Source organism: Capra hircus, chromosome 8 (genome assembly GCF_001704415.2).
Source record: "Capra hircus breed San Clemente chromosome 8, ASM170441v1, whole genome shotgun sequence".
NCBI classification, from domain to species: Eukaryota; Metazoa; Chordata; class Mammalia; order Artiodactyla; family Bovidae; genus Capra; species Capra hircus.
The window spans coordinates 44,095,848-44,214,164 of NC_030815.1; the positions used below are offsets into that span (position 1 = coordinate 44,095,848).

Below are 118,317 nucleotides of genomic sequence, written 5' to 3' on the forward strand. Positions count from 1 at the left end.
GCACCCAACATAGGAGCACCACAATATGTAAGACAAATGCTAGCAAGTATGGAAGGGGAAATTAACAATAACACAATAATAGTGGGAGACTTTAATACCCCACTCACACCTATGGGTAGATCAACTAAACAGAAAATTAACAAGGAAACACAAACTTTAAATGATACAATAGACCAGTTAGACCTAATTGATCTCTATAGGACATTTCACCCCAAAACAATGAATTTCACCTTTTTCTCAAGCACACATGGAACCTTCTCCAGGATAGAGCACATCCTGGGCCATAAATCTAGCCTTGGTAAATTCAAAAAAATTGAAATCATTCCAAGCATCTTTTCTGACTACAATGCAGTAAGATTAGATCTCAATTACAGGAGAAAAACTATTAAAAATTCCAACATATGGAGGCTGAACAACACTCTAGTGAATAACCAACAAATCACAGAAGAAATCAAAAAAGAAATAAAAATATCCATAGAAATGAATGAAAATGAAAACACAACCCAAAACCTGTGGGACACTGTAAAAGCAGTGTTAAGGGGAAAGTTCATAGCAATACAGGCATACCTCAAGAAACAAGAAAAAAGTCAAATAAATAACCTAACTCTACACCTAAAGCAACTAGAAAAGGAAGTAATGAAGAACCCCAGGGTTAGTAGAAGGAAAGAAATCTTAAAAATTAGGGCAGAAATAAATGCAAAAGAAACAAAAGAGACCATAGCAAAAATCAACAAAGCCAAAAGCTGGTTCTTTGAAAGGATAAATAAAATTGACAATCCATTAGCAAGACTCTCATCAAGAAACAAAGGAGAAAAATCAATTCGATAAAATTAGAAATGAAAATGGAGAGATCACAACACACAACACAGAAATACAAAGGATCATAAGAGACTACTATCAGCAGTTTTATGCCAATAAAATGGACAACGTGGAAGAAATGGACAAATTCTTAGAAAAGTACAGCTTTCCAAAACTGAACCGGAAGAAATAGAAAATCTTAACAGACCCATCACATGCACGGAAATTGAAACTATAATCAGAAATCTTCCAGCAAACAAAAGCCCAGGTCCAGACGGCTTCACAGCTGAATTCTACCAACAATTTCGAGAAGAGCTAACACCTATCCTACTCAAACTCGTCCAGAAAATTGCAGAGGAAGGTAACCTTTAAACTCATTCTATGAGGCCACCAACACCCTAATACCAAAACCTGACAAAGATACCACAAAAAAAGAAAACTACAGGCCAATATCACTGATGAACATAGATGCAAAAATCCTTCACAAAATTCTAGCAATCAGAATCCAACAACATATTAAAAAAATCATAAACCATGACCAACGGGGCTTAATCCCAGGGATGCAAGGATTCTTCAATATCCGCAAATCAATCAATGTAATTCACCACATTAACAAATTGAAAAATAAAAGCCATATGATTATCTCAATAGATGCAGAGAAGGCCTTTGACAAAATTCAACATCCATTTATGATAAAAACTCTCCAGAAAGCAGGAATAGAAGGAACATACCTCAACATAATAAAAGCTATATATGACAAACCCACAGCAAACATTATCATTAATTGTGAAAAATTGAAAGCATTTCCCTTAAAGTCAGGAACAAGACAAGGGTGCCCAATTTCACCACTACTATTCAACATAGTTTTGGAAGTTTTGGCCATGCAATCAGAGCAGAAAAAGAAATAAAAGGAATCCAAATTGGAAAAGAAGAATTAAAACTCTCACTGTTTGCAGACAGCATGATCCTCTACATAGAAAACCCTAAAGACTCCACCAGAAAATTACTAGAGCTAATCTATGAATATAGTAAAGTTGCAGGATATAAAATCAATATACAGAAATCCCTTTCATTCCTATACACTAATAATGAGAAAATAGAAAGAGAAATTAAGGAAACAATTCCATTTACCATTGCAACAAAAAGAATAAAATACTTAGGAATAATCTACCTAAAGAAACTAAAGACCTATACATAGAAAACTATAAAACACTGGTGAAAGAAATCAAAGAGGACACTAATAGATGGAGAAATATACCATGTTCATGGATCAGAAGAATCAATATAGTGAAATGAGTATGCTACCCAAAGCAATTTATAGATTCAATGCAACCCCTATCAAGCTACCAATGGTATTTTTCACACAGCTAGAATAAATAATTTCACAATTTGTATGGAAATACATAAAACCTCGAATAGCCAAAGCAATCTTGAGAAAGAAGAATGGTACTGGAGGAATCAACCTGCCTGACTTTAGGCTCTACTACAAAGCCACAGTCATCAAGACAGTATGGTACTGACACAAAGACAGAAATATAGATCAATGGAACAAAATAGGAAGCCCAGAGATAAATCCACGCACCTATGGACACCTTATCTTTGACAAAGGAGACAAGAATATACAATGGATTAAAGACAATCTCTTTAACAAGTAGTGCTGGGAAAACTGGTCAACCCCTTGTAAAAAAATGAAACTAGAACACTTTCTAACACCATACACAAAACTAAAATCAAAATGGACTAACAATCTAAACGTAAGACCAGAAACTATAAAACTCCTACAGGAGAACATAGGCAAAACACTCTCCGACATAAATCACAGCAGGATCCTCTATGACCCACCTCCCAGAATATTGGAAATTAAAGCAAAAATAAACAAATGGGACCTAATTAAACTTAAAAGCTTCTGCACAACAAAGGAAACTAAAAGCAAGGTGAAAAGACAGCCTTCAGAATGGGAGAAAATAATAGTAAATGAAGCAACTGACAAACAACTAATCTCAAAAATATACAAGCAACACCTGCAGCTCAATTCCAGAAAAATAAACAATGCAATCAAAAAATGGGCCTAAGAACTAAATAGACATTTCTCCAAAGAAGACATACAGATGGCTAATAAACACATGAAAAGATGCTCAACATCACTCATTATCAGAGAAATGCAAATCAAGACCACAATGAGGTACCATTTCACACGAGTCAGAATGGCTGTGATCCAAAAGTCTACAAGCAATAAATGCTGGAGAGGGTGTGGAGAAAAGGGAACCCTCTTACACTGTTGGTGGGAATGCAAACTAGTACAGCCACTATGGAGAACAGTATGGAGATTCCTTAAAAAACTGGAAATAGAACTGCCATATGACCCAGCAATCCCACTGCTGGGCATACACACCAAGGAAACCAGAATTGAAAGAGATACGTGTACCCCAATGTTCATCGCAGCACTGTATATAATAGCTAGGACATGGAAGCAACCTAGATGTCCATCAGCAGATGAATGGATAAGAAAGCTGTGGTACATATACACAATGGAGTATTACTCAGCCATTAAAAAGAATACATTTGAATCAGTTCTAATAAGGTGGATGAAACTGGAGCCTATTATACAGAGTGAAATAAGCCAGAAAGAAAAACACCAATACAGTATACTAACGCATATATATGGAAGTTTCAAGACCATCCCCATGGAAAAGAAATGCAAAAAAGCAAAATGGCTGTCTGGGGAGGCCTTACAAATAGCTGTGAAAAGAAGAGAGGCAAAAGGCAAAGGAGAAAAGGACAGATATAAGCATCTGAATGCAGAGTTCCAAAAAATAGCAAGAAGAGATAAGAAAGCCTTCCTCAGTGATCAATACAAATAAATAGAGGAAAAGAACAGAATGGGAAAGACTAGAGATCTCTTCAAAAAAATCAGAGATACCAAGGGAATATTTCGTGCAAAGATGGGCTCGATAAAGGACAGAAATGGTATGGACCTAACAGAAGCAGAAGATATTAAGACAGGTGGCAAGAATACACAGAAGAACTGTACAAAAAAGATCTTCATGACCCGGATAATCACGATGGTGTGATCACTCACCTAGAGCCAGACATCCTGGAATGTGAAGTCAAGTGGGCCTTAGAAAGCATTACTACGAACAAAGCTAGTGGAGATGATGGAATTCCAGTGGAGCTATTTCAAATCCTGAAAGATGATGCTGTGAAAGTGCTGCACTCAATATGCCAACAAATTTGGAAAACTCAGCAGTGGCCACAGGACCGGAAAAGGTCCGTTTTCATTCCAATCCCAAAGAAAGGCAATGCCAAAGAATGCTCAAACTACCACACAATTGCACTCATCTCACATGCTAGTAAAGTAATGCTCGAAATTCTCCAAGCCAGGCTTCCGCAATACGTGAACCGTGAACTTCCTGATGTTCAAGCTGGTTTTAGAAAAGGCAGAGGAACCAGAGATCAAATTGCCAACATCTGCTGGATCATGGAAAAAGCAAGAGAGTTCCAGAAGAACATCTATTTCTGCTTTATTCACTATGCCAAAGCCTTTGACTCTGTGGATCACAATAATCTATGGAAAATTCTGAGAGAGATGGGAATACCAGACCACCTGACCTGCCTCTTGAGAAATCTGTATGCAGGTCAGGAAGCAACAGTTAGAACTGGACATGGAACAACAGACTGGTTCCAAATAGGAAAAGGAGTACGTCAAGGCTGTATATTGTCACCCTGCTTATTTAACTTCTATGCAGAGTACATCATGAGAAACGGTGGACTGGAAGAAACAAGCTGGAATGAAGATTGCTGGGAGAAATATCAATAACCTCAGATATGCAGATGACACCACCCTTATGGCAGAAAGTGAAGAGGAACTAAAAAGCCTCTTGATGAAAGTGAAAGTTGAGAGTGAAAAAGTTGGCTTAAAGTTCAACATTCAGAAAACGAAGATCGTGGCATCCGGTCCCATCACTTCATTGGAAATAGATGGGGAAACAGTGGAAACGGTGTCAGACTTTATTTTGGGGGGCTCCAAAATCATTGCAGATGGAGACTGCAGCATGAAATTAAAAGACGCTTACTCCTTGGAAGAAAAGTTATGACCAACCTAGATAGCATATTCAAAAGCAGAGACATTACTTTGCCAACTAAGGTCCATCTGGTCAAGGATGAGGTTTTTCCTGTGGTCATGTATGGATGTGAGAGTTGGACTGTAAAGAAAGCTGAGCACCGAAGAATTGATGCTTTTGAACTGTGGTGTTGGAGAAGACTCTTGAGATTCCCTTGGACTGCAAGGAGATCCAACCAGTCCATTCTGAAGGAGATCAACCCTGGGATTTCTTTGGAAGGAATGATGCTAAAGCTGAAACTCCAGTACTTTGGCCACCTCATGCGAAGAGTTGACTCATTGGTAAAGACTCTGATGCTGGGAGGGATTGGGGGCAGGAGGAGAAGGAGATGACCGAGGATGAGATGACTGGATGGCATCACTGACTCAATGGATGTGAGTTTGAGTAAACTCTGGGAGTTGGTGATGGACAGGGAGGTCTGGCGTGCTGCGATTCATGGGGTCGCAAAGGGTCGGACACAACTTAGCAACTGAACTGAACTGAACTGAACAATAACCCTGTATGCGAGACAGCAAAAGAGACACAGATGTATAGAACAGTTTTTGGACTCTGTGGGAGAGGGCGAGGGTGGGATGATTTGGGAGAATGGCATTGAAACATGTATAATATCACATATGAAACAAATTTCCAGTCCAGGTTTGATGCATGATACTGGATGCTTGGGGCTGGTGCACTGAGATGATCCAGAAGGATGGTACGGGGAGGGAAAAGGGAGGGGGGTTCAGGATGGGGAACACATGTATTCCTGTGGCAGATTCATTTTGATGTATGGCAAAACCAATACAATACTGTAAAGTAATTAACCTCCAATTAAAATAAATACATTTGTATTTAAAAAAATAATAAAATTGTCATTTCAAGCTCTGAAATGTGTCTCGGAAGTCTTGTTAGGAAGTGGCAGTTCTCCTTCATTTATGTCCCCAGTGCCCAACAGGCAGAAATAGGAACTCTCTGACAAAATAGTCTCCAAAAAAAAAAAAAAAGAATTCGAAAAACCTGTGGGATCCAAGAGTTACTGAAATGGTTCTCAGAATTTCCTTGATAAATTCTGCATGTGGTGTTCTGGCTGTGGAATATCTTATTTGTTGTATTTGTTTATCCCAGTGGAACTTGTATTTCAACATTGTGTTACTAGAGTTTTAGATATTCTGCCACATTTAGGAAGGCCAGAGTTCAGGGCATTCTCTTCCCTAGATTATGAGCTCTTGGATACTGGGGTAGGTTATTGAAAAATGCTATAGTTGTTGCTTTATTTTACCAATAATTATTTCAATGTATAATAGACCATTTATTCTCATTATCGTGTGGCAATGCTATGACTGTATCTGGGAAATTAGTATTTGGTCAATGACACTCTTCCCTCAAGGTTATATCGGAGGATAACTGTGGCCTCCTCGATGTCTACTTCCTTGATTCTGTATAGAATAAACAGGTGGCTTCTCAAGTCACCATAAAGACTTGTATGAGGTGTCACAACAAAGCAGTTGACTTCTTTGCAATTTTTAAAACTGTGTAAAAGGTTACTTTCTTTCAAGGAATTTTTACTTCTCCCCATTTGTATTTTATCCCATCTATCTCTTCTTTTTATTTGGCTGATTTCGAATCAGAGAATGTCTGAGCTGGAAAATCACGTCTTCTGAGAAACATTTTGCATAAATTCTGATAACAGTTGTATGAATTTCTATTTCCTCAGGCATGGTGATAAGAGGTTATCTTATCTTTTCTTGAGGCAAGAAAAATAGCAACAGATCCATTCACAGTAACAACTGGAGATCAAAAATTCTTTTCTGATTATTTCCTGCAATTTTTTTGGTCATTAAATTATGGGATTTCCCCACAATTAAAACAGAAGGCTTCAAAGCATGACAGATTTTTATTTGAGGATAAGATGACATTTTAGTTAACATATAGATTAAAATTCTACAATGAAATTCAATAGGTATTTTGAAAAGTTGTCAGCACTTGCTTCATGCATTAACATCCACACTGCCATTTTATACGTGAGAGTTAAAATATTATCTGTATTCTCTTCCAATTAAAATAAATAAATTTATATTTAAAAAATAAATAAAATTTTTAAAAATATATTATCTGTATTCTGAATAGTACATGTAAAGCGTTAAAGACTTGAGTTTTATAAAATCCTGTTTGACAAATGTCAAAATATCATTAGAACATTATTTTAAATGAGAAAAAATTTTCATTCAGATTGAGATGTAAGTATAATTTTGTTCATTTATTCATTCATTCAACAAAGTATGTAATGAGCACCTGCTATGTGCCAGGCATTGCACTAGGCTATAGTCATGTCACATGGATAAGATGACTACTGCCACTGTTCTATAGTTTAGTGTAGTTGAGAGATAAGTAAATAAATAATTTCTAGAAAGGGTACTCACTGGTTTAATAAGGCAAATAGGATTCTGTATATGTTACAAGAGCACACAAAAGACACCAAATTGATCCTTGGAAAGTCATGGAATCTTTCCCAAGGAAGTGCTGTGTAAGGTGGGTAAGAAGGGTGGAAAGGCTGAAGCAACTGGATGTCATTCACTCACATACAGCATTTAGTATGGGAATTGCATCAAAAATGGAGAAGAGAACATCATTAAATGACCCAGGGACATGCAAATGAGCATTCAAGAAGTCCAGAAATAAATCATCATCAAGATAGTATAGTGGGGTGAAAGGGGGTCAAGACACAGGCTGACTCAGATTTAAACCCTGGCTTTACCACTTAATAGGTGTGTGAAGCTGAACAAACCCTTTAACTTTTCAGAGCCTCAGTTTTTCACTGTGCAAAATGGGAACAGTAATGTGGGCATTGTAAGACTGCAGGGAGGATTAAATGGGATAACGCATGTAAAAGTGCCTAGCTCAGTGCCTAGCACATACTGAGCACTCAAAATTCAGAGGCTGTGTTATTTTGGAAGAAAATCAGGGATTGGGGGAGGATCATTACTCCCAACCAAAGCCAGGAAGATAGGAAGTTTTTTCAGATTCCTTTGGTTAGAGTTAAAGCTAGTAGAATTAGTTTCCTTTTAGTTGACAAATCAACCAAAAATGTGAATAAACTTGTGGTTGCTCAGATAAAAGCATGAGTCAGAGCTGTAATTTCTATTCCACGGACACGTTTGTCAACCAGATAGACGGAGTATGGGGATGGCCAGTAGCAAAATTTAAAGCAGACCTGTTTGTCTTCAAACACTCCTGAGCCAGCTTTTAATTCTCTTGTGAAAATGTAAAACTGACTTCTAATTTGGGTAAGCAATTGAATATATGCATTTACTTTGGCTTTTTCTTGAAACCCAGTAAAATGACAGCAAAGGAATTGCTTTTTAAGGCAGAAACCGACAGTAATAATGAGATTAGGAGGGACAACAGGAACAATGAGATTTGGGATTTAAAAGCCATAAAAACAAGAAGTATCCAGTTTAATAGACCCAAGAAAGATGACCTCTTAACTTGCCTCGGAAAGAGCTAGAAAGTACCTGATTACATCAAAGACCTCCCAAAAGACTGGGAATACCTGGTACCTCCATAAATGTGGATAAAGGTGGGATTAAAAACAGGAGGATTGGTTTGTGAGTTTAAGATGTGGTTAGATCCGTAGATCCTCTGTTCAAGCCTGTTCAGCCAGATAACTGTTCCTCTCCCAGCCAGGCAGGGGCTGGATAAGATAAAATAGGATTTCTTTTTAGGGAAGACTTGGTACATTTGGGGATGAGATTCAATACCATAAACAGAAACACTTATGAAACATTTATAGCCCCGTAAAGCCCCAAGTATTTTACCTCTGTTCTAATTTCAGAGCACCACGGTAATTTCTCCGGGGCATCTGACCACCTTGAGAGAAAGACATCAAGTCGTATGGCCCAGCCTGAGAACTTGAAGCTGAAGCTGACAGTCTACAAGGCTCACCCATGGGGTCAGAACTCCTAAGAAGCCTTTTTAGTACCTCACTCCTAAATGTGAATAGACCACCAACGATTGTCAGACATCTAAGGAAAACCAACTTGAAAGGTAGAGAGCAAAACAAACAAACAAAAAGCAATGTGGAAGAAACCAAGCCTGTGAAGGGGTCAGAAAACTATTATAAATATCCATAGAGGGATAAGAGGTGATATTGACCCCATGAAACGAGAGCACTGTATTATTTTTTAAAAGAACATTAAGGGAATAAAAAAGGGGACCCGAGGACTAGCAGAATGAAAAATTCAAAAAAAACCTTTGAATAATTAAGTTGAGCAAATCTCAATATAGATAGCAGAGCAAAAAGACATAGAAGCAGAAAATGAGTTTAAAAAAATTAAAAGAAAGAAAGTTATAGGACCGTAAGATCAACAGCTGTATGAGAGGAGTCCCACAAAGAGAGACAGGGAAAAATATAGGGAAGGAAATCAACGATAAAATAATCCTAGAAAATTCAAGGAGAGGACATGAGTTTCCAGACTGTAAGAACCACTGAGTACCCAGATAATAAATGAAATTAGACCAACTTCAAGGCATATTATCATGCAGTTTTAAAATACTGATGTATTCATTTGCTAGGTCTGCCATAACAAGATACCACAAACTGGGTAGCTTAGATAACAGAATTTTATTCTCACACTTTTAGAGGTTGGAAGTCCAAGAACAAAGTGTTACAGGACCCCAGAATAGTTTTTGTGAAAATATGAAGTTAAAGGAATACCTGATTCTTTTGAAGATATCAAAAGAATATTTAGAGAAGTGTTTAAGCATTTGAGATAAAACAGTGATAGGTACACAATAGTAAGCAAACAAAACTATAAGAAAAACAGCAAAAAAAAAAGTATTAATTTCAGGGAAAATGAAAAGTTGAAAGAAAGAAAAGGATATTCATAGGATTCCTTGAGAGTTTCCTGTAAATATCATGTATACAGTCATAATAATGTTGAAATAAATATTAATCTAGCCAATATTGGAAAAGTCCCTGATGTTGGCAACTGAAGGCAAAAGAAGAGAGTGGCAGAGGATGAGATTGTTGGGTAGCATCACTGACTTAACAGACAACTTGAGCAAACTGGGAGATAGTGGAGGACAGGGAAGTCTGGCGTGCTGCAGTCCGTGGAGTCGCAAGTAGTCGGACATGGCTTAGCAGCTGAACAACAGTCAATGTAAACACACTGAAAGAGTGAGGAGATAGAAATAGTGTCTGTATGAGGTGTAGGTGTAGGTGAAGGAAGAAAAAAAGTTAAAATTTCCTGTATAAAAATCTGTGATTATGTGAAAAAAATCAATCTGTACACTCAAGATTAGTGAGCTTTATTCTGTTAGTCCTGGCTCAACTAAAAAAAATCCAACAATCTTGTTCAAATTTCAACTTAGGAGAGCAAACTTAAATGCCCAATGGGGCTGAGTAAGGAGCCTAAATGAGAGAAGCAGTCTTGGTAAGTTTGAGTAAGAAATTGGTGGGATGTGCCAGACTGAAGCACCTTGCTCTCACCGGGCTCTGTTCCTCAAGTGGACTGCCACTGCTTAGCTCTAGCTATGGAAATATGAGCCTTGTATCACAAGATTTAAGGATTTCTCAAGAAAAGCCAGATATGTAAATTTTATAAATGGAAATGTCCAGGTCTTTAAAACATTACTTAACACAGAGCACATGGGCTTCTCTTGTGGTTCAGTGGTAAAGAATTCCCTGCCAAGCAGGAGAGGCGGGTTTGATCCTAGGGTCGACAAGATCCTTTGGAGAAGGAAACAGCAACTCACTCTAGTATTCTTGTCCAGGAAATCTCATGGACAGAGGAGCTTAGCAGGCTACAGTCTATGGGGTCACAAAGAGTTGGACATGGCTGAGTGACTAAAGAGCAACAACACAAAAAACATAACTGTCAGCTATATCTGGTCTATACACTGCCAGCTGGCATCTCAAAACGGATGAAGCTTTTTCATACTCACTCGGAGGGTGTGTGAAAGACATAACAACCTTTTATTGCACTGAGTTAATTAAATTGGCTCTGATGAAAACACTTTTAAACAGTAAACCAAGGAAGGAAGACCTATAACACCAACGAAACCTCTGGACCTTAACATTTTTCCAAGTCATGTGGATGCGATAGGATCAAAATTCCTGAACACTTGTAAGATATCAAAAGTTGTACCTTTGATTTATTCAGAGAGGAATTTAATTGGGAAGAATTTTATGAATTAATAGAAGATCTAAGGCATCTGGATAATTTAACTCCTACTCAAATACAAAGTTTCCAAAGGCTATTTTTGATTTGGTGTCAATGAATGACTCATTATTTCTCTTGATTTTCAGGCTGATCAGTGGTCTTGTGTCAAATACCAATGTGTTAGACTTAAGATTTCTCCTTCCTCAACTGCTCTTGTGCAGACAAGGATTCAAGCAAATAAATAATGAGAAAATGATTAGCATATTATATAAACAAAGACAGAAAACAGATCAATGGTTATTTGAAGCATAAGGTGGAGAGAAGATTGATTATAGACAAACACAAAGGAATTTGGGGGGATGATGGAAGTGTTCTAAAACTAGATTTTGGTGATTGTTGTACAACTGGAAAAATGCATCAAAACTATTGAATTGTACACTTAAAATGAGTGAATTTTATGCTAGGTAAATTATACCTTAATAAAGCTGTAATTTAAAAAAAGAATAACAGATGATGAAATTGGTGGGTACAGCACAAGCATGATGAAAAGCATGGTCTTTTACATAGTCTCAAAGTATCACCCTCTAGGTACTTATCAACCACAATGGGGAAATAGTAACTTTATGGTGGAGAAATCTGGCAGACACTACTCTTAATAAATTATCAGAGTTAATTAACATCACCAGTAAAGGGGCAAATGGATATCACGTGCCTTCTGAAGTGATACACAGAAAAGGATACAACATGTGGTATTGCCAAACGGAAATGCATAACCTGAATTTAATCCCGATGAGGTTTATGACAAACCCAAGTTGTTGCTGCTGCTGCTGCTGCTGCTGCTGCTAAGTCGCTTCAGTTGTGTCCGACTCTGTGCGACCCTATGGACAACAGCTCACAAGGCTCCTCTGTCCACAGGATTCTCTAGGCAAGAATACTGGAATGGGTTGCCATTTCCTTATCCAACCCAAATTGAGGGATGTTCTTAAAAAAAAACTGACAACCACTCTTCAAAATTTTCAAGTTCATAAACAACAGACTAAGCAATACCCTCTGATTACGGGAGATGTGACAGCAAAGTGCTATGTGAGAGCCTGTGCTGGATCCTGGTCAGAAAACAGATGTTAGTGGGAGAGCCAGCAATATTTGAATAAGGTCTGTAGATTAGTTAATAGCATTGTGTCAGTGTTAATTTCCTGCTTTTGATAATTGCAGTGGGATTGTGTGAGATATTAAAATCAGGGGAAATAGGATGAAGGGTGTATGTGTAAATCTCTGTACTATTTTTGTAACTTTTAAAGTTATTTTGAAGCAGTTCCAAAATCAAAAGTTTAAAGGTTCAGTTCAGTTCAGCTCAGTCGCTCAGTTATCTTCAACTCTTCGCAACCTCATGAATTGCAGCATGCCAGGCCTCCCTGTCCATCACCAACTCCCGGAGTTCACTCAAACTCACGTCCATCGAGTCGGTGATGCCATCCAGCCACCTCATCCTCTGTCGTCCCCTTCTCCTCCTGCCCCCAATCTCTCCCAGCATCAGAGTCTTTTCCAATGAGTCAACTCGTCGCATCAGGTGGCAAAAGTACTGGAGTTTCAGCTTTAGCATCGTTCCTTCCAAAGAACACCCAGGGCTGATCTCCTTTAGAATGGACTGGTTGGATCTCCTTGTAGACCAAGAGACTCTCAAGAGTCTTCTCCAACACCACAGCTCAAAAGCATCAATTCTTCGGAGATCAGCCTTCTTCACAGAAGGTTAAAAGGATATTTTTACTTTTCAGCTGGGAAAATGGCAATGGGTTGCTGAGAAATTCATGGTGAAGTAGTGACGAAAGTTTTACCCATTGCTCAGAAAGTGCTAAGGATGAAAACAAGTTGATGTAGAGATGTTTTTAAATGAAGAACTACAACTGAATATTATATTAACCATTCTCTTTCCTGATCCTTCATTCCCAGTGAAACCATGCTAATTCTGTACTTTTCTTTTTCTACTTGAGAATATATCTTTTTAGTGACTCCTGTGTTAGTGAAATAAAACATTTTAAACCTAAAAACTTGATTCTTCTTTGCTTACTATTAAAAGAGAAATTATGGGTCACAATGATATTTGAAGCGAAACTTGGAAAGGCAGAATCTTGTTGACCCAAGAGTTTTTGGAATTCAGAGTACTCTTCTGGTTACTATTCTGTTCAGTTAAGAAAATAAAGTGAATGCTTTACATTCTGCTGACCGTGGAAGCACAATGAACAAGCAGCTAGTGCCAGGTAGGGCAAAGGTCTATGTGGGCACTGTAGCTGTTATGATATATCATTATGTATGTTCTATTTCTGCTATATATATTATAAAATTACATATACATCTATGTGTGTGTGGGTGTGATTAAGAGCATGGTCTTTATTTTTTACTTTTAAATTTTATTTAATTTTTTGTTGAAGTATAGTTAATTTATACGTTGTGTTAGTTTCAAGTGTACACCAAAGTGATTCAGTTATATATATTCTTTTTCAGACTGTTTTACTCTATAGGTTATTATAAAATATTGAGAAGAAGAGGAGTCATACAGTAATAATTCAGAAAATTTCAAATTATTATACACATAAGTTTGGAAGGACCACTGAAATAAAGGTAGCCTGCAGAAGGAGTAAGTGTGTGCTGAAGAATGCTGATAGGAAGGAGGTTCCTAAAGAAAGATGATGTGATTGAGACAGAAATATGGAAGTGGCTGGGTGGCTTGAAAATATTTGCTGCTACATATTTGGAGCAGCCTACAGTCTCCTTGGAAGGAAAGTTATGACCAACCTAGATAGCATATTAAAAAGCAGAGACATTACTTTGCCAACAAAGGTCCATCTAATCAGGGCTATGGTTTTTCCAGTGGTTATGTATGGATGTGAGAGTTGGACTGTGAAGAAAGCTGAGTGCCGAAGAATTGATGCTTTTGAACTGTGGTGTTGGAGAAAACTCTTGAGAGTCCCTTGGACTGCAAGGAGATCCAACCAATCCATTCTGAAGGAGATCAACCCTGGGTGTTCACTGGAAGGACTGATGCTAAAGCTGAAACTCCAATACTTTGGCCACCTGATGTGATGAGTTGTCTCATTGGAAAAGACTCTGATGCTGGGAGGGATTGGGGGCAGGAGGAGGAGGAGACAACAGAGGATGAGATGGCTGGATGGCATCACTGACTCGATGGACATGAGTCTGAGTGAACTCTGGGAGTTGGTGTTGGACAATGAGGCCCGGTGTGCTGCGATTCATGGGATCGCAGAGTCGGACATGACTGAGTGACTGAACTGAACAGTGAGATTCAAGGGAAGAACAAAAACATTAAAATAATAAGAGGAAAGTGAGTAAGTCAATCTAAAGAAAGTTCATGAATCTTCTTCCACAAATGAAATCGTAGTGCCTAATTGAGAAAAAGAACTATGGGACTCAAAGTACATTGATCTTGAAACCAGGAAGCCCTGGCTTTGCTGAAAGCACAGTATTTCAGTTAAGAGCAAGTAAACACTCTGAGAAAATTTAGAGAAATAGTAAGATAAAGGAAGAATGGGAATCTTCCACTTTTGTTTCTGTGTCTTTTATTTACATTTAAGCAGTCATGAGCAGGTGCCTGTGGATTTTGGCATATACTTCTTTAAAACCATAAAAGTTAGAAAGTGAAACTTAAAGCCACAACTGTCACTTTTAAATTTCTGTTGAGAAGAGATGAGGATATTATTTAAACTGTCTCCTAAACCATTACAATATAAATCATTGTTCATTTTTTTAAAGTATTTCTCAATGCCCACTCCTTGCCTGATAGTATATTTTGGAGAGAACTGTGCACCAATCAAGTTGGCCAACCTGTAGGCTTTGAATAGTGATTTTTTCTTTTTTTAAATTTTGTGGGAACCTGATTTACAAGTGACTGGACTATAAATAGACTATAAACTAAGCCTTAAAAGTAGCATAGTTTAACAGACTAAGCTAATGAATTCAAATAATATTACTGACAGCCTTTGAAATGAAAATCACACTCCCTTAAAACACAGAAATTATCCTGTATCAGCTTCCAGTCACCTTCAATATTTTGTGGAAGGAATATTATTTCATGTCCTCAAAGTGGTTTTATGTCATAACAGGACTACATGATACTTGACTATCGTTATTCTGTCCTAACTCAGGCAGTCACAAGAATAAAAACCACAGGCCTCTGGCCTTTTAGAGATATTCCCAAGTTGCTAATGAAAAATAGCAAATAAATCAATACATATAAGAATTTAAGAAATATTTTGTTTATTTATTTACTAACCACAACTAGATAAGAGGAACTGGGCTAATTTTGAAACTCTCCCCAGTTTCCTTTTCTCTGAGCTGTTCACTGCTGTTCACTGCTGTGTTCTTTCCTTTGCAGGAAGTTACAAAGTTGAGAGGGGAAAAAAAATACCAAGTTGGCATTGTTTTTAGCTGTCCTCTGATTTGGACGTAGCTACAGTCCTTACTTTTTTTAGAGGCAACTGTCATAACTATCCAAAAGAAGAAAATTAAGGTAAAATGGAGAAGTATGGAATTATGACAAAGGACACATTGCACAAAACTGAGCTGCTGGAATCCAGATAGTGTGAGAGCTTGTCTACTTGCTGTGTGCCAACAGAGGGCTCCTATCACAATGCAGAGACTCAGGTGCTGCCTACATTGGGTCTCCAGAAGGCCAGGTATTGGTGCCCTTAGAGAAACAGTTTAAACTTCTCAGCTTCAGACCTTTCTCTGAATATTAGTATGGTACTATACTATGGTGGGCTTCCCTGGTGGCTCAGACGGTAATGAATCTGCCTGCGATGCAAGAGACTAGGGTTTGACCCCTGGATCGGGAAGATCTCCAGGGGAAGGGAATGGTGACCCACTCCAGTATTCTTGCCAGAAGAATCCCATAAACAAAGGAGTCTGGCAGGCTACAGTCCATAGGGTTGTCAAGAGTCAGACACGACTGAGCAACTAAGGACACACACATACACACACACTCACTAACCCTGCAGGGACGGGAGGGTTGCAATGGTGAATGATTTACAAGTTGAGTTTAAAATAGCAGGGGTGATCTGTTTTTACAAAATTTCATTTAATTCAGCTTAACAAGGCAGTGCATATTAAATTGTTTTTGTTGCTATTGTTCAGTCACCCAGTTGTGTCAGACTCTTTGCATATTAGATTAGCGGTTGGCAAACTATGGCTTACTGCCTCTTTTTGTACAGACTGCAAGCTCAGAGTGATTTTTATATTTTTTGTAGGCTGAAAAATTAAAAGAATGCTATTTTATGACATGAATATTACATGAGTTTCAGATTTTGAAATTCGTGGACATTTGTTTTCTCTCTTATAAGTACCTATATAACATGCTTGAATTTTTCTTTTGACTGTAAAGCCTTAAATACTTACTGCCTGGCCCTTTATAGAAAAAGTTTGCAGATCCCTGGTTTAGAAGAGCATGGAACTTAGTGTCAGGAAGGTCTGAACTGTGCAGTAGGACTGCCATTTACTGAATGTATGACTGAACAAGATATCTAACTTTTCTAAGCTTCAGTTTCCTTGCTTATAAAATGGGTATACAAATTATATTTAACTTGCTGAGTTAAATGAGATAATACATTTGATATATTTAACATAATGCATACCACTCAGTAAGGGATCCACACATTACCATTGCTGTTGTTTTACCATAATAACTGTGATTAAATAAAATTGCAAAAATGAGGAATTTTAAAGTTAACATTAGAATAGACTGTAATAGACTGCAGAATAGAAGAGATTGTATTGAAGATTCTACAATATTATACTTAGGACATTTAAAAAGCTTACTTTAAAAGGCATTTTGAATTAAATAACAACTTCTCACTCAAAATAGAATGGATAAAATTGATAGGTCCTGTTAAAATAGAAGGAAATGGCAACCCACTTCAGTATTCTTGCCTGGGAAATTCCATAGGCAGAGGAACCCATAGTGTCCCAAAAGAGTCGGACACGGCTTAGCAACTGAAAAACAACAAAAAGCAGTCAAACTCAGATATGCAAGAAGGGCTGAAATCAAAAGCCTTATAACTAAGTCAAGACCCTTACCTCTTCAGGCACAAGCTTTCTAACATCTGGCCAGGTACTAGAGTCAGAAAAGAAAGTGGTAGAACTCCATAGAATTCATGAAGAGACATCTTGCTGAAGAGTGTTAAGGAGAAAGACTAAAGGAAGACTTTCCAGCTCTGATCTTTATACTCATACCAAAGTATGTCTCAATTGTGAAATCACAACAAATGATAACTCTACTCAGAAGGCCAGGACTGAAACTGCTGGAGGCAAGACTGCAGGCAGCGCTTCTACACAAACACACACTTGCACCACCACATTTTGATGCATGTAGGAGTCTTTATTTCATTTTAAAAAATATTTTTATTTATTTATCATAGCTCCATGACCAGGGATTGAATCCAGACCCACCTGCATTTGGAAGCTCAGAGTCCTAACCACGGGACAGCCAGGGAATTCCCAGAAGACTTTTTAAAATAGCAGCTCTACTAGGGTAAAATCCATATACAGAACAAAACATCTGTTTAATGGGTACAACCCAGTGGTTTATAGTGTATTCAGAGAATTGTGCTACCATGTCCAACAAGGAATTTTAGAACATTTTCATCACCTCCAAAATGTACCCATTAGCAATCACTGCCTTCAGTCCCCTGGTGTCTGGTAACAACCAATCAATTTTGTTTCTATAGATGTGCCTATCTGGACATTTCACGTACATGGAGTGAAACAATATGCGGTGTTTTGTGAATGCCTTTTTTCACTCAGCATAATGCTTCTGAGGTTCATTCATCTTGCAGCAGGTGCGTGCATGCTAAGTCCCTTCAGTCATGTCCGACTCTTTGTGACCCTATGGACTGTAGCCCACCAGGCTCTTCTCTCTGTGGGATTCTCCAGGCAAGAATACTGGAGTGGGTTGCCATGCCCTCCTCCAGGGGATCTTCCCAACCCAGGGATCGAACTTGTGTCTCTTATGTCTTCTGCCTTGGCAGGCAGGTTCTTTACCACTAGAGCCAATTGGGAAGTCCCTTGTAGTAGGTATCAGTACTTTATTTCTGTTCTGTGAGATAAATTTTCTATTACATGGATGTATCATTTTGTTTATCCATTCATCAGCTGATGGACATTTTGACTGCTGTATAAAACTCTTTTTGCTCTGACTGAAGCTACAGACTGTTACAGCATACTTGTCCATCATCTTACTGAGTTGCTATAGGGCACAGGTTCCTCCTGGTAAGAGATAAGAGATGTTAGTGTAACATTCAGCCAGAGTCATGGAAGGGAATCTGCAAAAACTTGCCTGAGGAGTACTTAAGAGACGGTGATCAGGGTTGTAAGATATTTTCTGTTCAGGAAGCAATGCTGAAGGGTCACTCAATGCAGTTCATAAGAGCAAAACCTGAAAATGACTGATAGGAAATGCATAAATAAATTTCTGATGAGTCATGTAACAATATAATACAACAGTGGAGTTGAAAAATCAGCTAACCCTAGAATAGTATATGAAATTCAAAGACAGGAAAAAATTATATTGTTTAAGTACATATTTATATAAGTGATAGAACCAAAAAGAAAAAAGGAAATAAGTCAGCCATGATCAATTCATAGTAGTGGTTACTATCTCAGAGGAGAGGCAGAGCATTGGACTAGGAGACAGTCACATGAATAGGTGTCCTTCTTGGTACTGTTCTTGGATTAGAACATAAATATATATGTAAATATAAAGGAGGGCTGTTGCAGACTTTAAGAGATGCACAACCTAAAAGTTGAGAATTATGTTTTATTCATGAGGACTTAAGCTTGGGAGCATCAGGAAGATCCCCTGGAGTAGGAAATGGCAGCCCACTACAGTGTTCTTGCCTGGAGAATCCCATGGACAGAGGAGCCTGGAAAGTTGTGGTCCATAGGGTCTCAAAGAGTTGGACACGACTGAAGCAACTTGGTACACAAAAAAATTTAGTGATTTCTCTTTGTGTGTGAAGTTGCAAGAGTCTGGGCTTAATTAAATCATTCCTTTGATATATACCTTAACTAACTAGGGCCAGTATCCTGTTTTCCTCCTTGAATCCCCTTAGGGTGCACTGCTGGGGTAGCTACAGAGGTTAATGACTTGATGTCTGCAAAAAACTTTGTTTACTGATAGGGCAGGTGGCATTCTTTGTCCAGACTATCTATGCATTATTGATGACAGTGCCAGGCACTGAAGAATGTATGAATAAATGAATTCAGGGTGTGTTAGTTGCTCAGTCCTATCTGGCTCTTTTGAACTCCATGGAATCCTCCAGGCAAGAATACTGGAATGGGTAGCCATTCCCTTCTCCAGGGGACCTTCCTGACCCAGGGATCAAACTCAGGTCTCCTGCATTGCAGGCAGATTTTTTATGGTCTGAGAAGCTTGAACTCAGGGTAACTGAGACCAAATTTTAAAAAATGAGATGATAAAATAGATAAAAGTAATGCATGTACACAGTAAAAAACTGAATAAACATAAAACCTGCAATTATAAAATAGAAAAAAGTTTCACTGGTTCAGGTAGAAAAATTACAATTACCTTTGTACTGTTATAGCTTCCCATTCTTTCTCCTATGAATTAAGAAAATATTTTTAATGGTACTAAGAAATGTCACGTTGATGTAGCCTATTCCCTGTGAGAGCTGTTTAGGATGGGCTACTCTTCAGATTTCAACTGTCCTGGTCTCAAGGCCTCAACCCTATCACTAACCGTCCATTAGCTATAAAGGCTGCAGTCTCACGCAGACAGGACGCCAGGTACGGCCCTGACAATTCCTCCCACGTTCATAAAACACGCCCGAGGGGTGTGCCCAGCGCCAGTAGGGGCGTGTCTAAGAGGCGTGGCGGCCCTGAGCCCGAGCCCAGGTAACTGGGGGCGGGATCGGGAGGCGCCACACGTCGCGAAGTGATGACGTCAAGCACGCGCCTCGCGTTCTGCGTGCGCAGCTGCGGGGGGTGGGTCTTGAGCCCAGGTCCTGAGTGTAGGGAGAGGTGAGCTGTGCTGTTTGCAACATGTTTCGTGCTGTTGACTCTGCGGATGAGGAAGAGGAGCAGGCGGAAGAGGATTGTCCTGAATTGGTCCCCATTGAGGCGAAGCAAAGAGAGGTGAAGGAGGAGAAGGAAAAGTCTGGCCCCGGCGCTAAGATCCCAGTCACAATTATCACCGGGTATTTAGGTAACTAACCATCCCGGTCAGAAAGTTCAGTGAACCCTGTTTTGGGATTTGGCTCTTCTCCTTAGGCATCCTGGCCTTCTGGCCGACGGCCAGAGTCTCTGAGGTAGGGGCTGGGTCAGTTGCTCCCCGTACGGGATCTTTCTCACCTCACGGGTTAATGATGCTCAGACCCCTCCGCGTTAGGGTCGCATTTATCAACTGAGGTTGAAAATTAGCCTCGCATTTTTAAAACTAGTTCTAGCTTTGCAGTGTGAAGCACGGACCCGCCCCTCATTATGCATGTAACCCCTAACAAGTTGCATTTCTGAAGTTCAGTGCCTAACTTGAAAATGGAAATACCAGTCACTTGTCTCAGTTTGCTTTTCTCTTATGCTTAGTGGGGCAAGAAACGCATGGTTTATAATTAGGTTCTCATTAAAGGTGTCCTTAATGTAAACGCCCAAGGGCTCTTCCTCAGTATATTCCCTTCCCCACCAGCCGGTTTCTTCTTGCCTTTCGTGTAAAATACTCTTTATCGTAGCCTTTTTTTTTTTTTAATGTCTATTTGTAACGTACTGTCGGAGAAAGAGTAAGAATAAAATTACTGTGCCCTCCGAGACTATATTTCTCAAACTTAAGGGCTTTTCAGGAGTTCATGGGGTCACTTAATTCATAACTTTGTAAACAGAGTAGTTTCCTGAAGGACGGGTTATGTGCTTACACTAGGAGTACTTTAGTGGAAAAGTTTGAGAAGTATCATTTTAAAACTACAGTTAAATAGAAGGGCTGGAATAAATACCATATTAAAAGTGTAGGGAAAAGAAGTGAAATGAAATATTTAAAGTGAAATGATCTGGGGAAAATAGTATCATTTCTAGATGCTGATAGAGACAAGTATAAACTTGGTGCACCTGAGGGCCTTTTACATAAAAACGGGAATTAAATCGCTGGCATGACTCCGTCTCTCTCTTTTTTGCTTTGCAGACTTAAGTTTATTTTCATTTTTACTCAGGGTTAATTTTATAAAGGAGTTTATTTATTTGTAAAGGAATTTTCCCAGTGTTATTCAGATGCAGCTTCACTGTGAAGTTGAGCAAATTTTTGTTCTGAAACAATATAGTTTAGACTTGCTCTCCCCACCTTCCCCATTTTGCTCACTGGTAGATCAGAAGAGCATTGCAGATAATGGTCTGAAGCTTAGTTATGAGGCCTCAGGCCACCAACTTTGTTGCTGAATCTAGGAGATGGTTTCCCTGCTTATTGTTGAGCATTTTTGTTCCCTTGGTTTCTATCACATTTTACTTCTGATTTTCTGCCTACTTTTCTGGCTTCCCCTTAAAAATTTTTTTTATCCCTCCTCTGTCCTCTTTTTTAGCTTCATACCCAGGTGATTTCTATTTTGATGTTTCATAGACATGTCAGTCTCTGCATGTCCAAAACTTCATGTTAGCATCCCGTTGTGAATGTTGGTTGCTTCTGTGATCCTAACCATTTGGAATATTATAAAAGCTTCCTAACTAGTCTTGAGTCATATTGCCTTTTAATATGTTCTCTGTATTTTAGCCTTAATGATCTTTAATAAATGTCAATCTGATTTTGTCAGACCCTTCAGCAGTTTCTATTTGGGTTAAAGTTCAAATTCCTTGACATGAGTTTATAATCTTGCTCTTGACAACCTCTTTAGCCTGAGAAACTGTGGCCCAGCCAAGTGAACTACTTTTACTTCTAAAAAGAGCAAGTGTTTTGGCCCCAGAAAGACATCCTTCTTACTGTTAGTTCTCTGGCTAGATGTCCCTCTTAGGTGCTCCATGGCATCTTGTACATCTATTGACTAGATGATCTTGTGGCATGGTTGCCTCTTTACTGATCTGAATTCCCCCTCTTTCTCCCACTTCCCTTAATGTTTCTAAACTTCATGAAGATAGAGACAGTTTGTTGTGTCTTGTGCACTTTTCACTAAGGCTCAGTATAAAATCCGGTCCATAGCAGACTTGAGTGCTTGAACTGTCTTAGTATCTTTAGCTTCCTGATAAGATGGCTCAGCAGTAAAGAACCCTCAATGAAGGAGAGGCAGGTTCGATCCCTGGGTCAGGAATATCCCCTGGAGTAGGAAATGGCAACCCACTCCAGTATTCTTGTCTGGAAAAGTCCATGAGCAGAGTTGGATGTGACCGAGCACAAACACATAGTTATTTATAAAGCACTAGTAATTCTACAAAGTCTTCCATGGCCACCCCATCCTTTGCATTTTCATGGCCACTGCTTAGTGCAGCGCTCATGCTCAGGGCCCTTGTCTCACATTTGGACTGGTTTTAAGAATATCCTTATTGCTCTGTGTCCTTAAGATCTGTTCCTTCCATTATGAGTATTAACCTTTAGTGATACTGAGCTTCCTAAATCCCTCTGAACACAAGCCTTCCATCCCTTCAACAACTTTTATACAAATATGGCCCCCAAAGGTTGAAGATATTAATATCCTACTACTCAGTAAATCCCTCCTAATTATACCCTAGAAATCTTTTAAAGTTACTGCGGAAGATGTGTACAACCTGTGTGCATGTATACAAGTTCTTTTTAGCAACACTGTAATAGCAAAACACTAGGAACAACCCGTATGCCCACCAACAGAAAAATATGTAAATAAATTACATGTTTATATAATTGACTACACTACTATCTATATGCAGTTAGGGTTGGTTATTTATCTTTTTTTTTTTTTTTTTTTTTTTTACCCTTCTATGGACGTTCACAAGACCAATGTTTTTTCCTGCTGCTTGAGCTGAATGTATTTAGGTGCATTATGCCACCTACTGGATAGAGTTAGTGTAGCTATATGAACTTTTCTAATACTGATTATTGTGTCTTTTGTTAACATTTCCTAGGTCCATTCACCACTGAGTGTGTATAAAATCAATTTTATAGATTGCTTTAAGCATACTAAAAACAGCCATATAGACATTCTGAATTTGTGTGTGGTTAAAATAAAAGGTAGGTCTTTATGTGTACATTTGGGGGAAGTAAACTATCTATTCTTGGCTAAGAAACAATGTCATCCTGTAAAGAGATTTAAATACTTTATGTCTTATAAACTACATGACTACTTTATTCCTCAGGAGCCATTTCAATAATTCCTTATTTAATAGAAAAGTTAGATAACCTTACATTAATTGTTTAAGTTGTATAGAAGACTTCTTTTTTTTTGTCGTATGAGGTCAAAGAAAGCTATGTCAGCCACCTTATTGGAGTGTTTGTAAATATTTGTAAAATTTTATAAGACATAAAGCATTTTTAATAGTTTTCAAAGGGTACTCTAATTTTTTCCTCTAGAATCTCATATTACCATCGTTAAATAATATTTGAATAACAGACAAATTTTAAAGAGCGTTAGGACTCTTTAAACATTTTTGTCCCTTTAAAATCAGTCTTTTGACTTTTGTTATTTAAAACAAACGTATTTTATAGGTGCTGGGAAGACAACACTTCTTAACTATATTTTGACGGAGCAACATAGTAAAAGAATAGCAGTGATTTTAAATGAATTTGGGGAAGGTAAGTAAAGTTCAATAAATGCCGTGCTATAAGAATGTATTGACAGTTAATTCAGCTGGTGAATTGATATTCCATATGCAGAAATGAAAATGCAAGGTATTACCATGTGAACACATTGCTATGGATAGTTTTGGAAAAATTAGGTTCATTTATGTCAAGTTTTGACTTCCCTGGTGGCTCAGACGGTAAAGCATCTGTCTACAATGCGGGAGACCCGGGTTCGATCCCTGGGTTGGGAAGATCCGCTGGAGAAGGAAATGGCAATCCACTCTAATACTCTTGCCTGGAAAATCCCATGGACAGAGGAGCCTGGTAGGCTACAGTCCATGGGGTCACAAAGAGTCGGACACAATTGAGGACTTCACTTCATGTCAAGTTTTATTTTGTATGGAGTTGAGATACTGAAATCAGGTTGTTTCTATAAAGTTTTATTTTGTATAATGTTAGAATTCATACCAGAATTAATTAAATTTTTACATAAATACTCCAGAAGTAAAAATCTAAGGAGATGAAAGAAAATCTTTCAGGAAGATTTTCGTACCAATTAGGAAGATCCTTTTGTGCTGACTATATTGTTTAACTGCAGGTTTTGAAAATATTTGAAAATACTTCTGTCTTACTGAATGTTTATTATTCTGCAAAGCAGTTAAAACAGAAGGCTTAGAAAATAAATATGTGGTCTCCATCCTTAAGCAACTTCACTTATCTGTGAAAATATGTGTATTTAACTTTCCAGTTTTTTGTCTTCACTGAACTGTGTTTTAAGAAATTTATACAGCAGTGTTAGACATACTTCTTGATTACTTTTATAAGTTTTTCTTCTCAGGTCTGAATTTCAATAAAAGCTCACACTTAGCTAAAAAAAATATAACTTCATTTGAGTTTTTCTTAAATTTTTTTTTTTCAGTTGCAAATCAGTAAAGGAACTAAGTTTATGAAAAGGATGAGGCCTGTTAGTTGAACTTGATTTCTGGTTTTAATAAACTGAAGAGGATTTCAATAAACTTTAGAGTCCTGTCAGCCAAAAATAAAAATCATAAGATTTTTTAAATCATAGTTTTTATTCTAAGTTCTTATTAATTGATCTTCTGTTGGATGTTGATTACATTTATTATCATTTGTTACTATTTTGTTCAGTCTTTCTGTATTTTTTTTTAACTGCTTTGTCCTTTACAGCATTTACAATACTTTCCTTTTCATTTTATAAATGTTCTCTACACCCTGAGTTCTGTAGCAACCCCTTGCCTAACTAAAACATAAACATAAAATATATATCAGTGAAAAATTATTTAGTTTTTTTCCCTTATCATTTGCTTTAATGGATATTTAGAACTTTCCTGGCTTGGGCATGTTTCTTTGTTGGAGGAAAAGTAAGATTTTTTTAAATCATCCTTATTGATAACAAACATCTCAGACTCTCATATATACTTTATTTTTTCTCAAGTAAGCATTGCTAAGAAGCATGTGTGTATTTGATTAAAATTTCATTTTTAATTGAACACATTGGTACCCTGGCCAAGCAAACTTCCTTAAAATGAACTAAGGGTATTATTCACACAGGGGATGCTGAACAGTCTGTCTAGTAGACACTGAAACAATTTAGAGAAAGAATGAAAAGAAAAAATATGCAAGAGACTGAAAGGCATATGTATAAAAACCTAGAGAATTGGCCGTGGACAAGAAAGAATGCCTTTAAAATAGCTTTTTTATTTTATTAGGAAATGGCAGCAGTCTAGTAAGAGGCCTAGAGAGGAAGTAGGTAACTTTCATTAATTTTGCAGTTGTCTCTTTAGGGGCTTAGATCCTTTTAAAGAAAGAAAAAAATAAAATAATCTAGAGTAGTATAGTTTAAAATATTGAGATAGCCTGAGCAGAATGAAAGAATATAAATTATGAAATACATTTTTCTGCTTCGAAATCTGGTGTACTATTGAGTATCGTCATCTTTGTTTTTGGTTGATGAGTGGACATAATCTAAAGAGTGCTTCCTGTTAATTACTAGGAAGTGCAGTGGAGAAATCCTTAGCTGTCAGCCAAGGTGGAGAACTCTATGAAGAATGGCTGGAACTTAGAAACGGTTGCCTCTGCTGTTCTGTAAAGTAAGAAATGGATATACTCTGTGCTTGTTGGCTTCTGTAAATGTTTACTGCCTATATTTCCAGCTTTGATTTTCTAACATAAATTAACATAATCTTCATAATCTTCTTCATTGTGTTTTCAAATAGAAGATATACCTATTAGGATGCATTTTCTTTTTCTTTTTTAACAGATGGAAATTTATTAATTTTAATACTATTCGGTACATTATGGCAGTGTGGTCACTGTGGACTTCTCACGAAGTCCTTTCTAAATTTCTCAATTATTCACATTAATTCAGTTTTAAGAGATAAATAGCAGGCTTTTGTTTTTCATTTTTAAAATGATCTTATTCCTTAAATGCTAAGGATTAAGGAGAAATCTCTCAATTTTAGGTACTTGGACATTTGTTAGTTGTTTTTGATAATCATGTTAATTCACAATATAGATCTCCCAGGTGGACATTATTTTACCTGTTGAACATATAAGGGAATTAAGACTAAAAGACATTATAAGTCTGCATATCTAGTTACTTGAACTAAGATTAGGATACATTTTCTTAAAGTGTTTCTTATTGTCTTAGCTCTAATACTGTGGTCATTTTATTAAATTTTATTTTTGTTGTGTTTGACATCAAGTTTTAATTAATGATCCCTGTGGTGCACAAAAGTCTCGTTTCATATTTTAAAAATGATTGTTCTGAATGTAATAAGTTATTGGTCTTATTTCCAAGATTTCAATCTCTAACAACAATATAAATGACCACAAAAAAGGAAAAACTTCATGTTCTACCAGCGATAGTTGTTTCAAGGACAGTGAATGTTTTATTCAACAATATAACCACTCTTAGAAAAGGAATGACACACAGTAGTCATTCAAAAGTTTGTTGAGCAAATTGTGAAAATTAATACCTGTATTGTTGATTTTGTATAGTCCAGTGAATTAAATTTCTTCTAAATCATTTACTATCTTAGATGTTTTGACTGTGAGTCAAGTGTATTATAAAGGCTAAAGTACAACAGGTTTTCTTAGCCACTTAAAATTAAATGTTTTCTTGTGTTTTTAATATTATTAAGAAAAAAGGGAAATTAAAGCCTACTACCCTGAAAAGGTATTTAATTGTAGATATCCCTTTAGCTGTTCTATTAAGCTACTGTAATTCATACATTTTGTCATTTTCTGTATTGATCTTTTTCTTTCATAAGCTATAAAAAAACAGGTTCTAACTTATTTTAGTCCAGTAAATTAAAATTCCCTCTGCTTTTTTTTTTCCCTTTGCTTTTATCTAATATCTTGTTACTTGTCAGCATATGTGCATCCATTCCTCCCTGCTCCCCAAAACTGGTGAAATTGGATAGACATGTTAGAAGCTTGGGAGTAAAGTAAATTTTGCATGCCTAAATATATTTTTATCCCTGGTTGCTAAATATATTTTTAAATGTTTGTGATGATCACTTTAAAATATTCAGACAATCAACTGTATATCATGTTTTCCTGTTCTCCAGGGACAGTGGCCTTAGAGCTATTGAGAATTTGATGAAGAAGAAAGGGAAATTTGATTACATACTGTTAGAGACCACTGGATTAGCAGATCCTGGTAAGAAATGTCATTATCAAAAACCAAAACATAGTTCTTAAACATTTTAAAATAAATATACTAGAGAAATATATAAAATGAATATTAAAGCTTTACTCTAGATTAATTTTTTTTTAATTTAAAGGAGAAAAAATACTGAGTCATGTTTCTTTTGCAGATGAACGACAATCAAAGTATTTGATAATTTTAACATGCTAATAGCATTTCAATTTCTATCAGTTGATTTAGGATTATTGGTAGGAAGAAGAGTTGTTAAAACTTCCAGAAAAATCTAGTAAAACATAGGAAAAAAGGAGACATTCTACTTCAGGTATATGTTTAAGGACTTTTGGAGTTAAATCCCAGAAATACTTATTCTCTTGAATTAATTGTTAGCGTTTGTTTTCCTACTACTAAGCTTGAAATCATTTTAATTTTAAATATTATTATAAGGTATAGAGTAAAATCAAGCCTGAAAGTGAAAATTGCTCAGTTGTGTCTGGCTCTTTGCGACCCCATGGACTATACAGTCCATAGAATTCTCTAGGCCAGAGTACTGGAGTGGGTAGCCTTTCCCTTCTCCAGGGAATCTTCCCAACCGAGGGATTGAACCCAGGTCTCCCGCATTGCAGGCAGATTCTTTACCAGCTGAGCCACAAGGGAAGCCCAAGAATACTGGAGTGGGTAGCCTATCCCTTCTCCAGCAGATCTTCAAGATCCAGGAATGGAACTGGGGTCTCCTGCATTGCAGGCAGATTCTTTACCAACTGAGCTATCAGGGAAACCCTACTGGGTCTTTTTTCTAGTGTGGAATTAGCAATGATTATCTATGAAGTTTTAACTCTGAATGGAATTACATTTAAACTTCCCTGTTGAAAGCTACACAAAGTCTACCTGTTCCTAACCATGGGTTTCTGTTCCTTTTTACCCAAATAACGTTTCAGTTCAGTTCAGTCGCTCAGTCGTGTCCGACTCTTTGCGACCCCATGAATCGCAGCACACCAGGCCTCCCTGTCCATCATTATCTCCCGGAGTTCACTCAGACTCATATCCATTGAGTCTGTGATGCCATCCAGCCATCTCATCCTCGGTCGTCCCCTTCTCCTCCTGCCCCCAATCTCTCCCAGCATCAGAGTCTTTTCCAGTGAGTCAACTCTTCACATGAGGTGGCCAAAGTACTGGAGCTTCAGCTTTAGCATCATTCCTTCCAAAGAAATCCCAGGGCTGATCTCCTTCAGAATGGACTGGTTGGATCTCCTTGCAGTCCAAGGGACCCTTAAGAGTCTTCTCCAACACCACAGTTCAGAAGCATCAATTCTTTGGTGCTCAGCCTTCTTCACAGTCCAACTCTCACATCCATACATGACCACAGGAAAAACGATAGCCTTGACTAGATGGACCTTGGTCGGCAAAGTAACGTCTCTGCTTTTGAATATGCTATCTAGGTTGGTCATAACTTTTCTTCCAAGGAGTAAGCGTCTTTTAATTTCATGGCTGCAGTCACCATCTGCAGTGATTTCGGAGCCCCCCCAAATAAAGTCTGACACTGTTTCTACTGTTTCCCCATCTATTTCTCATGAAGTGATGGGACCCGATGCCATGATCTTCGTTTTCTGAATGTTGAGCTTTAAGCCAACTTTTTCACTTTTCTCTTTGACTTTCATCAAGAGGCTTTTTAGCTCCTCTTCACTTTCTGCCATAAGGGTGGTGTCATCTGCATATCTGAGGTTATTGATATTTCTCCCAGCAATCTTGATTCCAGCTTGTGTTTCTTCCAGTCCAGCGTTTCTCATGATGTACTCTGCATAGAAGTTAAATAAGCAGGGTGACAATATACAGCCTTGATGTACTCCTTTTCCTATTTGGAACCAGTCTGTTGTTCCATGTCCAGTTCTAACTGTTGCTTCCTGACCTGCATACAGGTTTCTCAAGAGGCAGGTTAGGTGGTCTGGTATTCCCATCTCTTTCAGAATTTTCCAGTTTATTGTGATCCACACAGTCAAAGGCTTTGGCATAGTCAATGAAACAGAAATAGATGTATTTCTGGAGCTCTCTTGCTTTTTCCATTATCCAGCAGATGTTGGCAATTTGATCTCTGGTTCCTCTGCCTTTTCTAAAACCAGCTTGAACATCAGGAGGTTAGGTAACATTTTATTCCTAGTTTGCAGAACATTTAGTTTTGTAAGTCTGACCCATTTCTTTTTTCATCTAAGTCTATGACACTGCACCATAAAATCATATTAAAGAACTAAGGGGTCATAATTGTTTAAAAGGAATACTGGAGTGCGCTGAAGGTTCACTGTAATCAATTGTTAATTTATTTTGAATTATTGCATAATAACATTGTACCTGTGTTTTCAAATTGGGATTGAGTTGAGCTCTTTTGGTCCTTATATTGATACTAGGCATTGATTTTTCATACAGTTTCATACATTTCCAAGAGGTCTAACTGATGATAGGACTTGAACCATTACATTGATGTTAAATATTAATTTAAGTCTGGTAAGATAGGGAAATATACTATGTGCCTTTTTTTGAAATAAAATATCAATGTATTTTGTTATAGCCACTGTATAGAGAAAAGTTCTTGTGATTTTGAGAGTAGGTGAATTTACTAAAACACAGTTCAGCTTTTCAGAGGAAGTAAAAGTTAAATAAAAATCTCAGAAAGCTTTTGCACAGATATAGGTATAAACAGATGAATGTTTCTTCTTTCTTTAGAATAATGACTTTTATTGTTCAGTTAAAAATGAAACATTGATTATTAAAAAAAATATGCAGTAGTACCTAAGAAAATACAAAGAAGAAAATTAAAAAGAAAAATGTTGCCCTGTAAAATACAAACAGGTAAATTTTATTCCAAGATTTCTCTGTGCTAGGGCTACTTGTTGTGGTATGTTGAATGACAGCATCAGCCTTAGCTCAGAGCTTTGGAAAAATACAGATTCTTGGGCTTCATCTCAGCTCTGTGGAATCAGAATCTCCAAGGGCAGGACCCAGAAATCTGTTTCAATAGGCCCCCCATGTGATTCTTACCTATGGGTAAGTTTGGGAGAGGCTGCTCTCTGTGTAAATATGCTGAGGTAATTTTATAAAATAGGATCACGTTTTGGGTGTTGTTCTTAATAATTATTAATTCACTTTCGCTTGAACTTAGAAGAGAACTTGAAAGAAGTGAAAGAATTGCTGAATGTCAGATAAATACTTCTTCACTGCTAGAGATGTGAGTTAAAAAAATAAAAGATTATAAAGGACATAAATTAGACAAGTTATTTTTTTTAACTACCCATTTAAAGTTTCAGGTTGGTATCTGTTAACTGTCTGGAATAAAGGATGAGAGAATTAACACATTCCAGGTTCTCCTATCTGGTTTTGGTTCATTGTTTCCTTTGCTGTGTTGTCAAGGTTTCTAACATTTATATTCTGTCATACTTCGTTTAGTTCTGTGTTTAAACCATTTCAGTTGTCATTACCAGCACAGTAACTTCTGAGTTCCTGAGTTGATTGGGCTCTTGATCGACTGAACTTCATGATCATGGCTTCCCAGGTGGCACTAGTGGTAAAGAACCCACCTGCCAACGCAGGTGACATAAGAAACTGGAGTTCGATCCCTGGGTTGAGAAGATCCCATGTGGGAGGGCATGACAACCCACTCCAGTATTCATGCCTGGAAAATCCCATGCACAGAGGAGCCTGGCAGGCTACATTGAGTCACAAAGAGTCAGACACAACTGAATCAACTTAGCACACATGTGTGCACACACACATGGTGTGGTAATCTTTTCAAGCTTTCAGTCTTGTATTCCTGGAGAACTTGCATACGTCATTGCTTGAGAATGTCTTTCTTTCTTTTTTTTTTAATATTTGAGGGATGACTTGGCTAGGTATAAAATTTTTCTATCACAATTTCTTTCCCTCAGAACTTTGAAAATGTTGCTCTATGATCTCTTAATATTTTGCTTGGCTGAATTTCCTTGTTCTGTATTTTCTTTTCATTTCATCTGGAAGGATTTGTGAGTTTCAATGTTGTTTCCTTTAATGTTTGAGAATGTCTGCCTGTTGTTTTCATTCTTGAACCACAAGCTAGGAGGAGATAATAACATTAGAGAAGACTTTTCCTCAAACTTTGTGGTCATTATTTTATTATATTGGAGCAATGAATTTTACTGTAGAAAAGTCTGATTTTTTTGTCTTAACTGCCTCCCTAAAAGTGACTTGTTTTTCCATTTAAAATGCCTGAAAATTTTTTTCTTAATTTTTTAAATTCAGTAATATAGCCAGGATACATCTCGGTGTCATTCATAATCATATTTTCCTGGATTTACAATACACTCTTTTGTCTGTAGGTTTAGTGCTTCATTTAGGGACTTTTTCCTTTATTACCATGAAGAATTTTTCCGTCAAATTATTGAGTTCTCTTCTTTATGACACCAATTTTTCTTACATTGAATTTTCATTTGTTCTCCACATTTATTATCTTCTAATTGTTTTGGTTTGCCTTTTGCCTCTGCATTTACTGGAATCATCTCAAATCTTCCTTTTTGTCAGTAGTTCTGTTTCCATCAATGTCTGTTGATGTTTTAAATGAGTTAATTCATTAAATAATGGTATATTGGCCTTAAGTTTATTTTTTAGCATTCCAAACTACCTTTTCATATTATTCTGGTTTATTTTGCTTTAGAGCTTGTTTTTTTTTAACTCTTGTCTTCAAAAAAAAATTAGTTTTACTTGTTTCTTTTTGCCCTTTTTAAAAAATTTTTATTGGCCATGCCATGCAGCTTGTGGGATCTCAGTTCCCTGACCAGGGATTGAACCTAGGTTATGGCCAGCAGTGAAAGTGCTAAGTCTTAACCACTGGCTGCCAGGCAATTCCCTAGTGCTTGTTTTTAATTAAGATTATATTGTTTTTCCTTATTATAAAAAAAAAAAAACCTCTTGGAAATTTTCTTTTGTTTCTTCAGTTATGTTTCCATTCAGAACAGGTTCTTTGCCATTGGTATTCCCCATTTATTTGTTCATTTTTTCCCTTTCCTCCTTTTATCTTCTTTTTGCTTCTCCTAAGCTGTAATACATATGCATAATTTTTTCACTGTGTTTATGCTTAATGTGGGAGACTCAGAAAACTTCTCTCTACTTAGATGTGGTGTTCATGAATTTTTTAAATACCCTACCCATGTTACCTAAACTTGCTGGTCTCTTGGGCCTCGGTTTGAAAGCTGGGTATTCCTGAGGGATGGGGAAACAGAGAGAAAAGAAGTGGTTGAGAGAGACAGATGGGCGATGTGATATTTTAGGCTCTGCTCTCTCACAATACCAAGTGTTCCGCTCTTGTATTAGCTCGAACTACTTCTGGATAGATTTCGCATACCTTTTATAGGGGCATCCTTGAGCTTCAGACCTCTCTCTCCATTTTGCTTTGAGCCCTGGAAAGTGACCTTCTCCCCTGAAAATGTGGAGGCAGAAAATTTTACTCTTGAAATTTCTTTGTTGAACTTTTCTGTATTGCTTATTTCTCCCTTGGTTCTACTTCTCATGATTTTGGAATAAAATGATAAATATAGGATTTTGTAAACTATTTCTGTATAACTCTTGTTGAGGTTTGGGGTAGATATAAGAACTATCATAAATCACATAGAACTTCCTATTTCTTATTTTTACTTTCATCCAAAAATTACATCAGGGGATTGTTTATTTGGTTGCTGCTGATAAAATTTGACTTTCAAATTTTTATTTAGTTTATTTTTATGTTTTAAGAGATTTTGAAGAATGGAGATTCTATAATTTAGCTCAGAGTTTCTTAACTTGGTATAAATGACATTTTGGGTTGGATAATTGTTTATTAGAGGGGACTGGCCTGTGCATTGTATGATGTTTAATAGAGTCCCTTCTACCTACTACATGCCAGCAGCACTCCCATGGTTGAGATGACCAAAAATTTCCCCAGGCATTGCCAAATAGTCCCTAAGGAGAAGAATCACCCTGGATTTAGAATCACTGATTAACTGCATTCTCTCATCTTTATTTCTCCTGGAAAACACCTGCATCCAAATTTTAAGTAGTTCTTTCATGTGTAGTCTGGTAAGTATTAAACCAAAGATACACATTAGGTTTAGAATAAAAGCTCTAATACAGTCTAAAACTCAAATTAATACTATGCAAATGTGAGCTATTGGACTTACAAGCTATCTGAATAGAAATCAGTGAATTAAAAAATATTTGTGTACAATGTTAGGAATTTTACTGAGTGGAAAAATGAATACTTTTTAAAATAACTTATTATTTGAAGTAATGATATTCACAATAGATTTACTTTTTCTCCTTCATTAATTAAAATCATGTTGTTAGTCAAGTAAGTGAAGAAAATTTTTATTGGCAATTCAGTTGTTTCCTGTTGAGGAGACTGACACCCTCCGGTTCTAAGCTAAATAATTGTCACGGTAAAGTAATTTCCTTGAAAAGGACAGGCATTGATTCAGCCCCTGTTACTCACAAATCCTATTTCAGTCAAATTGGAAAACTATTAAGTTTTTGGGAAAAAATCAATAGGTATCAGGAAACCATTAGATCTTGTGGCCCTTGCTATATCCTGCATGAATAATCACTGTAAACAGTTGACAGGTATTTCATTGTTGACACAGAGTGATGCTTGGGAGACCACATCTTGTCAGGGTAGGTGGACAGCTTTAGACATTGGAATGAGTTCAGTTATCCTTGTTTTTCCCCATACTCATTCTTTTCGACAGCTCTGTCACTAATAGGGCTCTGATGCTTTGAAAAATCAAATTCTTTCTTTGCTGTCAGTTTTCTTTTTTGTGTGTTGTGGCATACTAATCAGGGTGTGTGGTTTGGTGCTGAACCAGTTTCTTTCAAAAACAAGTGTTAATTTCTTATTTAGAAATTATTTTTCCTCAAAACAGTCTCTAAATTTTATATGCCATACTAATAAATAGTGTAAGGATTTATTAGTCGGGGCTTAATTAATTTTGTCATACTTTTATTCTGTAAAACTTAAATTTTTGAAAATTTACAAAAAAGTTTGAACAACTGATTTTGGATTTATCTGTATTTGCTTTGTTTTCCTTTAGGGAGATAATTATTTGTGAACTGTATGATTATTTTATTCAGGAGAGAGAAAATAAAAATTAGACCTATGTACATATAGCCATTCTGCTCAAATTATTTGATAATATTTATTAGTAAATTATTATGGCATTGGTAAAAGCTTGATATTGTATTTGTGTGTAATAATACCCGTTCTTCTTTTTTAAATTGAAGTAAAAGAGAGGGCAAGAAATAGATATAAAATAATAAATGGTTCTATATTCCCTTAAGAAGATTGAAAACCCATATTTTATTCATATATGTATTTGCCTGCTAATTCCATTGGGGCAGATTAAGTCATTATGGATAGAATTTTGTTTCCTAGTTTGAAGAAATGTTTTTTATTTGATGAGTATTATTATATATTTTCAGGTGCTGTAGCTTCTATGTTTTGGGTTGATGCTGAATTGGGGGTTGATATTTATCTTGATGGTAAGTTTAGAAATGAATTTTTCTTTAAATTTTCAAGTAAAATGTAATATTAAGATCATTTTTGTTTATTCATATTATACTTCTAATTCCTTGTATTGATAACTCTTTTTAAGCTTGTTCGGTTTGATGATGATGTCTTTGAACAGATTCTAAAATCCCAAACAGTATTAGAACTAGATGTCCATTATAATCTCAACTCCCAGTTTAGTGTTTCTATTAAGGTTTTCTTTTAAAAATACTATGTAGATTTTCTACATTCCCTGATGTGAGGAAAAGGGGATGACAGAGGATGAGATTGCTGGATGGCATCACCAACTCGATGGACGTGAGTTTGATTGAATTCCGGGAGTTGGTGATGGACAGAGAGGCCTGGCGTGCTGCCTGGGGTCGTAAAGAGTTGGACATGACTGAGTGACTGAACTGAACTGATAGAACTTTTTATTTTAAAAAACATATATAGTATGAGGATCAAATTTCTACTTTCCTTTTCCCTTGAAGGTAACAGTTAAACAAAGTTCCCTATCCATTACCCACTAACACTTTTGGGCAGTCTTATTCATAGACTTTATTTTAGGCGTATTAGAAACTTTCTGAATTAGGCACATATATCCCCTGAAACATCCCCCACCTTTCTTGAAACCATATTTTCCTAGACTAAGGGGTGAACTTTAAGAATTACTGAAATTGGGCCTCATCATTTGGCCCTAATATATATGAAATATAGCTGGTTAAATTCTTTAGGCATCATCAAAACTCATTCTGTTGTTATCCTTCTGAAGATTATTTAGCATATAAATTCAGAGATTGCCCAACTAATTGATCATTTGGAAATTTAGGTACATATTAGATAAAAGAACTGTGTGAGTTAGATTGGTGAGAGATGTTAGGAATAAGATATTCTAAGATGCCTCAGATTTGTTAAGCTATGTTTTAAATAAGAAAAGTTTCATTTTTGATTATGTGAAAGTAAACTGAAGATAAGCTATCTTGTGTGATTTATCTATCACTTTCTGCTTTACATTATGAAATTCATCTCATCATATTTTTGATTGTAAGCTTTTTAAAGGCCAGAAAAATCTTATTTTCTTTTTTATTTAATTTTAAACATTTGTTTTTATTATATCCTATCTTGTGCCTTAGAATAGTGCTAAGGACATGTTTGAAGTGCATCTGCTTACTAATGGAATGGAGTTAAATTGCAGTGCTGTCAAGAGAAAAAAACATTATTTTATTGAGTGACATTTGTGAACTGAAATGCATTAGTTTTAATTTTCATTCTTAAGAGTAAAAATGATTAAAAGATTTATTCCTTTGTAGGTATCATAACTGTTGTGGATTCAAAATATGGATTAAAAGTAAGTTGAAAAATTTCTGAGTTACTCATTATTTGTTAAGAGCTAGGTATATGGGGATTAATTATATTGTTTTTTCTATATTTGTGTCTGTTTGAAATATCCTTAACAAAAATAATTTTCCACTGTAAATATGAAAGATACTGCTTTTTAAAATGGCAGTAATATTATCAGAGAACTGTATATTAAGCCATTGCTTTACATTTTTAATTTAATATATCATGTTTTGGGAACTTAGCATGAAGAGGAATAAAGCAAATACGGTAAAAAAAATAGTTTTTTTACATATCCTGAACAATAGATGAAATTTGTATTTCATTTAATTATTATTTTGTATTTTTAAGTTAACTGTTTATTTTCTCCTTCTCTGACTTGATGTGATAAAAGTTGAAAGTGTAATATTTATAATAAGAAAAATTTATAGGATCCCTAGAGAAGGAGATGGTACACCACTCCAGTATTCTTGCTTGGAAAATCCCATGGCCAGAGGAGCCTGGTGGGCTACAGTCTATAGGGTCGCTAAGAGTTGGACACGACTGAGCGACTTCTCTTTTTCTTTCTTTACAGCACAAAGTTTGGGTATGTGTAACCCCTCCCTAGGATTCAGCCCCAATATTGATAAGTCTTTCTGTTTGATAGAGGAAATTGAGCTTGATATGAGCATATGAGAGCTTATTTTTCTTGTTAAACTGCTGTCAGACACAAGCTGGAGATGACTGAGTTTTTAAAAAATATAGTGCTTTGCCATATTTTGAAGAAATAAGGATTTATGCCTAGGTTTGGGAGGAGAAACTCCCCTTTAAAAGGCATCTTGCTGTGAATTTTTTGCAGCTTACCAAGGTGCTCAAACGCATTTAAATGAACTTCAGTTTACAAAATGAAAAATAGTCAGATTTTAAAATGCATATTGCTGAATAAAGTAGTGTTTCTCAACTTTCCAAGTGAGTTATTACTAAAGGCAGAAGAGGATAAAATTATCCTCCATCTCTTGATCTGGTCTGGGAATATGTATAATGCTCAGAGTAATCACTTCTTAGAAGTTTAAATGTAATGTTCTAAAATTCACATCCATTTTGTGTTCTATCCCACATTATAACTGAATTTCTTAATTTGAACAAGTTTGTTTTTCTCTCAAACCTTCAGTAACATTATGATGGCAGGCTTGTTAAATGGGTTACTAATAATATCCCTTCATCAGCCCTTCAGTTCCCTCAGGAATAGAGAGACCCGAATTTGCGAAGTTTGGGAAATAATTCATTTTTAGATGTTAAGTCAAATTTTATCAGTAGTCTTAAGAACCAAAGAAAGATCCCAAATATTATAGTTTTTCTCTGAAATATTCCAGCTATCCTGAAATCATGATATTTCTAGTAAAACGCTTACAGAAGAAGCAAAACAAAACGAAAAAAGTCAAAATTCGTCACTGAATGTTTATTAAAGAGCATGTTTGAATCCATCCCCTGTATAAGTTTATTACCAAATTTCTAATATTTACAGGATAGATAGCAGGATTTTTGTTTGTTTGTTTTGATGGACTTAAAAGTGCTTTGTGCCAAATCAAACTCTTTATGAATTTATGTATATTTGGGTGTGGAAAAGAGTTAAATAGAATCTATTATGAGTGTGATAGAAGCCAAAAAAAGCAAAGCAACATTCTGAATAATGCAAACACAGTAAACATTTAACCCCCTGCCACCTTGATAAAACCTCTTAAATTATTAAATCAATATACCTACACAAAACTGACATACTGTCAGGATAATGGAAACTTCAGATTTTCTAAGTCAGGTGCCAAATAAATAACTTTTCCTTTATATAAAGAATTTGCCAACTTGTCCAATTCCTTTGGTTGCAAAGCTTGACCTCAGGAGCTGCTTGTGATTCAGAGAATTCTGAGGCAGTACAAGGAATGACACTTGGATAATGGGCAGCAATTTAAGGGTGTCATGCTTCACAGAGCCAGCCCATCACAAGTAAACCTGAGAAATGGTACCCTGTGGCCAGCCAGCCAAATTGAAACTGAAGTGGTAATTGATATCATGGGCTATCACTCTAATGGGATTGTCACCCATTGATCTGAAATATTCATTTTTTAATCATGGGCAAAGAATTGGACAACTTCAAATGACAGCTCTCTATTCTTAGGACTTGACACTCAGGCTACTGACATTGTCCTCTTCAGTTCTAAGAATGTGACAGCATTTAATGCAATAGAATCAAAGAATGAAGTTACACAGAAAAGGTCAAGTCAGAGGTTTCTTGTTGGTTCTTCTGTTATATTGCACAAGCTGTTGAAACAATTCAGTCAGTAAACAGTTTGGCTTAGAAAAGACCAGAAAAATAAATAGACTGACATTATGCAATAATCTTTTTTTTAAAGCTAAAATAGCGTTAGCTATAACCAATCCATTGGAAAGAAATAGCTGCTGCTGCTGCCTTTTTTTTTTTTAGTGTCATCTGACATCTTTGACACTAGATTTCTTTCTACTTTGGTCAAAACAGTGTTTTTTACTTTCTTTCCTACCAGGCTGTTTCTATTTCTGTAGAAAAGGGACACCCTCTAAACCCTTCCTGAAGTTGTATCATACAGTGGTGCTATTTCAAAGGATTTATTTTTATGCTATGCTAAGTTAGAGGGTGGAACCTTAACCTTTTTGATATGTTTGATTAAATACTGCCAAATTTTTTAAAATCTTTTCTGATATGTGAGCAAAAGCCAGTCTCTAAGCAGCGATGAGACATCTGTTGGGGATACACACACATAAAATATTTTGAAAAAAACATTGCAAAAATGTTTTCTTCCTTACCTGTATAGATAGAGTAGAATGTCACAGTTTTTGTTTTTTAACTTTGTAAATGGGAGTCATCTAACTTAATGACTAATGGTGTAAGTCACTGGAAAATGTCCTTTTGAATCGCAGACACTGGTTTTAGTCTTTTTGCAGAGTTTGACTTTCGAAGGTAAGAAGTTGCATAAAGGAAATGTTGAGCTGATAGCCAGAGAAAATAAATGTTAATGTGCATTTATTATTTGTTTATGTTTGTATAGCCTTCATATTTACATAGAACAGGGGCATTTATCTCTTCTGCTTTTTTATATGTTTATTACATATCATATCCTTAATAGAATTGTACTTATTGGTAGGTTTTTATTTGGGGCAATTTTAATATGTTTGTGTATTTGATGCTTCTTGACTTCCTAGAGATCATAAAATGTTAGTTCAGTCCATGTTAGCTTTGAGTGAAAATTTCTAATCTTTTGAAGATAGGTTACATGCCCCATTAGCTTCGAGTGAAAATTTTTGATCTTCTGGAGACTGGATGTATTAAAAACATGAGTTACTTTGTGAAAATACTATATTATTTATTAGTTATGCTTAGGTATGGAAATTTAAAAAAAATCTCTGGTTTTCTTGCTATATCTTTTTCACACTCCTCCAGCTCACAGCTGAAAAGCCCCAAATTCATATGTAAATAAATCTTTCAAAAGATCAAAATACAAAATATTTCGAAACTATTTCAAAAATTTAAAAGAATTCAATATTATAGGACCATTCAGAGACATTTGCCTTGCTAAAAATACATCTTTATTAAATAGATTTCCTACTGACTAGAAGGGGGTTTGTTGCTGCACATTATGTAGTATTCTTCAGATAACAACATCCACTTATCTATTCAGCATGCATGCTCGGTTTCTTCAGTCATGTCTGACTCTCTGCAACCCCAGGGACTGTAGCCTACCAGTTGAATTTATAGGATTGCACCTAAAGTGGTATCATTTTGCACCTAAAGTGGAATCAGTGCATCATTACTCTAGTTTTAGTTTAGACTGGTTTCCCCAAAAATAGAATTTGGCATAATTTTAGGAGAAAAAAAGTTTTTCTCTATAGACTTTACCAAGACTAGTAAATAAAATGATTACCAGTTTGCTCTTAGGTTCCAAACTATCCAAATACCTTAATGATCTACCTTTTCATGAATTGTAAAACTGATTTGATGAAATAATTTTGAATATAATTTTAGGTGATTATTATGCATATAATTTTATGCAGTTATTAATGATACTGAGTCGGACATGACTGAGCGACTTTGCTTTCACTTTTCACTTCCATGCATTGGAAAAGGCAATGGCAACCCACTCCAGTGTTCTTGCCTGGAGAACCCCGGGGACGGAGGAGCCTGGTGGGCTGCCGTCTATGGGGTTGCACAGAGTCGGATATGACTGAAGCAACTTAGCAGCAGCATACAAGAATGATTTTATATGACATAAAAAGCTTTCACAAAGGTTTTTAAATTATGTTCATTTTACTTCTATTGAGCCCTCTTGCAATTTTTGAAAAATCACCCTATGAAAAGGTATCCTGTGATGGTGACAGTGTTAGATTTAGTTTTTTCTTTTATGAAATAAGAATAGTCATTCCCCATAATTGTTATTAGGGATAAATGAGACCATGTTTATAAAAGGACTTAATAATTTGTGGGGTTCAATTCAAATACAAAAAATGTTATATAGTCAAATTGCCTCTGACATTAGTAGGCAACTTTTTCTTGTGACAGAGAACATCTATTGAAGGTTAAGGTAATGAAGGTGAAACATTTTTTAGAGAAGAACTTTACGACAATGGTGACTTTAGGGATATAAATAGGATTTTGGAAAAATAATACGTACTCCCAGAGAGATGAAAACTATCCTGTGGACTTCTCTGTCAGAGTATTTTTGGTGCTATCATGACTCTGGCAAGGTGCAAAATAAAGTTAACTGGAGAGGCCAGACCATTCAAGTGTAGGTTTCAAAACGTTAACCAACTTTTTGCTAAATATAAGACTGTCCTTCCAACAGATCATTTGTTTCTAGGGAATTGCAAGGGCACAGTATGAGTTCATAATGTGCCTGGTTCTGGGGTAGGGCTAGGAATGGAGGGAAGTTTATTAAAGTATAATTTTGGTGGTTATTATCTCTTAAAAAAGTAAGTAATAATGAATATTTAGAACAAGGACAGTTTTGTAAAAAGGAAAATGCCTAATTTCTGAACTATAATGTTCTGTGTTTTTATGACATTATTTAAATCTGGAGGGTTTTCCATTTAAGAAAAAGAAGAGGTCGGAGTACAAAATTTAAGCCCTTATACCTCACCTTCCCCTCAAAAAACCCCACAGGTTCACTGTAGGAAAAAATTTACAAGTGAGGAAGAAAATGGTTTCGGATAGAAAAGTTAGTCCTGAGTTTGGATATTCAATAATAGGACTTAATGGACCCTCCTGGTAGCTCAGTTGGTAAAGAATCCACCTGCAGTACAAGAGACCTGGGTTTGATCCCTGGATTGGGAAGATCATTTGGAGAAGGAAATGGCAACCCACTCCAGTATTCTTGCCTGGAAAATTCTATGGACAGAGGAGTCTGGTGGGCTATAGTCCATGAGGTCGCAAGAGTCAGACCCAACTTAGCGACTAAACCACCAATAGAACTTGAAGTTTTTATTAGAGGTAAGAAGTAAAAATCCTTTGTGTTGACTTTAGGTTGTGTGTTACACCACAGTAACTTTTGTTCAAATTTTGTTTTTGTTTAGCATTTAGCAGAAGAAAAACCTGATGGACTTATCAATGAAGCTTCTAGGTATTCATTTGTTTAAAGTATTTACTGATTACTGGCTAAATGGAAAAAGGAAATTATTGATAGGAAAACAAAACAAACTGAGAAACAAAAACATAATCAAGGAAAATATTCTTCCTGTGTTTGAATTATTCCTATTTATAATGGTCTGATAACTAAAATCTTATTTAAAACTATATTACAGCATAAACTGAGTGCTGAGCCCATTTGTTCTTTGTGAGGAACTTTTAATATGTTAACATTTAAAAATATTTTGTTCTCATACAGTTTCTTCGGTATTGAAAATGATTGTTAAACAAGAGTTGATTCACTTCCTGCCTTCTTTCACAGTAATTCATTTGACTCAAATGTTCACTGTTATTCAACGCAACAGAGGAACAATACAGAAATGGTTGCAGTTTGACATTTAGAACATTTTTTGTTTAAATACCTTTATGCTCCTAATTGGGTTCTCTTTAGACTTAGTCTACAGTGCTTGCTCAGTCGTGTCCTACTCTTTCTGACCCCACGGACTGTAGCCTGCCAGGCTCCTCTGTCCATGAGATTGTCCTGGCAAGAATACTGAAGTGGGTTGCTATTTCCTCCTCCAGGGGATCTTCCTGACCCAAGAATGGAACCCATGTCTCCTATGTTTCCTGCATTGGCAGGCTGGTTCTTAACCACTAGCACCACCTGAGAAGCCCTCTCTTTAGACTTACGAATATTTAAATTATTTTGCTGACCCTAAGCATATTCTTGTTAATGGGGAAAGAGTTTGGGAATAGGCAATAGTCCCAGGGAAGATCCCCTAGAGAAGGGAAAGGCTATCCACTCGAGTATTCTGGCCTAGAGAATTTCATGAACTATACAGTCCATGGGGTTGCAAAGAGTTGGACAGGACTGAGCAATTTTCACTTTCACTTTCAATAGTACCAGAATATGCTGTTCAATTTGAAAGGGAGGTCTCCTTTCCATGAGCCAAGATTTGCTGCAGATGATACAAACAGGTGATTGATTCCCTGTCATTTTGCAATATGGTACTCTGTTGTTTTATAATCCTGGCTAAACATGTCATTTGGTATTTAGCTATGATTCACATTAGACCAAGCTTAAATATTTTTGTGAGTTTGTTGTTGTTAAAATGCATTTGTTACAGAAAATATAAGTAAACCAAATAGAAAGTAGTAAAACGGAAATGGCAACCTATTCCAGTATCCTTGCCTGGAGAATCCATGGACAGCGGAGCCTGACAGCCTACACAGTTTGTTGGGTCTCAAAGAGTTGGACACGACTGAGCAACTAACATACACATAGAAGCCAAAATAAAGTTAAATACAGAAGCCCTTCAATTTGAAGATGGCAGTTGACTGTATTTTGAGATGTATACATTCAGTCTTTATTCATATGAAATTTACTTAAATAAAAATGGGATTGTGATGTACCTACTGTTGAAACGTGCTTTTCAGTGAATTAAAGTTGATTTACTTTTGAGAATCTGGTTGTTCTTTAAAAATAACCAGCTATACCATTCACTTCAGTTCAGTGCAGTCACTCAGCTGTGTCTGACTCTGCAGCCCCATGAACTGCAGCACGCCAGGCCTCCCTGTCCATCACCAACTCCCGGAGTTTACTCAAACTCACGTCCATCGAGTTGGTGATGTCCTCCAGCCATCTCATCCTCTGTCGTCCCCTTTTCCTCCTGCCCCCAATCCCTCCCAGCATCAGAGTCGTTTCCAGTGACTCAACTCTTCGCATGAGGTGGCCAAAGTACTGGAGTCTCTTAGCATCAGTCCTTCCAAAGAAAAACCAGGACTGATCTCCTTTAGGAGGGACTGTTTGGATCTGCTTGCAGTCCAAGGGACTCTCAAGAGTCTTCTCCAACACCACAGTTCAAACACATCAATTCTTCGATGCTCGGCTTTCTTTATAGTCCAACTCTCACATCCATACATGACTACTGGAAAAACCATAGCCTTGACTAGTCGGACCTTTGTTGGCAAAGTAATGTTTCTGTTTTTGAATATGCTATCTAGGTTGGTCATAACTTTCCTTCCAAGGAGTAAGCGTCTTTTAATTTCATGGCTGCAGTCACCATCTGCAGTGATTTTGGAGCCCCACCAAAAAGTCTGACACTGTTTCCCCATCTATTTCCCATGAAGTGATGGGACCAGATGCCATTCGTTTTCTGAATGTTGAGCTTTAAGCCAACTTTTTCACTCTCCTCTTTCACTTTCATCAAGAGGCTTTTTAGTTTCTCTTCACTTTCTGGATAAGGGTGGTATCATCTGCATATCTGAGGTTATTGCTATTTCTCCCAGCAGTCTTGATTCCAGCTTGTGCTTCTTCCAGCCCAGCGTTTCTCATGTACTCTGCATATAAGTTAAATAAGCAGGGTGACAGGATACAGCCTTGACGTACTCCTTTTCCTATTTGGAACCAGTCTGTTGTTCCATGTCCAGTTCTAACTGTTGCTTCCTGACCCGCATATAGGTTTCTCAAGAGGCAGGTCAGGTGGTCTGGTATTCCCATCTCTTTCAGAATTTTCCATAGATTATTGTGATCCGCACAGTCAAAGGCTTTGGCATAGTCAAGAAAGCAGAAATAGATGTTTTTCTGGAACTCTCTTGCTTTTGCCATGATCCAGCGGATGTTGGCAATTTGATCTCTGGTTCCTCTGCCTTTTCTAAAACCAGCTTGAACATCAGGAAGTTCACAGTTCACGTATTGCTGAAGCCTGGCTTGGAGAATTTTGAGCATTACTTGACAAGCATGTGAGATGAGTGCAATTGTGTGGTAGTTTGAGCATTCTTTGGCATTGCCTTTCTTTGGGATTGGAATGAAAACGGACCTTTTCCAGTCCTGTGGCCACTGCTGAGTTTTCCAAACTTGCTGGCATATTGAGTGCAGCACTTTCACAGCATCATCTGTCAGGATTTGAAATAGCTCCACTGGAATTCCATCACCTCCACTAGCTTTGTTCATAGTGATGCTTTCTAAGGCTCACTTGACTTCGCATTCCAGGATGTCTGGCTCTAGGTGACTGATCACACCATCGTGATTATGTCGGTCATGAAGATCTTTTTTGTACAGTTCTTCTGTGGATTCTTGCCACCTGTTCTTAATATCTTCTGCTTCAGTTAGGTCCATACCATTTCTGTCCTTTATCGAGCCCATCTTTGCATGAAATGTTCCCTTGGTAGCTCTGATTTTCTTGAAGAGGTCTCTTTTCTTTCCCATTGTGTTCTTTTCCTCTATTTCTTTGCACTGATCGCTGAGGAAGACGTTCTTATCTCTTCTTGCTGTTCTTTGGAACTCTGCATTCAGATGCTTACATCTTTCCTTTTTTCCTTTGCTTTCCACTTCTCTTCTTTTCACAGCTATTTGTAAGGCCTCCCGAGACAGACATTTTGCTTTTTTGCATTTCTTTTCCATGGGGATGGTCTTGATCCCTGTCTCCTGTGCAATGTCACGAACCTCCGTCCATAGTTCATCAGGCAGTCTGTCTATCAGATCTAGTCCCTTAAATCTATTTCTCACTTCCACGTTATAATCATAAGGGATTTGATTTAGGTCATACCTGAATGGTCTAGTGGTTTCCCCTACTGTCTTCAATTTAAGTCTGAATTTGGTAATAAGGAGTTCATGATCTGAGCCACAGTCAGCTCCTGGTCTTGTATTTGCTGACTGTCTAGAGCTTCTCCATCTTTGGCTGCAAAGAATATAATCAGTCTGATTTTGGTGTTGACCATCTGGTGATGTCCATGTGTAGAGTCTTCTCTTGTGTTATTGGAAGAGGGTGTTTGCTATGATCAGTGCATTCTCTTGGCAAAACCCTATTAGCTATACCATTAGGTAGTATAAAACCAGTACTGGAAACAGTCTAGTGATTAAACTTTCCTGAAGAATTGAGGAAATTTTTAATAATTCTAGAAAATAGAATTTCTAATCATAGTAAGCTATATTGTTATCCAGCATCCTGTCAACTGGATTCTTTAGCTTGAATTTCTGTAGTGTATCTGTCTTAGAAAATACATATTTGTAATGATGAAGGTAATTGTTCAAGATCCTTCCATATCTTCTTTAGTGTAGATTTTTGAAAAATGTTAATAAAGAGTCGGACATGACTGAGCGACTGAACTGAATGTTAAGTGAACTTGTTCTTTGTAATTTCTTTGAAAATTATGGTAACTATTACGTGGAATACTTTAATAAGTAGACTGTCCTTGTTCCTACCATATTGGATATCATAATTACGCATTTCTTTACAGAGAAAATCATGAGTTGAAAATCATCCTAATTATAAACCGTCCTTGATTGTAAACTTTCTGAGGCGTATCTTTGTAGTTTTAGAGTAGCCAGTAAGAACACTAATAAATATTTTTTGAATGAATGATGTGAATCCTAATTTATATAGTGATGAATGCAATACATCCTTACTATTTGAAGAATGATAAATAGTTTAGGGGTAAATCAAGTTATTACATAGAGTACTGTATACTTTTAAATTGCTAATTGGTCTGGAGGAGGCATTTTCTATTTTTCATTTCTTAGCTTTTCTCTTGACATCTGTTCTTTGTTTGCTAATTTAGGCAAGTTGCTTTGGCAGATATCATCATCCTCAATAAAACAGACTTGGTTTCAGAAGAGGATTTAAACAAGTTAAGAACAACTATTAGGTACAAAATTAGAAATGTGTGTTAAGTACCTGCATATTAAAAATGTACAGAATATTTTTACTGTAACTGTTGTCTTGTAAAAATTTAAGGCTCAAGATTGACTTGCTTCAGTTATCACTGAATCACATATTCAGGGAATCACATATTTTGTTGTTGAATAATAGACTTATGTAAATAGTAATAAGTAAAATTGTTTTCCATTGCTTTTAGAATATGCAGTTGAACGTTGTTGCCAGCCTGTACTGTATAGCAATACCAGAAAAGACTTTGACAAAGCACTGTGATAAATTATAGACTCTTTGGGCTTCTTACCCTCCATTGTACCTCAGACTTGTGACTGACTCAGAATTAGATTTGAAGAGTTGGAAGAAAGTAAACATACTTGAGAGGTAATAGCTATCAGGTTATAGAGTATATTCAAAAGAGAAGATTAAGAGTTTTGTGAATTAGTAGAGAGTTTTGCCTCACTATCATTGTTTGGGAATTTTTACCCACAAGAAAAATAGCAGATGTTGTCAGCAAATAACCCTAAAGGTAGTGAAATTGATTATATAAATAGATATTATACTGTATACTGAAAAGGATTTAACAAGTATTTTTGGCACCATACAAAGGGAAACATATTTCATTATCTTTGTACCAGAAAGGGGAGGACTGGCAGAGTAGATAGAGATCCTAGCTAGGGAACTGAAGAGATTATTCTATTTAAAAAAACAGATGTGTGACTGAAACTGAGGACAGGCTGGGGTCAAAGTCACTTGTAACTAGGTTTTTATTTCTAGCGTGTGTACAGCCATTTCCACCAATGTGTGTTGAGGAAAATTAGGTGTCAGTTTAAAAGTTTGATGTGTTTACTCATTTCAAGAACATTAGAATTACTGGCTGTTTATGAATCATTTTTTCTAAAGTGAAGGGTCTTTATATAAACACAAAGTAGTCCCTAGTCTGTCAGTTGTGCAGTAGATTTTTACATATCATGTTTGATTGCATAAGTGGAATATACCTGATTTATGATTAGAAGGAAAAAACTAAACTATAAAAAATGTAAGTTTTCTTATTATGTTTCTCTAGCTGTATGATATACTTGTGTATGCTCACTTCATGTTTCAGAAATAATGTGGAGTGGTTTTTAAAAAAATTAACATTTGCTTTTTTACCCTGTTCATTTTTATATTTATTTCAGATCAATAAATGGACTGGGAAAAATTTTAGAAACACAGAGATCAAGGTATTTTAAAAGCTATTACTAATATTAACAATAATTTTTTTAAGTAATTGATAACTATGTTTGATTATAATATAGGAAAGACATGTACATTTTTAAAAAAATGAGACCCAAAATTTTGTTTTAAATGCTCTTTATATATTACTTCGGCCTATTTAGTTAATATGTTCACTTCTCATTGTAACTAAGGCCTCAGAGCCATGATTATAGTCTGTAACTGTGCCTTTGCTTTAACGCGGAAGAAAGCATAGGATTTTGAACCACTCAGGGAAGTAATTAGTACAGAAATATGAAAAAGTATACTATTAGGAATCTTATCTTAGTTTGAGATGTTTAGATGACTTCTTAATATTTTAAAAACTTTCTTAGTGTTTCATAGTTGCAAAATAAAACTATCATGTAAAAATACGAGGAAGCTTTAAGTTCCTGATGCATTCTTTGTAAATATTTTGATTTTGATTTCCTATAGGTTCTTCTCTCTTTTTAATTCTTTTCATATAGATGTGCTTTACTTTATAAAATAGATGTGTTCTAAAAACATCTGTGAAATGGATTTCTGTAGATTGAACTCTTATTTTGCACTGAGTGCTATCATGATTTCAGAAAATTTTCTGTGCAGGAGTAGTTTTGTTAAGCTTTTTTTTTTTTTTCTTTTTAGCAAGAATGGCTCAGCAGCTGATAGACCCAGCAACATGCAGCCAGCAGCTCTGAGGCTCAGAGCTGGCAGTCTAGTGCCACCTGGTTCTTAATTCAGAAATTCTGTCTTTGGAAGTGCGGCAACAGCCTTAGTTGAGTGGCTTGTCTGCTGTGGTAGAGATTAGAGGTGCTGACAGACTACCATAAGTGTTAGGCAGTACCAGCAGCAGCTGCTTCTATGCATGTGAACAGCTGGGGAATTAATTTGGTATGCATTCTCAGAAGCCGCTCATCTGCTGGCAGAAGTAGCAGAAGAATGCCCTTAGTGTTAAGTCCTCTGCAAGCATATACCACATGTGCTCCCTGCATTTCAGATTCCAGTGCAGAATGTCTCTGATAACCTAACTCACACCATGAGCCATTCCTCAGTATCTGTCTTCTTCCTGTTGCATTTTACCATTTTCTTTCTTCTTAAATTTTCTCCTCCTTAAAAAATAATATATAGACAACCACATAATATTTAAGTTTTAAAAATCATATCTATAAATAGATGTGATTATGTTCTAATAGATTTATTTGGTTTGGTTTTACAAATGTTGTAAACCAATTTTTTTATCTTGCTTAATTTTTCTTTTCATTGACTTTAATTTTCAACCTTTATGTCCTGCATAAACATTTCATCTTGAATGGTTTATTTTGTAACAGTTTTGTTGTTTATATAATATTCCTAACATTTGCTCTCTCATTTTTTCAATAAACATGCAGTGATTAAATTTTATTTCAAATGGATGAATGAACAAGTGGATAACATCTCCTTTTTTCTTCTATTTCTACAATTGATGTTTGCCAGTGCATCTGAGATACCCGGGGCTTTCTGAAATAGTACTTAAAATTTTTTTAATCCCTTAAGCATTTTGTGTTTGGCAAATGCTTATAATAGTAAAAACAGTAAAACTTACGATAGTATAGCAATTGTGAAACTTATAAACATGTATGGAAAAGGCTTACCTTGAGTATTTAGTTAAGGAGTAAGAATGGTGTAGTATGTCTTATTGGTGAGACTTGATGATTTTGAGGCAAATGGAAATTCTAATGGATTTCAGAAGTATGCGTGGAAGATTAGAAAAAGTACCATTCTTTAACAGACTTTTTTTTAATCTTGGAAATTTAAGTGGACTGAACAGAGGAAAACCAAAGTTTAATTGATCGATAATAAGTTAATCAATTCAATGATTTATTGAGCCTTCCACTAATTGCTATACATTTCGTGGCATATTGACAATTTGAACAATGTATATATAAGGTAAAAACTCTGCCTTTAAGAAGATCAGAATATATTAAAAACAAATATATTAAATACTATTTTACAACAGGAATATTAAATACAAAGGATCCTATAAGAGTAGGAAGATAGAGGAAAAACTATTCAATTCTTCTTGGTGAAGAGTCAGAAACTTTCGACTCAGCAGATTATCATTGGCCTCAGTCTTGAAGAATGAATAGGAGTTTTCCAGATCTACCAGAGTTGTTGTTCAGTTGTTGTCCAACTCTTGGTGACTCCATGGACTGTGCCAGGCTTCCCTGTTCTTTACCTTCTCCCGGAGCCTGTTCACATTCAAGTCCATTGAATCGGTGATGCCGTCCAACCATCTCGTCCTTAGTCATCCCCTTCTCTTCCTGCCTTCAATCTTTCCCAGCATCACGGTCTTTTCCAGTGAGTCAGTTCTTCGCATCAGGTTGCCAAAATATTGAAGCTTTAGCTTCAGCATCAGTCCTTCCAATGAATATTCAGGGTTGATTTGTTTAGGATTGACTGGTTTGATCTCCTTGCAATCCAGTGGACTCTCGAGTCTTCTCCAGCACCACAGTTCAAAAACATCAGTTCTTCAGTGTTCAGTCTTCTTTATGGTCCAATTCTCACATTCAAATATGACTACAGGAAAAACAATAGCTTTGACTATATGGACCTTTGTTGGCAACGAGATGTCTCTGCTTCTTAATGTCATAGACTTGTCATAGCTTTCCTTCCAAAGAGCAAGCGCCTTTTAATTTCATGGCTGCAGTCACCATCTGCAGTGATTTTGGAGCCTGAGAAAATAAAATCTGTCACTGTTTCCATTGTTTCCACATCTATTGGCCATGAAGTGATGGGACTGGATGCCATGATCTTGATTTTTTGAATGTTCAGTTTTAAGCCAGCTTTTTCACTTTCCTCTTTCACTCTCTTCAAGAGGCTCTTTTGTTCCTCTTCACATTCTGCCATAAGATAGTAGCATCTGCATATCTGAGGTTATTGATATTTCTCCTGGCAATCTTGATTCCAGCTTGTGCTTCATCCAGCCTGGCATTTGCATGATGTACTCTGCATATAAGGTAAATTAGCAGGGTGACAATATATAGCCTTGATGTACTTCTTTTCCCAATTTGGAACCAGGCCATTGTTCCATGTCCAGTTCTAAGCGTTGCTTCTTGACTGCATACACATTTCTCGGAATAAAGGTAAGGTGGTCTGGTATTCCCATCTCTTGAAGAATTTTCCACAGTTTGTTGTGATCCGCACAATCAAATGCTTTAGCATAGTGAATGAAGCAGAAGTAGATGGTTTTCTGGAATTCTCTGGCTTTTTCTATGACCCAACAGCTGTTGGCAATTTAATCTCTGGTTCCTGTGCCTTTTATAAATCCAGCTTGTACATCCGGAAGTTCTCAGTTCGTGTATTGTTGAAGCCTAGCTTGGAGGATTTTGATCATGATCTTCCTAGCATGTGAAATGAGGGCAATTTTGTGGTAGTTTGAACATTCTTTGGCATTGCCTTTCTCTGGGATTGGAATGAAAACTGACCTTTTCCAGTCCTGTGGCCACTGCTGAGTTTTCAAATTTGCTGGCATATTGAGTGCAGCACTTTCAAAGCCTCATCTTCTAGGATTTAAAATAGCTCAGCTGGAATCCCATCACCTCCACTAGCTTTGTTTGTAGTGCTGTTTCCTAAGGCCAACTTGACTTCGCATTCCAGAATGTCTGGCTCTGTCTGGGTCATTGAGATCTTTTTTGCATAGTTCTTCTGTGTATTCTTGCCACCTCTTCTTAATATCTTCTGCTTCTGTTAGGTCCATACAATTTCTGTCCTTTATTGTACCCATCTTTGCATGAAATATTCCTTTGGTATCTCTGATTTTCTTGAAGAGATCTCTAGTCTTTCCCATTCTATTGTTTTCCTCTATTTATTTGCATTGTTCACTTAGAAAGTCTTTCTTATCTCTCCTTGCTATTCTTTGGAATTCTGCTTTAAATGGGTATATCTTTCCTTTTATCCATTGCCTTTTGCTTCTCTTATTTCCTCAGCTATTTGTAAGGCCTCTTAAGAAATCATTTTGCCTTTATGCATTTCTTTTTGGGGGGCATGGTTTTGATTACTGCCTCCTGTACAATGTTACGAACCTCTGTCCATAGTTCTTCAGACACTCTGTCTATCAGATATAATCCCTTGAATCTACTTGTCACTTCCATTGCATAATTGTAAGAGATTTGATTTAGGTCATACCTGAATGGCCTAGTGGTTTTCCTTACTTTCTTCAATTTAAGTCTGAATTTGGCAAAAAGGAGTTCATGGTTTGAGCCAAGTCAGCTCCCCATCTTGCTTTACTGACTGTATAGAGCTTCTCCATCTTCAACTGCAAAGAATATAATCAGTCTGATTTCGGTATTGACCATCTGGTGATGTCCATGTGTAGAGTCATCTCTTGTGTTGTTGGAAGAGGGTGTTTTCTGTGACCAGTGAGTTCTTTTGGCAAAACTGTTTGTAGTCCACTGGAGAAGGGAATGGCAAACCAGCATTCTTGCCTTGAGAATCCCATGAACAGTTTGAAATGGACCAGAGTAGTAGTGTCTTTCTCGGCATAAGAAAGATTTTGTATTCCAGGAAGCTGTGAATATTTTAGAACGGGCAAAACACATTGTGTTAATCTTATGTTGCAGAGAGGAAAAGACATATGACTATGGAGATGAAGCAATTACCTCAGAGTATTGAATGCCATGACACATGGTTTGGATTTTCTATGGAGGCAGCAAGTTATTTAAAGGCAGTATGACTCTGGTGATATGGAGTGAATATGGTGCTTTTCTCCAAGTTAGGAGATTCAGGAAGGAGGAGCAACTTTGCGATGGGGTTTCCCAGGTGGTTCTAGTGGTAAAGAATCCACCTGCCAGTGCAGGAGACACAAGAGATGTGGGTTTGATTCCTGGGTCAGGAAGATCCCCTAGAGGAGGGCTTGGCAACCCAACTTGCCTGGAGAATCTAATGGATACAGGAGCCTGGCAGGCTGCAGTCCATGGGGTGGCAAAGAGTTGGATAAAACTGAAGCAACTTAGGACACACACAGCACAGTGATAGCACTGGGTTTGGTGCTGTCAAACCCAAAATGGATTAGTTCCATTTTGTAAACACTGAGTTTGAGATGCCACTTGGGAAGGCATTTGGAAATTTAGCCTTAGAAGGCAAGACTTACTATTAGATATTATCAAGATCTGGGATGGTCTGGTGGCCTATGTGTCTGACTCACTGGACTTTGAAAAGATGATGATACTTCTGGAGTAGGAGCGGAACTCCCCTCCCCTGAGAGAGCCAGAACCCTCTTCCTTTTCCATTCTCTTGCTGCTAGTCTTAGGCTACATAAAGCAGTCTTTAGACAGGGATAATTGAAAGCTCCTCATAGGGAAAAGATTAGGTACTTCTGGCATGATAGCTCAAGAAATTAGGAGAAATTATGAGCTTTGGAACTTTTTTCTTCTTTGTTTGTTTCATTCTGCCATTCAGGTTTTACATGATAGTGATAGTTTTTTTATTTTTTCTATATTAATGTTTTGGAAAAGATCTGCTGTTTTTATCTCTGAAGGGAGAAATTAAATAAAATTTGATGCCATGAAAATTAGTTTTCTAGTTACATTCCTTGGATGAGTGAAGAAATTTGTTTTTTGATGGTGGTACTAAATTTGGGGAAAGTCCATGACAACTTTCATCTGGAACCTTGGACTTTTCTCTTTTCCTCTCCATTGAGAATCTGGTGAGATACAGTGAGGGACTTTGGTATTTTTTGTTCTCTGTACAATTTATCCTGTCTGGATCTTTTATTGATACCATCTTGTTGGAAATATCAAAAGAATCTGGGTATAAAGCAGAATTATCCATGTATTCTCAAGAACACTGTTGCAGTGAAAACTGGAGATTGTTTAGAAGCTTGTGTTTGCCTGAATTTTGATATTCACACAATTAGCATGTGTAAACTTTTAAAACTTTAAGCTATTTCCTAAGTTAAAGATGACAAACTTGGTGAAAAACTTCATTCACTTGTCACCTGTCAGTATAAATATTTGCTTAACTGTGATGGTATGAAGGGAAATATGTTTAATATTAAGGCTTTGGTCTGTTATGTAAATTGATATTCAGAAATTTTTTCATGGAACATTTACTTCTTTGCTTGATTATTTTCCTAATTCTGCTCATCTAGAATGTCAAGAATTTGAAATATTACAGTCTGTTAACATAGAACTCTGGAATATCCTTCTTTTAATAAGATGGGAATTTGTCTGCCTTGTTTCAGGATAAGGTTCATAATTTAACAGACTCTTGTTGCTACAAGTATGAATATATGACAGACTATTGAGAATGAACAAGGCAGACACAGCTGGTCAGCTCTAAGTTAAAGGAGATGGTTTTTACATACTTTATATTTGAAAAAATTTTGACAAAATCTTTCTCAAATGAAGTTTTATTTTCCTTGTCAGAAAATTTAATAAATATTCAGCATATCCCTGAAGTTTTATTTTCCTTGTCAGAAAATTTAATAAATATTCAGCATATCCCTGGAGTCTATAATTTTGAAACCTGATCTTACTGTGGTCATTTTTCTTCAAACATTTCTCCACTGTAGCTTTGATTATGGAGAAATCACTGTCCTTTACTGTTTCCTGTTGTTTAGTCGCTCATTCGTGTCCGACTCTTTTGCGACGCCCTGGACTGTGGCCCTCCAGGCTCCTCTGTCTGCTTTGCAGGCAAGAATACTGGAATGGGTTGCCATTCCCTTCGCCAGAGGATCTTCCCAACCCAGAGATGGAACTCCTGTCTCCTGCACTGTAGGCAGTTTCCTTACTGCTGGGCCACCGGGGAAGCCCTTACTGTTTCATCGGTTCAGTTCAGTTCAGTCGCTCAGTCCGTGTCTGACTCTTTGCAACCCCATGAATTACAGCATGCTAGGCCTCCCTGTCCATCACCAACTCCCAGAGTTCACTCAAACTCATGTCCATTGAGTCGATGATGCCATCCAGCCATCTCATCCTCTGTCTTCCCCTTTTCCTCCTGCCCCAATCCCTCCCAGCATCAGAGTCTTTTCCAATGAGTCAACTCTTCACATGAGGTGGCCAAAGTATTAGAGTTTCAGCTTTAGCATCATTCCTTCCAAAGAACACCCAGGGCTGATCTCTTTTAGAATGGACTGGTTGGATCTCCTTGCAGTCCAAGGGACTCTCAAGAGTCTTCTCCAACACCACAGTTCAAAAGCATCAATTCTTCAGCGCTCGGCTTTCTTCACAGTCCAACTCTCACATCCCTGCATGACCACTGGAAAAACCGTAGCCTTGACTAGACGGACCTTTGTTGGCAAAGTAATGTCTCTGCTTTTGAATATGCTATCTAGGTTGGTCATAACTTTCCTTTCAAGGAGTAAGCATCTTTTAATTTCATGGCTGCAGTCACCATCTGCAGTGATTTTGGAGCCCAAAAAAATAAAGTCTGACACCGTTTCCACTGTTTCCCCATCTATTTCCCATGAAGTGATGGGACCAGATGCCATGATCTTCGTTTTCTGAATGTTGAGCTTTAAGCCAACCTTTTCAGTCTCCTCTTTCACTTTCATCAAGAGGCTTTTTTGTTCCTCTTCACTTTCTGCCATAAGGGTGGTGTCATCTGCATATCTGAGGTTATTGATATTTCTCCCGGCAATCTTGATTCCAGCTTGTGCTTCTTCCAGCCCAGCGTTTCTCATGATGTACTCTGCATATAAGTTAAATAAGCAGCGTGACAGTATACAGCCTTGACGTACTCCTTTTCTTATTTCATAGGCCGGCGTAAAAATTGGAACTCAATCACTATTCTTTATAAATAGGAAAAGGAGTATGTCAAGGCTGTATATTGTCACCTTGCTTATTTAACTTATATGCAGAGTACATAATGAGAAACGTTAGGCTGGATGAAGCACAAGCTGGAATCAAGATTGCCAGGAGAAATATCAATAACCTCAGATATACAGATGACACCACCCTTATGGTAGAAAGTGAAGAAGAAATAAAGAGCTTCTTGATGAAAGTGAAGGAAGAGAGTGAAAAAGTTGGCTTAAAGCTCAACATTCAGAAAACAAAGATCATGGCATCCAGTCTCATCACTTCATGGCAAATAGATGGAGAAACAGTTGAAACAGTGACAGACTTTATTTTGGGGGGCTCCAAAATCACTGCAGATGGTGACTGCAACCATGAAAGAAAAAGACGCTTACTCCTTGGATGAAAAGTTATGACCAACCTAGACAGCATATTAACAAGCAGAGACGTTACTTTGCCAACAAAGGTCCATCTAGTCAAGGCTATGGTTTTTCCAGTAGTTACGTATGGATGCGAGGGTTGGACTATTAAGAAAGCTGAGCACCGAAGAATTGATGCTTTGGAACTGTGGTGTTGGAGAAGACTCTTGAGAGTCCCTTGGACTGCAAGGAGATCCAATCGGTCCATCCTAAAGGAGATCAGTCCTGAATATTCATTGGAAGGACAGATGTTGAAGCTGAAACTCCAATAATTTGGGCACCTGATGTGAAGAGCCTGACTCATTTGAAAAGACCCTGATTCTGGGAGAGATTGAAGGTGAGAGGAGAAGGGGACAACAGAGAATAAGATGAGTGGATGGCATCACCGACTCAGTGGACATGAGTTTGAGTAAACTCCGGAAGTTGATGATGGACAGGGAGGCCTGGCGTGCTGCAGTCAATGGGATCGCAAAGAGTCGGACACGACTGAGAAACTGAACTGAACTAAACTGAATGCTGATTGTGATATGATAACCTCTTCTGACTTCAACCGCTTCTTTCCTAACAAGGCTTAATTACCACTAAATAATTTTAACAGAAATAATATTTATTCAAATAGAGCACTAATAGGAAGTTTCAGTCTATATGCAACCCCAACTGAAGGAAATAAAATCAAACCACATTCTTTGGATGTAGATAAGGGTCATAGAATAAATATTTATGTATTGATTATTTGACTGCTTATATTCTTATGATACTACTCATTGTATCATGAAAGGTGAAGTAAAAGAAATACAGTAATTCCAAAGATAATGTTCCTATACTACTTTGTTCTTTACATTTGTTCAGTTTTGCTCATTTCGTCTTTTGAGTAGTAAACTGCTACTTTTGAAAAGTTTGTTTTTAACCAATTTTTTTTTTTTGCTATAAAAATCTAGTTTGAAGAGCTCAAGTTTTTAGAACTAAAAAGACAATTTAAGTAAAAACAAAACAAAAAACCCACTACAGTTTATTGAAGTAATAATCAAAGTAATTTTCTTCCTTGGTCTAAAACCATTTATTGTTTTTAAAGTTTTATGCATAAATCCCATAGAAATTTTTTACAAAAGCTTTTTTGTTCCTTGCTGTCATGTTATGTGTTTGCCCAAATAGTATATATTAATTAATTTTTATGTCTACATTTCTGGCAAAATAGAGATTGCTTTTCTTTATTGATTATATTTTACAGAATTTAACACTTCATGTTGGTGTTCTTCCTTTTAGAGTTGACCTTGCAAAAGTATTAGATCTTCATGCCTTTGACAGTCTCTCTGGAATAAGGTATGTTTCCTGTCCTGTTTGGTCACTTTTTCTATAATGTATTTTTTCCCCCTACAGTTATAGGTGTTAACAGAATGATTTATACGTATGCACATTTGATTTATGCTTCCTGTTACATTTTTGATGTTGTAGATCATTCCTAATGATTATTTTCTTGAAAGTTTTGCCAACTGGATGTTTGGAAATCACATGTATTTTCCTACAGAAGTTACAGTGTAAGTGGTACTTAACTTTAGAGATTTGATGTTAATATTTCTTTCCCATCCACTGTGAGTAATACTTCCTATGAGAAAACACATGAGATACATAGAAAGCTTTAGTTGGGGTATTCCCTCAAGCACTCCTTTTCCTATAGTAATGGATCAGTTTCCTATCTCTTTCCCTAGGGAATCATTTTGATAAGGGAAAGAACAAATAGTTCTTCCCTGGTCATTGATATCTTTTTTTTTAACCATCTTTAACCAGTTTTAACTGTACAGTTCATTCAGTAGTGTTAAGTATATTCACATTGTTTGCAATGGGTCTACTTTTTCATCTTGCAAAACTGAAACTCTGTACCAGTCTGTTGACAACTCCTGGATTTCCTCTCCCTGTAGCCCCTGGTAACTACCAATCTGTTATCTGTTTCTAAGAATCTGAAAACTTTAGATACCTCAAATAAGTGAAATCATACAGTATTTGTCTTATTGTCACTAACTTATTTCACTTAGTTCTCAAGGTTCATCTGTTTTGTAGCATGTGACAATAGTGTCTTCCTTTTTTAAGGCTACATAATATTCCATTGTACATGTCATTTTTTATTTAACCATTTATTCATTGATAATGACATTCAGGTTGCTTTCATCTCTTGGCTATTGTGAATAATTCTGCAGTGATCATGGGTTGGGTGTGCAAATACCTTTTCAACACCCTGCCTTAAATTCTTTGGATATATGCCCAGGACTGAGATTGCTGGATCATATGGTAATTCTATTTTTAATATTTTGAGGAACCATCATATTGTTTTCCATAGCAGCTGCACCATTTTACATTCCCGCAAACAGTGCATAAGTGTTCCGATTTTTCCACTTCCTTGCCAACACTTGCTGTTTTCTGTTGGTTTTGGTAGTAGCTGTCCCAGTGGGCGTGAGATACATTGTGGTTTTGATTTACATTTCTGTAACAATTAGATATTGAGCATCTTTTCATTTACTTGATGGCCATTTGTATATTATCTTTGGAGAAATGTCTGTTCAGATACTTTGCCCATTTTTTATTTGGATTATTATTATTTGTGTGTGTATGTGGTTGTGTGTGGCTGAAATGTAGGTGTTCTTAAATTACTTAGGTATTAACCCCTTATCAGATGCATGGTTCACAAATATTTTCTCCCATTTCCTCTGAAGTAGATGAGTCATAGTGAAAGGTATGACTTATGTGAGCAGTAACCTCTCTATACCCAAAGGAAAGGAGCGTTCTTATCTCTGAAGATGGAGGGAATCTCAAGGCACAGGGCTTGCTGAGTTTTCCATAGTTTACCACACTTGGCTCATCCTCTCTCCTGTCATATCTCCATGGCTTTCCACTCTTCATCAAAGCCAGCACAGAAACACCCAGGTTTACCCTTTCTTCAGGTCTTCATTTCACTATGAAGTTTCCTTTGTCAACTAAAACCCTTATTAAATGAATGTATATGCTTTTCTCTTCTTAATCTTTGTCAGTCTAATTTTCAGACCCACCCAGGGACTTAAAAGGTAGAGGAAAACTTTTTCTTGCCTGTGCAAGTTGTAGGCAGTCATTGTCCAATATTAAATATTAAACACAGGGAAAGAACATAGAGTTTTTTCAAAATTTCCAAGGTAATTTTATTTCACGCTTACTGCATTAGTGATGCTTAAAACAAATAACTACTTAACGTGAAGGCCCTGCTCTGGATAAGGTCTTTGTATAACTTTTCTTTATGCTTAGATGCTTAAGGAGAGAATCCTTTCCTGAGCAACCAGCTGGGAAGGATTTAATTTGACACTGTCCCTACTGAGACCCCCCAAGGAGACTCATTCCCTTCAACAGTTCCTACAAGCCTTTTCTCTTTCCTAAACTTGCTGTTACTAATTTACCCCTCACTGTTCTCCAAGGCAAAACATCTGCAAGGTTTTAAGTCCTTTTCTTCCTCCAAACCTACCCCCATCAGTCTCTAAAGGTGCCTGTAGTTGTTATGGTTGTAATTTGTTATGGCATATTGATCTTTAGCTCCTTTTATATCAGAACAATGTATTTTTAGGAGTCTTTTAGTTTTCTCTCTGCCACTGGTAACTGACTGAATAGAAGGCTTACATTTATGGATACTGTTTATTTTTTTTAAGTAGATACATTCAAGGGAAAACATTGATATGGAAAAACTTACTCTTCTAATTTTCTTTGGGTTCAAGCATTATTTTCACAGGGAGAGTAGATGAAATGTTCAGCAGTTGTAAAATGCTTAGGTATATTTTCCTAGGCCTATATTAGGTCTTTTGGAAATAAGAAGAAACCTATTTAACCACACAAAATAGTTAAGATTAGTTTTTCTCTGTATTGTGTGTATATGTATATATGTCAATGAATGTACATTTTTATGAGAGGTTTGTAAGCAGTCTGCTAGCATTTGTCTATTAAAATATGTAAACAGCATGTAAAATTGGAACTATGTAACAGATTCAGCTGTGGAAGTTCTCTCCTATTTAGCTTTGTGTCTCTAAGTAATATATATGGTGAAATGAGAAATATGTTGAGCTCTGAATTTATAATCAGTTATTCTTAGTTTGCAGAGAAAACTTCAACATGTGCCAACAACACAACCTCATCTTGATCAGGTAAAAAAAAAAAATCTTAAAAACTGTTTTGATAGTTTTCATAATTTAAATGTTCTTGAGGTCATCTGTATCTAGCTTCTTAATGTGTAAAGAGAGTTCATCAAAGCAGAGTTATTTAAAAATCTTAGAAAATCATGCTTTCTGGCTTCTCCATTCTACATGTCAGTCAACATATTTTGATTAGTTCTTTTGATGAGAATTACTATATAAAAGTGGCCTAGGGGTTCTTTATGCAGCTTATTTTTAAGTATATTTAACTAACTGATTAATGAAAAGTCTGGAATAGACATCCATGGCTTATTTAAATAAAAACTGACTTTGGAAAGGCAGGAAAGATGCTAGGAACAAACAAAGTGTATTTTCACTGTACCCACCTTTTTTTAAAGCAATTTGTGGATGGTGGAGCTTAAAGATAACTTCTTTCTTCCATTTTAACACCGTGAGAAGGGGGCCTGTGAGTGAGTAGTGTGTCTTGCATTCTCTCCTTTTCCTTGAGACTGTCATTTATTTTTGAATCAGTTTTAATAGGGCCATGATAACAGCATACTTATCCATCTCCATTTTGGCTCATATTTATGGGGAGCTGTACTACCACATTTGTGTCATTTTTCCCTGAGAAACTTTTCTAAATAGAATATTCATGACTTACTTATTTTACAACTGAGTTTGTATCTTTTAGTCCTCTTCACCTGTTTTGCCTATCCCCGACCCTTCCCTTTGGCAACCACCAGTTTGTTCTCTGTTATCTATGAGTCTGCTTCTGTTTTGTTATGCATGTTCGTGAGTTCTGCTTTTTGGGTTTCTACATATAAGTGAATTCATGGTATTTATCTTTTTCTGTGTGATTTATTTTACTTAACATCATACTTGTAGGCCCATCCGTACTGTCACAAATGGCAACATTTCAGTCTTTTTATAGTTGAGTAATATTCTGTTGTGTGTATACACGTACGTATGTGCACACACCCACACACACCACATCTTCTTTATGCATTCATTTCTTGGTGAACACTTAGATTCCTGTTTCCATATCTTAGCTGTTGTAAATACATAATATTTCAATGAACATTAGTGGGCATATATCTTTTTGAATTACTGTTTTCATTTTCTTAGAAGTGGAATTATTGGACATGACTGGGCTACTGAACAGCAATAAATGGTAGTCCTATTTTTTTGAAGAAGCTTCATTACTGTTTTCCATAGTGGCTGTGCCAATTTTCATTTCTGCCAGTAGTGCATGAGAGTTCTGTTTTCCTCACATCTTCACAAACACTTATTATTTGTTGTCTTTTTGAGAATAGTCATTCTGAAAGATGTAAGATCATATCTTATTGTGGTTATTTTGCTTTTCCCTGATGCTTAGTAATGTTGAGCATCTTTTCACGTGTCTGTCGGCCATCTGTGTGTCTTCCTTGGAAAAATCTCTGTTCAGGTCTTCTGCTCATTTTTGAATCATATTGTTTGGGTTGTTTTGTGATACTGAGTTATATGATTCTCTATGTATTTTGGATATTTATCATGTATTAGACAAATCACTTACAAATTGCCTTTTTATTTTATTGAAGGTTTCTTTTGCTGTGCAAAAATGTTTTAGTTTGATGTAGTTCCATTCTTTATTTTTGTTTCGATTGCTTTTATCTAAGGAAATAGATCCAAAAAAATATTGCCAAGACTTATGTCAAAAAATATAGTGCCTCTGCTTTCCTTTAGGAGTTTTTTGGTTTCAGCTCTTAAATTTAATCTTTTATCTGTTTCAAGTTTGTGTTATAAGGAAGTGGTCTGGTTTCATTGTTTTGCTTGTAGCTGTTCTGTTTTTCCAGTACCATTTACTGAAGAGACTATCTTTTCCAAGTTGTATATTCTTGTCTCCTTTGTTGTAAATTGATTGACCATATGAGTGTGAGTTTATTTCTGGGCTCTCTATTCTATTCCCTGGATCTATGTGTCTGTTTTTGTACCAGTTCCTAGAACTTAACTGTAGCTTTGTAGTATAGTTTATAATCAAGAAGTGTGATATCCCAATCTTTGTTCTTCTTTCTTTTTTTAAAAAGCTCTTCAGGAGATTCTTTCACAATTTTCCACAGTTTATTGTGATCCACACAGTCAAAGGCTTTGGCATAGTCAATAAAGCAAAATTGATGTTTTTTTTGGAACTCTCTTGCTTTTTCGATGATCCAGCAGATGTTGGCTATTTGATCTCTGGTTCTTCTGCCTTTTCTAAAACGAGCTTGAACATCTGGGAGTTCACAGTTCACATATTGCTAAAGCCTGGCTTGGAGAATTTTGAGCATTACTTTACTAGCATGTGAGATGAGTGCAATTGTGCAGTAGTTTGAGCATTCTTTGGCATTGCGTTTCTTTGGGATTGGAATGAAAACTGACCTTTTTCAGTCCTGCGGCCACTGCTGAGATTTCCAAATTTGCTGGCATATTGAGTACACCACTTTCACAGCATCATCTGTCAGGATTTGAAATAGCTCCAGTGGAATTCCATCACCTCCACTAGCTTTGTTCATAGTGATGCTTTCTAAGGCTCACTTGACTTAACATTCCAAGATGTCTGGCTCTAGGTGAGTGATCACACCATCGTGATTATCTTGGTCGTGAAGATCTCTTTTGTATAGTTCTTCTGTGTATTCTTGCCACCTCTTCTTAATATCTTTTGCTTCTGTTAGGTCCATACCATTTCTGTCCTTTATCGAGCCCATCTTTACATGAAATGTTCTTTTGGTGTCTCTAATTTTCTCAAAGAGATCTCTAGTCTTTCCCATTCTGTTGTTTTCCTCTATTTCTTTGCATTGATCGCTGAGGAAGGCTTTCCTATCTCTTCTTGCTGTTCTTTGGAACTCTGCATTCAGATGCTTATATCTTTCCTTTTCTCCTTTGCTTTCCACTTCTCTTCTTTTCACAGCTATTTATAAGGCTTCCCCAGATAGCCATTTTGCTTTTTTGCATTTCTTTTCCATGGGGATGGAAATTAAAAGACACTTAGTCCTTGGAAGAAAAGTTATGACCAACCTAGACAACATATTCAAAAGCAGAGACATTACTTTGCCAACAAAGGTCTGTCTAGTCAAGGCTATGGTTTTTCCAATGGTCATGTATGGATGTGAGAGTTGGACTGTGAAGAAAGCTGAGCACCGAAGAATTGATGCTTTTGAACTGTGGTGTTGGAGAAGACTCTTAAGAGTCCCTTGGACTGCAGGGAGATCCAGCCAGTCCATTCTGAAGGAGATCAGCCCTGGGATTTCTTTGGAAGGAATGACGCTAAAGCTGAAGCTCCAGTACTTTGGACAACTCATGTGAAGAGTTGACTCATTGGAAAAGATGCTGATGCTGGCAGGGATTGGGGGCAGGAGGAGAAGGGGACGACAGAGGATGAGATGGCTGGATGGCATCACTGACTTGATGGACGTGAGTCTGATTGAACTCTGGGAGTTGGTGATGGACAGAGAGGCCTGGCGTGCTGTGATTCATGGGGTCGCAAAGAGTCGGACACGACTGAGCGACTGAACTGAACTGAACTGAGCTGAACTGAACTGAACTGACAGGAGATTCTGATGTACTTTCCTACTTTAGGTATATCAACATAGGGCAAAGTATAATATAATACTGCAGACCAAGGACTGTGAGATTCAGTAACATGAACAGTCTCATTTGATTTAGTGGAGTTCACTCAGACTCATGTCCATCAAGTCAGTGATGCCATCCAGCCATCTCATCCTTGGTCGTCTTTTCATTTCATGGCTGCAGTCACCATCTGCAGTGATTTTGGAGCCCCCCAAAATAAAGTCTGACATGGTTTCCACTGTTTCCCCATATATTTCCCATGAAGTGATGGGACCAGATGCCACAATCTTCGTTTTCTGAATGTTGAGCTTTAAGCCAACTTTTTCACTCTTCTCTTTCACTTTCATCAAGAGGCTTTTTAGTTCCTCTTCACTTTCTGCCATAAGGGTGGTGTCATCTGCATATCTGAGGTGATTGATATTTCTCCCGGCAATCTTGATTCCAGCTTGTGCTTCTTCCAGCCCAGCGTTTCTCATGATGTACTCTGCATAGAAGTTAAATAAGCAGGGTGACAATATACAGCCTTGATGTACTCCTTTTCCTATTTGGAACCAGTCTGTTGTTCCATGTCCAGTTCTAACTGTTGCTTCCTGACCTGCATACAGATTTCTCAAGAGGGGCCTATTATTAATAATAGAAATAGGGAACTCTAGAAGGCAGACTGATTTGGATCAAAACACCAAATGTTTAGCTATCTGCCCAGCGGCAGGATATCACAGCAGAGGAGTCACAGGAAAGAGAAGCCAGAGGAGTGGAGAGTGGACAGAGAGGTTTTGCGTTTAAGTACATTAGTGGGCTTAGTTTTCCAGATAAAAAAGAAAGGGAAGTTACTGCATGTTACTACATGTTAGATATTGTTTGCAAAAGAGTGGGAAACTGAGGGAGATAATCCTGTAGGTTAAAGAACAAATAGACCAAAATCCTAATATTTAAGAGTTATTCCTAAATTTTATTTTAGGGGCAGTACCTTATTTTGCTTTAGTCTTCTGAGTTACTGCTTCAGTTTTCTGCTTCTTTCTGTGGACAGGAAAAAGAGAGTTAATTTTAGATTCAAAATAAACTGGAAGAAGTCTGAAATGGGTAATACCTGGAACATATTATGTATGTCATTAAAGTTTTATCCCTGAATGATGTTTAATGCATTTGTTTGTTTTTCATGGATTTCTTGTTCATTCTGATAAAGAGGAACTGGGTTTGAACGGGTAAAGGTAGATGAGAAAACCCAGGTGTCAATCTATGTATACTTATTAATAGAGCCAGGGGTGAACTCTTGAGTTGTGACCCTCATCTTCTGCACTGCACATTTATGGGTTTCATCTTTATTGTTGTTTAATCGCTATGTCTGTCCTACTCTTTTGCGACCCATGAACTGTAGCCCACCAGGCTCCTCTGTCCAGTATTCTTCCCAGGCAAGAATACTAGAGTGGATTGCAGTTTCCTTCTCCAGGGAATCTTCCTGAGCCAGGGATTGAACCTGCATTGGCAGGGGGATTCTTTACCACTGAGCCACCTCATCTTCTTTAGGATTTGTCTAATACAAGAAGAGTTTATTAGTACAGAAAAACATCTGGTTCTAAAATGTCTCTCTTTCTCAAGTCCCATGATGCATTGTCTTAGTTTTTAAAACCTTTTTAAAAAATTTCACATTGGAGTTAATTGTACTCTTTAGAAATACCATCATATCTCTAACTTGCCAAAAGCAAAAATCATTCCTGATACAGCATTGAGTCCTATATTGAGACATCCCAACATGAAAAGCCAAGTTATCCAACTTGAATAAGATGCATATTAAGCATTTATAAAGGTTAAATTACTGCTGTCTTTTGAAATTAACAAATTATGTTTCATTTGGCAATCTTTTGCTATGTATTTTGATATGCTTTATGATTTGCTATATTTTTGTATGGATTTTTAGGTGTGATTTGTAATGTTAAGATATGTGTTTCTAGGCAATTATGCAATGCTGTATATAAGTGTATTCTTTATGTCTGTTTTAAAGCTTGACTTGAGCATCTTATTCTCCAAGATAGGGTTTGTGCTTTTGTTGTGTTATGCTTAGCTCTTGTGTATTTTTTATCATTAATTTTAAAATTTTGGGTTAATGTGGCAAATGGAGGTTTGGATTTTAATTATGTGCTCAGCTAGAGGAAATCTTAAGCTTCTGATTCCTTAGAGTGGTCAGTGAGAGATTTATCACAATTAGGAGAAAAAATAAATCTCAGAGTTAACATTCTATAAATGTTAATGTCAACCTTCTAAAACTCATTCTCATCTCTAGGAACTCTTCTTCTCTTGGAACATGTTCAGTCAGAGATAAACTGAATCTTTCAATTTGTATTTATATTTCCCAGAGAACCTTTGCATTTGAGTTTTATTCCTGGCTCTGGGTAGTTTATTTTTTCTGAGCCTCATCCTTCTCAATTTATAAAATGGAAATCATTCTCTTTAATCCACAGTTTGTTGTCATGAGTAAATGATGAGAAGAAATAAAATGACCCAGGCATAAGTACCTCATTTAGTGCGCAGCTGATACACTCTTTATATTAACCTTCCCTGTAGTGCTGGGAATCTTGTGCTGAGAATCTTGTAATGAATGTATTAAGCAATGAGTATCTTTTCACAAGAGTTTCTCTGTGTAAATACTAAACCATGGACTAGCTACAGAATATAGCACGTGGAGTTGCTGATATCAAAAATCAACAAATATGATGAAAAGGTTACACTTAATACAATTGTTAAGGCAACACAAATGTCTGTGAATGTTTCCTTACTTTCCATCTTGACACTTGTGGTTTGAAAAAAAAAGCAGATTGACATTATTATAAAAAAATCATTATCGACTATCTCTTGATTTACAGAGTATTATTACAGTCACATTTGAAGTACCAGGAAATGCAGAGGAAGAAAGTCTAAATGTGTATATTCAGGTGAACGCACTTTTAACTTATTAATGATTTATCAGTTGTTTTGCCATGTAGCTGTTCCTCTGAGCAGTGGTTGATCTTATTAAAATATGTCACTTGATACAGAATCTTCTGTGGGAAAAGAACGTGAGGAACAGGGATGACGACTGCATGGAGGTCATACGACTGAAGGTGTGGTACACAGTTTACGGTTTTATACTTTTGGACAAAGTCTCTTTCTTGGCTGTTACAAAAAAGCCCCATAGTTAGTCAAAAACACAAGCACTAAATTTAGTTCAAATAACCCTTGTGTGTTTTCATTTTTCCTTATTTCCATTTCTGAAAAGAAGCTTTGAAAGTCATTGCATAGTTGTGTAAAAGCACGGTTTGTTTGCACAGCTTCACCGGGTGCTGCAGCTAAACAGCCTGCATGCCTTGGAACATCCCTCCTTGCTCTCTACTCCCAGGCACTCTAAGCAGTTATCTGGCTAATGAGCTTGACTTGTTGAAATTTCTTTCCTCTTGGCATACAACTTGTGGTCAGTCAGAGAAAGTGGAATGTTTTCTTGTGTTACTGTTTCTAAGAGAGCTTCATTAACAGAGGAAAGCTTGCCACAGCCGAACCTTATGCTTCTTGGTGTATTTAGCAGACACTAAACATCTCATATACTGTGCAGCAAAGTTATGAAGGACTAAAAGAATTCTTGCTCAATGTTTAGAAATCCATTCATGTTTATCTGACTTTATTATGTCACACAAGGTGTTTTTCCCAGGGAGCAGTGGGTTCTAGGCTGTGTGCTTAACCAGTGAGCAGTCTTATGTTTTCAGAAATGTGCTTAGGGTTTTATTAATGCTATTTATTATCATTACTGTTAGTAACTAGATTCTCTGGTTAGCAGCCAACTTCCTGGGGTCACTAGAGTGACCGGGAAAGAATTTAGATTTCTTTACCTCCTGTGCGGGCTCTACCTGGGTTTGGCGCTGCAAAGGAACACAGGTGAATCCCAGTGTACTGCTAAATCATTCCCACCCAGAGGAACTAAGCCAGGTCTGCTGCTTCTCCTTGATTCTGTCTCCATCTGGATTCTATGATCCTAATTGAAAGATCATGTTTCATTCTGTAACTGCTTTTTATCCCTAGTGAGTGTAGGGTGGTTACCTAGAATTAAGCAGTCATATATACCACTCCGTAGAGTTCAGTGGCTCATTCTGTACCATCCCAGTTTGGATTTTGTTCTTAGATATGTGACATTTTCTCTGGTTCTTCCTTTCTTTGGTTCTCCTTTTGGCCTTCCTCTCATCACAGCAACACTGGGGCATCTGAGACAACACAGCCTTTCTCTTCATAGAGTTCCTTCTCTTGGCTCTTACAAATTATTGGTCTGGTAATAATGTTTAAAATGTGAACTCTAGTAACAGCTGATACTTCAAAGACTTTATATAAGTATAAGATTAATGCTTAGGTAATTATTTTCAAAATGTTTGTTCTTACATATTAAAACTCAACTTTAAAAGCAGAAAATGAAACTGCACAAGAACAGGAAACTGGAAGAACATACACCCAAAATACATGCATATTACCAAAAATACACAGAAATTGTGAGGTGGTAATGACAGTGGTTTGTCTCTTATTATTTTTCAATATTGTATTATTTTATAATAAATATGTATAACTAATAAATATTATTTCAGAGAAATTATATCATTCCCATAGGAGCCAGTTTATTAGATAATTTGCTCTTTATTTCTACAAATCAGTATAAAGTGGATTTTATCCAGATAAATACAATAGTTTTCCTTCATTTCATCATTATCTACTTTATTTAATGCAACTCATTCAAAAACATATTATCATCAAAATCCTTTAACATCTTAAATTTTCCTTCTAAAATGGAAATAAGTATAAAGTCCTTAAAAGTAGAATAATCAGTAGAATTTGATACCTAACATGTTTTATCATTTAGTTGTTTCAGTTTTTCATTGTGATAACACTGAATACACATCATAATACATATATTAACTTTATCAGTAGAAGTAGTGGTTTTTAAAAAAATTAATGTATGCAGAAACATATTTTAAAAATTGGAGGCTTTTAATGCACAAATAACTAGAATTAAGGAATTTTAACAGTATGTCCTTTATGATTCTGTATTTTAAAAAGAAATGGGGATAATTAATGCATTAATATTGGTGCTCAATTTCTGCTTTTAAATTCAAACTGTGGCTGATTTGTTATTCTCCTCTGAGCAGGGGCTAGTGTCAATCAAAGACAAACCGCAACAAGTGATTGTCCAGGGTGTCCATGAACTATATGATCTGGAGGAGACACCAGTGAACTGGGAAGATGACAGTGAGAGAACAAATCGATTGGTCCTTATTGGTAAGTAACAAACAGTGAACTTTTTTTTAATTGAAATACAGTTGATTTACGATGTGTTATTTTTAGGCATCAGTTCAGTTCAGTTTAGTCTCTCAGTTGTGTCCGACTCTTTGCGACCCCGTGAATTGCAGCACGCCAGACCTCCCTGTCCATCACCAACTCCCAGAGTTCACTCAAACTCACGTCCATTGAGTCAGTGATGCCATCCAGCCATCTCATCCTCTGTCGTCCCCTTCTTCTCCTGCCCCCAATCCCTCCCAGCATCAGGGTCTTTTCCAGTGAGTCAACTCTTCACATGAGGTGGCCAAAGTATTGGAGTTTCAGCTTTAGCATCAGTCCTTCCAGTGAACACCCAGGACTGATCTCCTTCACAATGGACTGGTTGGATCTCCTTGCAGTCCAAGGGACTCTCAAGAGTCTTCTCCAACACCACAGTTCAAAAGCATCAGTTCTTCAGCACTGAGCTTTCTTCACAGTCCAAATCTTACATCCATACATGACTACTGGAAAAACCATAGCCTTGACTAGATGGACCTTTGTTGGCAAAGTAATGTCTCTGCTTTTCAATATGCTATCTAGGTTGGTCATAACTTTCCTTCCAAGGAGTAAGCGTCTTTTAATTTCATGGCTGCAATCACCATCTGCAGTGATTTTTGGAGCCCCCCAAAATAAAATCTGACACTGTTTCCACTGTTTCCCCATCTATTTCCCATGAAGTGATGGGACCAGATGCCATGATCTTAGTTTTCTGAATGTTTTTAGGCATACAACAAAGTAATTCAACAAAGTAATGTATGTATGTATATATATATATATATGTACATACATATCTATTTTTTTCCAAATATTTTTCCCTTATAGACAGTTAAATTTTTTTTTCCATTTTTTATTTTTTTGCTTTACAGTACTGTATTGGTTTTGCCATACATTGACATGAGTCCACCACAAGGGTACATGAGTTCCCAACCCTGAACCCCCCTCCCAGCACCCTCCCCATATCGTCTCTCTGGGTCATCCCAGTGCACCAGCCCCAAGCATCCTGTATCCTGTATCAAACCTAGACTAGCGATTCGTTTCTTACATGATAGTATACATGTTTCAATGCCATTCTCCCAAATCATCTCACCCTCTCCCTCTCCCACAGAGTCCAAAAGTCTGTTCTTTACATACAGTTAAATTTCTGAAGCAAAAAAAAAAAAAAAAAAAAATTAGGGACTTCCCTGGTGGTCCAGCGGCTAAGACTGTGCGCTCTCGATCCCTGATCAGAAAACTAGATCCCATGTGCCACAGCTAAGAGTTCCTGCACGCCACAGCTAAGACCTAGTACAGCCAAATAAATGAACAAGTAAATATTTTTTTAAAAATAGAGGGATATAATGCACTACCTAAGCAGTGTTAGCCAATCTGAACTTCTTTTGTAAATTCAAATAAGCTTGTGGTTAATGTATTTGTGCTAATTATGTGATAACATCAAAAGAACTTGTTAAGTCCTTTGCTTTTTTTTTTAAGTAGAAAGCAGAGCTGATTTACTTATTTATTTTTGATTGCACTGGGTCTTTGTTGCTGCATGTGGTCTTTCTCTAGTTGTGGCAAGTAGGGGCTGCTCTGTAGTTGCAGTGTGTGGACTTCTCATTGTGGTGGCTTCTCTTGTTTTGGAATATGGACTCTAGATGAGTGGGCTTCAGTCGTTGTGGCTCACAGACTGGAGAGCACTGGCTCAGTAGTTGTGACTTGTAGGCTTAGTTGCTTTGCAGCATGTGGGATCTTCTGAAGCAGGATCAAACCTGTGTCCCCTGCATTGGCAGGCAGATTCTTAATCAGTGGACCATCAGAGAAGTACTGCCTTTTACTCTTCTTCAAATAATTTTAGAAAAGTGATTAATCCAAATGTCAGCTTGGTTCTCAGGGACTTAATTAGAAAGTTAAGGAAGGACTCACTAATTACTATTATTTTCATAAATTTCTGAAGATTATCAAGCATTTAATGGTCTAGACTTGATAGGTAAACTGTGTCGTTTTAATGAGCATAATATAATCATATCTATTTTGTTCTGTTTACAGGCAGGAATTTAGATAAGGATATTCTTAAACAACTATTTATAGCTACTGTGACTGAAACAGAAAAGCGATGGACAACACATTTCCAAGAGGATCAAGTCTGTCCATAACACTAGAAGCATCACCAAAAGGACTGGATAATAAAAGTGAGAATAAGTTTCCTGTTGGATGTATTTCAAGCATCTATTTTTTGCGTTACTTTTCTTATGAATAACGGTGTATCCTTTAAAATAGTATTTATTTTATAGAACACATAAATATAGAAAATCAGTAATATAAAACCCTTGATATTCATTCAATAAAACGTAATTTCCTATGACTTTTTTTTTTGTAGACAGATGATTCGCAGACTTATCTTTGGAGTTTACATATGCTGAAATTCTTACCCATGAAAATTTTAATAATAATGGTGGTATCATGTTGATATATGCCGGAAACCAACACAATACTGTAAAGCAATTATCCTCCAATTAAAAATAATTTTTTTAAAATGGTAAAACTTAGTCTTATTTCAGCATAATTGTTTTCCCTTAGAACTTCACCTGATTGCTTGGATGTAATTTTATTGTTAAAAGGAAATTTTTTAAAAAATAGATAATGTCACTATTTTTATTAAGGGAAATAAGAACTTTATTGTGGTAGATACTTGTAAGAAATTACTCGTAATTTCTGAGTCAAAGAAATTATTTGAGACTCTCTTATTCTTAGAGTCAGATTCTAAGCCTTACTAGTAGTCAGTGTAATGGAACTTCAGCCACTCACTTTGCAATATATTTCAAAGATTTCAATTATAGAACTTTTAATTTTAGAGTTGATTTTACTGCTGGTATTAAATCCATCTTGGGTTTTTTGAACTTCTTTATTTTTCAGTGTAAACTAAAAAGTGACAGGGTACTTTAAATGTAATTACAGAGAACTTTTGATAATTTAACAATCTTTATATAAATAGTAGGTGTGTAAGTAAGTATATATTGGATTACTTTTCTCCTATTCCTTCCGAAGGCCAGGTCAGCATAACTATATTCAGATAGGAAGAGAAAAGCATGAGATGAGATTTAAAGAAGAGTAATGGTTGTTAAATATCAGAAGACTGTAAAAATGACTGAGCATGTGCGTGCCCTGTTTCAGAACTTTCTGATAATCTTAGTGTCACAAAGATCTTTCCTATGTTTTCTTTTAAGAACTTAATAATTTTAGCTCCACGTTAAGTATCACAATCCATCTCAAGTTAATTGTTCTATTGTTATGTCTTGAAAAAACTTTTCCCCTTTGAATAAGCTTTTTGCACCTTTGCTAAAAATCACTTGTGTGTGTGTGTGTGTTTCTGTGGACATTATTTTGATTCAGTGTCTTTTTTTTCCCCATTGCACCAAAGGGATGTAGAATTTATTTAAGTTAAATACTTGAGTTCAAACATGTTATGAATTAACAAATTTATTGAGAGGAGGAACAAAGAGAAACCTATTAGGAAACATTCAAAGGAGAAAGAAGATGAAACTGGGTTATTCCATAACCATTACCGTATATGACATGAAGGTTTGGGAAAAGTACAATGAAGTTCTCAAAATGTAAAGCAATTATCTTCCCATTAAAAATAAATTTTAAAAATCACAATGAGACTTCCATGGTGCTCCAGTGGTTAGGAATATGCCTGCCCATGCAGGGAACCCAGGTTCAGTTCCTGGTCTGGGAAGATTCTACATGCCATGGGCATCTGGGCCCATGCACCACAGCCACTGAGCCCATATGCCACTGCTGAAACTTGTGGGCTCTAAGAGCCCATGCTCTACAACAAGAGAAGCCACCACAATAAGCCACCCCAACTCACTGCAACTAGAGAAAGCCTGCATGCAGTGATGAAGACCCAGCACAGCCAAAAATAAATAAATAAATAAATTTAAAAAATCACAATGATGTTCTGAAATGCTAAAGAATAAAAATTTAAAAAATTATTAAGCATGTTAAAAAATATGAAAAAAAGAAGGTATATTATTTTCTTGAGAATATGTTTCAAACAGCTTGAATCATTGTCTTTTTTTTTTATGGTACACTGTCCTGGTAACTTTAGCCTTAGAGTAAGTCTATTTCTCCTTTATTGACTATGCCAAAGCCTTTGACTGTGTGGATCACAATAAACTGTGGAAAATTCTGAAAGAGATGGGAATACCAGACCTCCTGACCTGCCTCTTGAGAAACCTATATGCAAGTCAGGAAGCAACAGTTAGAACTGGACATGGAACAACAGACTGGTTCCAAATAGGAAAAGGAGCATGCTAAAGCTATATATTGTCACCCTGCTTATTTAACTTCTATGCAGAGTACATCATGAGAAATACTGGGCTGGAAGAAGCACAAGCTGGAATCAAGATTGCTGGGAGAAATATTAATAACCTCAGGTATGCAGATGATACCACCCATATGGCAGAAAGTGAAGAGGAACTAAAAAGCCTCTGGATTAAAGTGAAAGAGGAGAGTGAAAAAGTTGGCTTAAAGCTCAACATTCAGAAAACGAAGATCATGGCGTCTAGTCCCATCACTTCATGGGAAATAGATGGGGAAACAGTGGAAACAGTGTCAGACTTTATTTTATGGGCCTCCAAAATCACTGCAGATGGTGATTGCAGCCATGAAATTAAAAGACGCTTACTCCTTGGAAGAAAAGTTATGACCAACCTAGATAGCATATTGAAAAGCAGAGACATTATTTTGCCAACAAAGGTCCATCTAGTCAAGGCTATGGTTTTTCCAGTGGTCATGTATGGATGTGAGAGTTGGACTGTGAAGAAAGCTGAGCGCCGAAGAATTGGTGCTTTTGAACTGTGGTGTTGGAGAAGACTCTTGAGAGTCCCTTGGACTGCAAGGAGATCCAACCAGTCCATCCTAAAGGAGATCAGTCCTGGGTGTTCATTGGAAGGACTGATGTTGAAGCTGAAACTCCAATACTTTGGCTACCTCATGCGAAGAGTTGACTCATTGGAAAAGACCCTGATGCTGGGAGGGATTGGGGGCAGGAGGAGAAGGGGATGGCAGAGGATGAGATGGCTGGATGGACATGAGTTTGGGTAAACTCTGGAAGTTGGTGATGGGCAGGGAGGCCTGGTGTGCTGTGATTCATGGGGTCACAAAGAGTCGAACACGACTGAGCAACTGAACTGAACTGAAGTTGTGAAATTAGGTAGTGTAAATATTCTAATCTTGGTCTTTTTTTTTTTCAGGGTTGTTATAGTTATTTTAGATATTTTTGTTTTCAATATAAATTTTGTCATTAACTTATCAGTTTCTTCAAAAAGCCTGGTAGGATTTTAACTGGGACTGTGTTGAATCTATAGTATAATTTGGGAGAATTGTCATTAAAAAAAAATTCTTAAATTGAGGTGAAATTTGCTTTTCACATTGTGTTAGGTTCTTACGTACATTATATTTTTACTTCTGTATACACTACAGTGTGCTCACCACCAGAAATTTGATTTCCATCCTTCCCCATACAGCTATCCCCTTCACCTCTGGTAACCATTGCTCTGCTGTCTGCATCCATGTGTTCATTTTGTTTGGTTTGTTTCACTCATTTATTTATTATGTCTTTTATGTTTTATATATATATATTTATATATATATGTCTTTTATGTTATATATATACTTATATATATTATATATATATTATGTTTTTTATATTCCACATATGAGTGAAATCCTATAGTGTTTGTCTTTCTGTAACTTATTTCATTTAGTATAGTACCCTCAAGATTCATCTAGGTTGCCAGAGGTGGCTTTTAAGTTGAGAATACAGTGAAAAGGAGTCATTCATGCAAAGTCAGGGAGCACTTTCTACACAGAGGGAGCAGGTAGTGGAGACGACCTTTACATGGGAACCAGTGTAGCATGCTAGAAAACCATGAAGAAGGCAAGGGTGGTGGAAGGTTAGAAAGCCAGGTATGAAATGGGTATTGGATGGGATTGGAGTTACAAGCCAGGGCCAGGCCTTTTGCTTCTGAGGAAAACATTTGATGTAAAGAGGAAAACATTTGGATTATTCTGAAAGCCCTGGGAAGTGGCTGATGGGTTTTGAGCTGGACAAGTGATGTGGTTGATTGCTGTGGCAAATGAACAAATTGTTTCCTGTTTTTGACATTGAAAACAGTGCTGCAGTGAACATTAATGTGTGCCTCTTTGTTTTTATGTGACAGTGTTTCTCTAGAAGAGGTATGTAAGAGTGGAATCACTGGCTTCCAGGATATGCACATTTAAAGTTTTTAATAGATGCTGATAGATAAATTGCCTTCCCAAATGGCTGTACCTTTCTGCTGTGATAGAGGTGTATATGAAAGTACCCATTTTTCCAAACCTACCTAACACATTTTAACCTTTGCCCTTCTGGATGGACTGATATCTTACTGTTTTAATTTTTTTTTTTTACTGTATTTTTATGTTATTTATATGTTCTTTTAAATACATTGTTCTGTTCTTTGTTCTTGTTTTTCCCAAGGTGAAATTTTTCATTCACCAGAGATATTACCAGTTTAACATAGAGTTTTAGTAAATGTGAATTCTCCTTTTCCAGCAAGATTTGATAAATATTCAAGATTCTGCACAACTTCTTAAAACAAATGGTTCTTTCCTAGGCCTTTCCAGCTTTTAATGAAAGGGCAAGAACACAGGTACTGAATCTAAGATAGCTGGAGGAAGAGTCATCCCAGAGCTGAGGGAAGACCAGGGATTGAAAGGGTCTCTAATTCCTAGATTATGAAGTTTGAAGGGAATTACCAGCAAAATAAAGCTAAAAGGCTTTTAAACATCTGTGGGCTTGGTTGCTGGCTACAAATTGAATAAATATCTCCTTTGGATTAGTAGTGTAGGTGGAAACCTGAACTTTTAGATTTCTTTGAAAGGCCTTTCCCAGTTCTAGGAATGCCATAAATGTGGAGGTGATGTTGAAAGAAGTGAATTCTGTCTTTGAATGTCTAGCAGCTTGGCCTACTGTGATGAGAAAGGAGAACAAGATTTGTTTTTTCTCAGAATGTCCTAATATTAGAATCAACCTTAACTTTCAATAACCAAATTGCCTTTAATTTTCATAGTGAAATGGAGAGAAATAAGATATCTGTCTTTTCTGTATAGTAGTTTAGAAAGGTTGGGTTTTCAAAGTAGGATGGATGGTGTTTGTGAAGCCCTGATAGATTTGTTCAGGAAAAAAAGCCTATCAGTGTTAGGAAAGAAGTAATTTCCCACTATGCACTGGGTCCCATGTTAAATGGTTCAGTGTGTCATGAGCACAAAGTAAGGCAACACTAAAGAATCAGATGGGACAAAGAGTCATGTCTTTTTTTCTTTTTTCTTAAAGAATTACTTGCCATAATAAACTTGATTTCTGTTTCCAAAGAGCTCAGTTAATTTACTTTCATTGATACAGCTCTTTATTTTTCACATTGATGTATTTTGTATAGGCTTCCTAGGTGGTTCAGTGGTAAAGAATCCACCCGTGGAGGAAACATGGCGGTGATATTAAAAGAAGTTAATCCACAGTGCAGGAGACATGGATTCAGTCTCTGGGTTAAGAAGATCCCTGAAGGAGGAAATGGCTTCCCCCCTCTAGTGGGATTGCCTGAGAAATCCTGTGGACCGAGGAATCTGGTGGGCTACAATCCATGGGGTCACAAAGAGCCACTGACACAATTGAACAACTAAACAACATTATTTTGTACATCAATTTTATTTAGATATAATTCTCAGAAAACTTACCCTTTGAAGTATACAATTCTTGGCTTTAGTATATCCCCAGGTAAAGGAGAAACCATTACAACTATCTAATTCCAGAACATTTTCATAGCTCTCAGACTCTGTATCTGTTAGCAGTTACTCTCCATTTCCCCTGCCCCTATTTCCCAGCAACCATTCATCTACTTTCTGTCCCAATAGGTTTTCCCACTCAGACTCCTTTCACTTACCATAATGTTTTCAAGGTTCATCCATGTTGTAGCATGGATCAGCATTTTGTTTCTTTTTATTGCTGAATAAAATTCTATAGACCACATTTTGTTCTGCTCATCAGTTGATGGACATTTGAGTTTCTACTTTTTGGCTACTAGTCCCCTTTCTTCATGTTTACTTTTTTAAAAAACTATAATTTTCTAAACAATTTTAGATGTACAGAAAAGTTGAGCAGAGCAAAGAGTAGAAGGGAATGCCCATATCCACCCCCCACCCCTTATACTCACACAGTTAACTGCTGGCAGCAGTATGGTACATTTCTTACAATTGGTGAACCAATATTGATATTATTAACCAAGGTCCAAAAAAAAATGACAGAATGATCTCTGTTCGTTTCCAAGGGTAACCATTCAGTATCACAGTAATCCAAGTCTATGCTCCAACCAGTAATGCTGAAGAAGCTGAATTTGAACAGTTCTGTGAAGACCTACAAGACCTTCTAAAACTAACACCTGAAAAAGATAGGGGACTAGAATGCAAAAGTAGGAAGTCCAGAGATACCTGGAGTAACAGGCAAATTTGGCCTTGGAATACAAAACGAAGCAGGGCCAAGGGTAACAGTTTTGCCAAGAGAACGCATTGATCATAGCAAACTCTCAACAACACAAGAGAAGACTCTACACATGGAGATCACCAGATGGTCAGTACCGAAATCAGATTGATTATATTCTTTGCAGCCAAAGATGGAGAAGCTCTTTACAGTCAGCAAAAATAAGACCAGGAGCTGACTATGGCTCAGATCATGAACTCCTTATTGCAAAGTTCAGACTTAAATTGAAGAAAGTAGCGAAAACCACTAGACCATTTAGCTATGACCCAAATCAAGTCCTTTATGTCTGTGCAGTGGAAGTGACAAATAGACTCAAGGGATGAGATCTGATAGGGTGCCGGAAGAACTATGGATAGAGGTTCGTGACATTGTACAGGAAGCAGTGATCAAGACCAACACCATGAAAAAAAAAATGCAAAAAGGGAAAATGATTGTCTGAAGAAGCCTTAGAAATAGCTGAGAAAAGAAGAGAAGCTAAAGGCAAAGGAGAAAAGGAAAGACCCATTTGAATGCAGAGTTCCAAAGAATAGCAGGGAGAGATAAGAAAGCCTTCCTCAGTGATCAAAGCAAAGAAATAGAGGAAAATAATAGAATGGGAAAGACTAGAGATCTCTTCAGGAAGACTAGAGATACCAAGGGAACATTTCATGCAAAGATGGGCACACTAAAGCACAGAAATGGTATGGACTTAACAGAAGCAGAAGATATTAAGAAGAGGTGGCAAAAATACACAGAAGAACTATACAAAAAAGATCTTCATGACCCAGATAACCAGGATGGTGTGATCACTCACCTAGAGGCAGACATCCTGGAATGTGAAGTCAAGTGGGCCTTAGGAAGCATCACTATGAACAAAGCTAGTGGAGGTAATGGAATTCCAGCCGACCTATTTAAAATCTTAGTAAAAGATGATGCTGTGAAAGTGGTGCATTCAATATGCCAGCAAATTTGGAAAACTCAGCAGTGGCCACAGGACTGGAAAAGATCAGTTTTCATTCCAATCCCAAAGAAAGGCAATGCCAAAGAATGTTCAAACTACCACACAATTACATTCATTTCACATGCTAGCAAAGTAATGCTCAAAATTCTCCAAGCCAGGCTTCAGCAGTATGTGAGCCGTGAGCTTCCAGGTGTTCAAGATGGATTTTAAAAAGGCAGAGGAATCAGATCAGATTGCCAACGTCTGTTGGTGCATAGAAAAAGCAAGAGAATTCCAGAAAAAGCATCTGTTTCTGCTTTATTGATTATACCAAAGCCTTTGTGTAGATCACAAGAAACTGTGGAAAATTCTTAAAGAGAAGGGAATACCAGACCACCTTACCTGCCTCCTGAGAAATCTGTATGCAGGGCAACCAGCAACAGTTAGAACCGGACATGGAACAACAGATTGGTTCCAAATTGGGAAAGGAGTAAGTCAAGGCTGTATATTGTCACCCTGCTTATTTAACTTATATGCAGAGTACATCATGTGAAATGCCAGGCTGGATGAAGCACAAGCTGTAATCAAGATTGCCTAGAGAAATATCAGTAACCTCAGATATGCAGGTGACACCACCCTTATGGCAGAAAGTGAAGAGGAACTAAAGAGCCTCTTGATGAAAGTGAAAGAGGAGAGTGAAAAAGCTGGCTTAAAACTCAACATTCAGAAAATGAAAGATCTTGGCACCTGGTCCCATCACTTCATGGCAAATAGATGGGGGAACAGTGGAAACAGTGAGAGACTTTATTTTGGGGGGCTCCAAAATCACTGCTGTTGGTGATTGCAGCCATGAAATTAAAAGATGCTTGCTTCTTGGAAGAAAAGCTATGACCAACCTAGACAGCATATTAAAAAGCAGAGACATTACCGGCAAAGGTTGGTCTAGTCAAACCCATGGTTTTTCCAGTAGTCATGTATGGATATGAGAGTTGGACAATAAAGAAAGCTGAGCAACAAAGAATTGATGCTTTTGAACTGTGGTGCTGGGGAAGATTCTTGAGAGTCCCTTGGACTGCAAGGAGATCCAACCAGTCCATCCTAAAAGAAATCAGTCCTGAATGTTCATTGGAAGGACTGATGCTGAAGCTTACACTCTAATACTTTGGTCACCTGATGTGAAGAACTGACTCATTGGAAAAGACCCTGATGCTGGGAAATTTGAAAGCAGGAGGAGAAGAGAATGACACAGGATGAGATGGTTGGATGGCATCACTGACTTGATAGACATGAGTTTGAGTAAGCTCCCAGAGTTGGTGATGGACAGGGAAGCCTGGCATGCTGCAGTCATGGGATCGCAGAGTCAGACGCACCCGAACAACTGAACTGAAGTGATAGTTTATTTGGATATCCTTAGTTTGTACTTCGGAGAAGGCAATGGCACCCCACCCCAGTACTCTTGCCTGGAAAATCCCATGGACGGAGGAGCCTGGTAGGCTGCAGTCCATGGGGTCACTAAGAGGCACGACTGAGAGACTTCAATTTTACTTTTCACTTTCATGCATTGGAGAAGGAAATGGCAACCCACTCCAGTATTCTTGCCTGGAGAATCCCAGGGACAGAGGAGCCTAGTGGGCTGCCATCTATGGGGGTCACACAGAGTCGGACACGACTGAAGTGACTTAGCGGTAGCAGCAGCAGTTTGTACTTAGGAGCTTCCTTGTGTGGCCTTGTGGGTGTGGTGTGCCTGCCTTTCAGGAACACACCATATACAATAGCTAGAACATGGAAGGAACCTAGATATCCATCGACAGAATAATCGATACAAAGTTGTGGTACAAGATATAAAAGCTAGATTTAGAAAAGGCAGAGGAACCAGAGATCAAATTGCCAACATACACTAGGTCCTAGAAAAAGCAAGAGAATTCCAAAAAAAACTACTTTGCTAAAGCCTTTGACTGTTGGGCATGGCGCAACGGACTAGTTCAAAATTGGGAATGGAGTGTGTCAATGCTGTATATTGTCACCCTGCATATTTAACTTATATGCAGAGTAAATCATGCAAAATGCCAGGGTGGATGAATCACAAGCTGGAATCAAGATTGCCAGAAGAAATAGCAACAGCCTCAGATATACAGATGATAGCAGTTTAATGGCAGAAAGTGAAGAGGAACTAAAGAGCCTCTTGATGAAAGTGAAAGAGGAGAGTGAAAAAGCTGGCTTAAAACTCAACTTTCAGAAAATGAGTATCATGGCATCTGGTTGCACCACTTCATGGCAAGTAGATGGGGAAAATGTGGAAACAGTGACAGATTTCATTTTCTTGGTCTTCAAAATCAGTGCAGATGGTGACTGCAGCCACAAAATTACGAGATTCTTGCTCCTTGGAAGTATAGCTATGACAAACCTAGATAGTGTATTCGGAGAAGGCAATGCCAACCCACTCCAGTGTTCTTGCCTGGAGAATCCCAGGGATAGGGGAGCCCGGTGGGCTGCCATCTATGGGGTTGCACAGAGTCGAACATGACTGAAGCAACTTAGCAGCAGGAGTTTGTACTTAATGTCCCTTTTCTGTTCCAGGATCTCACACAGGATACCACATTACAGTTACTGTTATCTGATATCAAGGGTACATACTGTCAGTGTGATTTGTGATTGTTGATGATGACATTTTTACCTAACACCTGGGTGAAACCTGTTAGGTTTCTCCAAGGTAACTTATTCTCTCTCCCCCCACTTCAAAAGGTTCTGTTTGGAAGGAAGTCATTGTGCACTGCCTACAGTAAAAGATTGGGGGGGGGGTTATGCTCCATCTCCTAAAGGGTGAAATATCTACATAGTTTACCTGGAGTTTTTCTGCAAGGGAGATTTGCGTTTTTACCCCCATGTACTGGATAAAGAATCTGCCCGCAATGCAGGAGACACCAGAGACATAGGTTCAGTCCCTGGGTTAGGAAGATCCCCTGGAGGAGGAAATGGCAACCTACTGTAGTACTCTTGCCTGGAAAATCCCATGGACAGAGGAGCCTGGCAGATTACAGTCCATAGGGTCGCAGAGTCAGGCACAATTGAACATGCACACATGCTTTCTTCCTTCTGCCCATGTATTACTTTACTCAATCTTCTATTTTTTATACTTTGGTTAACAAGCATATGCTACTTTTATTTTGTTGCTCAGATTGTCCTGGTTCTGGCCATTGGGAGCTCTTTCTTGTTTCCCAGTGCCCCCTTTAACATACTTTCATCAGAGGGGGTAGTTTTGTTTTTAAAGAGTGTCCTTACTTTTCTCCTTTCATTTTTAAATAACCCCAGTCCCCATAGAAGTTGACTCTAGGAAAATTAACAATGCTCCCTTTCCCAGGTAATCGGATCCCTGTACTGATGGAGAAAAGTGCCTTACCTGCAGGGGGCTGAGGGGGAGGCATCAGGGAATCAAAGGTTGAATAAGACACCTGTCCCAGCCCTCCTGAATCTTAGCTGAGTAGGTCACACACGTAGTAATTGGTTAATTTGGGATTCAAGCACAAATCTGTTAGGCTTGAAAACTTCTGTTATTTGTTCTGTTTTAGACTGCATACAACTGAGAAGACTTAGAGGGTAAACACCTCTGAAGTAGAGGATAAAACTTTAAAGACTAGTAAGAAAGCTGTTTTCAAAATTTTCTACTGAAGAAACTAACTCCTTTAAGCTATTTTTGGTTATATTAGCCAACTTCTGATTTCTGACTGCAAATTGTCATTTTTCAAATTCTAATAGAGGATTTACTATCAGTAACAATCTGGCATAGTACAATATTTTCATTCTGCATTTTTACTAGATGCCACCTCAAATTTTTGAAGGTTGGGGGTATTAAATTATGAATATATACTATTGCTTGGTATTTTATCATAATGCACATTAAATTATGTTGCACTGAGCACTGCTACTTTATTCTCTGGGCTGATTTAAATGATGCCAATCTAAAAACTATGTTACTCCGAGGGATGGCAAGTGACTGAAACAGAGCATCTCTCTCATCTCATTTCTCCAGTGTGAGTAGGGAATGATGACCTGGTGATTTAGTTAAAGACACCGAAACTGCCGCCCTCTTTTGCCTCATTTAAGTTTCAAGATTATTATTACAGTAAAAAGTGCTTAATGTTGGTTCTTAAAGAAGAGAAAGACTGAGTCTCAGACTGGGTGTATCCTTTGAAATTGTCAAGCCATTTTGGTAAAAGATATTTCAAACTGGGTTTGTACTAGTCAATTGGTACAATTTAGTTGGTCATGGCCATTAAAAAAAATCAGTGATTACCTGTTTTATGAAACTTGCCTCAGTTGTATAAGTCTGTATGCAAGATCATGGTATAAAATATATTTCATACTGAGGTTAAATGTTCAAAGAAGTTGAGAATCACTGCTGGAAGGGGACTTCTCTCTAACCCTCCTGCTTTCCCTCCACCCATAACTTCCACAACTTCATGGCAGGATATTTCAATCTTCTGAAAATTTGAGTCATGGAGAACATTTTGGGAAGCTGAGATAGGAGGTAGTAGGGACAAGGCAACACTCTCACACTTCACTCTTGAGCTGGGGAGTGTAGTTAGAACATTAAAAATATTTCAACTCCTTATTTCAGCTCTTATGGAGGACAGAACCCATCAATGAAAACGGGTGACTAACTATGAAACAAAAACATTTATTGTTACACATTCTTTTACAGTTAAAACACTGTATACATTTCAGTGTCCTCTCCGGCTTCTTATTTTTAATCCTTCGAGACAGGTTTGCATATGGATGTGGCCTTAGATTGTTGGGTACATATTTTCCTACACCCCCGCCCCCGCTTTTTCATTTGAGAGGTTTTCAAAGCCGTTAAGAGAGTCTATGCAACTCCCGGCCCGATTGGCCGGCTGATCTTGAGGAGTGAAGCACCTTCCGTGCTGGCGGGTGGGTGCAAGAAGGAGGAGGCTGAAGGCTCTTGTGTAGGGTAATGCTCAAAGGACCCTCATCACTGCACTGCGTTGGGAGGCAGGAAGGGCGCTCTGAAGTAGGGCGAGAAAGGGTCTGAAGAGGGGCGGCAGAGTCCATCACACAAGGACTCAGAAACTTCAATAAAAGACAAAGTGCATCTTTGCCGGACAGTGTGGGAAAGGACAAATCGGCAGAAGTAAAAGACCACCATCTACAAGGGGGACCCCGAGCGTCTCAGCTTCTTGGAACACTCAATACAGGCTTCCAGCCCGGAGCCAGGTAGAGCGGCCGCTACCTCCCCGGCATCTGCAGAACCTGCTCCTCCATGAACTTGCCTAGAGCTGAGCGCCTTCGCCCTACACCCCCGCGCCGCCTCCGGGGCTCCGATGGGGAAGATGGTGACATCGATATCCTGGGAGAGGGGGAAGATGAAGAGGAGGAGGAAGATGAACCCGAGGGAAGTCAGCGGTTCCCAGAGCCTCTGCACCAGCCACAGCCGCAGGAGCCGCGGCAGGGGGCTGGCGCGCTTCCTGGAGAGCGCACCGAGAGCAGCGGCGGCCCGAGCAACTCTTCCGAATTCTGCCCCAAGTTCGGGGTTTCGACCGGGTCTACAGCGGTCTCTCGGGACGCCCCGCACCCGGCGAAGCCCCCCTACTCTTACATCGCGCTCATCACCATGGCCATTCTGCAGAGCCCGCACAAGCGCCTCACGCTCAGCGGCATCTGTGCCTTCATCAGTGGCCGCTTCCCTTACTATCGCCGCAAGTTCCCCGCCTGGCAGAATAGCATCCGCCACAACCTCTCCCTCAATGATTGCTTCGTCAAGATCCCCCGCGAGCCAGGACACCCGGGCAAGGGCAACTACTGGAGCCTGGACCCCGCCTCCCAGGACATGTTTGACAACGGCAGCTTCCTTCGGCGCAGGAAGCGCTTCAAGCGCCACCACCCACCTCCCGGAGCCCACCTGCACCACCCTTTCCCCCTGTCCGCTGCGCCCGCTGCTCTGCACGGCCCCTACCCGGGCATGCTGCTTGGGCCCCCGGCCCCGCCACAGCCTGTCCCTGGGGCCTATCCCGTCTCCACCCCTGGGAGCCGCCAGTGCGCGCTGCTACATCCTCACCCCCTCCGCTACCTGCTGCTCTCCGCCCCGGCCTACGCTGAGGTTCTCAGGAAAGAGCAAGGCGCGGATATGGGGACCCCCGGCGCCCTTCCGGCGCTGCAGCCCACGTTAGACTCCCAGCCTTGGGAAGAGAGCAAGGGGCCGGCGTCGCGGCCAGCTGGCGGATGCACCTCCTTCAGCATCGAGAGTATCATGCAAGGGGTCCAGGGAGCGGGTGCAGGCGCCGCGCAGAGTCTGCCCCCGACCCCGTGGGGTTACTGCCACCTGCCGCAGCGTTCGTCGTGCCTGTTGCATCCTCAGGCCGCTGCCCCCTTGCTCCATGTATCCGCTGCCCGGACAATTTTGAAGCAGCAGCAGCAGGATTGTACCAGCGGCTGCGCTCCCAGCAAGGGCGCTCTGCTGGGCCGTCACCTGTCCGCCACCGCGGCGCTGTTGGGGTGTCAGTCCGGAGCAGAGGGCTCTAGGCTGACGTCTCTGGTCGCCCTTTCGGGCGGAGAGGGGACCTCACCGGCCTTTTGAATAGCACCACCAGTCCCGGAGCTGACTAAGTAAGGCGGACGGGGAGCCAACCAGGAGGGCGGAGCCATCCGAGGTCGTCTTGTCCTCGCCATGGCGCACTTCACTTTGCACACTAGGCTTGCGTGTATCAGAATCCTGCAGCCGGGCAACCACAAATATCGGTTCGTATGGCGTCAGCGTCACCTCGCCATTTCTTTTGCTGCCTCCAGTCCTGACTTCCAAGGCTTTTTCGATTTGCACATTTCCAGAGGAACTATGAGGAGAAGGAAATGGCACCCCACTCCAGTACTCTTGCCTGGAAAATCTCATGGACAGAGGAGCCTGGTAGGCTGCAATCCATGGGGTCGCTAAGAGTCGGACATGACTGAGCGACTTCACTTTCACTTTTCACTTTCATGCATTGGAGAAGGAAATGGCAACCCACTCCAGTGTTCTTGCCTGGAGAATCCCAGGGATGGGGGAGCCTGGTGGGCTGCCGTCTATGGGGTCGCACAGAGTCAGGCACGACTGAAGTGACTTAGCAGCAGCAGCAGCAGCAGAGGAACTATGAACGTGAGTGGGGCGTTTTGTTCTGGTGTTAAAAGCAAAACAGAAAGTAAATCGTCCAATGCACTACGCGTTTCCCCCGTCTTCACTCCCGAGGAACTGCAAGTATTATTCCCAAGTCCAGTGCAGAATGCTTGTGCCCTTTATGCCTTCCTGAAATTGATGTGTAATGAGTAGAATTTTAATTGCAGAGGATTTATTTCCTATCTGTGTGTCTGATGTGCCATCTTCCGTGGAACAGTGTTAAAATTAAACCTAACTGTACAGACTAAATAAAGTGCTAAAACATTACACGATATGGTTTATGTTATTTCGCCTTCCAAGTGGAATTTAGAACTCCTTTAAAACTTAGTTCTTTCCTCTCAATTAAACAATTTAGTTTTATAACCCATATTCATTATGGACATAAGAAACAAATGTTTTCAAAATGGTTTGTAAAACTTGCGAATATTTGAAGTTGAAAAAATCCTGGTTTTAAAAATGCGGGATTTAGTATTTATGAAATCTATAAATAAAAAATAATTGGAAGCCATCTAACTATATATTCTCCATTTATATTCCGTCTTTCTAAAGCATTGATTTTTTTTCTCCCAACTAAACTGAAGGGTGATATGAGGTGAATCTTAAATGTAGTGGCCAAAGTTTATTCAGGAAAAATAAAAGGCAATTTAAAAATAGAAATTTAAAAACTAGAACCCAGAGAAAAGGGAAATATCAAACGAAGCATTCGGATCCTGGATATTTGCAGTTTTGAAAACTCTTTCTCTGTACCTTCTATAAACTTCTATTCCCTTTCTTTAGAATAGAAAGAAGTTTTAAAAAAAATCTGAAAGGACTTTGCCACCAGGAAGGTTTCACTGTATTTGGTTTCAGGGAGGGAGGCAAACAAAACGAAGATGTCCATCAAGAAATAACTCTCGCCAGAAAAAAGCGAATTTCTAGACACCCTGCAGCTCTTGCGGTCCTGCGCAGGTCTCAGGTTTCAAAAGAATCGTGTTCCTTGCGGGTTTTGAAGAAGTTCCTCTGTGAATGTAAGCTGGTTCCCCGTCGTCTGCTACCCTGCCCCAAGTGAGAATTTCTCTTTCCCGGAGGGAGGGATCACACAGAGACGTTTTTAGAGCTGTGTAATTGACCGTTTTTATCCCAGCTTCTCATTTCCGTCCCATCACTCTATCTAAGATCTCCACTTCCTCCCGGCTTGCAACAGTTTGTTCAGAGGGTGTTCTGGAAAGTTCCCAAGCTCAACCTTGGTAGCCGCCATACGCGTTTCTGCTTCCGATTCTGCCCTCCCTTCAACACCTGCAGCCTCCGCCCGCAAGGCAGACACCACCAGTTGACTACGTCTGCTCTTGTTCTCGGCCTTCAGGCGATCCTCAAACCCCCCTACTCCCCCTTCTCCCTCCGTAGACGTTGCCAAATCCTGAACTCAGTCTGCCTCGCCCTCGTCACCTCAGCTTTAAGATCCTTTTCGCAAATTTTGCGGGTCCGGTGTCACCTAAATGCTTGGAAACAAGCGAGAATATAAAGGGAACCTATTTCATGCTAACGACTCACCCGTTCACATTCCAATTTCCCCCTGCCCCTTGTGCGAAAACTCTCCAGGCCTACATTCGTTCACTTGTACGAGCAATAAACGTCAGGGCGCGGGGCACAGCCGCGGAAGAGCCCAGAGCCGGCCGGAGTTTCTCCTGCGCGCCCCGCAGAACACGAGAGATTACGTTCTTCCCGCGGCCCCAGGCCAGAACAGCGGACCCCGGAGCCCGGCCCAAGCGGCCCCTCATTGCCTAATTACTACGACGAATCTTCGATTCTGTGGAAGAGTAAGTTAAACGTTCTCCTATCGAACGTGGAACTCGGGTCACCTGCACGAAGCGCCGCGATCGCGCGGAGAGATCGGGCCTTCTCTGGGGCTTGCCGACCGGACCGGGGCCTGTGCGGCTGCTACAGAGGGCCCACCCACAAGGGCCCACCCACAACACCGAGCCCTGGCGGAGCCCTCGGAGCTGGGCGGCCTGGCGCAGCCAGGCCGGCCTCATGGCGGCGCAGTTCCTGGGCTGGGCGGCCTGCGGCGGGAACATGCGGAGGGCTCGCCATGCTCTGCGCGGTGATTCGGCCGGGCCGAGTTCTGGAACGCGCTGAGCGCTAGGCCGCGCCTCTGGTACCTGGTCCGGCTCCGAGGCCTCTGTACAGGCATCAGGGCTCCTCCCAGGCCCGGAGCTCTGTCCACCTGGGCCCAAGGCTTGGGCAAGAACGCGGGCCCTTCTGAGACAGGACTGATTGGAAGCGTCCAGAGCTGCCGGGGTAGTGGAGCCTCAGGGCTGGAGCTCAGTGAGAAGGATTTGGGAGTCACAAAGAGACCAGGGCGAGGTTAGAAGAAAAAACAAGGAAAAGTCACTTTCCCCGGGGTGGTGGTGTAGTCGCTAAGTCGTGTCGGACTCTTTACGACCCTGTAGACTGTAGCCTGCCCGGCTCCTCTATCTGGAGTGGGTTGCCATTTCCTTCTCCAGGGGATCTTCCTGACCCAGGGATCGAACACGAGTCTCCTGCATTACAGCCAGATTCTTTACTGACTGAGCCACCAGGCAAACCCTTGGGTCCAGCCCGCTAATAATAACACTAGTATTATTAACAATAGTGGCTAATCCTGATCTGCTCCCTGTCTGCGGAGCAATGGATTTCCCTTTAACCTTCCTAGCACCCAATGAAGACGACACAATGAAATCTCCATCATATAAAGAAGAAATCTGGACTTAGAGAAATTAAGAAACTCGCCCGAGGACCTTAGGCGGTGGTACTGGGCTCTGTCGGGTTTCTCAACTACTAACCGCCATGGGCGTCTGTCACCTTATAATACCTGGGCCTCGAGTAGGCCTCAGAGGCTGAGGCGACCCGGGTCCTAGAGCCTACATCCAGGCTCCTGGTCTCTGGCCCCTTGCGTCAGGAGGCGCCTTTCTTTCCTCAAGAGCCGGATGCCCTAAGGACACGCGCCGTGCCATCCCCAGCCCGGCGTCCTGACTCTGCGTTTCCCTAGGAAGCTAGGAAGCGCCTGGGCGGAGCGGAGGGAAGATCAAGGAGGGGCCCGGGACTGGCCATGCCCGGCCCACGCCAAACGAGAGGACTTAGTTTAACCCAAGGTCGTCAGTGAGGAGTCAGCCGAGAGTCCTTAGTGAGTTTTTCCTCCTCAGCAGGATTTTCGCTCTTTCCCCTCGTGATCTCCAGGAACCCAGGCACCCTCCATGTACGTAACGGGACCCCATCCGTCCGCCTGCAGTCCCGGAGCCGCTGCCTCCTCCCCAGCCGCCCGCGCATCTTGGAGGTGGAGGTACGCCCGCGCTGCCCAGCCAAGCCCCGGTTCTCTTCGGAATCTTGACCCTGCGCTTCACCTCACGCTCCGCGGGGGCCTGGATCCTGACAGCGCGGAAGGGACCCTGATGTGCCCAGGTTGTCGGGCGCGGCCGGCCTTGCGAGAGGCGATGAGGGGTGGGGGCTCCTGGATGAGGAAGGACTAGCCCTCAGTCCCCCGCAGCCGGCAGGAATAGGAGTGCAGGTGGGGGTCCCCGCAGAGAAGGAGGGAGGGCGTCTGTGGATTGGGCGGACTGGACCCCGAGGTGGTCGAAGGCTGCTAGCCTGGGGGCCTGCACGCCCCACGTAGGTGCGACGTGGCACCGCGATAACGTGAGTTTCGCCCGGTTCCTGCGTACAGTGGTTGTGCAGTACTTGCTTATTCAAGAGAATGTAGCTAATGATTCAGGAACCTCTCTCGGCTCCTAAACCGGGCATCTGCCTAAACCAGACACTCCCTCTCATTCATTTTGACATGGATGAAATAACGGACTGTAGGATATCTAGAGGTACAGCGGACGCTACGGTAAGTAGAATCAAACCACAATTCTTTAAGAATTAACAAAGGCTGGGGGAGGGAGATAGAGCACATTTCGTTTTCTAATAATTTGCACCCTGCTTCACATTTTATGGTAGTGTGAGGAACTTCTAGTCATCATCCCCGCAACTCCCAGCATTTAGGAAGAATGTTCAGAAATGTCTTCCCACGTTGATATATGATTCCAGTCTGAATGGTAAAATTACTCTAATTGCTAATGTCACCTTGTAATTTCTACAAAAATAGGTTAGTCTTAATGGCCATGTTTTCATATCAGCACTGATATTAAGTGGGTTTAAACATTAATTCGGGACTTCCCTGGTGGCTCAGACGGTAAAGCGTCTGTCTACAATGCGGAAGACACGAGTTCGATCCCTGGGTTGGGAAGATCCCCTGGAGAAGGAAATGGCAGTCCACTCCAGGACTATTGCCTGGAAAATCCCCTGGACAGAGGAGCCTGGTAGGCTATGGCCCATGGGGTCACAAAGAGTCGGACAAGACTGAGCCGACTTCACTTCACTTCAAACATTAATTCGGAGAAGGCGATGGCATCCCGCTCCGGTACTCTTGCCTGGAAAATCCCATGCATGGAAAAGCCTGGTAGGCTACAGTCCATGGGGTCGTGAAGAGTCGGACACGACTGAGCGACCTCACTTTCACTTTTCATTTTCATGCATTGGAGAAGAAAATGGCAACCCACTCCAGTGTTCTTGCCTGGAGAATCACAGGGACAGAGGAGCCTGTGGGCTGCCGTCTGTGGGGTCGCACAGAGTCGGACAGGACTGAGGCGACTTAGCAGCAGCAGCAAACATTAATTGAGTTCATATACACCACCAGGTGTAAAGAACTTAAATAAGTGATAGCTATTAATACCAAAATTTGCCCTCCCCTCAAAAAAAAAAAAACAAAACAAAAACAACCAAACAGAACCCACAGGAAAATTAGGTGTAGGAAAAGGAAAACGATTTGAAGACCCAGTCGAAATTCAGTAACACCAGCTTCCTGTTGCTCAGCTGTTTTAACATAATTAAGGTTTATATGTTAAAATGAATGCTTATAAAAGACGTACTTAGTTATAAACTTCCTTTTCTTATTTGTTCTTAGAATGCAGGGTATGCTTATTGAAATCAGTAATTAAATCTATTTGGGGATAGTTATGATTTATTCTAACAGTGAAGCAGTTTCTGTTCAGGCAAAGAGAACAATGAGATTGAATTAAGCATGATTAAAATTAATTCCTTTTCTTTAGATACTGTCATTTTACTACCAGTAACTATGTCTATATTCAAAGCCATGCTTATGACCAATAGTTCTTAAAATTAAATTGATTGTATTATTATGTTATTGATGGTATCTGTTGTGTAAGAGACATTGTGCCATATTTCAAGCTGTGTTTATTTTTTCATTTATTAAACTTTTTCTATAATGGAAGCTTCCAAACATATAAAGAGATTAACATAATTAACCTCTATATATCTCTTTGTTAGGCCAGTTTTGTTTCATATTTACCCTCTGACAGTCCTTTCCCACTGGATTATTTTGAATCAAACCCCAGATATCTTACCATTCCATCTACAAATATTTTTGAAAATTTCTCTAAAAGATAAGAATTACATCATTGTTACCACAGTGTCATTATCACCATATCTAAATAATTCATTAATAGTGTCAATTTATCCAGGCTATGCTTAAATATCTTCTATTCTCTCAAAACAAATTTCTATTAGTTGGCTGGTCTGAATTTGGATGCAAATAAGGGCTACACATTATATTTGTTTGATATAGTCTCTTCTGTCTCTTTTAGGTTTCATCAATTCTTTTTCTTTAAATTGAATTTTTGTGGAAGAATCTGGACTATCTCCAAGAATTTGACATTTGTGAACTTGTGGTTACAAGCAATGTTTTTATGATATTTAGAGATATTTCCAGGGATAAGATTATTTGGACTATTGAATATTAGCAAATATTGATAATAATACTGTTTGCAGAGGGGGCAGAGCTTAGTTAAGATACCTTTAAGAGCAGAGCTAACTGTTGAGAAAGTATTATTAGGGTAAGCATGAGCCTGGGAAATGTAATTTTTTTCCTAAATGTAAATATAACATTTTCTTACAACTTTAAAAATGAAATTATTTCCCATGTATTTATAGAAATATAAAATTACCAATCAAATACTTCATCTAAAAATTTAAATCTAGTCTTATTTTGGCATGAATGAAGTTCTTTACACCTTTAAATTTTTAGTTGAAGTTCCAAAGACATTTTATGTTTCAAAATTTTATGTTTTAGGGACTTCCCTGGCAGTCCAGTGGTTAAGACTCTGAGCTCCCAATGCAGGGGGCATAGGTTTGATCCCTGGTCTGGGAGCTAAGACCCAACATGCTGCAGGCCCCATCCCACAAATTGTTTTATATTGTTTTGTATTTTAGAATGAAAAGTGGTGACATTAAGTGAGATCAGGGATAGGGTAATTGCATAAATTCTGTGCTCATGAGAAGAAAATTCATTTTAGGATAAGTCTAAATTGAACAGACTTATGAAAGAAATTAGACTAAACAAAAAATTCACTTTAAGAAATATATTTACTAAAAATTATATGCCTACTAAATTCAATTTCCATTTTTCTGTTGTACATTTGGGTTTTGTTATCGTTTGTCTCATTCTGCAGTTCTTTGTAGAAGTTTTGGTGTTCCCAGTCTCTGGAATCCCTATGTAGATAGAGACCAAGTTTTAGTCATCTTAGTATCTTATGAAATTAATTTGATTCTGTTGTATCTGTCATACTGATGTTTGTAAAAATGTGTTACGTATTTTGGGCTCTGATTTGTTTAGATGGATCTAACTATTATTCAAATTATTGTTGTTCAAAAAACTATTATTCCCCTAGAACAAATAGAGATTTTAGGTAAAACTAGATTTGGATATTCTAATACATTAATTAATAGATTACTTTGTTAGTACCTGTTAAGTAAGCAGGTGGTGTTTTATATAATGTTGGGTATTTTTTGCTTATCTGAATTTCCTAATTCACTGCATTTGGCACTTAATCAATATAATATTACATACCATATCACATGGTATATACAAATATATGTATATATTTTATGTTCAGTAGCTTTCAAACTTTAATCCTGGAATCGATTTCCAATGTTTTCTTAAACCATTTAAATACTGGCTATAGGGAACAGCTTCTGTTTGTTAAAATAAAATGTAGATTCCAGTTTTCTCAGGACTAACCTCGCTTCCAAGAATAGACGGTAGTGAGGAATTGGGTCTCTGGATGAAAAGTGTGTTGGCTTGCATTCCATTTCTGTCTCTTACTAGCTCTGCTGTCTTGGACAAACAGCCTCTCAATTTCCCCATCTATACAATGGTGATAATTTTAGATTTCGTTGTAAAGATCACCTGAAATAATGCATGTGAATGGTTAGTCTGGCAGGTTAAATACTCTAAACATCAGCTGTTAGTTAGTGATGATAATAACCGTGATGTGTCCTTAAATATTGGTGGCATCTTCCCTGATACCTTCTTTCTTGTGTCCTGCTCGGTCTTCACATGGCAGACATTCTTTAGTTCCTGCCCCATATGGTTGATGTATAGGGCATGCCATTTCTTTCCTGCCAGACAGTTCCCAGTGCAGATCTCCTGCTAACTTAGCTTAGCCTTCTGGTGTGAGGGACAAGCACATGCACCATCACTTCCCAAGGACCGGTGTAGTGAAGTACACACCCTTTGGGCGAACCCTTCCTGTTTACCAAGAAAACTGCTTTTGCCTGTCACCAAAGCCTCAGAAAATAACACGAAGTCACCACAACACCTCTAAAATTAGAATTCACACTTATAGAATAAAGGAGCATCCTTTCTTTGAATGAACCCCGTGCTTCATTTCTGCTCAGCTTGATTTTCACTTGATATGTTGGTTTATCTTTCATTCATTCATCTAGAAAGTATTCCTTGAGCAATTACTCTGTTAAGTACTGTGCTAGGAGCAACGGATAATACCATGATGAAGATGACTGAAGAAGTCCCCACCACCGGGGCTCAGAGTCCAGCAGAGGACACAGACAAGGAAGCAGGCAACTATAGGATTGTGTGATGGGGGCAATGCAGGGTAAACCCACGGTGTTGTAAGAACATGTAGAGGATGGCACATGTGTGCAGCTCAGTGGCAGAGGGCATCAGCTTCTTCAGGTCATACTTATCAACGATATTGAAGGTGAGGAGAAAGACATGGATTCTAGTTTGTTTTCATGGGTTCCAGTTGGCTCTGGTGGGTTTCCATCTCTCCCTGCTTTTCCCAGCATCATGTGTAGCTTCACTCGAGACAGATGCATTGTCTACCTGCAGTGACCTTTGGCCCCCACCAGGCACAAAGGCATCAGTCTCCTGTGGACTTCTTCACCAGCTCCTACAGTTACACATTGTCTAATCCTTGTAATAAATCCCTTATTGCATATTACTTGTCATGTTTCTGCTTCTTAGAATGAATCCTAATGTATAAATAACCCATTAGGTTAAAAACACCTTATGAAAATGGACCATGTGATATCCTTTTCCCTTTGAAGTCTAGACCAAGGATCAGTGAAATATTTTTTGCTCTGTGGGCCACTTATAATCAATCTCTCTCCCTTTATTTCATCTCTTCCTTCTCTTTCTCCTACTATTTTTACTTGTCCTCCTCTTCCTTTTTCTTTTCTTCTCCTCTCTCCTCTTCCTCTTAACAATCTTTAAAAAATGTGAAACTATTTTTTGCTCACAGGCAATACAAATGGGGCCCATAGTTTGCTGGCCCTGATCTGTTGTAGCTCAGTGGCTCTCAGAGAAGCGACACCACATTGTAGGGAGGGATTTTTGAGTTTTCTGTGCAGTGATTGGGAGGCATTACTGACATTTTTGGGGGTGAGATTTAGGGTTGATGAACATCCTGAAATAGACAGTCCCACCCAAGAAAGAAAACCATTCATGGTATATGAATTTGAATCACCTTCTACAATGGTCTACATTTGTAGCTGTTGCGGTCAGGTAATCTGCATGTTTAAATGTAAGCAGGTAACTAGTGACAGTCTTACTTAAGCATTTGGAAAAATTTTAATCTTTATTTCTGTAAGTACTTTTCTGTCCCTTCTTCCCCCAGGGATTCTAAACTCACATAATATTAGGACTTCCCAGGTGGTGCTAGTGGTGAAGAACCTGCCTGCCAATGCAGGAGGGCGTAAGAGACACAGGTTCGATCCCTGGGTTGGGAAGACGCCCTGGAGGAGGGCATGGCAACCCACTCCAGTATTCCTGCCTGGAAAATCCAATGGACTGAAGAGCCTGGCAGGCTGCAGCCCATAGGGACAGAGTCCAACACAACTGAAGTGACTTAGCACAAACACACAAAGTTGTCCCATAGCCCACTGCTACTCTATTAGCCTCTTTTCTCTGTGTTTCATTTTGAGTAATTTGTATTGCTATGTTTTAAAATTTGTCTTTTTTTCCTGTGATGTTTAATTGGTCATTAATCCTATCCAATGTATTTTTTATCTCACACTTTATAATGTTCACCTCTAGAAGTATAATTTGAGTCTTTTCCTAGATTTTTCATGTCTCTGGTTTCAGTCTTTCCTATAGCTTCTGGAACATGTGGAATACAGTTGCAATAACTTCAAATGTATACTAATTCGGTCATGTCTGTCATTTCTTGGATGGATTTTAATTAACCTTTGTGTCATATTTTCTGACCTCTTGACAGCCTTGATAATTTTTGATTGGATGATGACAGACATTGTGTGTTTTACATTTTTGGATAAGTGATAGGTTATAATCTCTTTTTTTTCCTATAAATATTCTTAAGCTTTAGTTTCTCATGCCATTAAGCTGCTTGGAAAGAGTCTGATCTTTTCAGATCTTGCTTTATTAAATGATAAGAACAGCATTTAGTGTAGGACTGTTTTGCTCCCTGCAGAGACAAAAACCCCTCTGAGTCCTCTACGCCTGCCTCATGAGTTGAGGTTTTCCGTTTCGGCTGATGGCAGCAGGCACTATTTGTTGCCCCGTGTGAACACCCAGTGCTTTTCCCTAGTGGATGGTTCTTCCTCCAGGTTCAGGTAACTTTCTCACATCGATTCTCTGGTCAATACTGTGCTGGATACATAGGAGGATGAGTATCCGCTGCAGTTTTGTGTAGCGCTTTTCTCCCCAGTACCTTGCTGTGGAAGTTCTAGCCACCTCAGCCTTCCCAGACCCCCAGCTCTGTCCTCTGCCCTCAGAGAAACCTGTGAGCTCTGTCTGCATCCCTCTTCCTGTGCTGTGGCCTGGGAGCCCTCACAATGCAGTAAACCAGAAACAAAGCCCATTTGTTTCCCCAAACAGGGGAATTCAGACTTTTGTTGCTTGATTTCAGTGTCTTCAAGACCATTGTTTCATGCCTTTTGTCCAGTTTTTTAGTTGTTTCTGGTGAGAGCGTAATTTTGGTCTTTGTTACTGTCTTGGCCAAAAGTATGTCATTCCCCAAGCATTTATACATCAAAATACATATAATTTTATTTTAAGCTACTTTCACTTTAAATCTTCTTTACCTTCTATCTAGGGCATTGCATCAGTTATTTGGAAATTTTATTCAGATTATCAGTTTTATTTAAGGAATGGTACACAGGGCCTTCCAGAATAATCATTAGACAAAGGAATCATTGTGTCAGGGTGAGAATCATGGTTCTAATACCTTTGGTGACTTTATAATCTATTATGCATGTTGGAGCACTATTAAAAGTAACCGAGAGCACTGTTAATAATTATGTCAGGACCATTGCCTAAACTGGATTGTCCTAGGCGGCCTAGGACTTGGTTGTACCCCACCTCTGCTTGGCCCTGTACTCCCAGTTATTTAGTTCTGGAGCCTGTGATGCGACTGAGCGACTTCACTTTCACTTTTCACTTTCATGCATTGGAGAAGGAAATGGCAACCCACTCCAGTGTTCTTGCCTGGAGAATCCCAGGGACTGGGGAGCCTGGTGGGCTGCCGTCTATGGCGTCGCACAGAGTTGGACACGACTGAAGCGACTTAGCAGAAGCAGCAGCAGCGCCTGTGATGAGCTGCTTTGTGCCAGGTGCTGGCGTTACCAGAATCAATAAGGCAAAGTCCTTGGCTGAGGAGCTGACTGAGAGGCAGGAGGCAGTTTGTTATGATCCAGTATGATTTGTGCTCTGACAGAGGAACTGATGAGAGCCTGCTGAGGAGCACGTCTGACCCCAGTGGAGGGGAGATGCATTTTGAAGCATGTTCCCTAGTTCTTGGGCTGAGAAGGGAGAGGGTAAGGTATTCCAGGCAGTGTGTGTGGAGGCCAGGGGCCAGGGGAACACAAAGAATGATGAGAGAGTGATTCTGGCTGCTGGATAGCAAGGTACATGGGGAACTGGGAGTAAAGGAGGGAGAATGGTTTCCATAGCAACAGCGGTTACTCTTCAGTGCTCACTTCCCACCTGCTGGACACAGTTCCAGCACTTCAAACATATTAGCTCGTTTAATCTTTATAACAACCCAATGAGGTAGTACTGTTATTATCCCCATTTTACAGATAAGAAATCTAATCTGAGGTGCAGAGAGGTTAAGTACCTTGTCCAAGGCCACATAGCAAGCAGCCTTAAAGTGGGATTTGGTAAGGTTTTCCACTAGTCACAGAGATAGTGAGAGCCTGAGGTAGAGCTGCAGCAGCAGCAGGTATGGAAAGAAGAGCATGGAGTCCCCAGACCCTCACAGGCAGCATTCGATGGCCTTGATCGTTACTGTGAAGGGTGCAGTGGGGTACCAAGAAGAGGGCTAGTATTCGACCTGCACCCCTGAGTGGACACGCTTTCTAGAGGAGAAGCAGGTTTGTTGGAGAAGGGAGTTCTAGATGATGACTTCCATCTAAGCCATGTGGTATTTGAGGTGCTTGTATGAGTGCCAGGTGGAAATGGCCAGGAGGCAGTAGGAAATCAAAACTAGAACTCAGGAGAGTAGGTGGGGTGTGTGGGGGACACAGCTTGGAGATGGTAGGAGAGGGGCTGTTTGGGTGAGATCACAGCAGGGAGTGAATAGAAGAGACAGGGGATGAACCCAGGGACACTGCCCTTCAGTGGGGGGGCTGCGTGTGTAGGAGGCAGGGAGGGTCTCAGAAGGCTGTGGAGGAGAACTATGGGCCAGCGATGTTACAGCTGCAGAAGAGCAACAGGGAATAAATGAGCAACATGAGTCTGAAAGGTTGTTGCTGAACCACGAAAGACACCAGGATTCTTGGCCTCCAGAGGAGAAGAATTCAATCTAGGGCCAGAGACAAGGCTTGATCACTCAGAGCTTTTGTGTAATAGTTTTATTAAAGTATAAAAGGCATAGAGAAGGCCTCTGACATAGGCATAAGAAGAGGGCAGAAAGAGTACCCCCTTGCTAGTGTTAGCAATGGAGTTATATACTTTTTAATTACTTATTACAGTGAATCAAAAGAATGTCTGGAGGTTGTAAAGACATTACTAGACTCACTCCATAATTTACATTTTAAGATAACAGGATTAGCCAGAAGGTTTTTTCCAGAGACTGTCCTCAAGCAGGATACATTATTGTTATATAATCCTAAGGAATGTAGAGGAAAAAAAAGTTTGTCCTTTCCTCCTCCTTGAAAATCCCAGAACCCTCTCTCCTTGGGGATCCCCAGACTTCCTATCAACCTGCTTAGGAACTGACTCTCTCAAAGTCCAGGAAGTCAAATAAAATGAAGATTGGATTTGGCTCTAGCAGGTCACATGCAGAGGAATCCTGAAGCCAGAAATAACACTACTGATTTAGGGGTGTACTAGTTTCCTAGGGCTGCCATGACAAAGTGCCTCAAACTGAGTGGCTTAAAATAACAGAAATTCATTTTCTCACAGTTCTGGAGGCTAAAAGCCTGAAGTCAGTTGTCAGAAGGGCCATGCTGTCTCTGAAGGCTCTAAGAAAGGATCTGTTCCAGGCCTTTCTGTTAGCTTCTGATGCTTCCAGCAACACTTGGTATTTCTTGGCCTGTGGACACATTACCCAAATCTGTGCCTCCTCTCTCGTATAGGCTTCTCCCTGTGTGCTGTCTGTGCCTCTTCGCCTCTTCTCATAAAGACACCATCATACTGGAGCCTTAATTGATTAAATCTGTAACAACCCTATTTCCAAATAAGATCACATTCTGAGGTTCCTGGGAGAGACATGAATTTTGTGGGGGACACTGGCCCACTCAGTACAGGAGTTAATAAGTAGGAAAAAATATTGGTAGACTTTGCTTTCAAAAGAAGGAACTGTTTCACTGATTTTTAGCATAAACTTAGACAAAGTCCTTTGAGGCTTTTGTATTCCATGGAAGTAATGAAATGGTTGTTTGTCCTATAAAAAATGATGTAAGATAGCTAGGAACACCATGTCAAAGCATTCTTAATTAACTTTTTTCTTTTATTTTGAGAATTAAAAATTCTGTCATTTACTATTTTATTGATAGTTAAGTATTTGCTATGATTGCTTCAATATTTCTTTAATAAAATGAATGAAATATAACAATTTTTAAAAATCTAGAGGACACAGGGATAAAGGAGGATTTTTTTTTCCAAGGTGGGAGAGGCTTAAGCATGTTGCTCTGTTGAATAAATGAAGTAGCCCTGAGGATGGAAGGTTAGATTCCTGACTGAGTGCAAGGAATCGATGGTGCAAGCTCCCAAGGGTCTGGGGTCTGGAGCACAGGTGGGTGGACCAGTGGTGGGCAGCCTTGTGAGAGGGAGTGGGGTGAGAGGGTAGGTGTGTGCAGACACAGATGTATTTGAGGATGGAGGGGGCAGAAAGCTGAGCAGGATGCAGTGTGAGCAGTGTGACAGTGCTGCGGCTCCATGCGTGCTGGAGGTGTTCAGCAAGCAAGTCAGGAGCAGATGTCGAGTGAGCAGCTGAAACAACAGCTTGTGAAACTGTCCTACTTTGTGGGTAGAGAATTAGTTAAGGATTTTGGCCATGGGAACCAAGAAGGGGAGGGTAATCTGTTTATGCTTTTTAGAGAGATTTGGGGGAGCAGTTTCAGCTTGAACCTGGAAAGTGTCCGTGAAGGCCAGAGAGAGAGAAGCCCTGCCATGTAGGGTTCTGGCCCCTGACTTTGAGATGAAGTCTTCCCCTGGCACTGTGGTTGCCCTCTATGTCATGGCCCTAGACTGTGGCAGTGTGGAGAAGTCCTTATGGAAAAGGATGGAGGAGTAAGGATGTAGCCCCAATGCTGAGATACAAAGAGAATTCTCCACGGTAGTCAGGCAGGGTGGTGTGGTGCAGGTGAATGGAAGGAGCCCTCTGCTGTTTCAATGTCAGATGGAATTCAGTTCATGGAGAGCAGAGCCAATCTCCATTTGGACCCCTGTGTTGGCCGTAATTTATTCTCAGACTTGAGGACTGCTTCTCAGTGTGAACTCAAGAAGGGAAACCCAGGAGCACTTCTAAATGACAGAGTCACACACCTACTTGGTGACCGACCCCCCCCCCACCCCATTCTTTTGTTTCAAAATTCCTTTGCCTCTTAGAGTCTGTGAGGAACCAATAACTTTTAGGAATATTTAGTCCACATAAAATCCCTTCTGCTGCTGCTGCTGCTAAGTCGCTTCAGTCATGTCCAACTCTGTGCGACCCCAGAGACGGCAGCCCACCAGGCTCCCCAGTCCCTGGGATTCTCCAGGCAAGGACACTGGAGTGGGTTGCCATTTCCTTCTCCAGTGCATGAAAGTGAAAAGTAAAAGTGAAGTCACTCAGTCGTGCCCGACTCTTAGCGACCCCATGGACTGGAGCCCACCAGGCTCCTCCATCCATGGGATTTTCCAGGCAAGAGTACTGGAGTGGGGTGCCATTGCCTTCTCCGATAAAATCCCTAGGGTTTATCAAATAAACAGGAAGCTTAAACCAGTGTAAGAATCTCTACTAGGCTTATTTCTATCATGTCGGTTCTGGATCCACAAGGAGGAGCCTTTTCTGGGTCGTTGTGCAGATCCTGGCTGAAAATCAGAGCAGATAAAAACCGTTTGAGGAGAAATTCTAGCCCTTAGTGGTGTAAAACAGAGCCCAGCCCTAGCCTTGTGTTTTTGCCCTTACATTTCAGTGAGGTGCCCTTACTGCCAACAGTGGTTCTCAACCAGAGGTGATTTTGTCCTCCCAGGGATGTGGCAACATCTGGAGACATTTTCCCCTCCATTAAAAATAAAAAATTGTGGTAAAACATACACATAACATAGAATGTATCATTTTGACCATTTTTTAAGTGTACAGTTTAGTGGCTTAAAGTACATTCACACTGTTGTGCTCCCATCAGCATCATCCAGCTCCAGACCTATTTCCATCTTGTGAAACTGGAACTCTGCCCCCATTAAACAGTGACTCCCCGTCCCTTCCCTCTCTCCATCCCCTGGAAACTGCCATCTTACTTTCTGCCTCTGTGAGTCTGACCACTCGTACTCAGGTTAAGTGGAATCATACCACCTAGAGACATCTTGGATTGTCACAGCTAGGGAAAGGGTGTCAGGGAAGCTGCTCAGCACCCTCCGCAATACAGCTGTATCCAGTGCCAAGTGTCAGTTGTGCTGAGGTTTCTCAACGATGAATCAATAGACACTAGTTATGCTGGGCTTTCCAGGTGGCGCAGTGATAAATAATCCACCTGCCAATGCAGGAGACACAATAAGACCCAGGTTTGGTCCCTGGGTTGGGAAGATCCCCTGGAGGAAGAAACGGCAACCTGCTCTGGTATTCTTCTCTGAAAATCCCATGGAGAGAGGAGCCTGGTGGGCTGTAGTCCATGCGGTCGCAAAAGAGTCAGACACAACTGAGCAGCTGAGCATCACACACACACACACACACACACACACACACACACACACACACACAGAATTTATGTCACAATAATAACCAAACTCCAACTGTCTGTGATTTAATACAAAATGTTTAATTTTTGTCCTAACAAGAGGCATCCTTAGTGACTGAGGCGTGGTGAAGTGTGTAATGGCTTTGAAAGCTTCCATCGGAAGCACCTGCTCACTTTTATTCACATCTTATTGGCCAGATCAGATCACATGTGCATACCTCAAAAGGAGGTGAGCAAGTATCTTTGTCCTCTGAGCCTGTTGCAAATGCAGCCGACACACAGCAATTAAAAGCAACCCCCATGGCGGTAGCGTCTGCCTGCCACACTGGTATCTGAAGCAGGCCTTCCGGCAGGAGGGCTCAGGCTGCAGGTAAAGAGAAGCTGTGGCTGCATGTGGTGTCCACGGGGTCGTCTGGTGACTACTGTCTCCGCGTCTTCACGGCTTGCTGTCAGACTGGCTTCTGCTCCACTTCCGGATTTCTTGTTGCTTCTGCTCCATCTCCTGTTTGGAGCCTTAGTCTACTTACTTCTTAACTGCAGACTCACTGCTTCTTCTGGGCTCAGATAATGAGGCAGCTATGCCTGGGGCATCCTGGTACTTCCTAGGATCTAGTCTTCCCGACTTTGACTCAAAGGCTCTCGCATCAGACTGTTGGTTTCTTTCTGCTTCCTGTTTTAAAAAATCGTTTTTATTTTTAAAGTACATTATTGTTATTTAAATTTTTATTTATTTATTTATTTATTTTTGGTTGTGCTGTGCGAGGGCTTTCTCTGGTTGTGGCGAGTGGGGCTGCTCTCTAATTGAAGTGCAAGGGCTTCTCGTTGCGGTGGCTTCTCTTGTTGGCTGAGCAGGGCTCTAGGCACACAGGCTTCAGTAGTTGCGGTGCACGTGGGCTCATTTGCCCTGAGACGTGTGCAATCTTAGTTCCCAAGCCAGGGTCCACTCCACATCCCCTGCATTGGCAGGTGGATTCCCAGCCACTGGACCACCAGTGAAGTCTCAGTGGACTTTATTTTTCAAGAGCAGTTTAAGGGTCTCAGCAAAGTTGAGTGGAAGGTACATGTATTCCTCACATACCCTCTCCCCTCACCATGCATATTCTCCTCCATTATCAACATTATCAACATCCCCACCAGAGTGGTACATTTGTTACAGTTGATGAACCTACATTGACATGTCATTATTTTCCAAAGTCTGTAGCTTATGTCAGGGATCATTCTTGGTGCTATATATTTTATGGTTTTGGAAAAATGTGTAATGACATGTACTGATGATTATAGTATCATGTGAAATAGTTTCGCTGCCTAAAAATCCTCTGTGCTCTGCCTGTTCTTCTCTTCCTCCTGGCAACCGCCAATCTTTTCCTGTCTCCATAGTTTTGCCTTTTACAGAATATCATATAGTTAGAATCATGCAGTAAGTGGCCTTTTAGATTAGCTTCTCTCATTTAGTAATATGCATTTAAGATACCTCCTTATTTTTTCATGGCTTGATACTTCATTTCTTTTTAGTGCTAAGTAATTTTCTATTGTCTGGATGTACCACAGTCTATTTCTCCATCTGCCTTCTGAAGGACATCTTTCTTGATTGCCTCCAGGATTTTGGCCACTTTTCACAAAGTGATTTAGCAGCAATTATGCTGAGACTCAGGTAATTTGGAAGACATTTTAAATATTTAAATGAGTCAATTCTTTCCCTCCTTCCAACAGATCATTAAAAAAAAAAAAGCCTATGGTTGGTAGATTTTCATTCTGGCTGTATTCTAGAGTCACTGGAGGGCTCTTAAAAATACTCTGATGCTTGGATCCATTTCAAGGAATTCTAAATTAATTGTTTGAATTGTTTTATGTGCAGCCAGGATTGAGAATGATTTATCTTTTCTATTGGAGCACATTTTGCATAGAACTCATCCTTGTTGGTACCATGAACACTTCATTTGCCTTAGAAATCATTTGCCTTAGATATTCTGCTCTGATAAGGCAGTTGATTAGTAACTCTTGTTCTTATAACATTTTTATCTTTCCTCTGTGGTAACAACCAGAAATGTGAAAGTGAAGTTGCTCAGTCATGTCTGACTCTTTGCGACCCCATGGACTGTAGCCGACCAAGCTCCTCTGTCCATGGGATTTTCCAGGCAATAGTACTGGAGTAGATTGCCATTTCCTTCTCCAGGGGATCTTCCCGACCCAGGGATTGAACCCAGGTCTCCCGCATTGTAGACAGACGCTTTACCATCTGAGCCACCAGGGAAGTCAACCAGAATTATGAGGACCTCAATTGAATCAAAATTTATTCAAGAGACAATTTTAAGCTATTTTTTTGAGGAAAATCTTGTTGTTAGCAAAGGTATTTTTGAGACTCATGTCCATGTGGAAATAAAATAAGCCTTTGCCCTAGTGAGAATAAAAACATTACTTATCACTTACTGAGGGGCAACTGTGTAATGAGCATCATACAAAACTCTATGACATATATTATTTAAAATTCTTTTCTTTAGAGCTGCAGTCTAAATCTATCATCAGTGTGAGTGTGAGAATTATTTTGAAGAGAGGGAGGGATTCTATTTTGAGGCAGAATAATGAGTCAGAATCAGTGGCTGAGGTCCCAGTAATCACATCAAAATTTATACAGAAGGGAGAAGGGTTTAGGATGGTGATTTTGTGTAAAGGGTTGGAAGGTTGGGAGTTGCCTTGGAGCAGTGCTTGCATAGCAACCACACCATTTTCATTTCCATCATGTGTTCATTTGGGGTGACCTTGGCAGTGGGTCCTTGGAGTTTATAGGGGTTTAGAGCCCTTCAGGCACCCAAGACACCATCATTGTGAGAAACGGAGTTAGAAGAAAAAAAGTACGTAGTCATTGATTATGACATGGAGACATTTTGGTAGAACAGGTGAAAAGGAAGTTTTTTTTGACAACAAGTATCTGATCAAGGTTTTAGTAACAAAATTTTTAGAACATAGAGTTGAAGACATTTTTCCATAAAGTCCCCTGATACAGGGCCCATGTAATAAAGTTTTATTTTAGCTCATATTCTTTGGCTGACTAGAATGGCTGTTGTTCATTCATTTTTTGCTGACTTTTCTGCTGCTGATCCTTCTCCAGTTTTCTCTGTCCTTATGGGTTTGTGTCATTAAAAAACTTTCTTCGGTGGTTTTAGGAGGAAGTTGAGACAAAGAGGTGTGTCAGTCTTCCATGTTTCTCCATATGACTGTAGGGTCCTTCACGGTCGTGCTCTGTATCTAGATAATTTGTGTATTTCTCTCTGTTAGCAGAAATGCCATTGTCATGGATGTGAATGAGGCCAGGATGGATTGGCCTGAGCTTGTTACCGGAGTGGCTGAAAGATGACATATTCTGAGAGGTGAATACACGTTGTAAGAAAGAGGAGCATCCAAGTCACATGAAAAGCAAGAAAACTTAAGGCACAGAAAGAGAGGTCAGGGACAGGTCAGGAATGGATGCCCTAGGAGGGGTCAGGCCAGAGGTTTCAGGGTCCAGTAGACCGTAACCAAATCAAGGACCTCAGCAACTTGCTCTGATTGGCCAGAAGATCTAGAGTGATTTAAAAACTCAAAGACTGGCCATTCTGGCTGTCAGCCTTAGGGCTTGTGTATTTATAAATGGAGTGTTTATGAATCCGTAATGGGAAAGGATTTGAGGGGAACCACAATACTCAGCTTAATCAGAGGATCCACCCTAGCAGCCTTTAGGAGGTTATGAAAAAGTTAGCATTGCCTTAGCATTTTTTGGTGAATAATATTTGTTAGAATTAAAGCAAGCACTACCAGTCTTCTGTCTCTGCTTTAGAAGCACCTTGTTAGAGAGGCAGCAGGGCTCACCTGACCCTGAGCAGTGTGATTTGCTGGAGTACAGGACTGGTTGAGTTTGCAGTAATGTATGCCTCCGTGTGGCTAAAGAAAAGGACTTGCTTCGATGTGAATCATAGGATGTTAAAGCTAAATGGAACCTTATGAGGGAGGGCAGATTGGGTTCATTGTAAGGATCATCTCTGACCAGTTGGCAGAGGCTGCTAAGAACATAGGGTTAGAAAATACTCCCAGGTCTTGTCTAGACTGAAAAAGATCCATGGTCCATTAGAGTGTCTGTTGGGCATGGAATGACACATGGATGGGCGTGGCCATATCTGCAGCAGGATTTTTCCAGGCCCAGTTCTCATCCAATATTTTAATATGTGTGGAAACTGAGGCTCAGAGATGTAGTGATATTTAGAGGTCATCTCCTTATTGCTTTGTGTCAAAATGTTGAGAACTTAAATCTCCTGCCTTCAAGAGGGTTAGCTGTCTCATTACCTTGTCACATGGCTAGGTTTTCCAGTTCATACATATAGTAAATATTTATTGAGGGCCTACTTGGTTTCCAGCCCTGAGAAAGGAGCTGAATATATATCAGTGGGTAACACTAAGTCTGTGTCCTCACTAGCCTTACATTTTGGGAAGGAGCTAGATTACTAATTACTAGGAGAAAGCAGGAAATTTTTGCTTTCTGGGATAGGATACTTGAAGATAAGTCATGATGAAAGGAAATCTGGGGACAAATCCCTAGCATAGGTATACTTTAGGATGGCTGGGGCTGTGTGGTAAAGGGCATAGACACTCTGGAACAGTTAAGTGAAATGAGTCTCTTAGTCATGTCCGACTGTTTGCGACCACATGGACTATACAGTCCATGGAATTCTCCAGGCCAGAATACTGGAGTGGGTAGCCTTTCCCTTCTCCAGGGAATCTTCCCAACCCAGGGATCCAACCCAGGTCTCCATCACTGCAGTCAGGTTCTTTACCAGCTGGGTCATAAAGGAAGCCCCTTGAGCAGTCAAAGGGTACCAGAAATCTCATCTCTTAAGACTCCAAGCTTCCCTTGCTGTCCGCATTCATGTCAAACTCACTTCTTCCTCAGGACCCTTGCACTTGCTGATTCCCTTTGCCTGGATATTCTAATGGCATTCCTTTACTTTCTTCAGGTCTCTGTCAAAAATCCCCTTAGGAGAGAGGCTTTCCCTGGCCTCCATGGTACAGAGAAGCAGAAGGCAGCTGCAAGGGAAGAACTTAGGGCACAGCTTTTATTGGGGTTTCCATTATGACTGGCTAGTTTGAGAAACCGGAACTTTTCAGGTAGAAGGTGGGGTCATGCATGCATTCACCAGGTTCTGCGTCTATGTAGATCATCTCAAGTGCTGTGATGAACTCTCATGCTCTATGGGAGGGAAGTGGTTTTCAGCCAGGAAAACTGCTTAGAGGATTGAAGATTTTGGAGCTGACCTGGGACTTTGGCAGGAAAATAATGGAGATAAAGAAGGGAGATTCCTGGCAGAGAAGCACCTCTGGGTTTGTTTCAGGGAGAGTTTGAGAGACCTATAGAGTATTACAGGGGTGAGAGATGCCTGAGGGCAGAGTGAGGGGCATTGCATGCCAGGCTGAAATGTTTTGATTTTCCGTGTTTATGCAGAGGAACTATGCGAGATTGGCACACCTAGGAAGGACTCTAGAGATCACTGAGTTCTTGTTCGTTGTGTTATACAGGAGGAAATTGAGGCCTCAGTTCACACAAGTACTAAATGGCCAACATCAGGCAATTGTGGAAGGGGCAAAGTTTGAGGGATTGGCAAGCTCTGTGATAAACACTGGTGGGTCAGGGCTAAGGGTCCCTGGGTGGGGAAGGGAGCTACTCTGGATACAGGCTTCAGTATGGGGCAAGGGAGGTCCTGAGATGCCAGCAGGGACTAAGCAGGCTGAGGCAGGAGCTGTGCTGTGCCCTGTTGCATGAGGTCAGCAAAGGAAGAATTAGCGAAATGGCTCAGGAGACCTGAAAAGAGGCAGGAGAGACTGAGACCATCTAGTGCAGAGAAATCAAGGCAGGAGAGGATTTACAGTAGGCAGGATTTACAAAGGGCAGTCAAGGGTTCGAAGAAATTCATAGTTTGAGTTAGTTGTGGAGCAAGGAAATGGCTTTCTGTATCACTGCTATGAGAGACACCCAGACTGCAAGAGGGGATGGGCACCCCAGAGAATTCTAGATGTTGGCTGAAGTCAAGGAAGAGAGAGAGAGGATGGGCTCTTGTGGGAGTAACAAGTTAAAGAATATATCTTTAGGAGAAGGGAGATGTATTTTTGGCTTGAGGGAATAAACTAATCTTGCATAATGGGATTAAAGTTTTATTTTTCTTTTATCTCTGAGCTTTAGGTCTTTTATCTTGAAACCAGGGATTAAAAAGAATCTATGTCACAGGCTTATGAAGATTAAGTGGGAAAACACACAAAAATGTTTAGCACAGTGCCTGGCACATTATAAACATATAATACATGGTAATTATTTTTTAATATTTATTTTTATTTATTCACTTATTTGGCTGCTTTGGGTCTTAGTTGTAGCATGTAGGATCTTCAGTCTTTGTTGCGGCATGTGGGATCTTTAGCTGCAGCATGTGGGATCTAGTTTCCTGACCAGGGATTGAACCCAGACCCTTGCACTGGGAGCTAGGAGTCTTAGCCACTGGACCACCAGGTAAGTCCCCATGGTAGTTATTTTTAATATTTTATTTCTACAAGCTTGTGAAGGGCTCATCTCAGAATCTTGAGGAAAGTATTACTTGCATTTTAAATCTTGATATCATATATTTATCATTTTATGGAGTCCAGTTGATAAAGAAGTACAATTTCACATATTTTGAAGGACTGAGCTGGAAATAGGCCCAAAGATGATTTCTTTTTCTCTCTCACGTACCTGTGGAAGTTATAGATTTTAATTAAGTGCTATTGTGTGAGCCAAATTGCTGCCTCATGGGTGCTGGTGAGAGTTCATGAGGGAGAATTTGGTTTTGAATTTATTACTTACATCTGCAAGAGGAGTAAGTAAGAGTAAGAACAGAACACTCTGATAAGCAACTTAACTATTTTTTCATTTTGATCTGAAACCTGTAATCCAAGATTGAGGCAACTTTTCTCTCTCTCTCTTTTTTTTTTTTTAACTTTTCCAAGGCTGGAATGCTCTTATTTAAGCAAGATAAATCATAGATGATAAAGAAAATTTTCTTTTGAAGGATTCCATCTCTATTCTTTTTGATGCAAATTTTGTGAAAAAGAGCCCCCAAAAGTGGGGGACTGCCAGGAAACCAAGGCACAAAATCTTTTTAAAGAAGACACCTGTGATGCCAGCTAGAGAGCAGGGCCACATGGAGCGGAAAGGAATTAGTTACAGCCCTAAAACAGGGATAAATGCATCTGGTGTCAGATTAACTTCAGCAAACAATCTTGCTTAGCCTGAAGCACTCTGACTCAACAGCATGCTGATTTCAGTGTGAAAAACAGATGTGTAAAGGCGACTTCTCAATAAGCAAAATGTGGTTGGGTGCATCTTACGTGGACATAAAGCAGTGTCTTAAAATCATGATGTTGAGTACAATGATAAGAAAAGAGATTTCTAATACAGTTCCACTATGTTATTTACACTAAAGCCTTTGACTGTGTGGATCACAACAAACTGTGGAAAATTCTTAAAGAGATGGGACTACCAGACCACCTTACCTGCCTCCTGAGAAACCTGTATGCAGGGCAACAAGCAACAGTTGGAAATGGACATGGAATAACGGACTAGTTCAAAATTGGGAAAGGAGTATGTCAAGGCTGTATATTGTCAACTTGCTTATTTAACGTCTATGCAAAGTACATCTATGACATGCCAGGCTGGATGAAGCACAAGCTGGAATCAAGATTGCCAGGAGAAATATCAATAACCTCAGATATTGATAACCGCAGACGACACCACCCTATGTCAGAAAGTGAAAAGGAACTACAAAAAGCCTCTTGATGAGTATATAACAGCAGAGTGAAAAAGCTGGCTTAAAATTCAACATTCAGAAAATTAAGATGATGGCATACGGTCCCATCACTTCATGGTAAATAGATGGGGAAACAATAGAAACAGTGAGAGACTTTATTTTCTTGGGCTCCAAAATTACTGCAGATGGTGACTGCAGCCATGAAGTTAAAAGATGCTTGCTCCTTGGAAGAAAAGCTATGACCAACCTAGACAGCATATTAAAAAAGCAGACATACTTTACCGACAAAGGTTGGTTTAGTCAAACCTATGGTTTTTCCATAGTCATGTATGGATGTCAGAGTTGGGCCATAAAGAAGGCTGAGAGCACTGATGAACTGATGCTTTTGAACTGTGGTATTGGAGAAGACTCTTGAGAGTCCCTTGGACTTCAAGGAGATCCAACCAGTCAACCCTAAAGGAAATCAATCCTGAATATCCATTGGAAGGACTGATGCTGAAGCTGACACTCCAATACTTTGGCCACCTGACGTGAAGAGCTGACCCATTAGAAAAGACCCTGATACTTGGAAAGATTGAAGGCAGGAGGAGAAGGGGATGACAGAAGACAAGATGGTTGGATGGCCTCACTGGCTCAATGGACATGAATTTGAGAAGCTCCAGGAGTTGGTGATGGACAGGGAGGCCTGGCATGCTGCAGTCCATGGGGTTGCAAATAGTCAGACATGACTGAGCAACTGGACAAAACAAATGTAATTTAAAGCCACATATGCATACAAAGGGGCTTCCCAGGTGGTGCTAATGGTAAAAGAACCCACCTGCCAACGCAGGAGACACAGAAGATGCCGGTTGGATCCTTGGATCCGGAAAATCCCCTGGAGGAGGGCATGGCAACCCACTCCAGTATTTCTGTCTGGAGAATCCCATGCAGGAGGAGCCTGATGAGCTGCAGTCCATAGAGGTGCAGAGTTGGAGACGACTGAAGCGACCTAGCAGTCTTACATGCACATGCATGCAAAGCAGCCCTACTCATTTCTACAGGGATACATGTACACTTAAGGACATATCTCTAATAGAGAGGCTGCCTAAGGAATAATGCAGTTGAGTGTGGGGATCAGAAATGAGAGGACAAGAAAAAAAGAGAGAGAAAGAAAACAAAACAAGAGGGGATTTGCACAAACTGATAATGACAATGTGCTATGAACTGAGTATGAATTTAAAAAGAGAGAGGTCTTTTAGTTGTTGGTCTTTTCTTTGTTGCTCTATAATAAGTGGTGCAAAGGCAAGTGTGTTTGGGAAAACATGCTGTCCTAGAGGTAACATGGCTTTCAAGGGATTCTTCAGAGCAGTTTATGGTGGCTTCCTGAGGTGAAAACAAAGAGACTGTTGTTCAGTTGCTAAGTCTTGACTGACTCGCTGCAACACATGGAGTGTAGCCCTCCAGGCTCTGCTGTCCATGGAATTCTCCAGGTAAGAATACTGGAGTGGATTGCCATTGCCTTCTCAGAGATACTTTTCAACCCTGGTCTCCTGCATTGCATGCAGTTCTTTACTGTCTGAGCCACCAGGGAAGGTGTGATTTCCACCAAATGTCAGATTCAGGGCACCACCTGCAGCAGCACTCCAGGGGACGTTCTTCACACAAAGGGGAATGGCTCCAACCTGCCTACTTGAGTTGAAACCCAGAGCCAGACTCCTTCAGGGGTTTTTCAGGGGCTGTATCCCAAGATATGTTACAACTAATGTTTAGACCTCATTCTTGTGGAAAAGTTATTTTATGAGGATGAAAACAGGCTGAGAACTGGCATTTTTACATTTAGAGAAATATGAATATATGAGGGAACAGATGAAATACTTTAAGTAGTTCATAGTTAAACTTTTTTCATCCTTAAGATGCTTGCTTCAACTTCAGCTTATTTATGGGTCTAGAAGAGTTCTTGGCATGAGTTTGAGCTTTGATCTGTATGTATGGTATGGTCTGCCTAACTATCAGGATTCTCAAAATCTGGTCCCTAGACCAGCAGCATCAGCATGGAACTTGTTGGAAATGCAGATATGTAGGCCTCACCAGAATCTCCTAAACCAGAAACTCTGGTGCTGGAGCCAAACCATCTGTGGTTTGCCAAGCCCTTCAGGTGGTTCTGGGGCAGTTAAAATTCTAGTACCACTGATCTGGACTCTTCTTTCTTAAACTTGGCTATACAAAGGCTTTAATTTCTTACAACCTGCCAGCCTTTTCTAGGTGGAAGAGTTTTGAAAAAACTGCCTAGGCCCAGATCAAACCCCAGACACTTAACATCAGAATATCTGGGAGGCAGAGCCCAAGCATCAGTATTTCTTAAGTCTCCCTAGATGGTTCTAGTGTGCTGCCAAGTTAGAGAACCATTGATCTAGACTAGGGTTTCTCCAACTTTCACGTGTACCTGAAGCGACTGGGATCTTGTTAAAGTGCAGATTCCCATTGAGTAGGCCTGGGGTGGGGCCTAAGCTTCTGCATTTTTTATAAGCCTCCAGGGTAGACTGATGCTTCTGGGTTGCCAGCCACATTTGGAGAAATAAGATCTGGGGATCAGAGGAAAGAGCATTATCCAAGGGGCCAGTGGACGTGGCTGCCATCTTGCTTGGACTGTCACCGTAATTCTTTGGGCCCAGAATTTGTTCTGTCTGCCTCCTCAGGATGTTGAGAAAACTTAATGAATAATGCAGAATTGTTTTCTTGAACATGTGTGCATATCTCATGAATTTAGAGCATGTGTGGATAAACATTTAAATTTTTTAACAGTTGTGAATTTATTGTTATGAGTACTTAGATCAAATGTTATTGGCCTTCAGTATATAGTAGCTCTAAAGCTGCCCTTTAAAAGACATATATTTAGAAAGCAAGGCCATTTAAATAAATAACAGTAGAGATAGCTGACAGAGCAAAATTATGAGGATAGGATGAGAGTGACTCACGTTTGAGAAGTGCTGAGAAAGCAGGTGCAAAAGAGGCTGTGAGGGCTAAAAAGAAAAGTAGAGCTTGATTTTGATGAGTTAAATGAGTTGATATGTTAGATCATTAAGGGGGTATGCATTCTGTAGCACTCATGTACTTGGTTGCTAGAATCATTATTTATTCAGAAAATATTGATTGATTGCTGCTTTGCATTCGATATTCTTTTGGTCACTGGGTAGAGAGAGAGAAACAAATCATTTATGTCCCCAAGAAAATTAGAGGAGGATCAGAGGATCAGATGAAATAAACAAGTCTGCACTTTTTAATTTAATATTTTACTATAAAATATGAAAAAATAAAGTCTTGCTCACTAACAGCAAGGAAAGCTGTCCTAACAACAATGACTGTTTTATACACAAATCAAAATCCAAGGGAGTTGAAAGTCTCAATTCTGACAGCTTCTAATGGATAGATTTCATTTACTGGATGTGGGGAACAGAGCTAGGCTCTGGTGCCTGGGTTCATTTCTTGAACTTGCTAAATGCTTTTGTGTAGAATGATGCAAGAACATCTTGTGAGAGAGCATGGGGACAGCACTCAGTGAACCTGGAAAAGAAGTCACTGACTCTGACTCAAAATAAGGATTTTCTGAGATTTCTAAATGAGGAGGCAAGAATATAGTACAATTCATCAATACCTTGCAATCCCAGGCCTCTGCCCTTGGATGTGAGTGGGAATTGTCTACTGATCATCTTCTATTTCATTTACTTAGGGCTTTGGGAATATATAACTTAACTTTCTTTGGGCTTCAGTGTCCTCACCCATCAAATTATAATATTGGGCAGTCACTAGACTCCCTAAAGGCATAACATTTTGGTATCTAAACTTTAAATTTGAGAAGGAGTGTCTATTGGAATATACATAAAGAAGAGTGGAGGGCTTATTAAAAGTGTAGTTACACACTGAATTATAAGGATTTCATTTTCTATTAATATCTTTGCTCAATCAGGGTTTGTAATCTTACCTGATTATGGCATCTGGAGGAATGAACAGATTAAAAATGAGATAAAACAAGACGTTATTTGAACTTAGAACTTAATAATACTGCTGGTTCTTTGATTTGAGGAGGTTAAAGCTATTGAAAATGTGTCCTGAATTGGGTCTATCCAGACAAAGTAACGATGGAGTCACTGTGTGATGAATTTAATCAATGTAGCCAATAAAAGGGGCTTCCCAGGTGGCTCTAGTGGTTAAGAACCTGCCTGCCAATGCAGATAGATGTAAGGGATGGGGTTCAGTCCCTGGGTTGGGAAGATCCCCTGGAGGAGAGCATGGCCACCCACTCCAGTATTCTCGCCTGGAGAATCCCATGGACAGAGGAGCCTTGCGGGCTACCGTCCATAGGGTCACAAAGAATCCAACTCCACTGAAGTGACTTAGCACGCACATGCATGCATACAGCAAATAAAAAGGAGAGTTTAAACTCCTTCTTTCATCAACACACATATATGAAGGGACAGACAAAATTTTCCAATCCTAATTGTAGGGTTTGGGGAATTGAAATGCATCCACAATTGCTTGCACCTCTCCATGCCAGCTTACTTGCATACAGAAAGCGGAAAGGGCTTTTCCAAGGCAGATCTCCCTAGCCAAGCCTCCCTCGCCTGTAACCTGCCATCTGCAGACAGCAGTCTAAGATTTATCTTACTTTAAACAAGAAAGAGCCAAGGGGAGTATGGAAGTCTGATGACCTGTTGCTCTGTGTGGAAAGGAAACAGACTGAGTGAATTTGTATATGATCCCTTAGGAGAAAGCATCTTTGTGCTGTATTTCTTTTTGTCCTGGAGATCCTGAAAGTAAGCTAGTTGGAAGAGGCAGTTCATAAAGTTTGGATTTGTTTGAGTTTGGGGGAGAGCCTTGATTACAAAGGAGGAGGTGCTTTATTTATATACACCAGATGTAATACAGGGTTCCCTAGTCTATTTTTCCAGAAACTGGGAGCCTCTGGTGAAAATCAGCTTGTCTCAAGTGGGAGTCATTCCTCATCTATCAGCAGAGCCTGATATGAACATTTTCTCCCCAGAATTTGCTAGAATCTTTGTATTAACTTCAAATGATGACAAACTAATTTCACTGGCTTCCTGTCCTGGGCACAGTCTTTCTGTGCCCAGATTTTCACAGATTTCTGGGGAAAATCAATCTTTCTGATGAGCCAGCTTGCTTTTCTTTGCTGACATGGACCAACAACCTTGCACTTAACAGCTCTTACTGTAAGTGGTGCTGTTGGACCATTTTCCCATGTACACTTTTAGTCAGTACCTAAGTGCATTTAGAGGATGATCAGCAAGATTGTTCCTTTTGACTAGCAGAATAAGCTTTCTTCATCTAATAATTTCTTCCTCCTGAGATATGCGGAGGCTGCTCTGTCTCCTTCTAGTTTGCAATCCTGAGATTTCTCTAGGATGTGATTAAAAAAATTAAATAAACCAGTAGGGATGAGTTAATGGTACCTACTGCATATACCTATCTGTTCTAACCTAAGAGAAGGTAAGCGGTTTGAGGAAACCTAGGAGCTGGCAGACAATACTATAGATAGTGTGGGGGAATGGGGGAGGGCTACAGATTACAGAAAGTTAACTGATCATTTATATATAAAAGAAGTTTTATAAAAGGTGCCCAGAAAGGTGCAGGAAAAGGAGAAAAGATTTGCCTTGATGATTAGCCAGGAGAAGTCATTATGGGCTAATTACATGTATGTAAGTCATACTTTTGTAAATATATAGCTGCATATATGTGTATGTTATTTTTATAATTAGCAAGTGGATTTACTTCTTTTTTCCCTGGCAGGCTCCCTTGCATTTAACAGCTCATCCCTGAACACCGAAGGACAGCTGAGCCTCATAACCCCTGTTCCAGGAGGGTTTGCAATGTAAACATTGCATGTCTAGGTAGCTCACTGTTTAGACAAAATGTGTCACATTTTAAAACTGTGACTCATTTTTTTTTTTTGTTGCTGTGCTTATTTCATAAACTTAAGAGACATTTGACTTGTTATTTTCATGGAGAAGTGAGTTTAGTGGCTGTTGTAATCGATAAACTTATATTTGCTCCAGTGCCATCAGCTAAAGCACTGCAGCAAGAATGAGAGGATGACCAGTGCCCCTGCAGGGCATATTTGAACTGTTTTTACAGACTGAAAATGCAAGAACTTTAGTCTGGGGCAATCTGGCAGGAGAAGGCTGGTCTACTTTTTTCCTTCTGTCACACTTTTGGTGGAATGAATTAGACTTTTAAATCAGGAAATTCAGCAAGATGAGTTAAGTCTTTGCACAAAAGCAGTGGAAGATTTCCAGCTGGTTGGGGGTACAATATGGAAATGTCTTGCTAAATCAGGGTCTGGTGGAATGTTGCTCTCCTGGCAGTCAGGCTTTGTTTCTCAGCAAGCAATCTGTGGGTTGCATGTAGGATGGAGCATGCTGAGAGCATAAGCATCGCCTTGCTCGTGGAAGACTTGGTGGTTCAGATGTTTTCCATTAGAAACTGGGCGTGGGCTTTTTCAATTTAAACTAAAGCAGCAGTTCTAGTAGGAAGAAACTCCCTGATCTGTGTCTTCTGTTTCTGGATGCCGTTCCTCAGAGAGCCAGATTTCAGCAGAAAGAGTTGTTAATGGTGGACTTCGGGCAACTGAAACCCCATGGGAGGAACAAGAAAGATGGGGAAAGAGGGGGTACTGTCATGATCTTCAACACTTTATTAGAGGCTGTTGATGCTAGAATAATAAGTCAAGATGAACAAAGGCACTCACTTTGGATGAAATGTTACCTTCTCTTGTAATTTCAGGTAACTGAGTTCTAGGCCTTACAATAACCACACGTTTTCCTAACTGATGGCCGATTTTTCTGGTTATGCAAGCAGTGTCCAAGTGATCAGGTAAATAGCTGGTTCCAGAACAAATATTTTATACTGTACTGAGACAATCACAAGGTAAGGCCTGATCTTTCCTTTCCCTCCATCGTATAATTTCTGTGTGTTAGGTATGAACTTCGTCTTGGTTTGGCGGATTGACTCTGATTTAACCTGAATGAAGCTCTTAATATCCTTTTTCAGACAGGAACACAATTTGACTCGGTTCCTCAGTTCATATTCATGTTTCTTTCTGCTGGATACCTGGGACTTTTCTGCCAGAGGGCTAGATGTTGCTGTACTCAAAGCTATGCTGTATCCAGAATTGTGGCCTGGGGGGAGGGGCTGCTGCTCAGAACTCAGGATACAAATGAGCCGGTGTGGAGGTGGGTGATCCTGGGTAACTCAGAACCTACAGATTCTTGTGTGGGAGAATTAACTGCTCACACTCTTCCTGGCAATGTGTGTGTCCTTGGTCAAAGAAGAGCTAGACGAGAATGTTTGATGAAGGGATGAAACTGATATTCATTATCATATGAAAAGCAACTCAGATAACTAGTTTTCAGATGGTGATCAGTCGCTGATCCCTTAGTTAGGGCAGGTTGAAGGGAAAACCATGAGGTGAGTTTTCTTTGTCACATCCTATCTTGCCCCTACTCCTCAAGGATGCCCTCTGCTCACCCAATCTGACCCTCCCCTTCAGTGCCTTGCCTTAAGAAGGGGAACCAACAAATTTCCCAGTGTTAGCATATATTTAGTCTTTCAAGATTTTTATTTCTGTTTTAGTTAGGGAGCTCTAGGAGAAGAGCTGAGCACTCTAAGCTCTTAAGTAAAAAATCTGAAATGGTGGACTTTTTTATAACAAGGAGAGATATTTGGGGGCAAGTTGAGTTTTCCAGATGAGTAGGGAATGTGGGTGCCAACTTCTTTGGTATCTGAAATATGCCTTCATTTTAATAGGGCAGTTCCACTTCCTCTTTTTCAAAATTTGGGACAATACTTGTAGTGGTTAGGTGATTGGAACCTGAATTTTGCTATTTACCAACTGTGTGACCTTAAATAAGTCACTTAATCAGTTCAAGCTTCAACTTCATCATGTACAATGGTAGTGATAATGATACCTTTTCAGTGAGTTTTTGTGAGCTTCAAATGGGTTAATACAAACACACACATATATATAGTTTACATGGAATATTCTTTAAGGATAGTAAAAAAATCTAGAAACCTTTATTTCTAGATTAACAAGGAGATAAACAAGGGCCGTACTGGAAAACTTCATGGCCCTTTTGTATGTTTTGAATTTTGAACCTTTAGTTCAGTTCAGTCGCTCAGTCGTGTCCGACTCTTTGTGACCCCATGAATCGCAGCACGCCAGGCCTCCCTGTCCATCACCAACTCCCGGAGTTCACTCAGTGATGCCATCCAGCCATCCAGCCATCTCATCCTCGGTTGTCCCCTTCTCCTCCTGCCCCCAATCCCTCCCAGCATCAGAGTCTTTTCCAATGAGTCAACTCTTCACATGAGGTGGCCAAAATACTGGAGTTTCAGCTTTAGCATCATTCCTTCCAAAGAAATCCCAGGGCTGATCTCCTTCAGAATGGACTGGTTGGATCTCCTTGTTATGAATGTACAATTTACATAAAGTATTAAAATTAAAATGTCTGTAAATAACTTACCAGGAATTTGGTTAATATAAAGTAATGCCATCTAAATGGTGACTGTTTCATTCAGTGCAGGTTACTGATGAGTGCTTCATAGAGCTGGCCTCATTGAATCCTCACAAGTGTTGTGTGGGGGAGGTGTTCTGGAGGGACTCATGACTGGGATATCAAAGTAGGGACTTTGGCAGCTATATTCTGTATGTGTAATAATTTAAAAATATGTTTGTCATAAAATACTTCAAACATACAGGAAAATATGCAGAAGTATTTTTCTATTATTATTTAAAGTGTTCTGAAAGGATGGTCATAGAACTTAGTATCCAAAGTGGAATACTCTTGAGAGAGAAGGGGCTGCTGTTGCTAATTATGCTGGGATAACAAGTGTAAACTCAACAGCCCCAGGCAAACTGAGTCGTATGGTCACCTGGAAATCAAGCATTACCATAACTGTTGAAGTTCCTCTTTGGGCCTCTGCCTGGCCCGTGTCTCCCTTCCTCTCAAGGCAATCATGATCTTGATATAGATGCGCACACTGTTCACAGTTTGCTCATTCTACGTATGTGTGCATAATAAACTGTACAGAGTA

General features: G+C 39.2%; 2 protein-coding genes across 5 annotated transcripts; both read left to right on the top strand.

Annotated features, from left to right (window-relative positions):
• LOC102185181 (COBW domain-containing protein 1) lies at positions 20,041-76,674 on the top strand. 4 transcript variants are annotated; one of them, XM_005683712.3, is made up of 16 exons: positions 20,041-20,288; positions 23,730-23,816; positions 25,819-25,915; positions 27,398-27,489; positions 34,942-35,001; positions 36,319-36,356; positions 41,921-41,967; positions 46,533-46,619; positions 47,803-47,847; positions 57,312-57,368; positions 60,148-60,199; positions 66,628-66,696; positions 66,799-66,864; positions 68,923-69,052; positions 71,114-71,256; positions 76,552-76,674. In XM_005683712.3, exons 1-15 carry the CDS (start codon positions 20,126-20,128, stop codon positions 71,218-71,220), a joined length of 1,197 nt encoding a protein of 398 aa, XP_005683769.1. In that variant the 5' UTR covers positions 20,041-20,125; the 3' UTR covers positions 71,221-71,256; positions 76,552-76,674. The 4 variants fall into 4 exon arrangements, with proteins under 4 accessions (XP_005683769.1, XP_005683768.1, XP_005683770.1 ...); XM_005683711.3 differs by lacking the exon at positions 76,552-76,674 and adding an exon at positions 71,445-72,703; XM_005683713.2 differs by lacking the exon at positions 76,552-76,674 and having other exon boundaries at positions 71,114-71,609.
• On the top strand, positions 83,327-85,418 carry LOC102186014 (forkhead box protein D4-like 1). The gene is made up of 2 exons (XM_018052824.1): positions 83,327-84,923; positions 84,968-85,418. Exons 1-2 carry the CDS (start codon positions 83,840-83,842, stop codon positions 85,096-85,098), a joined length of 1,215 nt encoding a protein of 404 aa, XP_017908313.1. The 5' UTR covers positions 83,327-83,839; the 3' UTR covers positions 85,099-85,418.

Excerpts from the sequence above, each read along its gene's own strand:
- LOC102186014 (XM_018052824.1), top strand. The coding sequence starts at position 83,840 with ATGAACTTGCCTAGAGCTGAGCGCCTTCGCCCTACACCCCCGCGCCGC. Across the intron at positions 84,924-84,967 it reads GCAGCGTTCGTCGTGCCTGT|CGGACAATTTTGAAGCAGCA; the intron begins TGCATCCTCAGG and ends GTATCCGCTGCC.
- LOC102185181 (XM_005683712.3), top strand. The coding sequence starts at position 20,126 with ATGTTTCGTGCTGTTGACTCTGCGGATGAGGAAGAGGAGCAGGCGGAA. Across the intron at positions 27,490-34,941 it reads CACTGGATTAGCAGATCCTG|GTGCTGTAGCTTCTATGTTT; the intron begins GTAAGAAATGTC and ends ATATATTTTCAG. Across the intron at positions 46,620-47,802 it reads AAGTTAAGAACAACTATTAG|ATCAATAAATGGACTGGGAA; the intron begins GTACAAAATTAG and ends TATTTATTTCAG.